The 111999-nt window shown below is 47.8% G+C and overlaps 3 protein-coding genes across 5 annotated transcripts; 2 read left to right on the top strand and 1 right to left on the bottom strand.

Moving 5' to 3' along the window:
• The first annotated feature begins 659 nt into the window (after positions 1-659).
• Positions 660-7498, top strand: NODAL (nodal growth differentiation factor). Its single transcript, XM_036266033.1, has 3 exons — positions 660-852; positions 4914-5611; positions 7346-7498. The coding sequence occupies exons 1-3, from the start codon at positions 660-662 to the stop codon at positions 7496-7498; spliced, it is 1044 nt and encodes a 347-aa protein (XP_036121926.1).
• A 3511-nt stretch (positions 7499-11009) lies between these two features.
• On the bottom strand, positions 11010-39089 carry EIF4EBP2 (eukaryotic translation initiation factor 4E binding protein 2). 2 transcript variants are annotated; one of them, XR_004959970.1, is made up of 3 exons: positions 24083-24209; positions 18782-18967; positions 11010-17603 (listed from the first exon to the last, which is right to left on the bottom strand). XR_004959970.1 is itself a non-coding variant. In XM_036264871.1 (3 exons), exons 1-3 carry the CDS (start codon positions 39051-39053, stop codon positions 17572-17574), a joined length of 363 nt encoding a protein of 120 aa, XP_036120764.1. In that variant the 5' UTR covers positions 39054-39089; the 3' UTR covers positions 11010-17571. The 2 variants fall into 2 exon arrangements, 1 of the variants encoding a protein (XP_036120764.1); XM_036264871.1 differs by lacking the exon at positions 24083-24209 and adding an exon at positions 38909-39089.
• Positions 39090-55874: 16785 nt separating this feature from the next.
• LRRC20 (leucine rich repeat containing 20) lies at positions 55875-111649 on the top strand. Of its 2 annotated transcripts, none has more exons than XM_036266017.1 (5): positions 55875-55932; positions 61917-62061; positions 92604-92753; positions 96558-96725; positions 109207-111649. In XM_036266017.1, exons 2-5 carry the CDS (start codon positions 61980-61982, stop codon positions 109359-109361), a joined length of 555 nt encoding a protein of 184 aa, XP_036121910.1. In that variant the 5' UTR covers positions 55875-55932; positions 61917-61979; the 3' UTR covers positions 109362-111649. The 2 variants fall into 2 exon arrangements, with proteins under 2 accessions (XP_036121910.1, XP_036121911.1); XM_036266018.1 differs by lacking the exon at positions 55875-55932 and adding an exon at positions 56969-57015.
• The last annotated feature ends 350 nt before the right edge of the window (positions 111650-111999 follow it).

The following is a 111999-nucleotide window of genomic DNA, read 5'->3' as shown; positions in this document are numbered from 1 at the left end:
CTTACATATTTGAAGCAGGACCCCGAGGGCCCTGGTCTGGAGCTCACCTTCTTTGTTCCAGCAACTTTGAGTACCCAGTAGTTTCCCTCCAGATGGGCCCTGCCAGATAAGGCCAGGGGTGCTCCCAGAGGCCGTCTGGACAGTGTCGGGAAGGCTACACGAGTCAGGCTAGGCTGAAACAGCACACATCATTGTGGGGCCACACCCTCCCTGGTAGACACCAGGGTCCACCACCATTCCCTACCTGCTCCTTGTTGAGCCTGACATACATTTGGAGGCTGGAGGGACGGGAAAGGGCAGGAATACTACGTGAGGTAGAGTACTGAAGCCACAATTCTGACCTGGGAGTTTGCAGGCGACAAGTCTGCTCAGTCTCAGAAATAAGACCAAGTGCCAGGGTGCCCAGACCTGGCAAACTAGATGGTCCATGGACACTTAGCTACCTCTGGGGGCTATGCGGGTCTCCTCTCTACCAGGCTCAGGCCCCGCCCTCCCGAGTAGGGGGGTCTCTCTGGGGGACACCCGGGTGTGTGTGTGTGTGGGGGGGGGCGTGTATAAGATCTTAACGCTTCCCCCAGGGAGGTAGGGCGGGGCTGAGCGGCTGCGAAGACCCAGGATAAAAGGGCGGAGACGCCGCTTTTAGGCCCGGCCAGCCCACCATGCACGCCCACCGGCTCCCCGTCCTCCTCCTGCATGTCTGGTGGGTCCTGCTCCAGGCGGGCATCCCCGCTGTAGTCCCTGTGCCCCTACACACAAGGGAGCAGCCCTCGTCGCCGTCTCCTCTCGCCTATATGCTGAGCCTCTACGGCGACCCGCCCCGGGCGGACATCACCCGCAGCCTGCAGGCGCAAGGTAGGCTGCCCACCCCGCTGAGCACCCGGGGCACCTCGGTCCCGACCCACCTCCGGCCCCCGGAAGGGCACTGAGACGGCCAGGCTGCGGCTCGGTGGTGGGGACGCCGCCGTTGAGGACGTCCCCGCGAGCTCCGAAGGCACGTCGGGGGGCTGTCTCCACGTCTGCATTGGCTAGGGCGCAGGGCTGGTAGGTGGCGGATGGTGGCGCTCGGCGTGTGTCCGGGCCAGAGGCCTGTGGTCCGGGGCTTGGTTTAGTGCGGCAAAGCGCCGCACGGTACGTGGGAGCCTGCCTGCGCCACTTCTCACTTTGAGGGTTTGGGAGCGTCATCTCGGGCGCTCCGGTTGGCGCCTGTAGAACAGGAATAGCAGTACTTCCCTTGTAAGTCTGAGGGCTGGATGACAAAGCACCGAAAAACGCTTAGCCCAAAACCAGGAATAGCGATAGATGGTCGTTAGTTTTGCTACAATCATTTTGTCCTGTCGAACTTGTTTCTTTTCGCGAGTGAGGGTGAATAGGTACCCGATGTGGCTTTGACAGTGTCTCAGGGTGGGAGCAGGCTTCCAAACTGGGTCTCACGTATGTTACATCAAGCATTAGGGTTCAGAGATCTGGGGTTAGAGATTGGACACCCCCCAAAGTCGAGAATTGAGGCAGGTTTGGGTATTCGAGGCCAGGCTGGGGGGGGGGGGGTCAGTGTCCCGGGTAATACTGGGTTCAGGGCATAGATTTGGAGGGGTCGGGTGACCGGGGATTTTCACCCTCGAAGACCGTACAGCGTGTCCTGGGCACCGGGCGCGGCAGGCAGGTGGATGTTGGGTAAAGGGAGCCCGCGCAATCCACATCCTGGCGCCTGGAGTGTGCGGGGACTCCTGCCGCCCTGTGCCTCCCGCCACTTGCCGGGGCTAGACGGCCCTCCCCAGGGCCGAGGCGAAATCCACATCCGATAATCTGATCTGACTGGCCACCCGCTGGCCACCTGTGGGGGCTCCTCGGTTCCTGGCCTGCCCAGTCTCGGGTCAGACAGCTGGTGACCCTCTCCGGAAGGGTCATCTGGAGACCAGCCAGACTTGGGAAACCCGGGGAGCGGCGCAATCTGAAAGTTACTGGAGTGCTCTGCTCCGTCGGCAGAAAACTGCGGGGGCTGGGGCGGGGTTTGAGGGTGGGCCAGCTGGACCACGCGGGGCGCACTTGCCCAGTTCCCTTTCTCCGCAGAGTTCCCGAAGACTGGTGGTGATTCGGCAGTTCGGGAGCGTGGAGAACTGGGTTTTGGTCCCTCAAACCCTGTTTCCCAATTCCCCACGAGTCTCTGGCATTTCATTTGATTCTCTAGTTTCCTCTTTTGTAAAACTGGGAGCTGGCTTTCTTTCTTCCTCATTTGTGTGTGTATGGTAAAATATACATAACAAGAATTGACCACTTCACCCATTTTTAAGTGTAAGGTGGCATTAAGTACATTCACATTGTTGTGAATTGCTTCATTTTTTAAACTGAAGAGCCTGCCGCCTGGAGGGAGACCGATGAGAAGGGATGTCCTGAACCGGCTCCTTCCTTTCCTGGGTTTATTTCTAAGTTGCAGCAGGATGACATGAAATGGGTGTTGTGTGGAGTTTTACCAAACAGGCTTTGCATTTGTGTCTGTCACTGTTTAACCACTTTCACATGGATGTTAGTTTCCTCATCTGCAGAATGGTGATAAAGATGGCGAGGATTTAAAGAATACAATGTTTATAAAACACTTGGCATGAGGACAGCCAAAATAGCATTTATTAAATGGGTGATAACTTTTTTCTTAGCTTTCTTCAGGCATTAGTGACCCCCCCAAAAGATTAGATACCCCTATTCTAAAATGAACCAGAGCCAGATCTAAAAGAACCTATCAGCGCCGTGTCCCAGGGAGCCTTTGGCTGGGAGTGGGGTTGTGGAGTCTCAGACTCTCCCAGCAGGAAGGAGTAATTTCCCTGCCCTCCCTCCGTACACACTGCCAATCCGGGTAAGAGATGACTTCGTTCCCCTGTCCAGGCCCCTCTCTGCCTTCATTTCTAACTGTGGACGTGGGCAAAGGCAGTTGATGCTTGCACTTCGGTGGTTGTACTACGTAAAGCACTTTACACACATTCTCAGTAAATCACATCCCGGTGAGGTGGACACTGTCACCACTTCCCTTTTACAAAGAAGGAAACTGAGGCCAAGAGAAGGCCTCAAATAGTAACCTGCCCAATGTTAAACAGCAAATGGCAGGATTTGAACCATCCCTGGAGCCAGCAGAGCCCCTACTGGTAACCACTCAGCTGGAATGCCTTCCTGTAAAAGGCCATTTGTAGAAACTTGAGAGAATGTTAACTCCTGGTGCTTGTGGCCTGAGTTGCTACTTGTCCCACCTACTCCCCAGGTGGCCAGGTGGTACTCCAATGGGCGATGGGTAAAGTCAGCCTCCTCCCCACACCTCTGGGGAGAGTTGCCAGTCAGGGGCCGGTTATTGCCCCCTGCAGGTGCAAATGAGGAGGGAAGTGGAAATAAAGTGAAGAGGAGCAGCTAGGGATGGGCTGGGAGAAGCTACCAGAGGCTGAGCCTGGGAATTGCCCCTTCTGATGCAGGCTGGATTTCCAGAGAAATTCACGTACTGTGACCCAACATGCTCTGTGAGACAAATTAAAAAAAAAAAAAATTGCTATATGGTCTGCCCAGAAGGACCTCAGTCGGAGGTCATCATACCTCCAGGATCTATGCATGAAAGGGTTACTGTTTTTATTTCTAATGAATAATCCCTGACTTTTATTTAGCAATAAACCCTCAAACTTCTTAATTTCTTTGGATCTGATAATGCAGAGATGGGTAAGGCATTGCCATTGCAAAGAAGAAACTGGGCTGGAAAAAGTTAAATATCACTTTATAAATATCATTTATAAATCCATGCCATTCCAAGACATCAGACCAAATTAGTCCAGGACTAAAATAAATGGAATGTGCTTGTCATCCATTTTGGGCTGAGCTGTGCCGAGTGGTGGAACAGGGCTCTGTGTGTTCCTGCGTGTCTGCCCTGGGTGGGTGGGTGACCTGGGGCAGCAGAGGGTGAGCGCCCTGCAAGCACAGAGGAGAAACCGCTGGGTGGAAAGTGTGAGGTCAGTGCAAATTCAAGCTTAGATGCCTTCAGAAGCCCATTTGTAAGGTTGCCAAAACCTCCGGAGTTTCTGCCTCCGTCTTGAGGAACTGGCCAGGAAGAGGGTAGCCAGGCGTCGGTTTCTGTCGCCCCTGCCTCCTTGACTGAGCCTTTCCATAATATACATGCCAACTTCATGGTGCCTGTGGAACAGGCCACCCTTTCCAATGAGGAAACAGCCTGGGAAGGTGACTTGCTCTAGGGTCAGAGGGTGTGTTGGAAGCCTAGGTTTTAGGTCAAAAAGCTCAGGGCACGGCCTTAGATTCTTTATGTGTGTGTGGGTGGGTAGGGGACTCATTCAAGTTTTACCAATTGTTCTCTGGTTTGGGGGAGTGGCAGAACAGTGATGTGGAATTTGGGCTTTTCAGTTAGGCGAATCCAGGTTTATTCTTGGTTCTGCCACCTTCCAGGAATAACACCTTGGGCACGTAATTTAAGTTCTTTGAGTCTCAATTTTCCTCATCTCTAAAGTGGGTTCAAAACATTCCCAACTCATAGGGTCAAGGTGAGGATTAAGAAAAATGATTCAGCCCTGGCCGGTTTGGCTCAGCGGTTAGAACGTCGGCCTGCGGTCCAGAGAGACCCGGGTTCGGTTCCCGCTAGGGACACGTGCCTTGGTTGCAGTTTGTCCCCAGCCCTGGTTGGGTCGTGTGGGTGGCAGCCACTCGATGTGTCGCTTTCACGTCGATGTTTCTCTCTCTCTCTCTCTCTCTCTCCCTCTCACTCTATCTGAACAAAATATCGAAAAATGTCCTCGGGTGAGGATTAAAAAAAAAAAGAAAAGAAAAATGATTCATATAAGGTGAGAGCTCAGACAGGAGCTATGGTTGTTGTTACAATGACTGAGACTGTGGAAGGTTCCCCACTCACCCTGCTTCCTTCCTGTTTTTCCCCCACCCAGACGTGGAGGTGGATGGGCAGAACTGGACCTTTGCTTTTGACTTCTCCTTCCTGAGTCAAAAAGAGGATCTGGAGTGGGCTGAGCTCCGCCTGCAGCTGTCCAGCCCTGCGGACCTTTCCCCTGATGTCCCCCTCTCCGTTGAGATTTTCCACCAGCCAAAGCAGGAGGCAAATCAGGAACCAGCCGACTGCCTGGAACGTGTTCGGATGGAACTGTTTACTGTCACTCTTTCCCAGGTTACCTTTTCTTCGGGCAGCGTGATTCTGGAGGTGACCAGGCCACTCTCCAAGTGGCTGAAGCACCCTGGGAAGCTGGAGGAGCAGATGTCCAGTTTGGCTAGAGAGTGTCGGCAGCAGCCTCGCACACCACCTGTCAGCAATGTGCTCCTTCTGCTCTACTCCAACCTCTCTCCCGAGCAGAGGAGGCTGGGTGTCTCCACCTTGCTGTGGGAAGCTGAGAGCTCCTGGCGGGTCCAGGAGGGACAGCTCTTCCGGGAGAGGGGCAGGAGGCAGCCTCGACATCACGTGCCTGACAGTAGCCAACTGTGTCGGAAGGTCAAGTTCCAAGTGGACTTCAACTTGATTGGATGGGGTGCCTGGATCATTTACCCCAAGCAGTACAATGCTTATCGCTGTGAGGGCGAGTGTCCTAACCCTGTGGGGGAGGAGTTCCATCCGACCAACCATGCATACATCCAGGTGTGATGCCAAGGCATGGGGGAGGGCGGGCAGTCTATGGGGGAGAAGTGGCCATACTGCCAGATTGGGGGCCACAGGACTCCAGCTCTGCTATTGAATGACTGTGTTCATTCATTCCTGCAGTTATACAAGCACCTATCCTGAGCCAGGTCCTAAGGATATGGAGATGACCAATGACAACATCCTCAGAAAGCTGACCTGGAGTCCTAGCCCCTGGGTAGCCTTGAACACATTGCTTTCCTGGAACTTTTTCCTTGTCTTTTCATAAAATTAGAGGTGGAGGGTATAGACTGGAGTGTCTCAACTACTCCCCAACCCTGACATACTAGGAAAGGAAGTTCAAAAGCTGGAATTTTGGCATAGAGAGGCCTGGGTTTGATTCCCACTTATTAGCTATGCAATATTAAGTTGCTTACTCTCTTTGAGCCTCAGTTTTCCCACCTATAAAATGGGGATAGCAGTGCCATATTTCATAGGGATGTTATAAGGTTAAATGAGATGATATGTATACTGTATGTATAGTAGTTGGCAGATAACAGACATGTTCTATGTTGTGTTATTATTACTAGAAGTCTGTGCTTCACTGATGAAAGGGGCCTCATTTATGGATCCATGGTTGAGATAATACTATTCCAGCCACTGTACTTTTGCTGCCTAAAATAGGAATTGGACACCCATTTTGCAGAAGTTAGATAAGGCCATAGGCTACCACCAGGTGTCACTAGTCAGCCTAAGTTCTAGAAGGTGGTGGAGGGAGAGGAATGGAAGGAGAATGAGATGAAAGAATAGAAGCTAATATAGTGACCCTGATATTATCGTAGCCTTACCTTGCTCTCAAAGGTCATGGGACCAGTGTGTTTTTATTTACTCTAAGAAGCCTAGACAGAATCTCTTGGACCTAGATTGTATCCTCCATGCCAAGCCCCAGGCTGGGTTCCGAGGCTCTGGAGAGCATGTGAGCTGAGCTCACACAAGGGAGGCACTGGTGGGGGCCAGCTCCCTAGAGACCTGTCCTGGGCAAAGGCCTCCAGGCCCCACTTCACTCCACCAGCCCACCTGCAGCATGATCAGAAGAAACCACAGAGACCAGACAGAGCCAGTTGCCAACTCTGACCTAAAAAGATATTGCTGGACCACAGGCACAGGGCCCCGGTTCCAGAATGCCACGGGGTTGTTACCTTTCTCCCACTATTTGCCCTTCTTTGGGCAACAAAGCAAATCCCACAAGAATTTCCACATGAGTCTTTTCTGCCTCATATTTTTGGAACTAAACCAGGAGTTTCTTAGAATATTTTATAAACTGGTATTCACTCTAGACTATAATAATAAGAGAACATATAAAAGTTAGCTACTATTTTACCCAGATAGAGCTTTTGGAATCTTCTGTTTAAGAGATGCGTAAAAAAAGAGAAAGTGATTTTAGAAGTTAGAGTCGATGATGTATTGCAATGCTGATTCCTTTATGAAAACAACTTGGAGGGTAGGGAGATTAACCAAGGAATGTATATGCACATATGCACAACCCATGGACACAGACAGTAGTGCAGTGAAGGCCTGGGGGAGAGGGGAAGACATCTGTAATACTTTCAATAATAAAGGTAAATTTCTTTTTTTAATTTCTATTTTTGCACCCAAATACGTTTAGACGCTCTGCATTTTTCACCCTTTACCCAGAAGTGACACTATTCTGACCTGACCATTGGGACATGAATTGACCCCTTTCCTTCCTTTCAGAGTCTGCTGAAACGGTACCAGCCCCACCGAGTCCCTTCTACCTGCTGTGCCCCAGTGAAGACCAGGCCATTGAGCATGCTGTATGTGGACAATGGCAGAGTCCTTCTAGACCATCATAAAGACATGATTGTGGAAGAATGTGGGTGCCTTTGAGGAGATCCTGGGGGGCGCTGGATCTGCCTGCACCCCGGAAGGCTGGGAGTCTCCTGGAAGACACGCTAACCATCTGATCCAGAGAGGAGAAGCAAAGTGGGGAGGCTGCTCTGCCCACCCGATCTGAGGAGGAAGGCTGCCCACCTGCAAACGAAGGCCCTCGGGTCTGGCTGAGTGCGGAGGCCGCCAGGAGAGGGAGCGGGAAGCTGTGAAGCGGCCTTGCTGGGCTTTCTCTTACTGAGCAGGCAGTGGTGAGTGAAAGCACCGACGGGATCTCCGCCTGCCTTTTTTAAGCCCCGGAAAGCGTACGCAAGTTAGGACATATATGCATTTCTGAGGTGGGACAAGGTTGTCTATAACGTTTATGTATTCTTGAAAGTGGTCTTTGACACCCAGCCCCAAATATTAAGCACCGCTGTGTTAAATTAGTCGGTGGGCTCTCGTTGCCTCAGGCTGGGTTCGGGGACCCCCATATCTTTCCAGCTGGCCAGTGGCAATCTGTTGGCATTGTCCAGGCTCCCTGAAGTGGATCTCTGCTAATGAGCTGTATAATCAATAAAGCCTTTGTATAGTCCTTCTAGGCCCGCTGGTGCCTTTGAAGGGAGAGGCAGGAACTCGTCCAAGGGAAGTGGCCACTTTGGACTACAGAAGCTGAAGCCCTCAGACACCCTCCAAGTCAGTCTGCTTTGGCAGACACAATCCGAGTCTATTAAAGTTGGTGACAGTTCACTTCCATCTCTTATGCTTGCTATTAATGAGGCCCCTGAGCTTCCTATCCAGTAGGCATGAAGGCCCTGCGCTGAGTGGCAGATTTGGGTTATGGTCACAGCTCAGCCACAGAGAAGCTGTGACTCTTCTCCCTCAGGTGAGTAATGCACTGCTCAGCCTCATCCTGTGGCATGTAAGCAGGTGGGTCCTAGTCATTCCTGTGCAATGCCCATTGGCAGGCTCAGAAGAGCCGTGAGCTGTAAGCCCGACTCTCCTCTGGGTTTTATCCCATCTCCCTATAAAGCCTGCTAAGCCCAGGCCTTGCCATCGCTGTTATCTATCCTTTATCAGCTTTTGTCCAGGGTTCTAAGATTGCCTTAATTTCAGGTTCCTCGTAGCAGCACAGCAAAAGAACACAAGCTCTCGTAAGGAGTTCTCCCACCAAACACACACGTCTTTCTCTTCTGGATGAAAAAGACCCCAAGGCAGCAATTCTGCATTTCTCTTATCAGCATTGCGGAAACTGGAGGGGGTGTGTGTGTGTGTGTGTATAATTTTTTCTTTTGACAAGGTGAGGGGGTCATCACATTGGGAATGTGTGTCCACAGTCAATCTGTCTCTGCTTTCCCAACAAGCCCATTGACCTGGGCTCTAGCCTTTGGAAAATGATCCCAATCATGTGAGGACCCTTGCCGAGTTTAGACATGATTCAATTGCAGCCTTGGTTGGGTTAGGATAGTAATCCTGGCCCAGGCGGAGGTTGGCTAGGCTAGAGCCAGGCTTGGGCCTAAGAAATCTCAACACCCTGACTCAGCAACAAAGCCATCCAGATGCTCATTTCCTGGAGTGGAAACAGACCTGCCCTAACCATAATTCAGGATCACAATAGGATTCTGCATCTGCTTCTTAAAGAACAGTGGAGCTGGGGAGGCCCTGTGAGGTCAGCTTTTGTCCCATCCGCTTTCCTAAATGAGACCCCAGAGAGGCCTAGAGGCCTGACCACACAGCTAGGACTGGCAGGACCCAGGTCTGAGCTCTGGTCTTGAGCCCCAGGGGCACCGTCCTTAACAGCATCTAGCAGCCTTTGCTCCACTAGCTTTGGAACCAGACGTGTATCCCAGTTCTACTACCAAACTGAATTTCTTGGGAGAGAAAATCCCATCCTAGGCCTTTAGACTATCTTTACTAAGTAGGTACCCAATAGCTCTATGGCTGGGACCAGGAAAGCAAAAGGTCAACCTATTTGTGGCTACAGCTTGGAGTGTTCGGTTAGCAGCTCTGACTCAGAACAACCCTCACTGAGGATAAGGCATGGCCTCCCATCAAGCAGTAGACGCAGGCAGACGCAGAGGAGTTGAAACTGCATTTTGCTGTCCCCTGCTGAAAGCTCCATTCAGTGTCAGCAGCAGGGACATTCTGCTGCCTGATCGGAGGTATTTGGGGCTAAGCCTAGCAACACAGTTCCATGGTCAACCCTGTGTGCTGGTGAACTTTGTAAGTCAGAGGAAACAATGCCTCTGAGAACTGAGTCCTGCCTTAACCTGGGAGCCAGGAAGGGGCCTTATAGAACAGTCAGAGGCATTTTAACTTGCTCTGAAGGCAAAGGTCTACTTCTACTGTTTCTATAGCAGTGCCAAGTCAGTAGGTGAGTGGGAAAAGTCAGATAGATGCATTACTCTCCTTGGCTGGGGAAGTGGGCAGGCCTGGCAGCAGGTAGGGGTGGGGAAAAGGAAAGATGGAGAGAAGCAGAAACAGGTCACACGAGTTGGAAAGTGACGTGACTCATAGAGCTCTATAGTCGGGTTTGTCTCCATCTTATAGTTATTAGCTCAAAACCCTTACCCCTCTATCCTGAGTTGCCTTTGAGGTTAACATCCTACTTGCCTTTGAGGCAGAGTGAAGGATGTATGAAAGTGCCTTCAAAATTATCTGGCTTTGTCTTCCCTTACAGAGATAGTTTAGTCTTGGAGGTGCCACCACCAGATGGTGGCTGCAGTCAGCAAGCCTGCTCCATTCCCAAACTTGCATACTCTGGGGAAAAGGAGACCCAGCCCACTGAGCTCTGGTGTCATGCCCACTGAGCTGTGCTTGAGTCCTTTATCAAACTCAATGTACAAGATGCTGAGCTAGTGAGTAGAGACTCATCTTACCTGAGTCTCCCAACCTGGGAAAGACATTTGTCTTAACCTATTTTAGAGAAGGAAAGCCAGGCTGGGGGACTCCTGCTGGTGGGGATGCAGCTCCTGTGCAGCAGGGCTAGAATCCCGCCTCTTACTCCAAACCCATGCTAAGTCTCTAGGCTTCTTGAAGGGAACACATCTCAAGTCCACAGTTCGTCTGTGGACTTTTTACTGCACCTAAAACATTAAGGACAGAATTCTTGCTCTCAATACTAATATGTGAGTCTCTGGATTAATAATAGTAAGGAACCTGATGCCCATGCAGCACAGCCTGGTTTATTTTAAGACATTAGGCATGATGGATTCCTAACGAGTGCTCCCGAGAGGCAGAGGCAGCCCTCTTCAGGAAGAGCTGCTTGGGCTTCCTTAAGGGTGGCACCTAGTTTTCTTGTACATCCAGCCCCAGCATGTACTTTCACCTCCAAGCTCCTGGAGACAGTGGCACGTCACCGCCTTGCACACACTGGGCCAGATGGACAAAGGCAGTGCTCCCTGAGTGTTGCAAAGAATGGACACATGAAGTGGCCAACTGCCTTTCCCATCTCCCTCACCAGCCAAGACTCCCAGAATGTGAAACCAACAGAATTTCACCTGAAAATTTAAAAAGTTAATAGAACGCCAAGTTAATATTCAAGATCTTTATTGATTAACTATAACAGCAACCATTGGTGAAAATTTATTTTTTCCTCTAATTTCCAAACACCTGCTGGTTTGGAAAGACAAGTTAGACCAAAAAAAGAAAAAAACCTGATCACAGAATCACACAGGACTGCCTCAGGACTACACGGTGCCCTCTGCTATCCATCCATGACAGTGAAATGGATGAGAGGGGTCAGGGAACAACCACATCAAGGGGGATGAAAGGAAGATCAAAGAAAGAACTGGCAGTCTCTGCTTTTCCATTCAGAATGGTTGGAACTGGGCCACTGGTGTCACTAAGACAGAGAAGGGCATTTTTCAATATATAAAATATTTTAAAGATGCTTAAAATGGACACCTGAATATGAGTGTCCAATAGGCTCTCTGAGCCACCTTTAAGGTTTCCCCCTGGGTGGCAGAGGTCTCCTCACCAGATGGAGGGAGATGGGCTCCATCTTCAGGCGAGGAAAGGCACTGGCTCCCAGTACTCAGTGACTTGGACACACAGTAGGAGCAGAATGGCTCACCCGTATGTACAACTTGTCCCTTATCTCTACAGTGCTCCTCCCCTACTCTTCTGTTTCAAGTAAAAATTACCCTTGGTCGGGGCTAGGGTTTTTGCCTTAAATAAAATAATAAAAAAAAAGATTATAATGGGGCAAATATAGATATTCTGTGCTAGAGTCATGGAATTTTCTAAGTTTGAAGTGTCCGGGAATTCTGGTTTTAAGCACTGGCAAGAGTTCCCTTTGCATATTTCAGTGTAGCCAAATGATTATCGAGCATTGCAGCATCTCTCAGCCAGCCTCCCACTCACAGAAAGGTGGCAGAATTAGAGTTTAAATACCCCTGAAAATGTGTTTTCATCTCAGTATTTTCCAGCAGGCATCCATACAGTATGGTCTGCCAGGGTTGCAGGCAGAGGTTAAGCAAAGAGAAACCACAGACCGTCTGAACAAAGCCTTGAAAGACTTCTCCTCAATCTAAGCTTTGCCAAAAATATCGACTTCTAGGACCAGCACAAAGAAATAAATGTAAATTCTAGGAGAGAAAGGAGACATGAATGATTGCTTGAAAATAAATTGGTCTGTATCAATCATCCTTAGTCTTGTAAAAAATGTCTGTGAGCTAGCCTCAAGGAAACTCAATACTCAACTGGAAAATCATTACCAGAACAGGAACTGTCACTGGGGTATAAACATTCTAAAGAACCGAGACCCAATTGCCTCAAAATCTGATTTCATCTTTTCTTAAAAGCTGAGAGGTAAAGAACTTGGGGGATAGTGTGGTAACTACACCCCTTCAAGTCCAGACAGAAACTGTCCTCCCAAAGAAACAATGCTTCCTTAAAACAAATACTGCCCTCCTCGCAGAGGTCACGGGTGGGTGATTGGGTTTCGCAGATTAATAAACAGCTGCCCATAGGCATATAGTTCAGAAACAAGCCAAGAAGAGAAAGTTCTGACCCAAATAAAGGCACGGGGCCTCCTCTTAAAGGGAAATGCAAAGGGCTAAGAGCCCTGGCTCAAGCAGCCAAGATACTTGATACTCCATTGAGGATCCAAGATGGGGAGAATAGAAAAAGGTTGTTTCTGGGATATTGCTGCCAACATGATGAGCCCCTTACACCAGTGGCTTTGATTCAAAGCAGGTGCTTAACACATACTAACTGAATGATGGACTCTGGGAGCAAACCCCATACAAATCTAGCAGACTGTATTCTAATGGAAATGCTTGAATTGAGAAGGTAAGTTCTGAGAATCCCAAAGAGCTGGTAACCCAAACAACAAATATGGTCATCATCTTATGTTGACTCCACCTTAAAATCAGAAGGAAAAGCAAGATGTTTCCTATTTTGACAAGTACCTTCTCAAAACCAGCAGGTGCTTTAAAGATGAGCTCCTTACTTCGGGAAGAAATACCTTTTTCTTATAGCTTCCTCAGTAACAATGCTTTTCATTCAAGTCTACTCCAGAGCAAGCAGGGCTACAGATAAGAAAATGCTGGTAAGAGGCAGAGTGTAAATTCAGACAAGAATCTGCATCTTTGAGAAGTATGAAATCCAAAAAACTTGGTTGGGCAGGGGTGCCACAAACACAGCAGACATTCACTAAGAATCTGTTGAAATGACAGGCCTCACTTAAGTCTCTCTCAAGGGTGAAGACAGGACTGGCTCTCTTAAAAAAACCCATCTTCATCAGGAGGCCCAGGACTAGGTAGGCACACAGAGTTAACCTGTAACACAGGACTTTAAGGAACAATCAAGCACAGACATTTCCAATTCCCAGATATTTCCTATTTTAACAAGTAGCTTCCTGGGTGACACCTGACCCAAGTCTGTTTCAGCTGGTGTAGCTGAAGACCAGGTGTCAAGCATCGACTCCAGTGGACCTGGTTCAGAGGCTACTTCACCCAGAGTCTGAACTTAAAAGCAAGCAGGGCTACAGATAAGAAAATGCTGGTTAAGAGGCCAAGTGCAATCCATACAAGATGAATTCTCGTATGGCTTTTCTTCAGCTCAGGAACCAAATATCTAATTCATGTTTGCTCTCTTTGCTAGACAACCCTGACTCCAATTGTCAGCTTTAGTGGACCAGCTACAAGGATCCAATTCCCTTTATCAAATCCTGACTGGGGGAATAGCATGTAAGTGGTATTGAGTCTTACGGACACCAAGCATAGAACTTACAAAGCAGCATCTTTGGGCTTCTGGTAGTCAGGCAAGTGTATAGGTATTATGTTCTGCTGGGAACTGCCACTTCCTGCCACCCTTCTCAAAACCAGCAGGTAGCTGTCAGGAAACAAAGTCTGTACTGGTGACACACATCTCCAAGAACTTTTCAGTAGCAACATATCTCTCAATATATCACCTAGTTTAAACATACCCCCCACTCGCATTGGCCTGGTTTCATCCTCTGTTGGGGGTGAGGTGGTTTTGAAATATATCCATAAGATCTTTGATACTGTTCTGTTCAGTAGGTAGGGTCTAATTCTCCCCTTGAGTGCAGGCTGGGCTTAGTGGCTTGCTTCTAAGGAACAGAATAAACAAGTGAAGGTATATGCTTTCAAAAACTGTCATAAAAGGCACTGCAAATTCCTCCTTGTGTCCCCTTCCCCCTGGATCACTCAGGAGGAAGCCAGCTGCCATGGTGTGTGGACACTCACAATGCGCTACACAGAGATCCACATGGGGGAAACTGAGGCAGTCTGCCAACAGCCACAAAGAGAGGGAGCTTAGAAGTGGATTCTCCAGCCCCAGATGACCGCACACCCTGCCAGCATCTTGACTGCAACTCTCTGAGACCCCTGTGCCAGAACCAAGATGCTAAGCTGTTTCCAAATTCCTAACCTATAGAAACTAACAGATGATGTTTGCTCTTTTAAGATTTTAAATTCAGGGGTAATTTGTTACATCATAATAGATAATAGAGGTGGAAGGACAAAATTCTTGGCATGGAAGCCTAATACCTAGAAGCCAGTTTCTCTACCCTGTGCTCCTGAGAATGTGACAGCTATTTAAACAGAGTAAGAAAGTGGTGAGCTCAAGAAACCACACCATAAAGAACATAAAACCATGACAATGCATGTCTCCTGCTGGAATTTGGAGGAAAAGGTCATTTATCATTAAGATAAACTATCTCAAGTGCGGAAACATGGTTTCCTCTTAAAAGAAAAACATAAATGATCACTAAAATTTTAATAATTGTCTCACTTCAATGGTACACTATGGGTGTTCTCTCCCAAAGAAAAAGCCAGGGTAGTTCATTTAGTGCTTTATCTGTGAGTTTCCTTCCAAACATCCAGAAGTAAACCACCTACTAGATTCTGGCTTGCCTTGAAAACAATTCTATGAGGCAGGGCACAAAGGTGTCATCTACTGGACATTTATTTGTTGCCTTGTGAAATCAGCTTTAAAACACTAATTGATGATGTCAAAGTATTTCTAGTAGCAATGAATGGCCTTCAGGAAAGTACACCAAGCAGTAAGGAAGTCCTTGCAGAGAAGGCTAAGGGTTGGGCTGCTGTTGTACTATACAGCGGACAGAATACTAGAAACAAGACTTCTGATTAGGGGGCCATGTGCAGAGATTCCCCAAGATGACAAAAAAAAGGGGGAGAAATGGTATCGTGACACTACTCAAGCTGTCATGTTTTAATTCCATTCCCTACTGTTCGGTGAGAAAGCTGAGTTTTCATGTGTAATAATAAAAATCAAGAAGGGGGCGCTCTTCTGCTCACTGACAGACCAACTAGCTGTAGTTAGAGTCAGATTCCACAGAATGCCAAGGCTAAGGTGAAAGAATGAGAGCTTCATTCTTAAAGAACCATGCTCTCAGGGGACAAAGAGGTCCTCAGCAAGCTTCTTATGCAAATTACAATGCAACTTGAGATTTTCCAAGAGAATATAAAGCGAAATTTGGAGTTTAATTAAAATCAGAACAGAGATACAGTAAACAAACAAACATAACATACTTTTCTGATCATCAATTTCTAAGATTGAAAGCATCTCCAAAACTTTGGATGTCCAGCTTATTCCTGAGAGACATCAACCATCACAAAAGGTTTCACTCTTTGAAATATTCACATTTTATAGCAGAACACAGAACAAAATTTTTCAGACATCCTCCCTCTTTTGTCTAAGATGTTATCTGCAAATAGGGTCTTTTCATAGTCAAAAGAAAAACAAACAGCTTTGTTTCTTAGTCAATTGGCCTGTTACTCTCACCCTGGGTTTTGAACTCTCAATACAAGGATTCGGGGTACCAAATCTAACCAGAAATTCCCAGGACACCAGAGGCTACTTGTCTTTCTGTGGGGACAGAGGCATTAATCTTTCTAAGAGAGAAGTCACTCTCCTGGGATTACTGTGCCAGTCAACAATCAGTGGGGTGGCGGGGGTGGGGTGGGGTGATGACAGAGCAAAGGGTAAGGGAAAAGGAGGAGGCTTTCATGAATAACCCATGACAAGGCAGAATGGTCCAGCTTTACAAACCACCCACTACAAACGTCAAGCATGCACACCCAAAACTAGAGGTCCGAAGAAAAAAGCTAAGGGACCACAGGAGACAAAGAATGGTGACATGGAGCAGCAGACTCGCCTACAGACATTTTTTACCTTCCTAACACTGGAAGATGTGATTAAAAAGTTGCTGTTCAAAATTTACTGAAAACATATCTAAAAATAGGTCTGTAGTCATCTTAAAAAATAAAAGGTCAATCCTCAGATAAGAGGAGTGACAAATATTATCAGATACCAATATTTGAGGTATCTTTGATGTGTATTTGAAAAATGGCCTGGCAGAGAAAAAGGAAGGAGAGAGTGAGGGAGGAAAAGAAGGAGGAGGGAAGGGAAAGAAAGGAAAAAATCCAGAGTATAAGGGGAAAGGCAAGAAAATGGGGAGGAACACCTTTTGAAACCCATGCTTATCTATCTCAGCAGCCAAATAAATTAGGTCCACAAAGAAAAAAAAGTTTAGTTTTTTTAAGAGTATTCAGGAAGTCATCTTCAAACTAAAAATGTAAAGAACTATAATCTGGGATATTACAATGCTCACTGGACTGAAAAACAATGATCACTGACATTAGTTACTCAAATGGGCCAACACTCTTCCAAAATCATTCTTAATTATTATCTGCAGGACACTATTATCAGGTCTTATCCAAAGTGCTCTATCACTTGGTATGTTCTTCTCTGTGAGCAGTGACATCACCTTGGTGCTCAGAGTACAACAGGACAGGAAGCAACATGATGCAAGCAGGGAGGAACGGAAGAGGAAAGAACAGCTGATTAGCGATGACTCCCTCTCATGTAGAGAGTTTAAAACTTTTTGCACACATATGTTAAGTAAAGGAATGAGAAGATGAACTATTATATCAAAGACAGAAGACATTCCTCCCACAGGATGGAAGGGAAGTAGACCTCAGAACAGTGTCACAGGGTAGTGCTACCACTTGTATAATCTGTGCTGGTTCCAAGCACAAAACACCTCAAGGGACAAAAGAAAGCAGCTCTTTTCTTGTTATTTCCCTCTGGTTTTGAAGACCCCAAACCAGACTCTGTGGCACTGAACCATGGGTGGGAGACAGGGAGGAGAGACATGATAAGAACATGAACAAACTGAACCCACCAAACTTCTGTAACACTTCCCAAGACTTCCCAGCCAGCATTTGTTGGTAGGTTGATATTTGATTAGGGATTAAAAAAATGTGTGTGTGTGTGGTGGGGGGGAGGGGGGTTGGTTCTCAATATGAAAATGACCAGAGAAGCCAGTATTCAACTGTAGGCTGCTTAGTTCTACAGAAATATGCCATGGGTCTTCAATATAATCTTGCTAACTGGGAAGAGGAAGAGGAAACAGGGCAGGAAATGGTCAGATGAAGCTCATCTTGTCATCGTTTGGCACCCAGAGGAAGAAGAGGAGATGGAGGCTGCAATGGGGACTGCTGGTGCTGTCTCTTCTCTGTTTTCATTGTTGAACCTATTGGCCAAATCAGGTATACACAGGTATCAGTGTTGCTGTTATTCTTCTGATCCTTGCAGGACAGTTAGATGTCCATCTCAAACTGAGCATCATCCCCTAGTTAGAATGAAAAAGATAAAAAGTTTTACACAAAAAGGAAAAACAAAACAGCTTTAACTGTCATTTCCTCTGCAAGAGGGTCAAAAATTAATTCCAATTATCCCATTCTCTGCTGCCTTAAAACAATTATTCTGCTTTGCTTTGGCTGGTCTTTTTAATCTGGGGGAAGAAAAAATGGCAATAAAATCACTGATGGGAAGGAGCATTTGATAAAAGGATGCAAGTGAAAACTTTCGCAGTGTCACTTTGTCCACAGGTTGACCAAACAGGAATTCCTGGGGTGCTTCTTGCCATCTATCACATCAGCACACTCTTCTGGTGTGCTTAGAACTTTGACCCTGCTTTGAATTGACACTTTGTCCATTAAAAATTCATTTGGAATTTGAGGAGGCAGAATGCTGGCTCCTGCACAGGGAGGGGGTCAAGGAGTGCAACCTGAGGTGGACTTCAGGAGCTGGCTCTTTCCACCTCCCTCTTCTGCTTCCAGAGACAGTGAGGAGTCCTTACTAAATGTTTGTGTAGCCCAGCCAGTGTGGCTCAGTGGCTGAGCGTCGACCCATGCACCAAGAGGCTGTTGATTCGATGCCTGGTCAGGGCACATGCCCAGGTTGTGGGCCTGATACCCAGTGGGGGGCATGCAGGAGGCAGCCAATTGATGTTCTCTCTCATCAATGTTTCTATCTCTCTCTCCCTCTCCCTTCCTCTCTCTAAAAATTAATAAAAGAAAAAAGTATTTTAAATGTGTGTGTGTAGAGGCTATTTATTTAAGTATTATAGGCAGTCCTAGAAAATAGGGGAAAAAACATATTGCTTTTCCCCACACCATAAAAAGGATGGAAATGGGTTATTAAATTGTTTTGGGTTTTAAAAGTGTGTGTGTTTTCCCTAGTTCCACAAAACCCAAGTTCAAAGAGTCATTTTTGGAATTTACCATTCCTTAATTTTAGATTTTTCATCTGAACCCACTAGATGAAATTTGATTATGATTTAGAACCTAGTGTTTCCAGAACAATTCAATTAACCTTGGTGAGGGGAGTAGGAGGAGGGGGCGGCTTAGAGACATAACTAACTGAACATTAGTTATAACTGAAGAATCAACATTTTCAACCTACAGCTGACTGACATTCAAATTTCCAGGGCCACCCTCTTGGTTTCCAATACTAGTATTCTCTTACCAACTGCATGCTTCCTGTCATGATTGTTCAAGTTGTTCAAATTGTTTACTTCTACTTTGGAGTCTTCAATTAAGGTGCCAGGACTGGTGACTCCTGGGATATTGGGCAGATGGCAGGGTGGGGTCTGAGCCATGGGAGAATTGCGACGATCCAACAGAAACTTTCGATCATAAATGATTCGGGTTCCTGGAAAACATTGTTGGACAGAGTTTGAAACAAATTAAGAGGTTATCAACATATAATACTACCCAGGAATTTATTTTAAATCCCATCTAATTCTAACCCTTAAGGATTTTACAATTCAAGCAAAGAGGATTAGCTCCAACCTCCCTGGCCCCTCTGCCACCTGGAACGCCTTTTCCTTTTCTCCTGCTGGGGAAATTCCCTACTTATCCTTCAAGCCTCAGTTCTAACATCGCTTCCTTTACAGATGGTCTTTTTTTTTTTAATTGATGAGAGAAACATCAGTTTTGTTGTTCCACTTATTTATGCATTCATTTCATTGGTTGCTCCTTGTATGTGCCCTGACTGGAGATCGAACCCATAACCTTGGTGTAACAGGATGATACTTGAACCAACTGAGCTACCTGGCCAGGGCTTTTTTCTTTCTTTTTTTAAATATTCTTTCCCCTCATCTTACTCAATATACATGACCCATTACAGGACTTTTGTTTATCTCTTTGCTCCTCTAAACACTGTGAGTTCCTTGTAACAGGGCCATGGCTTATTTATATCTGACCCAGGTCCTACTCATTAAGTAGATCTTCAAAAAATGTTTTAAATAAAGGTATAAACAAATTTGTGAAAAAATAGCCAACAGATGGATAGCCACATTAAGTTAAAAACACCTAGACTGACATTCTTTCCATACAGAGCTATAGTAGAAGCTGAAACTGGCAGCCCTCCTCTATTTTATAAACCAGTCTGCTTACTGGTAAGTGCTACCAGAATATTTTATAACAGTACTGAATAGTGCACTTTACCTGATAAACAGTCAAGAAAACCTGCTGCTGTCCATTTCTTCTGTCATGGCCTACCCAAAGTAATAATGGCCACTAAGCCACAATTTAGAGATGCCTGATGCTGGCCTAAGGCAATGGATACCTGGGGCTATGCTGCTGATTCTAAGACTACAGCTCAGAAAGAAAGAATGTGGTGATCATTAGGTGATGTCTGTTGAATGGGAAAGGTGGAAAAGGAAGTGGCAGCCCAGCATACTAGCCATCCCTGCCCAAGTCACAAAATAACTGAAGGCATTTTGCTCATACTAGACTTAAACCCAGGGAAGAAAAACCTGCTTTAAAGATTTAGGCATCCAGTTAAAGGCAATATTATATGAAAATAACATTGTATGCAAAGTTACTCAGTTTAAAGAGGAAGAATGAAAACACTACCTGCTGGTCAATGTTTTTAGATTTCCAAGTAAAACGGTATATACTGTCACCCTGACTGGTATGGCTCAAGGGTAAGAGCATCGCCCACAGACCAAAGAGACCCGGGTTTGATTTCGGCAAAGGGGGCGTACCTCAGTTGCGGTTTGTCCCCAGCCCTGGTTGGGGTTGTGCAGGTGGCAACCAATTGATGCATCTCTCTCACATCAATGTTCCTTTCTCTCTCTCCTCCTCCCTCTCCCCCTCCAGCTCTATCTGAAGATTAATGTAAAAATACATATATATATATATTTTTTTACAATATGTAATGGGTGAGGATTACAAAACAAAGAGAGAAAATACTGTCATATAATAAGGAGAGTCTGGTTCAGGCAGACTTCCTTAAATAACCTGCGACAAGCTATATCCCGTGAAACAGAACAACAAATACAACGCTAACTAATCTACTTGAAATGTGAGGAAGCAAGTGGAAAAAAAGCCAGCATTTACTGCAAGAGGAACAGAAACTCTCAAGTCTTCCCAAAAAGGAAGGAAATGAACATTTAATCTAAATAAATAATAACAACATTAAAGTAAATAGTTAAAAAATTAGTTACAAACTCAGTAATTTTCTTGGAATTAATAGTTGCGCTGGAACCATGACACTTTTAGGCAAATTCTAGTAAATAATTTCCTTTTGACTAGATGGAAAAGCCAAACAATATAAGGAAATGGCCAACAGAGAATCTACCCTCCACCCCCACCATTCTTGCTTTAACAATCAAAATTAAGTACTAAATATACTCTCTGTCACTGAAAAGAATGACTAAATGTCTCAGAATGGAAGGATGTTCTCAGATGGGAACCTATTAGCACATGAAGAAATTTCAAAGCAAAACCTTTAAGTCTTTCAAACCAACTCGAAAGGATATCAACTTTCTCTTTTACTATTTAGTTCTGTTGCAACTATACTGCACACACAATCATATTTATAGTTTATAAAACATGAATATAAAATACTTGGCTCTCAGCCTCTCCATAATAAACTTAAGAAAAATATTGTGTCACACTTGGAACCTACTAAGCATTTTTGCAGATAATCTGCTTCAGAATCATCAGGGATGCTTGCTAAAAAAAACATTCCAACTGAATTTGAATCCTTGAGATTAGAACCTGAATATCAATTTTCCCCCCCAAGTTCCCCAGTCATTCCTGTTTATTAAAGTTAAGAACCCAACTTCACCTTTCTTCCAAAAACCCTAGTAACAGTGCTTTAAGAACAATTGAAATATCAAAGAATTAGCGAAAGAGTGATGGAAGAGGCAACAGAGAACACTTTAATGGATGATGCTGAGACTCAGAAAAGTGACTTAAAAAAGGACAAGGAGCTAACGAGAGGCACAATCTGAACTAACCCTGTCCAGCCCTTTCCAGTCTACCCCACAGTCACTATGGTCTACAAGAGGAGTGAGTTGTCTCAAGTGAAAGGGATGGAAGGATATACTACATAATATAAATAATATGTTAAATAGCACATGGTATGGCAAGCAGTTTATACAACAGACCCCTAAATCATTTGCCCTAAAGCACTGCTTTTCAAGACAGGGTGAGAGAAAATGGTGGAGTGGGTTTTTGTTTTTGTTTTCTAGTTTGGCAAGGAATGAGTACTTATACATTTGATAAATTACTTAATCTTTGTATTTCTTTTTACACGACAGAGAAATGTATACTTTAAAAAAAATTTTTTTTTCTTTATTGAATTTTAGAGAAAGAGGAAGGAAGAGGGAGAGAGATAGAAACATCGATGAGACAGAACATCAATTGCCCCTCACTGGAGACTGGGCCCACAACCTGGGCATGTGCTCTGACCAGGAATCGAACAGGCGACCTCTTGGTGCCTGGGTTGACACTCAACTACTGAGCAACACCGGCCGGGCAGAAATGTATAACTTTTAAAATTAGGTGAATAGGTAGGTTATATAACCTAAAAAATTCACCCCAAAATACTAAAAGTGCATTACAAACTATTTGGTAATAAAAGGGTAGAGATGATGATTGCTAAAGGACAGCATGGCAAAAACCAGGTTAACAGCTCTAATTGCTATTAAACGTGCTCTTTCACCTGGAAGGGCAAAGAAAATAGGCAAAGGCAAAAAATTAACAAAGTCTTTTAGTCCTCTGGAGTGGGCTAGAATTAGCTCACTGTTAGAAATGCATAGTTCACACAAAGGCTCATGGTCCACTTGTGATGGGACCATGATCCTAACCTTAATAAAAGTTTTTTTTTTTTAAATTTAAAATGTTATTGATTTTTTTTAGAGAGAAACATCGATGTGAGAGATACATCAACCTGCTGCCTCCTGCATGCCCCCTACTGGGGATTGAGCCCACAACCTGAGCATGTGCCCCAACTGGGAATTGAACTGGGACCTCTCAGTCCATGGGACTACATTCAGTCCACTGAGCCACACTTGCCTTGCAACAAACCAGTTTTGCATGCCTCCCTCCAACCCATTAGAACACTAAGAAAAATTGGAAATCATTGTTCCTTATTTAAAGAAGATACAAGTATTATATCCTGTTTCAAATACAATTTTAGGACAAGAAAAGTAGAAATCTACCTTTACCTTCTTTGATTTGAAAAATAAGAATTACAGCCTGGCTGGTGTGGCTCAGTGGCTGAACATCGACCCATGCACCAAGAGGTTGCTGGTTCGATTCCCAGTCAGGGCACATGCTCAGGTTGTGGGCCAAACCCCCAGTGGGGGCCATGGAGGAGGCAGCCTATCGATGTTCTCTCTCCCTCTCCCTTCCTTTTTATGTAAAAATCAATAAAGAAAAAAAAAATTACAGTAACTCAAAAAGGCATCTGAAAATTATGAGTCATTTTGGATAGCAGAAAAACAGTTCAACTTTCAAAAAGTGAATAATCTGAATTACTTTGGGCAAAATTTTTTCTAATATGAATTTAAAACATTTTACTTCCTTAAACAAAACAATTAAACCCTTTCTTGATGAATCAGGGTCATTATTATAAAAATTGTCTTTATACTATGTTGTAACCTAGGAAGTCTTCAGGGCCTATTCATTGATGCTCTTTATTTTCCTCACACTGTACAGAATTCAGATTGCCAAAGTTGTACTTGTATCCCTCCCTCCATAGTTTGTCTTCTCTCTCTCTGAAGATAAAAACTGTCTTTTCCCCATGTCTTATTCAATGTGGGCTGCCACAACAAAATAACATAGCAGACAATTCTTGGGCAATCGAGATTAAGGTATCGGCATGAAGTGTTTCTGCTAAGAGCTCTCTTTTGGGCATACCTACCTTTTCACTGTGTTCTCACTTGGAGAAGCAGGGAGCAACCTCTCCAGCGTCTATCACCTTACAGGGACACTAATTCCATCATGAGGACCCTACCCTCATGACCTATTCTAAACCTGATTACCTCTCAAAAGCCTCATCTTCAAATATCACATTGGGGGTAAGGGTTTAACATCTGAATGGATGTGTGTGTGTGTCAAAGATTCTATCTAAACTTCTTTGTTGGATTTAGCCAATCGGTGATCCACTTATTAGAATGCTATGTCAAATAAGAGCAAATAGGCTGAGAGAGGACCTGATAGTTTTCCAATGAACAAAGGGAAGGAGCACACTGGCCGGTTTTGTTCAATGGTTAGAGTGTCGGCCTGTGGACCAGAGTTTTGGGTTCAATTCCAGTCAAGGGCACATACCTCAGTTGTGGTTCAGTCCCCGACCCTGGCTGGGGTAATGCAGGAAGCAACTATCAATGTGTCTCTCTCACATCAATGTCTCTCTCTTTCTCCATCCCACCCTAGCTGAAAATAAATGGAAAAATATCCTCAGGTGAGAATTTAAAAAAAACACACAAAACATTAAAAATAAAAAATAAAAAAAAGGGAAGGAGCTTACAATGGATGGACTTTGCACGTTGTGTGAGCCCCCGCTTTTGTTGTCACTGCTAGGTTTCAGAAGGGTGAGGTTTTACTGTGAAATGTTCTTACCAACATTAAACCTGCAAGTCAGAACAAGATTATTCTCACTTCTGCAATACACCAAGCATGGAAACTGGAGATGAGGTGTTGAAAAAACCCACAGGATAAAAGTAAGATTTCTACTTCTAAATTACATATTAGCAGTAACATATGCACTAAAGAACTGTCACTGAAACAACTAGAAAAAGTAATAGAGATTCTACCAATATGTGTGAGGTATAAGAGAAACTTTGAAGAACTTCTATAACTGCAGAGGCAATAAATTTTTTATAGCTTTATTAAGATGTCACATATAGCCCTGGCCGGTTTGGCTCAGCGGTTAGAGCGTCGGCCTGCGGTCCGGAGAGACCCGGGTTCGGTTCCCGCTAAGGGCACGTACCTTGGTTGCAATTTGTCCCCGGCCCTGGTTGGGTCGTGTGGGTGGCAACCACTCGATGTGTCGCTTTCACGTCAATGTTTCTCTCTCTCTCTCTCTCTCTCTCTCTCCCTCTCACTCTATCTGAACAAAATATCGAAAAATGTCCTCGGGTGAGGATAAAAAAATAAAATTAAAAAAAAGATGTCACATATGATTCATTCAAAGTGTATAATTCAATAATTTTTAGTATATCCACAGAACGGTGTAAGCATCACCACAATCATCTTTAGAACACTTTCATCCTCAAGAAGATAACCCATATACATTTAGCAGTCCCTTCCCATTTTCTTCCAACCTCTTCCAGCCCTAGGAACAGCTAATCTGTTTGTCTCTATAGATTTGCTTATTCTGGACATTTCATATAAATGGAATCATATAATATATAGTCTTTAATGACTGGCTTTCACTTGCATAATATTTTCAAGTTTCATTCATGTTTAGCATTTATTAGTACTTCTTTTGTAATGCCAAATAACATTCCATTGTAAGTATATATCATTTTATCAATTAATCAGTTGATGGACATTTGGGTTGTTTCCATTTTAAGTAATAATGCTATAAACATTCAGGTACAAATTTTGTGTGAACATACAGGTGGGACAAAAGTAGATTTACAGCTGTGATTATAAGAAACATGAGTTTTATTCTTGTATTATTATTTATTTATTATTGTATTATTTTTATACAAACAACTGTAAACTACCTTTGCCCCACCCTGTATGCTTTCATTTCTCTTGGGTATGTACCTAACAGAACTGATGGATCATATGGTAACTGTTGTGTTTTGTTTTTTTAAGGGAGAAAAGGGAGAGGGAGAGAGAGAAACACTGATGAGAAACATTGATCAGCTGCCTCCTGCACACCCCCCACTAAGGATCCAGCCCACAACCTGGGCATGTGCCCAGACCAGAAATCGAGCCAGTGATTGGTACATGGAATGAGATTCAGCCAACTGAGTCACACCAGCTAGGTGGTAACCCTGTTTTTAATCTTTTGAGAAACTACCAGACTGTTTTCCACAGTGGCTACACATTTTACATTCCTAATAGTGTAGGAGGGTTCCAATGTATACACATTATAGCCAACACTTACCTTTTTTCATTATAGCCATTCTAGTGGGTGTGAAGTAATATCTCCCAGTGGTTTAATTTTAATTTGCATTTCCCTGACGGCTAATGGTGTTGAGGCTATTTGCATATACCTATTGACTATTCCAACATGTGTCTTCTTTGGAGAAATGTCTATTCAGATCCTTTGCCCAGTTTTAATGGGTTGTCTATCACAGTTATAAGTTCTTTATATAGATGAATACAAGTCCCTTATTCATATATGCTTTGCAAATATTTTCTCCTATTCTGTGGGTTGCCTTTTCACTTTTCAGTGATTGTGTTCTTTGAAATGCAGAAGTTTTTAATTTAAGTGAAGTTCAATTATGTCTTATCTTTTGAGCTTTTGGTGTCATAGCTAAGAAACTATTGTCTAACCAAGGTAATAAAGATCTGTGCCACCCTGGCCGGTTTGGCTCAGCGGTTAGAGCGTCGGCCTGCGGTCCAGAGAGACTTGGGTTCGGTTCCTGCTAAGGGCATGTATCTCGGTTGCAGTCTGTCCCCGGCCCTGGTTGGGTTGTGCGGGTGGCAGCCGCTCGATGTGTACCTTTTACGTCGATGTTTCTCTCTCTCTCTCTTCCTCTCTCTCCCTCCCACTCTGTCTGAACTGAAAATGGAAAAATGTCCTCGGATGAGGATAAAAAAAAATTAAAACAAAAGATCTGTGCCTGTTTTCTTTTTTTATCCTCACCCGAGGATATTTTTCCATTTTTTTTTGTACAGATAGAATGGGAGGGAGAGAGAGGAAGGGAGAGAGAGTGAGAAACACCGACGTGAAGGGACACGAGTGGCTGCCACCCGCACGACCAACCAGGGCCGGGGACAAACTGCAACCGAAGTACGTGCCCTTAGCGGGAACCGAACCCGGGTCTCTCCGGACCGCAGGCCGACGCTCTAACCGCTGAGCCAAACTGGCCAGGGCTGTGCCTGTTTTCTTAAAAGAGTTTTATAATTTTAGCTTTTACATTTAAGTCTTTCAGCCATAGGGTCCAGCTTCAGTTTTTGCATGTGGATATCCAGTTGCACTAGCTTCATTTGTTGAAAAGACTATCCCTCCCCTCCCCCCATTTAATTGTCTTGGCATCCTTGTCAGAAATCAGTTGGCCACAATTGTGAGTTTATTTCTGGACTTCCATTGATCTGTATGTCTACCCTTATGGCAGGACCTGGTACCACACTGTCTTGATTTATAACAACTTTTGAAATAAGGAAGTTGAATCTTCAAACTTTGTTTTACTTTTTCAAGATTTTTTGGGCTATTTTAGCTCTCTTAAAGTTCTACATGAATTTTAGGGTCAGCTTGTGAATTTCTGCAAAGCAGTCAGCTGGGATTTCAATGGGGACTGTGCTAGATGTATAGATAAATTTGAAAAATTTTACCACCCTCTAACAATATTAAGTCAACCTATCAATTAACATGGAATGTGTTTCTATTTATTTAGGTCTTCTTTAGTTTCTTTCAACAATGTTTTAGTTTCTAAAGTAAAAGTTTTAAGCTTTTTTTGGTTAAATATATTCCTATGTTATTTTATTATTTTTATGCTATTACAAATGAAATTGTTTTCCTGATTTCATTTTTGTACACCAGTTTATATACTGTAACTTTGCTAAATTCACTTAATAGTTCTAATAATATTTTAGTGGACTACTAGGGACATGGTTTTGAATGCAAAAAAGTAAATAATTTAGAAGTGAAGACACCCCGAAGAAGTAGGGTTTTAACTGATGTTGTTTATGTTCTCAAATACATTCAGAGAAACTATGAAAATAAAAGTGTGGTATTTTAAATGTTTGAATTTTAGATCATTGCAAGCTAAAAACAATTATAGCAGACATATACTAAAAAGGGGGAATCAGTAACTAAAGAGTCTATGGTGTAATTCGGAAGTATATGACATTCAAAAATCTAAAACCATTCAAAGAAAAAAATTATTAAGACTCAACTATGGCCCTGGCCGGTTTGGCCCAGCAGTTAGAGCCCAGAGAGACCCGGGTTCGGATCCTTCTAAGGACACAAACCTCGGTTGCAGTTTGACCCCGGCCCCAGTTGGGTCGTGTGTGTGGCAGCAGTTGATGTGTCTTTCTCACATCAGAGTTTCTCTCTCTCTCTCTGTTCCTCCCTCTCTCCCTCTCGCTCTATCTGAAGATGCACGCAAAGATGTCCTCGGGTGAGAATAAAAAAAAAAACAAAAAAACTCAACTATGAATAAAATGCCAGGGGAACCTTTATTTCCTTTGTCAGATATTGTGTTTACTGTAAAATTACACAAATTCCAAGACAACCATTCAAAAAAAACCTAAAACAGCCCTGGCCAGTTTGGCTCAGCGGTTAGAGTGTCCGCCTGCGGTCCGGAGAGACCCGGGTTTGGTTCCCACTGGGGGAGCATGCCTCGGTTGCAGTTTGTCCCCGGCCCTGGTTTGGTCATGCAGGTGGCAGCTACTCGATGTGTCCCTTTTACGTTTCTCTCTCTCTCTCCCTCCCACTCTATCTGAACAAAAAAAGGGAAAATGTCCTTGGGTGAGGATAAAAAATAAAATAAAAATCTAAAACCCTCAAAGTCTCTTATACACGTACGTGCAGAGACATATATTTTCTGAAGCAAGAATTTCCTAATAATTCACTTTTCTTCCAAATTGCCTGCCACATTTGTCAGCCCAACTTAATGTCAACCTATACATCTACAACGAATTGGAAGTTAACTTTAAATTCCTGAAGAAGGAAAACTAGACCACAAGAAATCCATAGCTTGCATACAACACAATATTAAAATAGGGTATGATTTTGATCAATAGATGTAATGTTTTTTGAAAAATCTATCTGACCTTAATAATGAAAACTTTTTCCTTCCAGCATGTTTTCCACTTCCCTTTTTATAAAAATAATCATGCCATGGCCTGTGTGGGTCAGTGGTTAGAGCATTCGCCTGAGCACCTAAGGGTCTCGGGTTTGATTCCTGGCCCCGGTTGGGGCACATGCAGGAAGCAACCAATCAACGTGTTTTTCTCACATCAATGTTTCCCTCTGTCTCCCCCTCCTTTCCTCCTTTCTACTCTCTCTAAAAATCAATGAAAAAAAAAAAAATCCTCGGGTGAAGATTATCCAAAAAAAAGTACACCCCTTGGTTTTATACTGAAAACTTATAAAGATCACATCATTGTGGATGCTACTCACTAGTTTTCAATGTTTATAAACAAACCATAATAAAAGTGATTATTGTAAAGGAAGAGTATGTAAATGTTGTAGACCCTGACATTGCAAAAATAATGGAAGGTTGACCCTAGCAGCAAAGAACAGGTAGGATAGGTGGATAGTATAATCTTATGTAGAGAGTTACAGTTGACAGGTCAAGACACAGAGTTAGAGTTTTTAAAGTAACTACCCAGAATAACAAAAAAGGATAACACAATTTACAGAAAGTGGTAAACTGAGAGGAAAGGGGAAATGCGGTAGAAAGTAAAGTGTCCTAGATCCCTCATCTTTCATAACAGGGAGTCAATGGTATTATCTAATGTTAAGAAATCAAGAAGTTGTAGAGTGTGTATGTGTAACTTACAGCAACAGTGGTAACAGTAGTAACCAATAAAAGCACTATAAACAAACTATCACAAGCAATTATCTACTGACATTTTTTTTGCATTTTATGTGCTTCTCTTCTGTTCAATTTTTCTTTTTCTATTTTGTTTTTAAAATGTGCATGTATTAGTCTTCATGTTTGAATTTCAGAACAAATAGAAACTTTTAGATCTAGGGTTAGCATAAGATATTTACAAAGTGTCTTCATCCCTTGGTGACCAGATATTAGGATAAATCTAATACCTTGAGCCAGCACGTTCTTTATGCTGACATTACTAGCAAACACAAGAGTAAAGCCAAGTCACTCTGATGGAGAGTAGAAAGAAGGGAAAAAGCTTCTACCTGTTGATCTAAAGATGAGTGATTTTTCAAATGGCAGAGAACAAGGCCAATGAATAAGGCCCAAAATTATGCTTGCTAAGATGGCTAGTAGGGAAACAAGGTCATTCCAGCCTAAGGGTCTCTTCTAAGGCCGAGTAGATTGATTTAAATGATAATTAACCCATGCATTAAGCTATGTACACCTAAGAAACTGTATTAACTTGAAATAAAAGCACCCAGAGAATGTCGACTGTAACATGGTTAACTGACAAGGTAGTACTTATCTACTTTCACAGTGTCACCATCATAAAATTCTGTTTAAGGCTGCTTCCAGAATCAGAATTAAACATACGCTCATGCAAACAGACAGCTGGGAACAGAAACATAACTTGCCCAAATTGCACAGCTTAAATATAATGGTGACAAAGCCCTCTAAGAAGGCTGAGATGGACCTACTCTCACACAACAGTGTTCCAGGCAGGAAGGGAGAGTGTGGAGTCAAACGGGGCTTCCCTCAGGGATTGCCTCCATCAAACAGGAAAATCTTTCTCAGAAAACCCTAGCCAACTTCTCCCTACATCTCGTTTGGCCAGAGCTGGGTCAGATGACCACCAGTACGGACATGGGAGTCTGGAAATCATCTGTAAAATAGCAGACTTCCAGCATGCAGATGCTCTCTAACAGTGGACCTTCTGAGTAAGAACACAGTCATTATCAACTTCCCTTATAGCCTAGGTATGTGTTCTATTATGGCAGTGTCCTAAGTGATTAGGCAGGGAGCCATCCTCTGACCTTAGTATCTTGAAAATCTTTGCTCCGGGAAGTTAATGAGACTTGGAGTTAGTCAAAGGACAGTAGGAATGGCTTTACACAAACCTTGGATATCTTCCATTTACCACAATAATTTAGTCATGTTAAGTTATTAGATCCTGAGTCTCCCATTGTGCCTTTTGTTGATGTAAAAATGGTCCCTTTCTTGGTTATGGATTTAATGGTTACACACACGGTATGTGGGTTGGCTACCATCAACCTCCTAAGAATAAGCAGCTTCTAGTTTCCCCTAGTTACTTGGCATAGAGCTTTCAAGGGTCTGTCTTTTCATCCAGAGCTCTCATGAAGAACACATGTTTAAAACTGAAGCTCGTTTGGGAATGTTCTCTAAGCCAATCAAACCAAACATCCATCTTGAAATAAATGTTCTCCACAAGAAATACCAGGCCTTAACTCCAGGAAATGCTGGTTGGATCTGCCAGGATCCAACTGGATCTGACTACATCCTGGATCCATTCTTTGGACTAGATTTCAAAGATGTTGAGGCTCAGCCTCTTTCCATAATGCTAATAATGAAAGATCAGCCCTGGCCGGTTTGGCTCAGCGGTTAGAGCGTCGGCCTGCGGTCCCCAGAGACCCTGGTTCGGTTCCCGCTAAGGGCACATACCTCAGTTGCAGTTTGTCCCCGGCCCTGGTTGGGTTGTACGGGTGGCAACTACTCGATGTGTCCCTTTCACATCGATGTTTCTCTCTCTCTCTCTCTCTCTCTCTCTCTCTCTCTCTCTCTCCCTCCCACTCTATCTGAACAAAATATCAAAAAATGTCCTCGGGTGAGGATAAAAAAAAAAAAAGAAAGATCACTGCTATTGGTATGGGGAAAGCACTGAGATCTAAATCTAGCTTTTACTCCAACAATTTACTTTCCTCCCAAGTTCACTCCTCTTAGGCACTTATTAAAAATAAAAGAACAGCCCGGCCAGTGTGGCTCAGTGGTTGAGCATCGACCCATGCACCAAGACGTCACCAGTCACCAGTCTGATTCCTGTTCAGGGCACATGGCCAGGTTGTGGGCTCGATCCCCAGTTGGGGGCATGCAGGAGGTGGCCAATTGATGTTCTCTTTCATTGATGTTTCTTTCTCTCTCCCTCTCCCTTCTACCTTCACCTTTTTATTTTTTAACCCTCACCCGAGGACATTTTTTCATATTTTGTTCAGAGAGAGAGAGAGAGAGAGAAACATCGACATGAAAGGGACACACTGAGTGGCTGCCACCAGGGCCGGGGAAAAACTGCAACCCAGGTACATGCCCTTAGTGGGAACTAAACCCGGGTCTCTCTGGACCGCAGGCCGACGCTCTAACGGGTTAGCCAAACCGGCGAGGGCAACACCTTCACCTTTTACTTTCAGTAAGGAACTTGAACTCTATCAACAAAGTTTGTAAGAGGCAAACTTGGGAAGATCACTGATGTAGGTCACTGTTCTTATCTGCTACCTTTTTTAAAAAAATGTTTTTATTGATTTTTTTTTTCTTTAAATATGAGAGAGGAAGGGAGGGAGATGGAAACATCGGTGTGAGAGAGCTACATTGATCAGCTGCCTCCTGCACACCCCCTACTGGGGACTGAACCCACAACCCAGGCATGTGCCCTGACCAGGAATGGAAACAGGCAGGACCTCTCAGTCTATGGGGCTATGCTCAATCCACTGAGCCACACAGGCCAGGCTGCTGCCTACTTCTAGTTCCAGGAACTTCTCAAACCAGTGTTTTCCATTTCAATGTAAAAGCAGCCCAACTCTAACATAAATAGTCTCTGATGATGAGATGAGCTCCACTCTGAGGCCCAAATAATTAATTATGACATCTTAAAATGAAGAATCACAAGCCTCTCACACTTTCTGAGAAGTACCTCTTTGAACCTAAAGAGCAGTCTATCTTCACCATTAAACAGTCAGCACTCCTGCTATATACAGGAGGCTAGTTCTAAAAAAATTAACATTAAATAACGTATTACCTTGATACTAAAACTGGACAAAGATATCACAAGAAAAATACATATTAATATCCCTCATGAATACAGATGCAAAAATTTTCAACCAAAAATTAGCAAACCAAATTAAGTAACATATAAAAAGGATTATACACCATGACCAAGTGGATTTATCCTAGGAACGTGAGGCTCGTTCGACATCCAAAAATCAATTAATGTAATACTGTCATATCAACAGAATTTTTTTTTAAATCACACAAGCATCTCAAGAGATGCAAAAAAAAAAATAAAAAATTGCATTTGACAAAACCCAACACCCTTTCCTGATGAAAACATTCAACACATTGAAATAAAAAAGAACTTCCTCAACCTGATAAATGGCTTCTATGAAAAGACCCACAGCTAACGTCTTACCTGATGAGACTTACTGTTTTCCCTTATTATTGAGAACAAGTCAAGGGTGTTCTCACTATCTTGCCACCTCTGTTCAACACTGTACTAAATGTTCTAGGCAAGGAAATTACAGTCGGCCCTCATTTTTTGCGGTTAATCAGTTCCAGACTCTACCGCCAGAAATGAATTTCCCCGAAGTAGGATTCTTTATACACAGGCGTCCCTCGCCACTTTCTGCTTCGACTTTCCCGGCTTCGCTCTATTTCGGGTTTTACCGTGATACAGTAAAGCTGGGAAAGTGGAAGCAGGAAGTGGCCAGGGACGACTGTATCTAAGAAAAAGAAACAAAGGGCACCCAGATTGATGAAGAAGATGTAAAACTGTCCTATTCACAGTGATGTGATCTTGTATATAGAAAATCCCAAGAATTAAATTGTATTTTCCAGTTAACACCCTTGCTTGTTAAGGTTTATACTTTTTTAAACTACTCAATGAAACAAACAGCTTCTGTCAGGGCACTTGTCCTAGAGATGTGAAAGATAATTTATTTAGATGTAAACATTCACAGATTTCTGAGCTTTTGGCTTCAAGCTGTGGCCTGAGAACCGGGTGAAGGAGGCCTTTAAAAACTAGCCACACATCAAATGCATAGCTGCTGGGAACACACAGGTTTTAAGTGACCTTCACAAAACAAAGTTCCATGATGAAAAAAATTGAAAATAGTAACCTAGACTTCACCTATTAAGTTGAATGACTGAAAGTCTCAATTAACTTTTGTCCTAGTATAAATGGAGCAACAAAAATCTTTTAAATATTAGTATGTCCAAGTCTTGGAAGTCAACAAAAAGTTCTGCCATTCACCTAGAAACTATTCCCCTGCTCAGGCTCTCTTCCTCTCCAATCAGATGAACTACCTTTCCTCACATGAACTTTTTACCCTGTCTGATCTGCAAACCTTCACACACACACAAGTAATCAAGCCTACAGTGTCTGTAAACCATGGAAGACCACTCCTATAAAACTGTCTCTAAGACTCCAGTCCTCAAAGTTTTTGCTAGAGAACCCCCGGGGAGTGCTAGTTTACTTTTCATGCTTCCGATTTCACACAACAGACCTCAGGAGAGCTGAAGGGAGCTGTGCACAGGTCAGTTGTGATGCATACTTCAAACTTCGAACCTACTTATAAGAACTCTGTAGTCCCTTGTCAGGCTGCGTCGGACCAGGCTCAGAATTCAGATTCTCATCAACAAACATGCACCCAACATAAAAAATGAAGTACAACTTCTTTAATACATACTTTGGCAGTGTCACTCCATGGGAGAGTCAGCTTTAGTCTCATATCAGACTAAAGCTGACTCTCCCATGGAGTGACAACACGTTACTCTTAAATTAAGTAAATGCCATCTTCCTTGAACACAAGGCAAAATGTCTGAACACCTTTCACTATGTTTTTCATGCACTTTTCACATGAAATAATGAAGCCCTTTGGTTAATTAACTAAAGCTAGAGAGCCAAACAGTACATTTGTTTGCTCAGAAGTTTTTGGCCAAAATAAATTCAGCCCAAGGTCACTGAATTAGAAATTTACGATGGTCAGAAACTGACCTTCCTTCTCCATATCTATACACAAAGCTCTATTCATTTCTCCTAAGAAACCAGATGAAAACTCAGGACTCTCCCAAAGTACTCTTATTTTATTAATAAACCAAGCAGATTTTTTTCCTTTCTTCTTGCCTTCTCTTTTATTTATAGACCCTTCCAATGGCCTTCAGGTAATTCTGGCCCAGTGAACCAATCACAGCAACTCGCAGGCTGGCAGAGAGAAAGAGTAAAGGCATGAACAAGATTTCACACCATCATAGTTAGTTCCCCTCTGGTGCTCTTGTTATGGCAACAGCATACTTTTCCACAGTTGGTGAGGCTGTTGGGGGGGGGAGGGGGGGCAGAAAGAAAGACTAAAAGAGATGTATGTCTATATTTCTGCTCATTCCCCAGAGCACAGTCTCCCTAAAGGAGACAGTTCAGAATTTACAAAAGGAATAAGGTAGCAGAAATAATCACATTAGCTAGCATTCTAGAGGTAGAAAAGTGTCTTTAAATGCCTGAAAACTTCCTTTCTCTGTAAAATAAGCATCTTATGATAGTGGAGGAGCAAACTAGGATAGGCACAGGACACTAAATTTGAGGCTACTTAGCAGTAAGACACTCACTAACAAGTTACTTAATTTCTCAGGGCCTCAGTTCCTCTCAGGTAACCAGAGTGTTGTGAAAGTGAAGCTAACTAATTTTACCTTCCAATGAGGCTAGAAGGAGCTTCTCAAAAAAACCAAAATAAAGTAAAATGCCTTGAATTTATTCAACAAAAATTTTCCTCTTCCCTTACAATGACAAAAGCAATATGAGAAATCTAAGAGGTTGCATCAAGTGTGTTTTCATCCACCTCTTACTTCTCAAACCAAAGGAAGGCAATTTTGAGAAATATTTTCAAGAATAGGCTGTATCTTCTGATCCCCAATGAATAAAGGACTTAAGAGGGAAGCGATCATTAAGTTCACTATATTGTTAACGCCCTGCCCAGTCTGATCATTTAGGGCATTCAGCACATCAACCATTATTCTGTAATGCTCTGATATGTGTATGATAATACAAGTCTGAAACAGGAAATGCTAATCCCCCTCCTTCCCAGTAAATAGAGACTTCCAATACAAGACTAATGACTTTAATTTTTCCAAATGTTTTCAAGTCTGAATTATATAAATTAGCACTTAACCCTATATAAGTTTTTTGTTCTAGAACTAAAAATCTTATCCATCCTCAATACTTATCAAGATTTTAAAACCATTCAGCCCTGGCTGGTGTGGCTCAGTTGGTTGGAGCAGTGTCCTGTGCATTGAAAGGTCATGGGTTTGATTCCCCTTAGGACACATACCCAAATTACAGGCTCAATACCAGTCGGGATGTGTACGGAAGGCAGCCAATCGATGTAAAACATCGCTGTTTCTCTCTCTCTTTCTCCCTTCCTCTCTCTAAAATCAATAAAACATATCCTCGGGTGAGGATTAAAAAAATAACTTTAAGACCATTCAGAGCAAGGACTGCATTTCCTACTTTTGTCTGTAATCCTCTTTTGTGCAAAGCACTGCACTGGGCCCACAAAACTCACTTAAGATACCCAACTACATTAATTTAGGTGTCTGGAGGAGACCAAATAACAACAAACTATCTTATCCTGGTTCCAGGAAATAAAATTACATAAGGGGGAGAGAGAGGAATGTAACAAGAGAAATGAACAAACCATTAAGGCAGAAAATTTCCAAAGGGGGAAATTAATAAGTATTAAACATCTAAACAGCACTGTGTTAACTGGTATAAAATAGTGATTAAATCCAATCGTAAATCTTCATGTTAAAAATCCAAAGATCACAATGTGTTCTACCAATAAATACAGACTTAATATAAGAGATGAGCTAGCAAGACAAGTATTTAAATCGGAAACAAAACTGTGTGTGTAGAAACTATCTGGAGACAGGTTAAATGATATTTGAGAAAGCAGTGGTGACTCTGTGTTAGGTAAATGAATCAGTATTTCTGGCAGAATCTTTCCAAGCATTTTAGGAACTAATCCAGACTACTAGACTGGATTCTATCTTTAAAGCAAAGCTTAAAGACTATGCCCTTATTTTAAAAGCATGGTAGCTTGGCTCTTTGAAATATACCAAAAGGGTGCCCTCCATGTGTCTCTTCCCTTTGGGCAATAATGATTATTTTATAGCAGTGATTTTTCAACTGGTATGCCACAATTTTTAAAACATGGAATACCTGACTATTTAGTCATGGGCACTGACCTCTTTTCCCTTAGATTGTCAAATTTTAAAAAATGACAACAGCTAACACAACAATAGCTGCCCAGTGTGAATGAATCAAAATTATATCTTTTTTTTTTTTGTCAGATCTGCAAAAAATAGTTTTTGGTGTGCCGCAGAATTGTTGTAATTTGTTTATGTGTGCCATGAGATTTAAAAGGTTGAAAATCGCTGCAATATAGCTAAAATTTTCATTCCTTCCCCCAAACAATAGAGCTGAGTTGCAATTATTACTATGACACATCTTCTGAACTGCTAGAAGCAGAGGTATTTACTGAGCACAAAGAATTCTTTAAGTTATAAATTCCTCTCCATCACCTCAGAAAATAATATCCATTCCTTAAAAGCTGTCAGTTCGCCCTGGCCAGTTTGGCTCGGCGGTTAGAGCATCAGCCTGCGGTCCCGAGAGACCCGGGTTCGGTTCCCGCTAAGGGCATGTACCTCGGTTGCAGTTTGTCCCCGGCCCTGGTTGGTCGTGCGGGTGGCAGCCACACGATGTGTCCCTTCACGTCGATGTTTCTCTCTCTCTCTGTTCCTCTCTCCCCCTCCTACTCTACCTGAACAAAAAATGGAAAAATGTCCTCGGATGAGGATAAAAAAAAAAAAAAAAAAAAAAAAAAGCTGTCAGTTCAAGACAACACTATCTGGAGCAGATTTTGGTCTGCCAAAATCTTTCAGGATTAAAAAGCAAGGTCTCAACATGCTCAGGGGCTGGCCTTAAATAAACCAGGTCAGGAGGGAGATTTCTCCAATCAGGTAAGCACCTCACCAAGAAACTCCACTGTTTTGCAGTTCAACCTTCCTGAAACCGAGCTCTCCATACATATTATGAACTTCTCGGGCCTAGGTCATTTTACAGTCTTCCGCGGCAGCCACCCCTCCCCCAGAGTGGCCTGGCAGGAGAGCTCTCTCCTAGATTTTTATCCCTCGTTGGCAAGGAGGTCTTCTTACTCTAACGTCCCTTCTATTGTGCACAGATTCAAGGATCGCCAAGGCCTAAATGAGCAGGATTGGCTGTAGTACACTGGTGAGCCCAGCCTACAGGAACCATCTAGCAATCTTGGAGACTGCCGGGGCTGCCAGCACAGTCCCACCCCTCTAGTGACAGAGCACCCCACGGGGCTGCCAGCACAGTCCACCCTCTAGTGACAGGGCACCCCACGGGGCTGCCAGCACAGTCCACCCTCTAGTGACAGGGCACCCCACGGGGCTGCCAGCACAGTCCACCCTCTAGTGACAGAGCACCCCATCACCAAAAGAAGGCAAAGCTCCGAAGTGGAAAACAAAGCACCCTTCCCTTCAATAAGGTCCCTCAAGATCGCTTTCCAATCTCCTCCCTTTGGAAAACAGCCCAGTCAGGGGACACACAACCTTTGACCTCCCTTTTCCCGTGACCAATTCATCGCTTTCACCTCTACCCCAGTGTTCTTCCTTGTAAACAGTTCCTGGCCCTTCTTTGAAAGCAATGCCCAGAAACCTCCCTCTGCACTGCCCCTTCCTCAAAATCCAGCAATCCCGCCGACTCGGCGGCCCTCCCCATAATGGCCTCTTCCATCTATCTCCAAACGCGTCGCGGCCCAAACCCCGCCCTTACGGCTGCCAGCGCCCTAGCACCCCCAGCTCCTTTCCCTCGGCTGTGACTCGAGCATTACTTTATCCTCACCCTGTCCTCCAGCCTGGGGGCACCCCCACTCGTGGGACCTCGTCTGCAAAAGTAAACAATGCTGTCAAAACTGGAGAACGCTGGGCGAGGCTGCAAACTCCGCATTCCAGCCTACTCCTGGTGCTAAAAGCAGCAAAACAAGTCATCGCAGGGTCCCAAGAGCGAACTGCTCTCCCCAACTTCCTTTTTCTCTAAAAAGGCCTAGGAAACAGCTCCAAAATCAAGCGTTAATACGCCCAAATACATAACATGCAAGAGGCAGAGTGAGTGCAAGGCCAAGTGCAGACGAATTTGCCCGGGAGGCGGCGGGGAAGGGGGGAAAACTAGGTCGGGTGCATAAACCTGCCACGAAGCGGGAACGGGCTGTTTTTGCGACAGGAGAGCCACGTTTCCAGGGCGGACGCGCGCGACCGAGCAGCGGGCAGGAGGGCAGGAGCGAGTGCCAAGTTAAGGCTCCGAAAGCAGCCCCCGGGGCTCGTGGAGCTGGCCGGCCGGGTCGGGGGAGCTGGCCCGGCGAGCGGCCCAGCGTGGACACGCCCAGAGTTAAAGGGCCGCGGCGGGAGGCTAGGGGGGCACGGCGGGGGCAGCTGGCAGCAGGCTCCGGGGCTGTGGGGCGCACGGTGCCGGGGCCGCGGCGGGCGCTCACCTCCCGGTGTGGTGGAGAAGAGCGTCCCCCCGGGCGTGGTGCAATAGTCATGAGGTAGCTGCGCGGCGTCGCTGATGGGCACGGTGCGGGTGGGGATGGCACGGCTCTGGCTGGGCTGGTGGCCGCTACCGGCGGACGAGGACATGGCTCTGGGCGCGGGCTCTCGGGCTTTGTCCGGCGGGAGAGCGGGGGGAGGCGGCGGCGGCGGCGGCGGCGGCGGGCCCGGGCTGTTCTGGCTGCTCTGGCGCGCGGAAGGACGGGCGGGGCTGAGCACGCTCCGCTCGTTCCCCTCAGGCTTCCTCTCGCTCGCTGGTCCCGCTCCGCTCCCGCCGCCGCCCTCTCAGCCGCCGCCGCCGCCGCCGCCGCCCGATCCTCCGGCCTCCGCCAGCAGCCTCAGCAGCAGGAGCAGCGGCAGCAGCGGCGACGACGACGACCGGAAGCGGGCGAAGGCGGGAGCCAGAAGGAGTTCGGAAAAGCGGGTCTACTGGAAGTGACGTACGTGGGCGGGGCGGGGCGAGGGGCGGGGCCGTGGGCGGGAAGGAACACTCCCCCGGGCCGACAGGCGCGGGATGGGACCTGCGCGAAGTGGTAGTGAGCCCCGCGAGGTAGGCGCGGAAAACTTGACTGGTTGGTTTGTCTTGTCAGTCAGCACTTTACTTAAGCCGACTTCTTCTTCCTAACCATCTAAACAAAAGTGTAGTTTTACTTTTAATTGCTTAATGATAAGTTTAGGCAATGCGTGCATGATGTGTTAAAAAACAAATCAGAGCAGAAAGATTTACGGTGTCACTGTGTTACGGTCTCCCAGTTTCCCAATTCCCCGTTCCATAGGGAACCACTAGTACCAGTTTATTGCATGTCCTTCTAGAGACAGTCTATATACACACATAATGCAATAAATAAACATTAAGAAAAAATGATTAATAACTACACTTGTCACAAGAATGAGTATTAAGTTAGGATAAAGAAACTGAAGCACAGACCCCGAATAGCCACAGCAATCTTGAAAAAGAAGAACAAAGTAGGTGGGATCACAATACCAGATATCAGGTTATACTACAAAGCGACTGTAACCAAAACAGCCTGGTACTGGCACAAGAACAGGCATATAGACCAGTGGAACAGAACTGAAAACCCAGAAATGGACCCAAGGCAATACGCTCAATTAATATTTGACAAAGGTGGCAAGAGCATACAGTGGAGTAAAGACAGCCTCTTTAATAAATGGTGTTGGGAAAATTGGACATCTACATGCAAAAAACTGAAACTAGACCATCAACTTACACCATACACAAAAATAAACTCAAAATGGATAAAAGACTTAAATGTGACCCGTGAATCCATAAAAATTCTAGAAGAAAATGTAGGCAACAAAATTTCGGACATCATACGGAGCAGAATTTTCACAGATACATCACCTAAGGCAACAGAAATAAAAGAGAAAATGAACACATGGGACTACATCAAACTCAAAAGCTTCTGCACAGCAAAAGAAACAATCATCAAAATGGAAAGGCAACCCACTGTATGGGAGAACATCATTGCCAATGATGTATCAGATAAGGGGTTAATTTCCAATATATATAGAGTGCTCATACAACTCCACAAAAGGAAGACAAAGAACCCAATTAAAAAATGGGCAGAGGAGCTGAATAGACAGCTCTCCAAACAGGACATACAAATGGCCAAGAGACATATGAAGAAATGTTCAACATCACTAATCATCAGAGAGATGCAAATTAAAACAACAATGAGGTATCACCTCACACCTGTCAGAATGGCCGCCATCAACAAATCATCAAACAACAAGTGTTGGCAAGGGTGTGGAGAAAAGGGGACTCTAATACACTGCTGGTGGGAATGCAGACTGGTGCAGCCGCTATGGAAAACAATATGGTGCTACCTCAAAAAATTAAAAATTGAACTTCCATTTGACCCAGTGATCCCACTGCTGGGAATATACCCTAAGAAGCCTGAAACACCAATCAGGAAGAATATATGTACCCCCATGTTCATAGCAGCACTATTTACAATAGCTAAGATCTGGAAACAGCCCAAGTGTCCACCAGTAGACGAATGGATAAAAAAGCTGTGGTACATATACACAATGGAGTACTGTGCAGCGGTAAGAAAGAAAGATCTCTTATCCTTTGAGACGACATGGAGGGACCTGGAAAGTATTATCCTAAGTGAAAGAAGCCAAGCAGAAAAAGACAAATACCACATGATCTCACTTATATACGGAATATAATGAACATAACAGTCTGAGGAATACAGTAGACCCAGACACATGGAAGTAGGGCACAGACTGACATCCCTCAGAAGAGGGGATGGGGGGCAGGGAGGGTGGGAAGAGATAAACCACAGAACTTATATGCATGTATGCATGACCAATGGACATGGACAACTAAGCCGGGGACAGGGTGGGGGGGGGGGTGCCAGTGGGGTAAAAAGGTAAAATATCTGTAACAAAAAAATAAATAAAAATTCATTATAAAAAAAAAAAAAAAGAAACTGAAGCACAGAAGCCCTGATGGGGTAGCTCAGTTGGTTAGAACATCCTCCTGACACCCCAAGGTTTCAGATTCCATCCCCCATCAGGGCAACCAATGAATGCATAAATAAATGGAACAACAAATCCATGTTTCGCTCTCTCCCTTCCCCTCTCTGTAAAATCATTTAATAAAAGAATAAAATTGAAGCACAGGGGAGGGTTAGGACCAGGAGGTACCTGAAAAATCTAGGTCTGGAACCTTATTCTTTCCTCCAGGAAAGAATACTGTTTGGTCTCAAAATTTACATTCTTAAAATGTTTTAAGTATCTCAAAGACCTTTTGTTTGTGTGGATTATACCCACTGATAATTGCTGTATTAAAATTAAAACTGAGAGTTAAAAAAATATTCTTTAATTAATAAAATGTCATTACATGTTAATGCATTTTTATTTTCAAATTTATATTTTCCCAAAAGAATTAGTGAGGAAAGTGACATTGTTTTACATTTTTGCAAACATTTTAATGTGTGCTTAGTAGAAGACAGCTGGAGTCTCACATCTGTTTCTGCATTCAATCTGTTGTGATGTTTTTGATTCAAATATATAAAGAAAACCCAGATTCATACAGATATGCAGTAGAAAAAAGGCACCCTCACAGGTTCCTAGACAGGGTCTCGGGGATCTCCAGACCACACTCTGAGAACCGCTGCTATAAGCAGCACTGCCTCTGCCCACAATGTGCACAAGTGGAAATGAAAAGATAATCATGGGTACTGTAAACATAGTTATTTTCCCATTTTGTGAATGAGGAAATTGAGGCTGAGATACCTGTTTAGCCCAAGTGAAACAGCTCACTACTCAGAGAGCCAAACCCACCATGCGAGTGGAGGGTTAGAACTTTCAGTCCCACCAGCCTGATCTCTAGGGAGGGCAAATGGGCTAGAGATTGAGATCAGTCACCAATGGACAATGATTTAATCAACCATGCCTTTGTCATGAAGCCTCCATAAAAAGCAAAAAAGACTGGGCAGGTGCGATCCAGAGAGACCCGGGTTCGGTTCCTGCTAAGGGCACATATCTTGGTTGCAGTTTGTCCCAGGCCCTGGTTGGGTTGTGTGGGTGGCAGCCATTCGATGTGTCCCTTTCACATCAATGTTTCTCTCTCTCTCCCTCCCACTCTATCTGAACAAAAAATTTAAAAATGTCCTTGGGTGAAGATTAAAAAAAAAAAAAAGACTGGGCAGGGTGGGAGGGTGAAAGGGTTAGTAATGTTTTAAAGGGTAAAGGTAACAGTTTGCAAAAGGCGGAAACTGTGGAAATTGTGTTGCTTGCAAGACCTTGGCTCAGCCTTTTGTTGAGTATGATAAGGTTTATCTGGATTGTCTGCAAGGCAATGGATAACCCAGCAGATGCCTAATGATACCAGACCAGCCCTACTGCAAGGTGGACAATGCTCCAGATAAAGTACATCAGTAGGAACTGCTGGAAACTAAAAGTAGGATATATAAGCAACACCCCAAACCCTAATTCGAGGCTGAACCCTTCTCAGCTCAGCCTGCTTGCACCCAGATGCATGCAATAAAGCCATTTTGCTCTACATTGGCCTTGTGTTGTGGGTGTGATCTCCCGCTGGCTCTGACCTTTTAGAGCAGTGGTTCTCAACCTTCCTAATGCCACGACCCTTTAATACAGTTCCTCATGTTGTGGTGACCCTTAACCATAAAATTATTTTTGTTGCTACTTCATAACTGTAATTTTGCTACTGTTATGAATCGTAATGTAAATATCTGATATACAGGATGTATTTTTATTGTTACAAATTGAACAGAATTAAAGCATAGTGATAATCACAAAAACAATATGTAATTATATATTGTGAAATATTTATTTCTAATTAAAAATAAATGAAATTTTGTCTTGAAGCATGGTGTAGCATGGGTAACAATCTTAATATAACAACAGTAAACTACATTGCTACATTTTTGCACCAGTATGCGTAAAAAGGCAACATCAGTACGAGGGTTGAGATTGCTTCTTTCTCACCAGATCAGAAATTCTTGGGGCAGTCTTTGCAAGAGCACAATGAAGATCATCTTCCACAACAAGTCTACTTCTGTATTTTGACTTGATAACCAAAAAGCTGGAAAACTCTGTTTCACAAAGACATGTTGTTGGAAATGGAAGAAGGCGCAACACAGTCTCAGACAGAACAGGATATGACTGCAAACACTTGATCCAGAATTTTGTAACTGGCATTGTAAAGAAATCAGTTCTTGCTGCATCACTGTTAATAAGTTCAATGAACTCCTCTTGTGCTGTCTCAGGAACATCTTCAACTTTGAATGGGCTTCTGGCAAGTGCAAATGGGGTGTCAGGTAGATTCGGAAAGTACGATGAAATTTCGTCTGCAAGCATGTGCAAGTGCTCTTTCACAGAAATTACCATCATAATCCTTTTGTCTGGTTCAATGTCATGTTCCTCAAAGAAAGCAGATAAGGTAGGTAACATGTAAATTTTATTTTCATTCAGTATTTTTTTGCTAAAGCTGAAGTTTCATTTGGAATGATCGGATCTTTTCAGACAAATCGAGGCATGTTGCATTTGGTCCTTGCAGTGATAAATTTAACTCATTCAAGATGGCAAAGATGTCAACCAAGTAAGCTATTTTCTGCAGTTCACTTTTATTGCTGAAAAGTGCTTCTAATTCAGTCTTGCTCTCCGAATAAAAAACGTTTTGAGTTCATCATGAAGCTCAAAAACACATTTAAAACTTCTTCTGTTGACAACCACCTCACTTCAGTGTGAAATAGCAGAGCATTGTTTGATGCATCCAACTCATTGCACAGTCGTGAAAACAGTCGGCTTTTTTTTTTTATCCTCACCGGAGGACATTTTTCCATTTTTTGTTCAGATAGAGTGGGAGGGAGAGAGAGGAAGAGAGATAGAGAGAGAGAAACATTGATGTGCAAGGGACACATTGAGTGACTGCCTCCTGCGCGACCCAACCAGGGCCGGGGACAAACTGCAACCAAGGTACATGCTCTTAGCGGGAATCGAACCCGGGTCTCTCTGGACCGCAGGCTGATACCCTAACCGCTGAGCCAAACTGGCTGGGGCAACAGTCAACTGTTTAAAGTGCTCGCCTTTACCAAATTTACAGAACTTATGATGCTTTTCATTACTTCTTGTAACTTTTGTGGCAGCATCTTCATTGCTAATATTTGCTGATGAATCATACAGTGAGTTCTGACAACTTTTGGTGACTCATTCAGTACCAAACGTTGAAATCCAGATCAGCATTCTAACATAGCTGGAGCACCATCTGTGCAAACACCACAAATCTTTCCCCAAGAGATCTTATGCTCTTTCAGAAATGAACCAACTGTATCAAATACATCAAGCTGGATGCTAAATATTGGAAGTGGAGCAGATTTAATTTCCTGTATTACCTGATCAGGAATATCAGAAGACATGTCATCTATTCTTCTGTGGACAGTGTCATTGGATAAGGAAATTGCACTCAATTTCATAACAAATTCATCTCCAGTAATAACTCAAACAATGCCTTTGGCCACTGGCAACAGTAAATCCTCATTAATGGTGTGAGGTTTCATAGCTCTGGCGATTCTGAGTGCCATCAAATATGAAACTTCAATGGCTGCTATGTTTGTTTGTGGTACTTGCCACCAGTGTCAAGTCTGGCTTTCTTGAGTCCATCAGCTTTGCTTCTAAAATAGTTGGTATCTTTGCTGGCAAAGCTCTGATGCTTGCTATCAAAATGGCATTTTAATTTGTTCAGCTTCATAGATTCGGCTGATAAAACTTCACAACAAATAACACATTGCGGTTTCTCAGTTCCTGCTGTAATTATTGAGGTAAAACCATACTGTAAAAAAAATCTCACTATATTTTCTTTTTTAAACGTTTTTCTCTACACGATCCATTGTCATGGGATGGTTTGCTAATGAAACTAATATATAACAATAGCTTTAATAACACAAAAGATGATACATGGCATAGTTTAGTCAATACAGTTCATTAAAATTTCCTATGATTTACCATTCTCTGTGTTGTTGTTTTTTTTACATACCTGTTGCTATCACAAGGGGGCATTATTCACATCAACCACAGTTGAATATAAAAAGATCAATCAGCATCCAGATTAAGTTCCCATGGTATAAATTTTTTTTTTTTTGCAATAGTTGTTGATTTTACAGTACATGATTTTACATTTACCCAGTAATTATAATTCATGAAGTGTCATTTTACCTCCAGTACTGATGCTTTCAACACAGTAGCTGCTTTTAACAGAATAGCTGCTTTCTACACAGTAGCTGCTCTCTACACATGTGTGACTGGTCCACATAAGTACATTATGACGCCAATGCTGTCACATACACTTGTATTTGTACGGGGTGTATGTAATGGGGTTGGCATGATGATGTCATCACACCAGGTACTCATATGTGGGCATATCTGCATGTGGGCGGACCCACCTGGAGATGGATAGAGGAGCGGTGTCACCATTCTTAAGATCGTCGGAAATATGTGTTTTCTGATGGTCTTAGGCGACCCCTGTGAAAGGGTTATTCAACCCCCAAAGGGGTTGTGACCCACAGGTTGAGAACCACTATTTTAGAGGGACTTTGGAGAGCTTCCAGGTTGAGGAACATTTGGAGATTTGGGGAGAGTGGTACACCCAGAGAGAGTCTGAAAGCTGTGTACCCTTACCCAGTATCTTGCCCTATGCATCCCTTCCAAACTGGTAATCTACTAGGTAGAATGTTTTCTGAGTTCTGTGGGTTGCTCTAGAAAATTAATCAAACCCAAGGAAGGACTAGTTAGAATCTTCAATCTATAGCCAGTCAATCAGAAGCACAGGTGACAACTTGGACTTGAGATTGGCATCTGAAGGCGGCGGGTCAGTCTTGTAGGACTGAGTCCATAACCTGGGGGATCTGACACTATCTCCAGGTAGTTAGTGTCAGAATTGAGTTGAATTGTACAACAATTCAGCTGGTGTTGGAGACTTGCTTGGTGTTGAGGAAAAAAACCTACACATTGGAATGGGGAGAATAATCTTATCTCTGAATGTTATCTAGGCCTTTGGGGAGTGGGAAGTTGCCAATGCAATTGTCTCCTCACAGACACAGTACCCCTAGATTCATAACTGATGTACTGCTAGGATTGAACATGTAAATTATGCCATATTTTGGCAGCCCTTTCTTGGATCTTTTAACATGTATTAGTATAACTTGGGTTTTAAAAAATGAAAGTGGTCTGAGTGTCTTTAACCCAGGTGTGCTCTTCTTATAGTCTGTTATTCTACTAGTTAGTCACTCTGGCTTCCCACAACTCATTCCTTCTAACACCACTGTAGTCACCTCAGGTTCTAGTCCTCTGGTTCTGTCTTTCCCAGGGGCAGAGGAAGATTGTTTGTTCCCCACCCTCTATAATGAGGCCACCAGCACTAGATCTGTATCATCATAGGAATAATAGCCCCTTACCTTTAGATAACGCTTTTCCACTTTACAAAGCATTTTCAGACCTTTATCTCACTAAAATTGAGCCATAGCCCTATAATGGAGGCAAGCTGCTTATTATTCTTATCGATATTCTACTGATAAAGAAACTGAAGCTCAAAGAGGTTATGACTTTTCTGAGGTCATACAGCCAGGACCCATGGAGCTGGGACTAGTGCTCAAGCTTCTAGCTGGCCATCCTATGTAGTTTCTCCTGTGCCTGCTGGCCTCCTGCATTATAAAGAGGGCAAGATGCCACATGGACACCCACTCTTTATCGTCACCTCTGCTGAACTCATTGGGGCAGGGTGGGGCGGTGAGCAGCATTCATTTCTTGAGCTCCTGAAACGTAAGAGTCAGAATATGTTCAAAGGTGATGATAATTATAGATTATATTTAGGCATCTAGGCTAAGTCAGGTGCTATACTATGCCTTTTAGAGATCTTATCTCTAGTACTCCTAACTGCCTTAGAAGAGTAGGTGTTATTATGCCTATTTACAGATGAGAAAATAGCCTCAGAGAAGCTATTGCCCAAGGTCACCTGCTGTATCATTAGAAATTCTCTAGCCTCCCACTGTGGTTGGAAACAGTCCACTGTGCACAGGCTTTGACATCAGACACACCTTGGTTCAAATGCTGGCTCTCACATCTGCCTGCTGTATGACCATGCTCTCATATCACCAAGTTGAGACATCTGAAAAATAAGAGGAGGACCCTCTCAGTCACAGAGTGCTCTCCTGAGGACTAAATGTCAGGCCCAGCTAAGGTCTGGCTGATGGGAATGGTGATTTAGGCACCAATCAGATCCAAGGAGGTGCCAAGGACCATGAGGTTGGAAAAAGAGGGGCAGGTAGGAAAGCAGCGTGTATGTGAGGGGGAGCGTGCTTCAGTCTCAGTATTTCCTCATTTGGAAGTCTTGTCAGGTGATGCCAAAAAAAGTCTGTAGTTGTAGATTTCAGAAAATGAGGTATGGTTTCTTCAAAGTTACTTAGGCATAATAAAGTCCTCCATTGAAACAAGTTTATTATTTGACTGTTTACAATTCAGAACCTTAGTTCCTCTCTCTCTCTCTCTCTCTCTCTCTCTCTCTCTCTCTCTCTCTCTCTCTCAATATTCAGTAGAAGATCTCTGTGGGTACAACCTTCCCTCTATTACCCCTGGCCTGCAAGGTGAAAGTGGGCAGTACGCTTAAGGCCATGCCAAGTCCAGTGGCATGTGCCTGATTTTGATAGCTTGAGCTCCAACCAGAGAGAGCACTTTTGAAATGGAAATGCACTGTCATCCAAACAATGAATGGTGCCAGCCACAGCCCAGAGGCAAGGCACACAGTATACAGAGCTTGGGAGCCAAGAGTGGGTGCTCACCAAGTTGAGACAGAAGCACTCTGCCCCCAGGAGCTTCTGCTTTCTCTTGGGTGGAGACTAGGGCTTTCAGTGGGAATTCTTTTTGATGACTGGGTGGGCCTGTTGGGTTCAGAATAGAAAATTGTGACTCACCCTGGCCGATTTGGCTCAGCGGTTAGAGCGTTGGTCCTCGGAACAATGAGTCGCAGGTTCGATTCTGGTCAAGGGCACAAACCTCGGTTGCAGTTCGTCCCTGGCCTTGGTCAGGACGTGCGGGAGGCAACCAGTTGATGTGGCTCTATCACATCGATGGTTCTCTGTTTCTCCCTCCCTCCCACTCTGTCTGATGATAAATGGAAAAATATCCTCAGGTGAGGAATTAAAAAAGAAAGAAAAGAAAACGATGACTCAGTTGCTGGAAATCTGCTTCTCCATGCAGGCTCTGGACAAGCTTACCTGGCATTCATCTCTCCATCAACTAATTCATTCAGAAATATTTACTCAGTTCCTGGTATGACCCTGGCTCTAGATTAAAGGGTGAACAAGGGTAGACCTCATGGAGCTTTCGTCTAGCCATGGGATTCACCTGCCTTGGTGGCAGGTCTTTGCATCGGGTTCTTTGGCTGGATTTGGATGGGGATTATTCATCCTTCCACACTGAATTAGCCTCAGAAGCCCTGGGGTAGCCAAGGCTGGCGGTGTGTATTGGATTGTATCACCACCCTCTCTTGCATGGCTTCCTCTTACTCTTGGAGTCTTGAATAAGGCCTTCCCTGGTCTGGCCTCATCTCCTACCTTTCTTCCTCTCAATTTCTGTGCTCCTGTTCCTCAAATGAACTATGCTCCCTCCCATCACAGGGCCTTTGCTTGGTTGTTCTCTGTGGTGACCAGACATTAAGGTGACCTCCATGATCTTCACTTCCTGGTGTTCACATCCTTGAGTGGGGGTGGGACCTGTGACTTGCTCTAACCAACAGAATATGGCAGATGTGACGGAATGTCACTCCTGTGATTACATTAAGTTATGTAAGACTCCATCTTGCTAACAGTCTCATTCTAGTTTCCCCTCCATTGCTGGCTTTGAAAAAGCAAGCTGCCATGAGTCCTACAGTCACAAGGAAATTAATTCTGTCAACAACCTAAGTGAGCCTGGAAGTGGACCCTTCCGCGGTTCCAAGTCAGGCCTCCATGTGAAAATGCAGCCGCCTCACACCTTGACTACAGCCTTGCAGAGCACCCAGCTCAGCTGTGCCTGGACCCCTGACTCACAGAAACTGTAGATAATAAATGTATTGTTTTAAGTCACTAAATTTGTTGTTAAAAAAAAGTGCTGTGTTGCCCTGGCTGGTTTGGCTCAGCGGTTAGAGCATCGGCCTGCGGTCCAGAGAGACCTGGGTTCGGTTTCCGATAAGGGCACGTATCTCGGTTGCAATTTGTCCCTGGTCTTGGTTGGGTCGTGCGGGTGGCAGCCACTCGATGTGTCCCTTTCACATTGATGTTTCTCTTTCTCTCTCTCCTTCCCACTCTATCTGAACAAAAAATGAAAAAATGTCCTTGGGTGGAAAAAAAAAAAGTGCTGTGTCAATTTGTTACTATTTTCTATATGCATCATAGAAAACTACTGTATTTCCTAATATCCATCTAGTTGACTCTTACGCATCACCTATCATTCCTATGCCACTCAGGTGAATTTTCTCAGGGCAACCTTCTCTACCCTCTCTGCCAAGGTTCGACCTCCTTGTCAGAGGCACTCATACTATTGTGTGCCTCACCTCCACGTGACCTATACCATTATAATTATGATTATTTAATTAATATCTGCCTCTCCACTAGACTGTACGTGCCATGAAAACAGCCTATTATGTCTTCTGCTTCTCTCCAGGGACTAGCACAGTGCCTGGCATATGTAGGTGCTCAATAAGTGTCTGTTGAATAAATAAATGATTGGTAGGACATTCAAGGTCAGGAGTGCAGGAATAGTCAGGAGCTGGATTGTTCAATGGTTAGAGGCTAAAATGACTTGGGGAAGAGTGCATATTGTAGTCCTAAATACTCACTTTTATTGTGACATATCTGGACAACTGAAGTTAAAAGTGTATTTTGAGGCACCCTTGATGGGAATAATATGTGTCCATACAGTTGTGACACTGGGCCACCCCAGGACTTGGCATGAGTGTGTTTCTCTTGGAAACTCCAGACTCCTTCCCGAAGAACTTCTTGTATTTTGATTACCAGGCAACTCTCTTAACAATATCCTTCCTATGAGTTTCCACCTTCCTCGCTGGAGGGGGCGAAATGCAGGGGGAGAAGGGAAGGGTGTGGTTAGGTGGAGGGAGCTCCAGCTTGGCAGTTTCAATAAGGGCCACAAAATGCCAAATAGCTGCCCCAGTAAAAGATAGAAAAGTGAGTACGTGGGTGGTATGTACCAAATCATATCCCCACAATTTCATATGTTGAAACCCTAACCCCTAATGCAACTGTATGTGAAGATGGAGTCTTTAAATATCTGATTAAGTATGTAATTTATTTATTTTTGGTACGTGCCCCTAGCGGGAACCGAACCCGGGACTCTCTGGTCCGCAGGCCGATGCTCCAACCACTGAGCCAAACCGGCCAGGGCTAAGTATATAATCTTTTACATCATTAAGTATGTAAGAAAGAGGTTGTAAGTGTGGGGCCCTAATCCAATAAGGCTGGTGCCTTTATAAGAAGAGGAAGAGATATCAGAGCTCTCTCTTGAGGACAGAGCTAGAAAGTGGCCACCTGCAAGCCAGGAAGAGAGACCTTACCAGAAACCAAATCACCTAGCACCTTCATCTTGAACTTGCCAGGCTCCAGATGTGAGAAAATAAATTTCTGTTGTTGAAGCCATCCAATCTATGGTATTTTGTTATGGCCACCTGAGCAGATTAAAACATGGGGGTTATCCAGAAGGCTCCATTGAATGCTATGACAAACTTGAGGGGCTTTAGGGTTTTGGCCTGTGCTTTCCTGTATCCAGCTGTGTCCCTTGACCGTGTTGTCCTCCTTTTGTTGTAGCCACACTTCCTGAAGGAGTTGTCTATACTTGCTGATCACTCATTCCCATTCATTCATTCTCCAGTCACTTCAGTTTGGCCTCCATTGCACAGAAGCTGCTTTGATGTTCCATCTGGTGGGCACTTTTTGGTCCTCATCTTACTGTTACTCTTTTTCTCAACCCTTTCTTCTCCCTCCCGTTGGTCTCTTCTGTATCTCTCTCTTTTTTTTAATCCTCACTTGAGGACAATTTTTACATTTTCTTTTGTTCAGATAGAGTGGGAGGGAGAGAGAGGGAGAGAGAAACATCACTGTGAGAGAGACACATTGACTAGCTGCCACCCACACGACCCAACCAGGGCTGGGGACAAACTACAACCAAGGTACATGCTTTAGCGGGGACCGAACCCGGGTCTCTCTGGCCTGCAGGCCGACACTCTAACTGCTGTGCCAAACTGGCCAAGGCCCTCCTGTATCTCTTTCTTCCTTCCTGCCCTCTTGCTTGCTCACTCAGATAAAGCAAGCTGCCATGCGGCAGAAAGCTCTATGGAAAGACCCACGTGGCAAAGGCCTGAGGGAGGCCTCTTGCCAGCAGCTTGTGAGGACTTGAGGTATTGGTCCAACAGCCCAGAAGAACTGAATCCTGCTAGAAACCATGTGAACTTGGAAGAGGATTCTTCACAGCCACACCTGGGAGACTGGGAGAGAGTCAGAGCCAGAGGATCCAGCTAAGCCACACCCAGACTCCTGACCTATATAAACCATGGTACAATACATGTTCTTAGCCACTAAGTTTTGGGTATTTCTTATGCAGTCGTAGACAACTAATACAGTCACTGAATTGATTTCTCAACCTGATAATGGGTAATGACATGTAGCTTGAAAAACACTGATCTAGTTCTAGATGCAGCTACTGTGCCTGGCATCAGAGGAAGATTCAAGGATGTATAAGACCTGCTCATTGTCTTCAAAGAGCTTTCAGTGTCTTTTGAGGATCTAAAAAGTTAATAGGATGCATGTATTTCTAGGGCAGGCTGTTCTTGCTGTTCTAAGGCAGGAGACGGAAATGAGAGGTTCCCTCAGGCTGAGATAGGCCACTGTGGTGAGCGCTGAGATATCTTGATTGGGGAGCCCTTCAGGGGAACACATAGACCTCACAGGAGGACCCAAAGGAATTTCCACATCCAGAAAGGCTTAGAAGAGAGATGAGCCCATGAGAAGAACTCTGCTCAGGGGAAGAATCAAAGTGGCCACAAATTGTATCTTATTTCCACTGTGGTTGGAGCCAGGGTGGGGGAGGAGTGTGTAGGATGACAAGGGCTATTATGAAAATTAAATGACTAAATATGTGTAAAATGCTTAGAACAGTGCCTGATGCATACTAAGTGGCTATATGTTGTCATTGTTAACTTGTCTGGGCCCTAGCCATGTTCACAAACAACTTTCAAATCACCAAACCCAATAGTCCTCTTCAGTTCTTCCCCTCCTCACCTCCAACAACAGGCCCTGATATTGATTTTAGTGAATGTTAGATGGGAAATGGTCCCCACTGGGCCTCTCAGTCATGGAAGTCGAGCTGCTCTCTCTGCTCACAGGATAGTGTCCCTTCCACAAGTGCCCTGAGGATTTATCTTTCTCAGCAAGGGGTAAACCCTCGAGGAAAGAGCCAGATAACAAGTTTGTCATTGCACAAGAGGTTTCCTAATCTGGTAGGCAGTTTTCAAGCATCAACAGGGACGGTGTGCAAGCCCTGGCAAAACTCTAAGCCTCTTTCTGTTCATATATGGAGGGTATATGGCTTCCAGCTCAGGTAACCAGACTTGGACCAGGGCTTTAAGGTGCCTAGGCCTCCAAAGATGCTCTGGATTTCTTCGACCAGCTGAGAAGCCTTAGCGTAGCTTCCCCTTGCACAGCTCCATCTTTCTAAGCCCCTCCTTTGTTATTCTGAAACTGAAAGTGGCACTGGATATTTCATGGGTAAGAGAAAAATTTGCCAATTGATTATGTTTAATGAAATCTGTAAATATCATGATTGAAAATCTTAGAACTGTCAATAAATGTTTACTGAGCACCCTCTAGGTATTGTGGGAATATTTATTGAGCATTGAAGTAGATTGCAAAACCAGCTGCTATTCTCTATCCATCCCTATATCCATGTCCCTTACAATGTGACTTTGCTTCTCTTGCCATCAGGACATGGAGTCTATTTCCTTACTCTTGGACCTGGGTTGGACTTGTGACTTGGATTAGCCAATACAACTATGGATGTGATGTAGTGCTAGTTTTGAGCTTAGACGTTGAGAGACCTGGCCTGATTCCACTCTTGCTCCTTGAACCCTGAAACTCAATGTGAGCCAGCCTGGGCTAGCCTGCTGGTGGATGAGAGATATGTAGCCCACTTACCTCAGTGGACAGCTAGCCACTCCCAGAAGCAGATGCATCTGGCTTCCTAGCTACTGACCCCAGATGCATGTGGGAGTCCAACTGAGGCCAGAACAATTGCCTGGCTGAACCCAAACTAAAATACTGGCCCATAGAATCATGAACTAAATAAATAGTTATTGTTTTATGCTACTTCTAAGTTTTGGTGTGATTTATTATGACAGAGAAAAAGTGCTGACTGATATAACCATTTACCATGTGCCAAGCTCTGGTCTATTTGAAATCAGGCAGAGCCTTGGGAGAAAAGCCTTGTGCAGACATGGCATAATAATGGGCATGATGCAGTAAGTACTCTGTAGAAGCAAACACACTAGGAATAGAAGAAGTGGCTTTTGAATTGGAGAGGAGTCTTGTCCATGTGGAGTTGGAGGGGCCAGGATCAAATTTCTGGGAGAGGGAATTGAGTAAGGCATGAATGTGGGATACCCCAGGCTAGGGCCATCAGTCAGTGGCATTTACTGAGCCCTTACTACCTGTATAGATAGAAGCACTGGCTATCGCAGGTTTGTGTATGGCCTAGCAGAGGAGAGAAGACATCCACTTGTGGAAATTGACCAGAAATGTAAGATTGGTTTTAAGTGAAACAGAAGTAGTTCTGCTTTGTCCAGAGTAATAAGGATCTTGGCTTGGGCATAACAGGACTTGATCCAGTTGTTATTTATATCTGGTACCTGGTATAAATGTTGCAGAGATACAGTAATGATGAGGCTGGGGAAAGGCTTCCACAGTCTTCATGGGAAGGAGTCAGAAACCATGGCTGCTCAGGCATCCTCATGAGTCATAACCCCTTGAGGGCAGGGTCTGTGTCTGGTTCATCTTGGTATACCCCAAGATATAGGGCCTTGCCTACACTGGGCATTCGGCTTTGAAAGACTTTCTTTGCAGATGTTTCTAATTCCTTTCCCTTTATTCCCACTCGCCCAGTTGTATTAGTTTTTTAGGGCTGTTGTAATAAATTGCCACAAGCTGGTGGGCCTGAAACAAGAGAAATATATTCTCTCACAGTTCTGGAGCTAGCAGTCTGAAATTAAGGTGTTGACAGAGTTGGTTCCTTTTTTACATCCTCTGAGGCAGAATCTGTTCCTAGCCTCTTCCTAGCATATGGTCCTTGCCCACAATCCTTGGGGTTCCTTGGTTTGTAGAAGCATCACTCCGATCTCTGCCTCCATTGTCATACGATGCATCTATGTCTCTATGTGTCTCTTCTCATAAGAGCACCAGTCACGGCCCACTCCAGTGACCTTATATCTGCAATGACTCTACTTCCAAATAAGGTCACATTCTGAGGTACTGGGAGTTAAGACTTCAACCTATCTTTTTTGGGGAGACACAGTTCAACCCGCAACATCCATTAGAACCAGGGGAATGTGTGTTCCTGACTATCCCAGCCCCCAGAGGCAGAATTAAATCTCTTTCCTCACAATTCCCACACACTTAACACATGTTTCTGTCTATTAGCACATTTAACTCATTGATCGCCCTCACTGGTTGAGTTAGGGGCCTGGTGTCTTCCTCTTCCCCGTAGCCTGGAGGGTATAGGGCGCGTTCTCCGTGAAGCTGCCCCCTTTCCCTGAGCTGTCGTGTTGGGCACCGCAACCTCAACATTTCCTGTATGAAGCCTCGCAATGACCCTGTGAGTAGGTATTTATATATTTCAATCCCTATTTTATAGAGGAGAACACTGGGATTTAGAGAGGTGAAGTAACTTCGTGTGGCCAGAATTATTGTCTCTCAAAACCCGAAGGGGCGCCTGAAGGCATCGTGTAAAAGTTTTATTCCCACCTTCACGTTTCTCCAAGTACCCTCATCTGGCTAATCAACTCCATTCCCTTGAGAAAAACAAATCTGGAGCCTCAGCCCTGCGTTCCCTTCTCCACCCCGCCCTCTCGAGCGTTCTCCTTCCAGAAGCCGCACACAAAGCGGATCCACCCACGGGAGCGCGCGGGCCGCCCTTCCGCGCGCGCCGCTCCTGGGTGCGGCGTGAGGACCCGCGAGCTGCTGGGTTGCGCGCGGCCCGGGCCCGCTGCCTGCTCCCGCCCCGGAGCCTGTCCTGGCGCCGCGATTGGCCGGGCGGCCGAGCGCTCAGAGCTCAGGCCCCGCCCGCCCCTCCCTGCCTGCTCCAGCACGCTGCCGTTGCATGGGGCGCCGCCGGCGGCCGAGGGAGCGTGACTGCGCTGCGCAGGGCGCTAGGAGGCATTGTCGCCGTAAGTGGAGCAGAAAGCGGCCCGGAACGGGGCCCCAAGCTTCGTGCCCCGCAAAGTAAATGTAGTTTGAGGCTAAGCTCTGGAGGGGCTGGGGTAGATAGGGAGAGACGTGTCCCCGTTTTTGCAGGGTACCCTCCCCTCCCCCAGGTCACCCGATGCAAAGAGCAGCGGTGCACCAGCTGCGGCTTCTGCAGTGTCCAGGGGCCGGCGCCGCGCCGGCCCATGCTCGCAGACTGAGGCTGGACCGGGGCTGGCTCGGGAGAGGGGGCGCAGCGGTGCCAGGGTATAGGGAGCTCGGGGAAGCAGTCCCGGGCGGGCCTCCATTCCCCGCGGGAGGCGCCCCTGCTGGGAGACGCTGCTGTGTATTTCGTCCCTGAAGTGACACCTTTGGGTTTGCTTCCGCTCTAGGGAGCTGCAGACGCGTGCCCCAGAGCGTGCCCCTCGGCCTCCGGAAGGCGCGGGAGTCCCCAGCCTTCTGTGATCGCTGCGTTCTTTCCTCTGCCTGCTTTATTCTCCCCAGTCCCCGCCTGCAGGGAGAGCTGAGGGCCGGCGACGTGGAGCCATTGGCTGCGGGCGCCGGGGGGTGGGGTAGACCGGTGAGGCGGGCCCCTTGCGCCAAGCAAGTGGACCCTGGCCTGGCCACCTCGCTCAGTCCTAGGAGGCACAGCCGGAGGATGCTTAGATGCCTATAGGGAAGCACGCGCGGACGCTGCGAACTCATGGCTCAAAAACAAGGCGCCAGCCGGTCCTGCTCACGCCCCAGCGGGCTCCTTTCCCTTGGGTGAAAAACTGGGTCAACTCTCTTCTGGCCTCGAGTGGGCCTTCTGGGCTACTTGGGTCCTATCCAGCCCGCCGGCTCTCACCTCCCCATCGGCTCCCCCATTGGCGTGGTTCAGGAGACCCGCTGGAGCCAACGGTGGGGGAGCTTGCACACATGGCTCAGAAGGCTCGGGTTGCCCTTCCTAACGGCTGCCAGGCTCTAAAGTTCCCAAGTGACCACACCAGTAACTAAATATAGGAGCAGCTGGTGTGGATGGGGTGTTGCAGCAGCTCCTTTGCACAGATCTTGGGGCTCCAGATAAGGTAGAGTTCTCATTGGTGAGGGCGGGAACCGTGGCAGGGGGCTACTGTCAGGGTTTGAACAAAAATCACCCCTCAGCCTCCTATCCAGGTGAAAAGAGGTTACAGGTACGGGAGGAGGGCTGTGTTGTCAGCTCTCGTAAAGCGGGGCACCTTTTCTTTTTCTTTTGCGTTCATTTTATTATATTCTAACTTACTGTACCTGTTTAATCAACTATTGGTAATGCCTTGTGTGGGAAGTGCTTAACAGTTTGCAAAGACCTTTCTTAAAAGTTATATGTCATTTACTGCTCAAAACAACCCAGTGAGGAAGTTGATATATCCATGTTACATTACAAACTGGACTCCTCGTAACACTGAGAACTTTCCAAAACGTTGGTTGGTTTAATCTGCTCTCCTCAAAAACTCTCTGCAGCTTTCTGAAGAGAAACAGGACAGACTTACAGAAGGACCTCCAACCCTCTCCCCCAGTTATCTGGGGACAGACTGGCTGCCTGTCTCCCTCTTTCACTCATCATTTTGGATACCTTGTCTCTATTCCCTTGTCCCAGCCATGCCATGTGCCTTCATGGCAGAGGGCACATATACTCCTTGGGCCAGGTGTCATTACCCTACTAGCATCTGGCTTATTCTGCCTCTTGTCACTTAGTCTCTCTTACCCGATGGAAAGCTCATTGTGGCCCATGCTCTGACTGTACCTAAACTCAGCTACCTCAAGTGTAGCTGTAGTCCCTGGAGGAGGTGCCCAGGAGATGTTTGTTGGATTTAAACATTTCCTGGAACTATCATGCACCCTCTGAGGAAAGGGGAGTTGGGGCTGTGTTGAGAGGGTTGTGTTGCTGGGACAGCAGCAGTATGAGTACAAGTTTGGGACCCTGTGCCTAAGGTGTCTGCAGGATTTGGAGTGCTTTTCTTGAAATTTTCTAAGGCTGTTCTTTAGTGCCTGGGACAGCAGTTGGAGCCACCAGAGCCATCGGATTTGGGTACCCAAGTCCGGACCAGACTCATATGGGCTGATGGTTCCTATTTCCTCCTTTAGGACACTCTTTCTGTTATCACCACCACTGCTTGTGGGGTTGACCAGATGCCTCATGGAGTCCAGAACTTGGGCCTATGGAGTTGGATTCTGGGTTCTGGTTCCAGGAGGGCTGCCTTGCATACTGATTGCTCCCACTGGCCAGTGTGATATTTTTCTCGTGGGAGTACACGAGACAGGGCAGCCAGAATGGTGCTGACATGCTGATTTTGATTCACTCAAATTGTTTATATAGACAGGGGCCCCACATTCCTAGAGGTGGTCCTGCCTATGGGGATTTGTACTCCATCACTTATATGTAACTCAGACAATTTTCCATTTTTTTCTCAAAAACAGTTTAAAACAAAAGAAAAGAGGAGCAGTGTTTTTTTTATTTTTCCTCCCTCCTCAAACCTTCTTTCTCTCTAGGTTCCTGTTACATGCTAAACAAAAAGAAATTTATTTTTTTTTTGGTCAAAGAGGCCCTGCATTTGGTTGGGGCTGAAAGGAGCAGCCAGTGAAGTTGGACAACTTTGTAGGAGCCCTCTTGGGGACACACACTAGACTCCTATCATTCCAAGTTCTTCCCTCATTTTTGGAGCCCTCTTATCCCATTTTGGGTCTTATACCTCATGTGGCCCTGCCACCCTTCCATCTCACAGTCCTGCCTGTGCCAGAGTGACAGACCTTTGTCATCTGACCTGGGAGAGAGATTGTCAGCTGAACTTTATGAAGGAATTCTCCTTTGGAGGGAGGGGTAGTTTTAGGTGAAGGGAGGGTTGTTTCCTAGCCAGTTAGCAAGGTTGATGATTTTAGGCAACAGGAAACTCTTGGGGGTTTAGGGCACATCTGTGCTGTACCCAGAGCACCCTCTGGAATGTAAGGGTTCCCTCTTCCTGTGACCTGCTTTAATGTCATTCTCTGACCCATACTATAGGGTGTCTGAGCTTCTGGTAATGGGGCGTGGGGGTGGGGGTGGGGGTGGTTAATCTGACTAGTTTTCATCAAGGGGTTTTATGGTTTCTAGCTGCCCCCACCTGGTGGCAGCTAGAAAAATTGCAGGCATAGTGTCTGAAAGTAATCAGGCTAGACAATCCCACTAGGGTTAGCGGACCTCGGGCAGGTTGGAGATTTAACTTCTCTTTCCCCTCTGCTGAGAGGCCAGGATTGCATCTGTGATGTTTTTTAGAAAGTTCTTCCTCATCAGAATCACAAGTCAGAGCTATTTCCTGTATTTTCTCTTTCTTCATTTTATACCCTATACCTGGATGCTCAATACCTATTTGTGATTCTTGATGATAAATATTAGAGATGGGGAAAAGAGAGAGTATTGTATAGTAGGAAGACCTGGTTTAGGAGGTAGAAGACCTAGGTTTTTTGTTTTTTTTTTGGTACGTGGGAACCGACCCGGACTCTCTGGTCCGCATTCCGACGCTCCAACCACTGAGCCAAACTGGCCAGAGCTGAAGACCTAGGTTTTTTGTTTTCATCTATCTGATTTGCCCTTTTGGGTCTTCAACTGTTTTTTTTTTTTAATTTGTAAAGGAGTTAGACTAAGTCATGAAGATTCCAGCAACATTGCTGTGACCAGGCTTAGGGAGATGGTTTTATTTATTTTTAATATATTTTTGATTTTTTTTTAGAGATAGAGAAAAGGAGAGAGATACAAACATTGACGTGTGATAGAGAAACATTGATTGGCTACCTCCTGCATGCCCCTTTCTGGGGATCGAGCATGCAATCTAGGCATGTGCCCTAATGGGAATCGAACTGGGACCTCTCAGTTCATGGGACGATGCTCAATCCAGTGAGTCACACCGTCCAGGCTGGGGGGGATGGTTTTAAAGGTAGCATGGTGAAGGTGTTGGGTCTAGTTTGCAATAGTCTTCATTATCCCCTACTGTCCTACCATCGCTTACCTGGTGCAAGATACCTACCTGGCACTGTTAGGCATTTGAACTTATGACCCTTCTCAATTAGACAGTGTCTTAGATTTGTTGTAAGAGTCATTTGACTTGTATTTAGATCTGAAACTCAAATGATAGTTGTTGATCATCATCACCATTGGGGGATACTAACTGGGCATCTGTTTTGAGTGTGTGGTGGAAAGTGCAGGCGGAAAGCACAGTATAGAGCTGCTTCCTATCCTAAGTTGCCTGCAGGCCAATTGGGAAGACAAGTGTGTATGATTTTAAAAGTTTATAAACAACCCAAGTGGCCTGTGTGGGGCATTAAGTGCTTCTGAAACTCAGAAGGAGAGAATGCTGAGGGCTGGAGCAATCAGGGAAGACTTCCTGGAGGTAGAGAGATGAAAATTCTACTCATTTCTTAAAGATGAATTCCACTGATTTGTTTGTTTCAAGTCAAATGGATATGAAACTGGGATTAGATGCTGGCATCGTGTTTGCACGTGTATTATCTTGTCCTCTCAATTAGCATTTATCTAGTCCCTGTGTGTCCTGGGCTCTGGGCTAGAAAGGTATATGTATTTTGTTCAATCTTCATATGAACCCAGTGAGGTTATTACTAGATCTCTTCAGATGAAGAAACTGGGGCTTAGAGTAGTTAAGACACTTTTCTAAGACTTCTCAACTAATAAATAGCAGAGTTAGGCATTAGCCTGTCTTAAAAAACAATCTTTCCCCACCGCGCCATGTGTTTCACACCTTCAGTGTGGGCCTCCTTGGTGAGATGCACGTACATACTGAACTCACCACTGACTCTCCCTAAGCACATGGGTGGGCTTGGCCAACCCCCAGCTCGGCCTTGGCTGCCCTGCCTGTCCAGCTGAGCACACTGGGACTTTTTCTTGGTATTTGTTAGCAATTCTGAGCTCTACACTCAACCCTTTTTCTCTGCCCTTTACATTCTTCTGCCTTTGACCTTCAGAATGAGCTCATTAGAGCTCCTTGAGCTGTGTGCAAAGCTGGGTTTGGGATCTTGGGGCAAAAGGGGCATTGACCTTGGCCTCAAGTTCATTCTCTCTGTGGAGTTCTGCCACTGGTGATGTGGATGACTTGTAAAGAAGTGAGCACTGAATGCGGAGCTGGGCTGAGCTGATTATTGCCACTTACTCACTTCGACCTTGGTCCCTCTTTATGCCTCAGTGTCCTCTGTAATAAACAGGGAGTTGGCAATGTTTCTAGTGTCCTTATGTCTTCAATATCTTGTAGTTTTTATTGTGTTCTTCACCCTTCTTTAAGCCTCTTCTCTCTAGTGATCTAATTTCCTTTCCCTCATTTCCCTTCTCCACCTCCCTTTCCCTTGGGGTCTTGCAGATAAATTCAGCATCATGCTGATAATCAGGTCTGCAGGTTAAACAGGTAACTGCTCTCCATACTGGTACTTGGAGAGGGAATTCCTAGACACCCACCCACCTGCCAGAATGTGAGCTCTGACCGGGCAGGGCTGTGTTTCACTTGCCTTGGTGTCCCCACTTTCCAGCACACAGGAGGAGCCTGGCAGCGGTGGGTGGGGCAAACGGAGCTGGAGGAGTTGCTCTGGAGGGTTATGGACAGGGCACACGCTCACAGGCTGTGGGGTGCAGGGACAAGTGTCTGGTCCTCTCAGTTGGCTTAACCCCGCCTACTTCTTACTGCCCCGCCTGTTAAGTGAGTCACAGGCCAGCGAACACCGGAGTCCTCACCCGCCTGGCCACTGGTTCAGGCTCTGGCCCTGTCTGGTGTGGTCACACGTGTTGATCCTCCCAGGAAACTGGTAGGGCAAGGCTGCCCCCACCCTCTGATGGGCAAATCAGCTGCTTCGAAGGCCAAGCTGGATGTGGCCTGGGCTCTGGGCCCCTCAGGAGGAGGTGAGTGGCCCTGCAGGCTTCCAGCCGCCTGGTCCCTGGCAGGTGGTCAGGGGATTCATGCTCCTGTGTCCTCACCAGGTGCAGGCCCCCTTGTGAGCAGCAGACCGGCCTGGTGGCTGGCAGCACGACACCCGTGTCTGCATGCTGAGGAAGATGGGTGAGGCGGTGGCCAGAGTTGCGAGGAAGGTCAACGAGACGGTGGAGAGCGGCTCTGACACCCTGGGTGAGTGAGGGCGTGGCTTTCCAGCCACAGGGCACCCTAGAAGTAGTTTGTGAAATCAGTGTGGAAATGCAATAAAAAGATGAAAGAGACAATATCAGTGTGCCCCTCTCATGAAAAGCAGTGTTTCTTAGAACTTTTATTGCATTTATGTTTAATTTGTGTATATACTGGGTCCCAGCATGCAACTTTATGGGTCATAGTTAGAGAGGTTTGAAAAACACTGAGTGAGGGGTTCCACCTGCTGGGAGCCTGTCTCCCTGCCCTTGGACTGCAGATGACTCTGGGTGTGTATATGCCCTTGGACCAGGTGACAATAGTTGGCACCACTGAGTCATCCCATGTCTCAGGCCCTGTGCCTTATTTTCACAACCTCCCTGTGATGGACGATCCCTGCCAGGCATGACCAGCTGTGGTCTTCGGGTGAGGAAGAGATGAAGAGTTGAAGGCAAAGGGGGCTTTTTTCAGGTCACCCAGCTGGGAGGCCCCATTCAACTCCACTGTTTTATTTGAATTGTGTCATATATTTTTTGCTTTGAACTGGTCACAGCATTAATAAATATCTGCTGAATCAACTATCTTGCCATGTGCAAGGGTTAGCAGGAGATATAGTGCGATGTGTGTGTGTGTGTGTGTGTGTGTTTGTGTGTGTTTCATTCACTGGAATGTAAATGGCACCTTGGAGCCATAGGCATGCTGTGGGAACCCAGAGGAGGGGAGCACCGTCCTGCCTTGTGGGTGATTGTGCAGGTGGACAGGTTGGGATTTGAGTTGGGTCTTTGGTACACAGAGAGGAATTTCACAGGCAGGTAGGGATGCGTGTGTCTGTTTCCACGGAGGCTACTACCTGAGCAAAGACCCAAAGACTAGAAAGGTAAAGCATTTCTTCAAGCAGCTGTTGGTCAGGGTGTATCTGGAATGTGGGCTTCTGGGTCAGGGGGTGGTGGCCCAGGAAGTAGAGGGACACTCAGCTTTCAAGATGAGCTTAGTCACTGCCTCTCCCAGGAAGCCCTCAGTCCTAGCCTGTCCACCCCTTGTTCCCTTCCTCCTCTGTAGCACCCATTCAGTGTCCCTAGAGACTGAATGCAGTGTTCCCCTGTCCCCCAAGAGCCAGTGTAGTGTCAGGCACTTTGTGAGCTCGTGGCGGTGTTTGCTGAATTGAGCTAAGGTAAGAGGAGCATATCCTCTATCAGCTAACAAACTTAAAGACTGTTACTGATTTTGGAGGGAAGCCTCTGGGGGGAGCCTTCAGCTGATGAATAAAGGAATTCTGGAACCCTGTGCTGGTCACTAACATGGTTGTACGCAGCCTAGTGCTCAAGGCTCTTCACCACTAATGTGGTTGAGAGCCAGGCTTTGGGTCACACAGGCTTGGATTTGAATCCCCACTCTGCCACCTCCTAGCATGCCACCTTAGCAGGTTACTTAACCTCTCTGGGCCTCGGTTTCTTCATCTATAAAATGGGGGTGTAATTGTGTCTCCCTCATTAAGGTGATTAGGAGTAATTGTAATGTCTGTAAGGTGCTTGGCATGTAGGTAGCTCAATAAATGGCAGCTATTATTTTTCCTCTTTCTCATCCTCAAGGGCTGGAGGCGGAGGCCTAAGTTCCTCCCCCGTCCCCTGACCACAAACACACCTCCTCTAGGTGTCAGCCAGCTAGGTCTTGTCTGGACGACTGCATTACCTTCGAATGGGGAGTTCAGTGCAAATCGACAAATCTCTGAAGTGAATAACCTACCCCCACTTTAAAGTGTCACAAGGGAGAAGGACACATGCAGTTCAGTCTCAGCTGTGTGGGGGCAGATGGAGGGGCAGCAGGAGGGAGAGCAGAATTCTGACCTACGGGGGAGGCACTGGAAGGAGGCAGGTGTCCCAGGCAGGGCCAGGGCTGCACCAGAGCTGGGGAGACCACTACAGAGCTGCCTCTGTAGCATGGGGAGCTGATGAGGGAGGGCACCCCACAGGTGGAGAGCCTGGAAGGCCATGTTGAGTCTAGGAGTCTCGATTTCAATGTCTCTGGACCTGAGATTGCAAACTCAGTTACCTCTACAGGCCAAGTGGGGATTTCTGTGAGCTGAAGGCTGGATGCTGTGCCTGGGGTGAAGTGTGCAGGGTGACCGGGGGAGGGAGGGCGGTGACCAGCTCTTCTGCACTGCTGGGGGGCCATGCTGCTGAGGACCCCAGGCTAGGCTGGCCACCCTGCCAGACCACCGCAGTACCTGGGGTTGGAACGCTGCCTCTGGCACCAGAGCCAGGGCCCTGTCCCCACCATGCTGTCCTGGGGTTGGGGACAGATGGTTGAGAATTAGCAGGGTCATGAGCACAGTGAAGCTGCAGTCAGTTTGGGAGAGGAGTTAAACCCTTCAGCCATAGTGGGTGTGGCCAGAGCTCAAGACTTTCATGTGTCATGTAGGTGATGGGGTCTTTAAAGTTAGAGCTGGATGATAGGGGCCTTTTTACCTCCTCAGTGCCCAGAGAAGAAGCAAAATATCAGACTAGGCCTCTGTGGGCACTTGGCAGTCCTGACCCTTGGCAAATGAAACTCATCAGACCCATACACTCTGAGGGGTCTGGGGCTTAAACAGTCAGCATGTATTGAGTACTTGCTGTGTGCAGGGTGCTGAGCTCTGCAGAGATATGCGCAACAGAGTCCTGGACCTGAAACTAGCCTGCCTCTGTGACACTCAGAGAGCGGCAAGCGACACGGGGCTCCACGCCCAGCCTGCCGGACAGACCAGGTGGCTGTAATTCGGGTGGGAGATGTTGCTGGGGGTAGGAGTAGTGCCAGATATAGTTCTCGTGTAAACCAGCAAACAGTCTGAAGCCGTTTGAACAACCAGCACCACAAAATTGCTTAAATAAACTTTGTTACAGATATACAATACAGTTTGTGTTGTTATTAACAGTGGTTTATAAAATTTCATCTTATGCTTAAATGAAGACTGGGAAATTCTGAAGTATAACGTGAATTAGAAAAGAAAAAACAAACAAACTGTCTGGCCAGCGTGGCTCAGTGGCTGAGCATCAATCCATGCATCAAGAGGTTGCTGGTTCGATTCCCAGTCAGGACACATGCCCGGGTTGTGGACCCGATCCCCAGTGTGGGGTATGCAGGAGGCAGCTAGGTGATGTTCTCTCTCATCAATGTTTCTATCTCTCTCTCCCTCTCCCTTCCTCTCTCTCTCTAAAACCAATAAAGGAAAAAAAAACCCAAGGATCCCAAATTCTCTATACAGTAAGATGCCAACTATGTTACAGGTGTATATGTACATAGAAAAAAGTGGAAGGAAATAAAACAAGCTGCAAATGATGTTAGAAAATACTGTTCTGCATTTTGTGAATGTTCTGTGATGAACCTATTACTCTTACAAATAGAGAAGAATAAGTTTTAGGGAAAGGACCGCTTGCCACTGCAGAAGGAAGGAAGTAAAACACGCTTCCTTCCTAACAGACGAGAGTGACAGGAGTAGCACTTGCTCTAGGCCCCTGGCCGCCTCCCTGGGCACAGGCCTGGGCACAGGTCTGGAGGGATGGCACAGTGTCTCCATGCAGAGCGGGAGGTGCTGCAGAGCCCGGGCTGGGAAGAGCTCAGTTACAGGCCGGCTCTCACCTTACTCAGGCCTGTCCCACTGGTACGCATCACTCGCGCTCCCCCAGGCTCTCGTGGTGTGCCTCCCCAGCCAGGCTCACTCCTCCTGTAACCTGAGCTTTGGATCCCAGCCCTTGTCACCCATTTCGGGCCTCTTCATCCCCTGAGAAGTGGGCCCCTTTCCACCTGGCCCGGGTGTGCCCCTCCAGCCCCTCACCCCTCCTCAGCCTCCTCTTGTAGAATCTTCCAAGCAGCTGGCAAAGATCTGGGCACTCTGCACCTTCCCTGAACCAGGCTCTCCTCTCTGTCCACCCCTTGTCTCCCCGAGTTAGCTCTTTCTCTTTGGAAAGGTCTCATGCCCTTCTGGGCTTCCCTGGGTGCTCGTACCCCCGAGGGGTCTGACCAACCTTACCCTTCCCTCCCTGGCCTCCAATAGCAGCATGTCTGAATGGTGGACGGGCAGGCCTCGCCACTCTGCACCCCACTCATCTTAAGTGCTGGGCAGAGGCTTCAGGTCTGCTGTGTACTTTGGGGAAGACTTAAAAAGACGATCATTACTGCGGAGGAGCGCGATTTGGAAAGGCCTGGGAGCGAGCAGGCAGGGCGGGCGCAGCTGGCTGGGATAGAGGCAGGGCAGAGACTGAAGAAGGAAAGGCCGCTGCAGGCTGGGAAGGAAGGAGCCAGCATTTATCCGGGGCCTGCTGCGTGTCGGGTGTCGTGATGGGCTCAGATGTTTGATATCTTGTTCCATCTTTTCTATAGTCTTTTGTACTTCTGACTCTGAGGATTCATGTCTGTGCTCATTTCTAGAACATTCTGAGCCATTAGCTCTTGGCATGTTGCTCTCCCATCCCTCGAGTCTCTTTTGCCTAGAATTCCTCTTGGGCTTTTCCGTTCGGTGCCTCCATCACTTGTGTGGTGTCTCTCTCTCTCTCTCTCTGCTGTGCTGAATTTCCCCAGATCATTGAAAGCACTGGACCGGTTTGGGCTCACTCAGTCTTCACTGTGACTCAGGTAATGATAATAGCCCCATTTTACAGATGGAGGAGCTGTAGCATGCAGCGTTTTTCCTCCACTGTTTCTAAGTGTTTTGTAGCACCGGAGCACTCAGCTACCTAGGCCGGGCTGCTTTCTGGGTAGGAGTTGTCCTGTTTCATCGATGCTGGAGCTGAGGCTGAGGGTGGGAGTGACTTGCTGGTGACACAGCTGTTTAGAGGCAGAGCCAGGGCTCATCACGGGTGTGTGTGGCGCCTAGCGCTGCTTTTCCCCATGCACCCTGCTGCCCCCTTAGGGGTGAGGGAAGGAGATCACCTTGAAACTCCCTCCTCCCACCCTTACACTTGCCTCACGCCTTCTGGGAACCACAGCCGGTCGACTCTGTTCCTGGAAAAGGAGGAAAATAATTAGAGGCTAGTATCTGCCCAGCCATTTAAGATGTCTTAGGTGGTGCCTAGCTGGTATGGCTCAGTGGATTGAGTGTCGTCCAATGGACTGAGAGGTCCTGGTTCGAATCCTGGTCAGGGCACATGCCCGGGTTGCAGGCTCGATCCCAAGTAAGGGATGTGCAGGAGGCAACTGATCGATGTTCCTCTCTCACATTGATGTTTCTATCTCTCTTTCTAAAAAAATCAGTAAAAACATACTTAAAATATATATATTAAGATGTCTTAGGTGGTAACCAGAAGGTGGGGACAGCCCCCCCAAGGCAAATGTCCCATCAATTCTCCTACTGGGCTTCTTAACGGGTGGGTCCTGTGAATCTGCATCAGGTCATGGGATTCCGGTTAAAAATGCATTTTCACCCTGACCGATTAGGCTCAGTGGTTACAGTGGCGGCCCTTAGACTGGAGAGTCCTGGGTTTGGTTCCCGCTAAGGGCACGTACCTCGGTTGCAGTTTGTCTCTGGCCCCGGTTGGGGTCGTGTGGGTGGCAGCCACTCGATGTGTCTCTCTCACATCGATGTTTTGCTCTCTCTTCCTCCCTCTTCCCTCCCACTCTGTCTGAAGATAAATGCAAAAATGTCCTCGGGATTAAAAAAAATGCATTTTCCGTGGGCTCTACTCCAGAGCTTTGAAAATTGAATCTCTGAGGGTGGGGCGTGGTGATCTGCATTTTAACAAACCCTCCCAGATGATCCATGCCTTGAACTCATTTATTTATTTTGGTTTTAAATAATGTTTTTTTAAAGAACAATATTATAGTTATAGAAAAATTGTGTAGTACAGAGAGTTCCCATGTATGCCACATGTGTTTCCCTTGTTATTAACATTTTATATTAGTTTGGCATATCTTTAATAATTAATGAACCAATAATAATACATTATTGTTAACTAAAGTCCATATTTTATTCAAGTTTCCTTAATATTGAACTAATGACCTTTTTTGGTTTAAGGATGATCAAATTATACTTAGTTGTCATGTCTCTTTAGACTTCTCTTAACTGTGACAATGCTCAGACTTTCCTTGTTTTTGATAACCTGTTTTGACAACTCTGAGATGTACTAGTCAGGTACATTTTGTAGAATGTCTCTCAACTGGGATATGTTATTTTATCAAGGCATAATTTACACAAATGAAATTTACCCTTTTTGGTATATAATTCTATGAACTTTGATAAAAAACATACAACTATGTAATCACCACCACCATAGGATTCAGAACCTTTCCCATCACCCCAAAAATTCCCTTATGCCTTCCTCCATCCTCAGTACCTGGAAGCCACTGATCCCTTTTCTATTTCTATGGCTTTGCCTTTTCTAGAATATTATACAAATGGAATCACACAGGATGTAACCTCTTGAGTCTGGCTTCTTTCATTTCAGCTTAATGTATTTGAGATTATGTTTTGTGTGAATCAGTAGTTTGTTCCTTTCTCTTACTAAATAGTATTACATACTATGATTTGTGTATCCATTCACCTACTGAAGGACCCTTGGATTGTTTCCAGTTTTTTAAGATTATAAATAGAGACTATAAATATCCGCATATAGATTTTTACATGAGCGAAAGTTTTCTTTTCTCTTGACTAAGTACCCAAGGAGAGGCATTTCTGGGTTGTGTGTATGAAGTGTATGGTTAACGGAGGAAGAAACGGCTGCAGTCTTCCAAAGTGGTTGGGAGTTCCCATTCCTCCACATCCTTGTCGACACTCCGTATGGTTTTTAATTCTATACATTCTTATAGGTGTGTAATTGTGTCTCATTATGGTTTTGTTTTATATTTCTATGACGCTTAATGATGCTAAGCATCTTCTCATGTGCTTATTTGCCATCCACATATTTTTCCTTAATGAAATATCTATTCATGGCATTATTTGACCAAACAGTTCAATATTCTCAAAACCTGGAAGAGTCAATGAGCCTTTGGGATCATGACTATCAGTTGGAGGTACCAGTTCTACTTGAATGTAGCTAATGTACATTGTGAAAAATATAGTGCCTATCTCTTATGTACTTTGTGATTATATAAGTAAGGACTTTATAATTTAATAGAAAATAATTCATGAGCACTGATGATAAATAAAAACCATCATATTATGTATACCAAAAAATTACTTAAAAAATACTGCTAACACCTAAAAAGTTAACCATAATTCATCTAATGATCAAATTTCTAATTGTTTCATAAATGTAATAAATGCTTTTAAAAAACAGATAAGAATCCAAATAAAATTTTACATATTGAAAAAAAAGAAATATCTGCTCACATCTTTTGCATATTAAATAAAATGGGTTGTTTATTTTCTTATTAAGTTTTGATGGTTCTTTATCTATTTTGGATGCATGTCCTTGATCAGATATGTCTTTTGCTAGTATTTTCTCTGGCTTGTGACTTGTTTTTTAAGTCTCTTAACAATGACTTTTGAGGAACAGATATTTAAAATTTTGATAGAGTTCCGTTTATTGTCTTCTTTTATGGATGTTGCTTTTTTTTTTTTTTTTTTTTTTTTTTTTTTTTTTATCCTCACCCGAGGATATTTTTCCATTTTTTGTACAGATAGAGTGGGAGGGAGAGAGAGGAAGGGAGAGAGAGAGAGAAACATCGATGTGAAGGGACACATCGAGTGGCTGCCACCCGCACGACCAACCAGGGCCGGGGACAAACTGCAACCGAAGTACATGCCCTTAGCGGGAACCGAACCCGGGTCTCTCCGGACCGCAGGCCGACGCTCTAACCGCTGAGCCAAACTGGCCAGGGCTGGATGTTGCTTTTGATGTAGTATCTAAGAAATCCTTGCCTAAACTGAGGTCACAAAGATTTCCTTCCATCAGAATCATTTGGGTGTTGGTTAATCATACAAATTCGTGGACCCTACTCTAGACCTTTAAAGGTGGAATCTCAGAGGATGAGCCTGGTGATCTGCATGTTAACACAAAACCTGTGTGGTTGTTCCCTGCCTTGGATTTTGAGAATCACTGGCTCACTACTATTTATAATTTGGAACTTCCTTCTCTTGGTGGCTTCTGGAGGCCTGGGCAGGGAGGGGCATTGCCTGGGCTGGTATCTGGACGTGTGTGTGTGTGTGTGTGTGTGTGTGTGTGTGTGTGTGTGTGACAGAGAGAGAGAGAGAGAGAGAGAGAGAGAGAGAGAGAATGAACATGAGTATAGATTTGATCTATCTCCAGGGAACTGAACAGCAGGCTGGAGCTGGGAGAAAATCAAGTGGAGGCCAAGGCTAGTGAGAGAAGGGACCTGTCACCTCCTTTCCTCCTCCCCCTCTCTCCCAGGCTCACCCCCATTTTGGCCAAGTGCTTTTCTTCTTTTGTACCTGCCAGCAGATGGCACCCTGTCACCAGCCAACCAGGTGACAAGTTGCTCCTGGGACTGGACCAGGCTGTTGCTGGGTGAGGGCCTGGATCCGGACAAGGGCTTCCAGTGCCGCCCAGCTCACATCCTGTGTGTACGTTCCGGGCTGGCCCCCCACAGGGATCTGATTTTGCAGCCTCTTTCTTGAGCAAGGAAGCAGTTAATATACACTCTCCAAAGTGGAACGGTATTTATCCTTGGGTCAGACACTGCTTTTCAACACATACACATTGAGCACCTACTGTGTGTGCCCCACCTGGAGGACCCAAGTGCCCGGGAGTGCCCAGTCTGGAGGGGGAGGCACACACGTGTGCGCACGTATACACACACACACACTGATACTCACTGATACCACCACTATCCTGCCCCCTGCCCCCTGCCCCGAGGGAGGTGTGTGGTCAGGAGCCTGGTGCTGGTGGGGGCGAGGAGCATGTGTTTTGCTGTAATGTCTCCTGGCCTGGGGAGTTCCGAGGGTCACCCAGGCACAGTCCGGAGGAAATAGGCTGTCACGCGGCAGCCTTACCAGGCCAGGGCTGCCTGTCCGTTCACAGGGAAGCAGGCTGGGAGTGTGCCAGCACAGAGCAGGGACAGCTGTGCCCACTGCAGAGCCCCCTGCCACTCTCCTGACTCTGCTTCCTGCACGTGGTGATGTGAGCGGGGTGACTGGAAGCCTCTGCCTAAGGCTCCATCTCTACATGTGGGCTCTCTAGATCAGGGGTGTCCTCCTCTCTAGCAGTTCTAGAATAACCCAGCCTGACCCCAGCAGAGCCCCGTAACTACACCTTTAGTTCCACGAGACACCGCGCCAGTGTGGGGGAAGCCTGGCCTCTCACTGTTTACCCTTTGGGCCTCATCTTTGTGCACTACTCCCATCTAATTAATGCCTATTGGTTTTCCGAGTAAACGGACATATTTTCAGAAGTATTTCTTCAAGTGCAAATGCCTGGGATGGACCACGAAACAAAGTTTCCTTTTTTTTGTTTTTTTATCCTCACCTGAGGACATTTTTCCATTTTTTGTTCAGGTAGAGTGGGAGGGAGAGAGAGGAACAGAGAGAGAGAGAAACATCGATGTGAAAGGAACACATCGAGTGGCTGCCACCCGCACAACCAACCAGGGCCGGGGACAAACTGCAACCGAGGTACGCGCCCTTAGCGGGAACCGAACCCGGGTCTCTCAGGACCGCAGGCCGACGCTCTAACCGCTGAACCAAACCGGCCAGGGTGGACCACGAAACAAAGTTTCTCTCTATTCCAAGAACTGCCTTCAGTACTAAAGCTCTTCTCATCCCCTCCGCAGCCCCTCCGCACCTGAGGCTTGGGGTCCAGACAGGCCCCCCGAGCTCCATGCTGACCTGGACACAAAGAGGCAATGCCAGGCCACAGCGTGGCATGAAAGGTGTGCAGGAACCACCTCCTTATCTGCTTTGACAGTGGGCTCAGTCCCCGCCGCGGCCCTCGTGTCCCCTTCTCTGGGGCCAGTTTAGAAGCAGCTGAAACTCCACCAGTGCCCCTGCAGGGCTGACACCAGTCATTCACCTCTGAACTGAGAAGGGTACCCCAGTCCCAGGCCCTGCATTTCTGCACCACAGGCTGCCAGTGCGCTGCCAGCCTGGCTCCAGTGAAGCCCGGTCTCCGGAGGCTCCACTGGTTTTCTTTTCCACGCTGGCCGTTTGCCTCTGAATGTTCCCCCACCCACACCCCATCTCCACCCATCTTCACTCTGGTGCCCATAATCGCTCTCTCTGGAACCTAAGGTCCAGAAAGCACCCACGCCTAGGGCACCCGGAGAATGGGCTGGCCCTCTCGGTACCCTGGTTTGACAGATGAGGAGGCTGAGCCACAGAAATGCGAAGTGACTGCCAAGGTCACCCAGTGAGTCCTCCACAGAGCTGAGACTCAAGTCCAGCCTTCCTGACTCCCAGGTCAGGGCTCCTCCCGCCACCCCACAGTCCTGTCCCAACAGTGGCTCCATGGGCGCCCTGGGTGTCTGCCACTTGCCAGCTTTCCTTGCGCCCAGTGCCCTAAGCAGCCAGCACTCAGGTGGCTTTTCCTGGAAGATGCACACAGTAGAGCAGCACATGCACACATGTACCAGGGATGCACTCAGGAGTGTCCGTGAGCGCTGCTCTGACAGTCCTGCACGTCCACGAGCGGTGGCATGGTTGACACATTGTGGGTGGTCAGCTGGTGTCTTGAGGCTTTTTCAGGACTGCTTATAGCAGTGATGGGAGAAGACCTCAAAGCCCTAAGGTTGTGGCCCAGGTCTCTGTTGGGGGTCCCTGAATCTCCTTCTAGGACTTTGGAAGCTCCAACAGCCATCAGCCCCACCTGCCCCCATTTCAGCCCTACCGTGGACTGCAGACTTCTGGACAGAGGGGGGAGGATAAGAGTGGGGGTCGGTGGCGGGCAACTGTAAGCACAGCCAACCCGTTCCTCGGGTTCCTGTTTACTGCAGCTGCCCTACAAGTGTCGGTGCTCCGAATGCCGGACGAGTGGACAAGTTCCTCGGCCTGTGCGTCCTGTCTTCTCTCTTTTGTTCTCCCTGCTTGTCATTCTGTCTGTGGAAATCACCCAGCTGTAAGACTGGTCCAACCCTGAGGGGTCTCCAGGGAAGCCCAGCAGTTGGTGGGTTCCCTGTACAGAGAGGAGACTGAGACCTAGATGACACAGTGACTTGTGGAGGTGCCACAGCCCTGGAGACAGGCCGCTGGGGAGCGGGCTGATTGCATGAGTTGTACAGTACTTGCAAACATAAAACGCACTAAGTAAGGATGAGTTCCGCTTCTCTCGTCTTGAGTGGTGAGCACACTGCACGTTACTTCAGCGCCCGTGCTAAGGGGGTTGCCTGGAAGAGGTGGCATTTCAGCTGAACCTTAAAGGATGGAGCAGGTTTAGGGGTGCAGGTGTGGGACAGGAGTGAGGGGAAGGTGTTCTAGGTGAGGGTGTCTGAGCAAAGGCTTGACAGCATGAGAGCCTTGTGACAACCCTAACAAGACTGTGACACGGAAGAGTAATGGGAGCCCCGGTTGGGGGGGCAGAGGTTGGCTTCAGATCCCGAAGGGCTTTGAGTGTACCTTAAGTAGTTTTTACAGTGAAGTCCTATCTTACACAGGGGTTAGGTTCTAAAGAGAACCTAAAAAGGGAAAATCATCTCGAGTCAGAATGACCCATGAGTAATAATGAGCTCACACTTCTTTAATGCCTACCTTGTGTTAAGCTGTCCCCTTTGCTTTACATGGGTCTCATTCAGACCTCAGCACAACCCTGTGATTTAATCACCACTCAGACTATGAAGTGGCTGCTGCTATTATCCTCACTTTCCAGAGGAGGAAACTGAGGCACAGAAAGGCTGAACAACATCCCCAAGGGAGGGATTTGAACCCAGGCTCTCCAGCTGCAGAGTCCATGTGTTTATCCTGTGTGATGACAGACTTTTGATGGCAGGGAGCCAAGTGAAATTGCTGGCTTGCAGATAGCAAACTCAGGTAGGGAAACGCGTACCTTCAAACACTAGCGTCACACCCAGCATCTGAAGCAGCGTTTCCGTAAGTTAAACGGGGAGCAGTGGGGAGCCCCTGGCAGTTTCTGAGCAAGGAATGACATGATCCAGGTGAGATTGGGAGGATCCCTGCGGGACACAGGATGGATGTGAGACCAGAAAGGAAACCAGGGAAGAGGTATCATCCATGCGCCAGGCCTGTGCTGGTGTGGTTTGTTCTGAGGTGGGCCACGGAGGAGACAGGCAAGGAAGGCGAGCCTGTGAGTGGGGGTGGGCAGCTGATTTGTTGTGGGGACGTACAGTTTGAAACCTAGTCACAATGTAACCGAAATAAGGAAGTCTGGGACTTTTGGGGTGGATAAGGGAATTCTAATGAGTTAGGGGTCCCTGAGGGACACCCCTGAAGAAATGCATAGCAAGGGGGCTGGAAATTTAGGTATAGCTAACTCTCCTTTTTTTTTTTTTTTTTTTATCCTCACCCGAGGACACTTCTGCATTTATCTTCAGATAGAGCGGGAAGGAGAGAGGGAGGAAGAGAGAGAAAGAAACATCAATGTGAGAGAGACACATTGAGTGGCTGCCACCCACTCGACCCCAACCAGGGCCGGGGACAAACTGCAACCGAGGTACATGCCCTTAGTGGGAACCAAACCCGGGACTCTCTGGTCCGCGGGCCGACGCTCTAACTGCTGAGCCAAACCCGCCAGGGCTAGGCATAGCCAACTCTAAGTGGAGACAAGTACTGCTGCCCCAGGTTGTTGTGTCTGTCTCAGCCCCCATCCTAAATCTGGGGTCCCTGATAGCCCCAGTGCATCCTTCACCCCTCTTCCAGGACAGACCCCAGCTGCCTGGCTGCTCTACGTGTCACTGGTACTTGAGGCAGCATTTAAAACATTTTTTATTTTATTTTTAATCCTCACCCGAGAATATATTGATTGGTTTTAGAGAGAGAGGAAAAGGGAGAGAGACAGAGAGAGAGAATCACCCATGTGAGAGAAACATTGATCAGTTGTATTTGTGTGTGCCCCTACCAGGGATCGAACCCTTTTTGGTGTATGGCACAATGCTCTAACCAACTGAGCCATGAGCCACCTGGCGGGGGCGAGGCAGCATTTTTGAAGGTGAAGAGAAATATTCTTTGAAATCATTTGGATAATTATGCAGCTTCAAAAAATGTATGTTGGCAGAACAATGAAAACGTTCTGCCTCTGAGAGATAACCAAATAGAAAATTTTGTGGCATCCAAAGCCTGTCTAATGAACAAAATAGACCCAGAGACATAGTAGTAGGGTACAGACTGACAAACCTCAGAAGAGGGGGATGTGGAGGGGAAGGGAAGAGATAAACCACAGAACTTATATGCATGTATGCGTAACCATGGACATAGACAACCATGCTGGTGGGGGGGGGCGGGATCGGGAGGAGGATGTCACTGGGGGAAAAAGGAGAAACATCTGTAATAAAAATAAATTAATAAATAGATAAATTTTAAAAGGCTTGTGTTGCTCAGATATGAAAGTGTTAGCCTTAGGGAGGTGATCTATCGAGGCTGAGGCATTGATTACAGTCAAATACTTCCAGAAACACGAACATGGCTCTGGCTGTGAGGTAGCCCAGGACACGGGTACATGACACGGGCCTGGCAGAGCCAGTCATTCGGGAATAGAGCCCCCAACAAAGCCCCAAGCTGTAAATGTGGTGACGCCGACCTAGACGAGTGATCTCTGCCTTCCTAGAAGTTAGGAAATTGTGGCTGATTCTGAGACAGGTGCTGCAGAGAAGCTCATTACCTTTGAGATGAGGTTGCATTTAAGAGCCTTTTACTTGGCATCTGCCTCATCTCAGTTGACTGTTTTGTTAAGACACGTGTTTTTGTCATGCATCAGCTTGTTCCCAGGACTCCTCATTGTCAAGTTCACCTCAGCAGAGTGTATTCACTGTATCCTGTGCCTGTCTGTGTAACACTGTGCAGAGGATGAGAAGGCGAGAGGAGGAGAACTGATTATTGAGCTCTGGCAGGTGTCCCATTAGGCCCTGTACTTGCTGGTATTTGTGCCTGGATTGTCCTTTGCCAAGGTCGTTCCATGCCCTGTTCTTTCTCGTCATTCTTTTCTCAGTTAAATGTCGCTTCCTTCGAGAAGCCCTCCCTGACCACCCTCCCTGAGGTTTGCCCCGTCCTTGCCTCAGTTACTGCTCTCATTACGCTGTTTTGTCTTCTTGCGAGAGTATCCCTGCTTGACTTTCTCCCAGCTGTTTGTCTCTGCGTTCATGGCTGCTCTCCCCACACTAGAGTGGAAGCATTTTGAGGTCAGGATTCTATTTGGCTCACCACCGTATCCTTGGGCAGTGATAGCATGTACTGGGGGTTTGGGAAATTTTGTCAAATGAATGATCGCACCTGACTTTCTCACCTGTTTTCATATTTCTCATGGAAGGGGAAACTGAGGCTCCATGAGTGCAGTGGGTTGCCTGGACTCTCACTGCCAGCAAATCCTGTGCTGGAATTTGAACTTGAGTCTGTTGACTACTCGTGCCCTCTGAAACATGCCATCCGCCTCAGTGGGGCCTAATCCCTGCCCTCAAGGAGCATTCCACCCAGCCAGGAAGAGTGACGAAAATATGTCAATCACTCTCACATCAGACACGCAATAGGTGCCTGATAGACACAAACATGTCAATCACTCTCACATCATACACGCAATAGATACCTGATAGAGACAAACCTGTCAATCACTCTCACATCAGACACGCAATAGGTGCCTGAAAGAGACAAACATGTCAATCACTCTCACATCAGACACACAGTAGGTGCCTGATAGAGACACAAACATGTCAATCACTCTCACATCAGACACGCAATAGGTGCCTGATAGAGAAACACTCTCACATCAGACACACAGTAGGTGCCTGATAGAGACAAACCCGTCAATCACTCTCACATCAGACACACAGTGGGTGCCTGATGGAGGCAGCAAACACGTGTCAGGGGCTCAAGGGCCGGAGCATTTGCATCCGTTGAGGACGTGAATAAAGGCTTTGTGGAGAGGCGGCATTGAAGCCAGACTTCATAATGTGGTGGTGATGGGAGAGTAGGTTTTTGAGGCTAATGGAGTAGAGCCAGCAAAAATAGAGGTGGGAAAATGAGAAAGTTTGCAGGGAACAATGAGAGCCTGGCCCAGCCAAGGGGTGGGAGCTTCGGTGAGGAGTCAAGAGGGATTTCTGAAAAGGGTGGTCAGAGCTGGGTCCCTCTGCAGGAATGCCAGCCTATAGAGGGTGAGTTCATCTCATGTGACATAGGGGTCCTGAAGGTTCTTGAGTGGGAAGAGGTGTTCAGGTAATGGTGGTGGAGGGTTGGGGGCAGGGTGTGGGGCCAGGGAGAGGGAGTCCTCAGTAAAGACAGGGCCATGATCATTGTTAGGGTGGATTCCAGGGTTTTAAAGCCGGTTTCAGATGACAGTAAAACATGTTAGGATGATCACATTTTGCTGTTAGAGGGCATAGTTCTGGCCATGTATGCAAAACCTAGATAGATAATAGCTGACTCTTTCTCCATTCCCCAAAAGAGCATTCGTACCCCCATTTTACAAAGAGGGTTCCCAAGACCAAGCTTCCCAGTGGGGAGGAGTATAGCTATGTTCAGAAGTGTTGGCCCAGCTCTGTGCTGCCTGAGGGGTGGTCAGCAGGAGTTTGCATGGTCACCCTTATGGATCCTGGAGGTGAGTCTGCAGATATTGACCAGTTGGGAGAATATGGTCCAGGATAAGCTTAGTCCTGAAGGTAGAGGTAAGGTGGTTGGGGCGCCCTTCCTGGGGGAAGTGGGGCTGGGCTGGCGGGAGGTTTTATGGGGGCAGAGAGGAGAGGGAAGGGGGTTACAGACTGTGGGAAGGGTGTGAGCCACGTCCAGGTGGTGAGTGAGCTTGAAGACTGGCAGGCGGATGGGGAGGGATGTGCTGCTGTTGGCCAGGCACTGGTGTTGGGCTGGGTGACGCTGAGCGCAAGATGCTCGGAGGCGTTTGCTTGGCTTCCTGGGTCCATTCAGTCAGCCTGCTGTGACCTGAGAAAGCCCAGTTACTGCTCGGAGAAAGCATTCTTTATAGGGCTGGATTCCTTACTGTGTCAAACCCTGAGTGACTGTCTAAGGAAGGAGGAGGTGTTATAAAAATCCAGTCAGTCAGTAACTGCGCAGTTCTCTGTCTGGGGCACTGACTTTGCTCAGTAAGCAGTCTCCTCAGCTGTCAGCCTTGGCCCCCTCTCCCTCTGCTCTGCTCAGAGGTGGGCCCCAAGCCAATTGAACTTTCTGGCATCTCATCACCCCTGGAGATGCCCACATGTACACATGGGCTCCTGCCCTGTGGCCAGCAGCCTCAGCTGCCCCAGGTCAATCTTGAGGTTTCTCTGCCCTGCAAGTCAGAGCAGGGAAATCTACTCTGGGGTGTGCATTGGCCCTAGTATGGATCGGGCATAGTGCTGGGCACTGGGGGTCTGGGGAGGATGAAAGATGAAAAGACACTGTCCTTGGCAGCAGGGAGCAAGTGTTTGCCTCCCACTGACCACGTACATGTGTCATTCATGATTTTTGCCATGTCAGAGGGCCAGCTGTACTCTCATTCATAGGTGGAATAACATGGTCAACTCGTGAAGCTGGGCTGCCCTGGTGTGAAGCTTGGCTTTACTATTCACTACCTTTGTGACCTTGGGCAAGTCATTCGATTTCTCTGATCAAGTTAAGTCTGATCTGAGTTGTCCCAATTTCCTCATCTCTAAAAGTTTCTTACATTCTAGAGTTTGTTGTGAGGATGAAACTTCTGTAATGCCCATAAATGTGTAGAGTGGTGGCCAGCATATACTTGCTGCTATAAAAGTATTAGCTATGATTATTGTTACTTAACATCTTTCTTTAAGTGAATTTTGCTTAAATAAAATTTAAAAAGAACTTTGTAGAATTACTATAAATGGAAAATTGATATCATTTTTTATTAACAGTTGATAGCCATAAAACTAAATGTGAAAACAAAACACTGTTATGAAACCTTAGTTATATATGTTGGGTGTAAATCTGCTTCCCCATTAAAAAGCAGGTAAAGCAAGGACTAGAGGGATGCTGACCAATTTTGGATTGAGAATTTGAAATGGTACTTACTCATTGTGTGGCTCATTGTCATTCATTCTAGGATCACTATCTAAGTCCCGCTTCTCAAAGTGTGGTCCAAGGACTAGCAGCATCAATATCACCAGGAGGTTTTAGAAATGCAGATTCCTCGGCCCTACTCCAAACCTGCTGAATCAGAATGTGCATTTGAGAAGTTTGATCTGTAATTGCCTGTTTTTTTACATTTCGCACTTGGAGAGTTCATTCTCTGTACTTGACAAATGAGCAGCTTAAGGCCTGAGAGTGACCCGTTCCAGGTCACTTGATGAGTTAAGTGCAGCAGCAGATCAGAATTCAGGTCTGCAGACTAGCTCTGTAGGGCAGCATCCTCCAAAGGAAGTCAAGCTCCACCCCTTCTTTATGTCCTATGTGACCTTGAGCAAATTCTTAACCTCACTGGACCTTAGTTTCCTTATCTGCAAAAGGGACTGATAATAACACCCTCCCTCAGAGGTTGTTGTCAGGATTAAAAGAGATGATGCTCAGTCAGTGGTCAGTGTTGGCTGCTGTTATCCCTGTAGAACTCAGGGCCTGCCCAGGCCTCTCCAAGGTCTGGCTCAGCGAGCGTGTGGCCTCTGCTTGGACCAGCTGTGGTTGCCCAGAGCTGTTGGTAGCCACACTGTTGATATCATTGTGGCTGTTATTTCTATTCTCATTTTTTCTTACTTGTTAGAAATGAGTCATTGATTAAATTAAAATAATTTAATGTTTCAGATCGGTGGCTGTGTCATTTGTCTGTGTTTTAATTAAATTATATTTTAATTAAATATAAGATTTTTTAAAGGTGGTTGGCTGTTTGCCAGGAGAAGTAGAGATTATTTTGGCAAGTCCTAGATCCCATAGTAATACCCACAATTCTCTCTCTGCCGTGAGGTTGTTGGAATAAGCGACTGCCAGGGATCCTCTTCCTCCCTCAGGAAGCAACAGAGCTGAGCACATCCTTGTGAATTTTCACATGAAAAGAATGTCTTTGCATCGGCAGCATTTCCTATGTACTGAGCGCACACCGTCCGCCATGCGGTGCGTTCAGCCCCTCGTGGACATTTTATTTTATGCTCAGAACAATCTGTTATTTGGATCATCTTGTCCTCATTTTTTCTTAAATGGAGGAATAAGTCTCATACCATCCAATTCACCATTTTAAAGTGTAAGGTTCTGTGGTTTTTCAGTATGTTCACAAGGCCGTGTAACCATTACCACAATCAATTTCAGAAGATTTCACCCACCCCCAAAAGAAACCCCGTACCAGTGAACAGTCTCCCTACTTCTCCCATTCCCCCGGCCCCTGGCAGCCACCCATTTACTTTCTGTCCCTGTGGACTTGCTGATTCTAGACATTTTAGATAAGTGGAATCCTACAACATGTGGCCTTTCGTGACTGGCTTCCTTCACTTAGCATGATGTTTTGAGGTTTATCCATGTTGTATCAATATTTCATTCCTTTTTTATGGCCAAGTGATATTCCAAGTCATACCACATGTTGTTTACCCATTCCTCAGCAGATGGACATTGGAGCCCTTTCTACTTTTTGGCTGTTGTGAATGGTGCACCTGTGAACGTACACGTACAGGCTTTCACGTGAATTTTTGTTCTCATTTTATTGAAGGGGACACTGAGGCTGGGCGAAGTAACTTGCTGAAATCCCACAGCAGGAAAGCCCCGGCTCCAGAAAAGTCTCAGTTTGGATCTCAAGGAAGAGAGAGCTCAAGGCCCACGCTGCAGCCACCTCTTCCTTTTTGGGTCCCTGGCTCCTGGGTGGTTAGGGCATGTCCTGATGTTGGGTGTGATGGCCACTGGCTGAGTGGGTGGGGGGCAGAAGCTGAGCTTTGTTCGCTGAGACGTGCTCCGCAGTCACAGGATTTGCTGGAGCGGTTGGGACCTCTGCAGTAGGGGTGAGAAAGCACCTTGAGAGTCTGGATTCCCAGGTGTTCAGCCTTGCTGCTGGGTTGTAGGCTGCGCTCTGCCGTAGCCCCTCTGAGTGTGGCCCTTGTGGGATTTCAGCCCCATTTCCCTTGTCCCCATTAAGACCACTCTCCACTGACCCAGCCTTCTCAGCACTGGAGGGAAAATCTTCCCCATGAGTAGCTGGATTTAGGGATGTTACTTTCTTTAAACTGAGGATGTCTGTAAGAGTAAAAAGTGCTTGTTGTAAAAATATCACACAGTACAAAGATCTATAAAATAGGAAGCAAAAGAAACAACTCCCCTAAACCCATGGCCGCATTCATGGTCTCCCCAGGTTCCCAGAAGATGCCATGCCCATCCCCCTTATCCTGAGTGCCTTTCTACCTTTCTCTCCAACTACCTGCCAGGGCCCAGGATCAGGGCTGTTGTGGTGGAGGTTTCCGGGTTCCTGTGGTCCTCAGTGAACACCAGCAAAATCCCTGGAAGTAGTTCTCCAGGGAAAGGGATTTGTCGGGAGAGGGCAGGGCCTGGGCTCCTGTTTGTCTCAAACCTTCTAGAGCTAGTTAGCTCTATAAACACTGTGCACAACTAACGGAAAATCCAGCCCACGTGTGGTCCCAGTCCTTGATGACTGGTGGTTTCCCTCGCCCCCTGGATCCCGCACCTCTGGCTTCAGGGATCAAGTGGCATTTCGGAGACTGGCAGCCCGAGTCACAGAGGTCCAGCTTTTCATTTTCGTTTCTTACGCCAGGATGCCAACTAGCACTGAGCTCTCGAATGATCCTGGAGGTGCTGGGAGTTTGATCTTCTGGAAGGGGTGCTGGCTCTTCCCAGCAGGCCCAGGTCTAAGTTTTCATTTTCATGTTTCAGGAAAATCTGTTTTCTTTGTATCAGCCTCCTGAGTGAGAGTGCCATCCCCCTTGGCTCCTCTGTTCTGATGCCCCCACGCAACCCCACGTCTTATCCTATTAAATGGAGCTCTCTCGGGGTGGGGCAGCCAGACAGCCTGGCTTCAGATCGCAACTCTTCTATTTCCTCACTCTGCCTTAGTTTCCACAATGTAAAATGGGATGAACATAGTAGTACCTACTCTGTGAGGTTGTTAAACTAGATAAGATGTGTCAGGTGCTTAGAAAAGTCTCGGGCACATTAGTAGTGCCATATAAGGGTAAGCGTGATTCTATTGCTTTTATTTATTTTTTAGGACTGTCCTCTGCCCATGGCAGTAAGAGTAAACACAGACTAATGTTGTGCCACGGAAAGACCATGGCTTTGGAATCGGACTGCCTGGGTTCAAATCCCAGCTCTGTACTCACAGGCCTGGGGAGCCAGCTTCACCGAGCTCCGAGCTCCCGCCGGAGTGCATGTTCTAGCATGTTCTAGTATGTTCTAAGGCACGGCAATTCAGAAACACCGGGCTGCAGCTTGGGCCTCTCTTGACAGGAGCACCAGCCAAAGCGCCTTTGCTCAGTAGAATAATGGGGTCACACAATGTCCGGCCCGGCTGAGACCCCCCCAGATCCCGGAGTTCTAACCTCCACTTACAGAAGAGGAGATAGAGCTGTTTCCCTGAGACCCCTGGCGGCTGGAGCGGAGGGGCTGGTGAAGGTGCTGCCCCCGGAGCCCAGCCTAGGCTGCTCCCACCGAGGGTCACTGCACCGCCTTAGAGCCAGAAACACGAAAAGGCACGAGAGAAAAATGAAGAAACAGTTGCTCTCTCTTGAAATAGCCTGGTCTGAGGGGAAGTGGGAGGCACACAGGACAAAATAACTTTCCATGAGCGAGTAACCCAGAAGCCCCTGCGCAGGCATGGACCAGCCAGCACTCAGCAACTGGGAGTTCCCCTCCTTACTGTCTCCATTGCCGTTCTCCAGGGCCACCTAACCCACCCTCTCGCCAGGGTCGTCAAACCCGAGCTGGCACCCGCGTTGGAGGGCTTGTTCAAACAGGTGGCTGGGGCTTCTGATTGGAGGTCTGGAGTGGGGCCTGAGAATGTGCGTTTCTGACAAGTTCTGGAGTGAGGCTGATGCGGTGGGTCTAGGGACCCCACTTTGAGAGTCACTGATTTGGACTAGCGCTGGGTACTGAGAGTGGTCCCTGTGCCTGCATGGTAGAAACGCAGGGTCCCAGGCCCCGTCCCAGACCTGCGGCATCAGAATCCTCACCCCAGAAGGATCCCCACGTGATTGTTACTGGGAAATTTGGAAAATATGGGGTAAATGACCTCCAGTCTCCTCCTAACCCCAACATTCCATAAAAAAAAAGACATTTTGTGAAAATGACATTCTGGCTGGGATGAGGTCACTTGGCCACATATTCCTCCTGTAGCCTTGGCAGCCTCGCTTCTTGGCCAGGCCACGGAACCCAGAGTGCCTGCCAGCCCGAGGCCCTGACTCTTTCTTTCTTTCTTTCTTTTTCTTTATTGATTTTAGAGAGAGGAAAGGAGAGGGGGAGAGAGATAGAAACATGGATGAGAGAGAACATCGATTGGCTGCTTCCTGCATGTCCTCCATTGGGGTTTTGGCTCACAACCTGGGCAAGTGCCCTGACTGGGAACTGAACTAGCGACCTCCTGGTGCATGGTCGACACTCCAACCACTGAGCCACACCGGCCGGGCCTGACACTTACTTTCTATGACTTGGTTGACAGGGGCTTCATGACCCTCTCTGCTTTCCCCTACCGGGCCCTGTCACCAGGCCCACCTCTCAGCAGGGACTGGGCAGGGGTCAGAGCTCTGTCTTTCTAAGAAACAACTCAAACTTGACCCAGCTCTCCTGACTTCTGGCAGAATGTTGTTTACTTTGTGGATGTTTTTGGTCTTGCCCTTGTTCTGCCCACCAGTTACTTTTCATCAGGCATTCATTAGAATTAACAAGATAACCTTTAATGAAGGGCCCATGTGTTGAATCAAAAACTTCTTTATTAGCACAACGTACTGTCTTAATTAGAGGTTTGTGGAGATGCAGTTTGGCCTTCTTGCAATAATAATGATAATTATAAGGATAATTATGCCTTGTGTTTATTACAGTGACTTCCCCCAAGCATCTTGTTCTCTACTGTCGCTCACGTATCAGCAGTGGGAGCACTGGGGGAGGTGTGCTTGAGTCCAGTTTTTGGTGTTACCTGTGGTCACTCGTACCCCTGAGCCCCTGTTGGGTGTGGGCATGCATGCATGAGTCATCAAGTAGCATGAAATAATTCTAGTGCCAGAGCCTTCCTGTGTGAGGAACTGAGCAAGGGTGAGGCTCCAGGAAACTGGAGAAGGCAGGGCTCAAAGGTGGGGTCTCAGAGGGATGAAAGTCATCTGGGCCTTGGCTCTTGCCATGTCCACACCTGGGTTGCCTTCCTTCTCTCCTCTCTGACCCTAGTGATCCTTCATTCATCAGTGCCCAGCCTGAATCCAGGGCAACCAACTATTCTGAGTGGTCTGGGACTGAGGAGGGGTCCCCAGGATGCAGGGCTTTCAGTGCTGAAATCGGGGACATCCTGGATAAACAGACACGTTGGTCACCTTCCTGGAATCTTTACATTCAGATTCTTTGTTGTCCACCATCTTACCCAAATGACCTTGGGCAATTTACCTATCAACACGGACCTCGGTTTTCTCCTGTGAAGGTGACTCATGGTTCTTATGGGAATTTAATGTGTTTATATATGAAAAGTGTCTAGTACCGTGCCTGGCATGTAGTGAATACTCAGTGACGTTAGCGATGGCTGTTTGGTTGAGTCGAGTGAGAACTTTGAGATGACCCGGCCTCCGTCTGGTTCAGGAATCCGCTTTGTGGTGACGGCTGCTTGATCACATCCGGTGGTGCAGCGCTCACTCCCTCACACGGGAGCCTGTCGTTATGCCTGGTGAGCTGTTCCTTGTCCCGCCAGCTCTGAGGACCCGTAGAGAATGGCACTCTCTTATTAAGACATCTCACATATAATGAACATAACAGTCTGAGGAATACAGTAGACCCAGACACATGGAAGTAGGGCACAGACTGACATCCCTCAGAAGAGGGGATGGGGGGTGGGGGGGCGGGAAGAGATAAACCACAGAACTTATATGCATGTATGCATGACCAATGGACATGGACAACTAAGCCGGGGACAGGGTGGAGGGGGTGGGGTGGGGGGTGCCAATGGGGTAAAAAGGTAAAATATCTGTAACAAAAAAATAAATAAAAATTCATAAAAAAAATAAAAAAATAAAAAATAAAAATAAACTGCTACAAGCACTTGGTGCTGCAGCCAAAAAAAAAAAAAAAAAAAAAAAAAAAAAGACATCTCACGCTCCTTGAGGATGATTCAGCTGTCTCCAGCCTGGGTCTTCTCTTCCCTGGGTGGGTGCCCCCCCCCCCCGGTGGGCCCTGGCCCCCAGCCACACCGTGGCTGTATCCCTTGGAAGCAGTTCTGTCTGCCCCTGTGGGCCCCAGGGCTGGCATTGAAGCTGGCTCAGCTCGGGCTTCTCTCTACTGCAGACAGGTATAGTGCATATAGAGGGTGCCCATCCTCTGAATTAGACCTGGAAGGAAATCTCCGGAGAACAGAAGGTGATGGCTCATAAAGAAGGCTGAGGGCCACTTTCTCCCAAGTCACAGGCTCTGAACTGGAAAGGCCTATGGGAGTTTGAAGCCAGGGCCTGGTACCCCACTGAGGGGCTCAGCATAAACTCCCCTTTTTCTGGCTAGCCTCAAGACAGGCAGCAAGGCATGTTCTTGACTCAAGGGGCAGGATGGTAGGATGGTTAGTGCCCCTGGCTTCCTGATCAGCCTAATCTGCATTCAAGTCTTACGCCCTTATTTTTAGCTGTATAACTTTGGCCAGGTCACTTAATTGCATTTTCCTCATGTGTTCAGAGGGGATAGTTTTTACAACCTAGCACATGTATTATTATTATTATTATTATTGTTCCAACCCCCCAGGGAATGGACATGAAGTATTTTTCTTCATGTGCACAGATGGGAAGATGACTAGCAAGGCTGAGATTTGCTCCTGCAAGTCTGGAGACTTGGTTCTCCACAGTCTTGTCCCAGGGATCATGGACAACCATTCCCAAGAGCCTCTCAGCTGGGATTGGAGTCCACGTGCTATGGCCTGCAAGGTGCAGGGTGGTTTGCATCGCACCCCAGCCGGGCCCGGTGAGGAATCCTTGGGGGCCTTCGCCATCAATGCATCCAGACTGTTCTGAGGAGCAGCTTCCTCGTGCATCTGTCCCACATGCACACCGCCTCAGAGGCAGCTCTGAGGTCAAAGGATGGAGGGAACAGATGGAGTCCCAGTAAGAAAAAGAAATCAGAGAAGTCACAGGGCACAATGCAGAACGGTGCATGGCACACAGTAGGGCCTTAACAGCTATTTGTGACGAGTAAGTGAAAGCAGCAGATGTGGGTACGTCCAGGGCCCTCGGCACCCTGCAGGGGTGAGGCAGTACACCTCTGTAACATATGGTGGCTGGCCAGAAGGCTTCAGAGGGCTTGTGTTGCTTGGATTGGAGACTGGAAGAGTTGGGGTGCTGTAAGGTTAGGGTGATGGGAGGAATGAGGCTCTGGGCTGGGCATTTCTGGGCTGATCTACTTGGGGAAGTCAGCTGCTCTGAGGACCCTTGGAAATAACTTGAATGGTTTATGGGATTATGTCTCTTCTACCTTTGCTGTGAATCTACACTCTCTGTGTGATTCCTCGGGGATGCCCGAATCCTGAGTTCCATCTCATAGCTTCTGCTCCAATCCAGTCCACAGAACTGCTGTCATTCTTTCGTGGGTCTGCCTTGCCCTGTTTCTCTAACTGATGAAGAGCTGCTGCCCTCAGGGTATCCTTGAATTTGCCAGGTTATTTTTTCAATAAAAGCTATTTTTATGATAAATTTATAGTTTAATTTTGAAAGCAAAGTGTCACAATATATACTTGAAAAATATTTTTTAAAATATGTAGTGGTACTTTACTTATTTTATGTAAAATAAGCAAATAGTGTGACTGTGAATAATAAGAAATTGCTCACATCTTTTGTAAGGACCATTTAACAATCTGTTGTTGTTTTTTTTCCTTCCTGTCGTCTTTCCCAGGCTTGCATACTTTGTAACCTAGTTGGAATTACAGGGTACATATAATTTTTATATTCTGCTTTAAAAAACTCTAAATGCGTCTGACCAGTGTGGCTCAGTGGTTGAGCATCAACCCATGCACCAAGAGGTCACGGGTTCAATTCCTGGTCTGGACACATGCCGAGTTTATGGGCCCCATCCCCAGTGGGGGGCATGCAGGAGGCAGCCAATCAATGTCCTCTCTCATCAAAGTTTCTCTCTCTCTCCCTCTCCCTTTCTCTCTCTCTGAAATCAATAAAGGGGAAAAAAATTAAAATAAATAAATAAATAAATAAAAATAAAAACTCTAAATGCTATAACTTGAACTATTAAACAAGAAAAACAATCAACAGACATAGGTTGATAATATTATTTAAGGAGCTTTACCAACATTTGGGGGTAAAACAATGCCATAACTCCAAATAGATAAATAGCAAGAGAGCCCTAGCCAGTTTGGCTCAGCGGTTGAGCGTCAGCCTGTGGACCAGAGAGTCCCTGGTTCAGTTCCCACTAGGGGCACGTACCACAAAAAAAAGAAAAAGAAAAATAGCAAGAGATATGAACAGGATTTTCCACAGGGAAAATAAAAAGGGTTAATGAACTATGAAAGATCATCTCATCATTGAAAGAATTGCAAATTAAAGTAAGGAATACCCCTGATCATGTTAACAAAGATTTTAAAAAATGATCCCCTTATTTGTTGGACAGAATATATGTATATTGATATAAATGTTCTAGAAAGGATATTGGCAGTACATAGCAGGAGCCATGTATTTGTTTACTGATTATCTTTTTCTTGCTCGTGAATATCTTATGTCCTTTTCCCATCTCTCTCTGGTCTTAGTTTCTTTTAATTGAAAAATATTGAGCATTTTAAATAATGAAGATAACTATGTGTCCTACTTATAGATCCTCTTTCACAATCTGCTGCTTGCCTTTTTGTTGTTGTTTTTTAAATCCTCACCAGAGGATATTTTTACATTTATCTTCAGATAGAGTGGGAGGGGGAGAGAGAGAGAAACATTGATGTGAGAGAGACACATTGATTGGTCGCCACCCACACGACCCCAACTGGGGCCGGGTATGAACTGCAACTGAGGTACATGCCCTTGGCCAGACTCGAACCCGGGACTCTTTGGTCCACGGGCTGACGCTCTAACCACTGAGCCAAACTGGCCAGGGATTTTTTTTTTAAGCATTCAGGTGTTTTATAGATTTTATACAGTTAGGTTAGTTGATCTGTTCCTTTGTGATTCTTTTATAGCTCTTAGATGTGAAAGTCATCCTCACATAAGAGGTTGTATAAATGTTACATTCTGATTTTTTTGGTTTTGATTTCAAAAATATTTAAAGTGTAATTCGATGTAGAGTTTATTTTGATTTTTAGGTTATTGAGAGTCTCTTTTTTTCTTTTTCCAAAATTGTTAATTGGTTATTCTAACATCAGTTATTAATCCTTCCCTGATTTATCTGTGAGGCCTCCTTTAGCATTTATTAAACTATGACATCATTTATGGACCAAATTTTATGGGCTATATATTTTGTTTCTATTATCTATTTTTTTCTCTTTTGAAATTATTGTAGCCTTATAATATTGGTTATCACCCCATCTTTTCTTTTAAGAGTCATGTTTGCTTATTCCTCAGTTGAAATTTAAAACCATTTCATCACTTAATATAAAAAGTTTTGGGATTTGAGTAGAAATGATATTGAACAATCTATAAATCAATTTCTTAAAAAAAATCAACATGCCCTGGCTGGTGTGGGTAAGTGGTTAGAGTGTTGGCCCATGACGTACCAAAGGATTCTGGGTTCAAGGGCACGTACCTGGGTTGCAGGTTTGATCCCTAGACCCAGCCAGGGCGTGGGCAGGATCAGTGTGTGGGATCAATCTCTCACACTGCTGTTTCTCTCTCTCTTTTACTCCCCTTCCCTCCCTGCTCCCATTCTCTCTAAAAATCAATGGAAAAAATATCCTTGGGTGAAGATTAATAAAACAAACAAACAAACAAAAAAATCAACATTATTTCAATATTTTGACTTGTCATCAATGAACATGTTATAGCTTCACATACAAATTTTTTTTTTTTTAGTTTTATGGAACCTGCCCACTTTTTATTTATTTTATTTTATTTTTTAAATTAAATTTATTGAGGTGACATTGGCTAATAGGATCATATAGGTTTGGGGTGTGGATTTCTATGTTACAGGATCTGTATATTACACTGTGTGCCCACCATCCAAAGTCATACCATCTTTCGTCACCATAGATAAGGACCCCTTCACCCCCATTACAATCTAGTTTTAAAAACATCTTTGTGAACTGTTCTACTTTTAATATTATTCAGATTCATTTTTTATTATGACTATCATATTATTATTGCTGTTTGGAATAGGATCCTTAGAAACTATATTTTCATTGCTGGCATATAGGAATATTACTGAATTCTGCGTGTCTATTTGGATCGGCCACTTTGCTGAGGTCTATTTAATTTGAGTTGTCAGATGGCTTTGGATTTTTGAAGTTACACAGTCATTTCAAATGCACATAATAATAATTTTGTCTGTTTCCATTGTTTATGTTTTCTATTTCTTTGGCCAGAACTTCTAAGACCATATTCAGTGATGCTGGTGATGGAAGGCATCCTTTTTGGCTCTTTGTATTAAAGGGACAGCTTCCGATGTTTTCCTTGATGTTGCTCCTAGCTTGTAGATCCCTCGCTTCCACCCAATGGGCTGATATGATTTACAGCAATCACCACAAAGACCCCCTGTGCTTTGGCACAAAGTACTAGGGGACTTGTTGTTTGGAAGGGTTTATTCTTTCTAGAATTCCCAGCCTGCCCTACACTTGGAGCCCACAGAGCTGATCCAGTTCCAGCCCTGATCTCTTCTGAAAGCCTCGCTTCCTGGGATTAATTCCCCCTGCAGACTTCACATTCTCTTCTGCCAGCCCCACCTGCGGATATAAGAGCTGGTGGTTACAGCAGCAGGGCCGGGCTCACCTAGCGCAACCCTGGCCCAGAGGAGCCAGGAAACACTTCTTCCCAGGATGCCCTAGAGAGGACCTCTGTGAACCCTCTGTCATCTGGACCTTTGTCTTTACCCCACTTGTCTCCTTTTTTTCCTCACCAGCTCAGGGAGGTCAGCAATACCCTGCCTTGCCCCGAGCCTGCTAGATCTCTGCTGGCACCGTGCCCTGCAGTCTTTCCAGACCAGTGGGAAAGCAGAAACAAAGGGCTTAATACAATACAGGATGAAGAGGTTTCATTCGCACTATATGAGACTAGGAGGCTGGAGCAACTGACTGCTTATGGCAGGGAGAGAAGGCTTCTTGGAGGAGGTGACATTTGAGCTGGTCTTGGAGCAAGAGAAGAAATGCTAGGGGGCAGATGAGGGAGAAGGGCTTCTATTCTGTTTCTGTAGCTTGGCATTATGTTGCTGTTCAGAATAGGGTCTTTAGAAACTTTCTTCTCTTGCTGGCATATAGGAATATTATTTATTTCTGTGTATTTAATTTGGAACAATCTTCGAAGGCTTAGAGGCCTGGGGGAAGCCTGGCCTCTTTTTGGGAAAAGACAAGAGTTTGCTGAGAGAGATGGGGCAGTACTGAGCTGGTGAGTACTCCTGGGGTTCAAGGCTTGGGAGGGTGATCACCAGTAATGGGGGCACTTAGGGAAGAGAGAAATAACATCTGTAGTAGTACTGCTACATTCCTGCCAGGCACTTTATTTAGTACTTTATATTACATTTACTTTTCCTGACAGCCCTGCTAGGTGGATAACAATATCCCCATTTTACAGAGGAAGAAACAGACTTAGGGAACTTACATGACTTAAATGATCATCCTCTCTTGACCTTCATGCTTTGAGTGTCTCCCTGCTGCCATATATAAAACAGCTTTATCGATATATAACACATACCCTACAATCCAACCATCTAAAGTATACAATTTAGTGGCTTTAATGTATTCAGAGTGTTGTGCAACTGTCACTACAATAAAATTTTAGAACATTTTCATTACCCCACAAGGAAACCTGTGCCCTTTCGTCTTCATCCCACAATTCTCCCATGCCCCCCTCCTTAGGTAACCACTAATCTACTTTCCTCCTCTATGTATTTGCCTATTCTGGATATTTCATATAAATGACCTCATTAAATATATGGTCCTTTGTGACTGGCTTATTTCACTTAGTATCATATTTTCAAGGTCCTTCAATGTCATAGCATATATTGGTACTTCATTTCTTTTCATTGCTAAACATATTCCTTTTTTTTTTTTTTTTTAAGTTTTTTTTCTTTATTGGTTTTTTTTTAGGGAGAGAGGAAGGGAGAGGGAGAGAGAGACAGAGACATCGATGAGAGGGAACATCAATTGGCTGCCTCCTGCATGCCCCCACTGGGGATTTGGTCCACAACCTGGGCATGTGCCCTGACCAGGAATCGAACTGGTGACCTCTTGGTGCTTGTGTCGATGCTCAACCACTGAACCACACCGGCCAGACTAAATGTATTCCTTTTTATGGAGATACCACATTTTGCTCAGCCATTCAGCATTGACGAGCATTGGGGTTGTTTCCATGATCTGGCTGTAATGAACAACGCTGCTTTGAGCATCCATGTGTAAAGTGCTTTTGTGTGGACACCTGGTTCGGTTTCCGTCGGGCATGCACTAGGAGTGAAACTGCTGGGCATATGGCAGTTCCTGAGGGACGGCCAGACGAGTCTCCACGCAGCTTCCCGCTGCCTCTTGTGCCAGGCTTTCTTACCTTCGGAGTGACAGGGCTGGGAAGAAGGTCACACCACACATCTCTGTGAATTGCCTGTCTTTTTTTTTTTTTTTTTTTTTTTTTTATCCTCACCCGAGGATATTTTTCCATTTTTTGTACAGATAGAGTGGGAGGGAGAGAGAGGAAGGGAGAGAGAGAGAGAGAGAAACATCGACGTGAAGGGACACATCGAGTGGCTGCCACCCACACGACCAACCAGGGCCGGGGACAAACTGCAACCAAAGTACGTGCCCTTAGCGGGAACCGAACCCGGGTCTCTCCGGACCGCAGGCCGACGCTCTAACCGCTGAACCAAACCGGCCAGGGCTGAATTGCCTGTCTTTAAAGAAGCGGTCTGTTATACAGTGCTCGGGAGACTGCAGCTTCACGGTTGAGTCTTTGATGATTCCTTAGGGGCTCGTGGGTTTTGCGGGGCCTCAAGGCCACTGCCGTGAGTGCTGGGCATCACTGTCCGCAGAGCTCCGCCTTCCACGTGCTGGCGGGCAGGCCGTGCTAATAGAGAAAGTGCCGGAATAAACCCTAAGGTTCCGGGTACGAGGTAGGGGCAGTGTGATTAAGGGTGATGAAGGCTCCTGGAAGGGGAAGGGCAGGGTTTCAAGCCTGGTACACGGGGGACAGGTGGAAGGGCAAGGAGGCTGGGAGGGGACACCGGTCCGGTCAGCATGGTTTGGGGCAAGTCCTTGGGCCGCTGTGGCTGCTGATTCTGGTCTGTCTTTGTTCTTTGGCTACAGATCTAGCCGAGTGCAAGCTGGTTTCTTTCCCCATCGGCATCTACAAGGTCCTGCGGAATGTCACGGACCAGATCCACCTCATCACGCTGGCCAACAACGAGCTCAAGTCCCTCACCAGCAAGTTCATGACCACATTCTGTCAGCTCCGAGGTAGGTCTGGTCAGCTTAGGCCAGGGGGCGTGGCCAGCTCTTGTCCTTAGGCTGCGACCCTACTGGGAGTGTAACCAAGGCCAACCCCGACAGCTGGACCTGGGAAGTCATTCCCAGGGGGAGGCTTTGAGGATGAACCCGTGTCCTTCCTGAGGCTTGGAAATCTCTGTCATGTCTGCCTCCCTGGCTGTGAATCAGGTTGGCTAATGGTCCAGGGTGTGGGTCCTGGAGTGATTCTCTTATTCTGAACAGACCAGTGGGGTGCTTGGGTTCTGAGGCCCAGGAGAAGTATTTCTTGGTGATTGAGCAAGCCCCCCTGGCCCCCCATCTGGCATTGTTCTCCTGTGCTGCTCTCAGTTCCGGAGTGTCGATGCTCCTGCTGGGCACACACAGAGCACGCGGACGGGGGCTCGGCAGAGGGATGGGCAGCAGGCCAGCAGGGGGGCATTACAGACCCGTTTGAAATGGCTCCTTCGATGGACAGGCAGGGTGCAGTGGCCACTCCAGTGCCCAGTCCCCTCTCCACAGAGCAGGCCCTCCCTCTTTCTCAAGAGTCTGGTGCCACTCTGCCACCGTGGGATGGAGCCGCGACCTGGGCACTGGCATGTGTCTGCGAAGCGGTGGAGCAGGAGCGTGGGAGAGCACGGGAGGCATAGCCTTGCTCGAGGCATGAAAGGGTCTAAGAGCCTGTTTCCAGAAACCAGGGTGTAAAACGCTGATGGAGCAGGAGGAACTCAGCAAGCATATCTCACACTGCCAACTTAAGGCTTCCTACAGGAGGTTTGGGCATTGGGCAGCGCCCAGAGGGGAAAGGGAGGTGGGAATGGGCAAACCCAGCTGAGAGACAGGAAGCAGCTTGTACAGTGATCAGGAGGGAGCTACAGGCAGGACCTGGAAAGACCGGTCGGTACAAACACAAGGGCAAGAAAGAGACATTGGTCTTTGTAATTGTTTCTGAGTGAAGCTCACAAGGCTCGTATTTTTACTATGAAAGCGATAAAACCCTAGATTTAGCTCAAGGGCCACCAGTTGGGAGACTCTCCCATCGCCTCATTTCAGGCATGGAGAAGGAAGGTCAGGGAGAGAGGGGACTTGTCCAGGTCTCAGCACTGTACGCCCTGGTTGCCCTCCACACAGGCCAGGGCTGCCTCTCCAGGACACTGCCTTAGCCCAAGGGTCTCCCAGAGCCGTGCGTAGCCAAATGGAATGGGCCGCTTGCTTTCCAGAGGAGGATAGAATAATAGAAAATGGATGATGGGGCTTGGTGGAGCCCCTGGGAAGGGCACAGCAGGCAGGGAGGCTTCCTTTGGGTGAGAGGAGTTCATCTGGGCTTTCCTTCATTCACCCTGCCCTCGAGCTGCTGCAGTCCGGACCTGTAGGAGGCTCAGAAACAAAGGCCTCTAGACCAGTTCTCTCCCTGAAGGAGCCCAGGGTTGTGGAACAGACTCATCAACAACACCAAGGGCTGTGGTACTAGTGTGGACAAAACACTGGGGCTGCTGGGAAGAGGAATGAATTCTTCCCAAGAGTGGCGTGGGCAGTGGGGTGAGTGTGGGAGCAAGGCTTTCAAAGGATTTGACGTTTGCTAAAGACTTGTGGGTTGGTAAGCAGGCCCCCTCCAGGGAGCCCACGGATGAGAGTCAGAGAAATGTGCTTAGAGACCCATACATGCCTCGGCCCTGAATCACAATACGCTTTCGGTCACTAGTGTGTTGAAGGATACAGTTTGAACTCCCTGCTGTGTTGCCGGAGCCTGGGATTGCCAAGGGAAGGCTGCGGTGTGCCCTGCAGGGAGGGGCTGGAGCTGAGCATCCACCCGGTTCCCACAGAAACAGCTCTGGGCCCCAGGCTTTGTTGTGGTTTCTCTTTCAAATAGAAAAACCGTCACCTTTTATGTGGGAAGGGGAGGCTTGAATAGGACTAGCTGGGCTCTTCACAGCCTGCCAGTGTCCTCTTCTGGGTTCTTGACAGAGGAGGGGGCTGCATGGCGTAGGGGAGAGAACCATCTTCCAGCCCCCTGCCTGCCAAGTTGTCTCCTGTGGGCGCCCTGGCGACTGTTTTCTGCCAGCCCCGTGGCCCCCTCAGAGCAGGGTCATCTTTAGTGATTCCATCTCCTTAATGTCCTTCACCCATTTGTGGCAGGAAAGAGCAAGATCTGGGAAGGACAGTGGCACAGATGGAATCGGTCTAGAGGACAATCAGGTCCCAGTGTCTGGCTGTGGCTCTTTTGTCCCCTCTTTTTCTGTGTTCCCATCTCCCCACTTCCTCTCCACACAACTCATTCAGCTCTTCTTACTGAGGGTGTCCTGGGCCTGCCAGGCCAAGGCGTGTGAGACAGGCCTGCAGAAATGAACAGACACCCGGATGGGAACTGCCGGGGCTGCTTATTCAGAGCGGCCCTTGCAGGGGAGTCAGCCCCTGGACTCGTGTCCAAGGCAGCAGAGGAGCTGGACGCCGGCCCTGGAGGAAGGAGAAGGCTGCGGGTGGCCTGATGGGAGGCCACTGGCCCGGGGACGCTGGGGCAGGCCCACTAGCAGGGGGCCTCCAGTGGGATCGGTTAGGGTATGTACTTGCCTTTCTCTGGTTGGTGCTAAGTCAGAAGTGGGGACAGAAATGAAGGAAACTGTCAGTAATCAAGTCCTGGCCATTCGGAGCCAGTTGTTAGAGGGTATTATCTGGCTTCCCGGATTGTTTGGCTTTCTGGGTTGTTGGTAGAGATAGCGGTCTGACCAGTTTGACCCAGCACACTAGCTTCCTGGTAGTTACTGGACCAATGGGTTGGTTTCCCAGGCAGGTTGCTGCAGGTTGGAGGTCAGAGTTCAGTTTTTACAGTTGGTCTGGTCATGGTCTGTGTGTATATTCAGTTTCTCACAGGCTGTCCTTCCTTCCTTCCTCCCTTCCTTCCTTCCTTCCTTCCTTCCTTCCTTTCCTTCCTTCCTTCCTTCCTTCCTTCCTTCCTTCCTTCCTTTTCTTGTCATTGTAAATCCTCTCCCGAGGATATTTTTCCCATTGATTTTTAGAGAGAGTGGAAGGGTGGATGGGGGGCACAAACATTGATCAGTTGCCTCCCACACAACCCTGACTGGGCCCAGGATCAAACCTGCAACCCAGGTTTGTGCTGTTGACTGGGAATCGAACCCGCCACCCTTCGGTTCGTGGGCCCACGCTCTAACCGCTGAGCCAAATCGGCCACGGCCACAGCCTGCCTTTCAGCGCCCTCGGCGGCTCCTCCTGAGCGCCTGTCCCGCCCGGCGTGGGCGCAGGTGAGCAGTAGAGGAGAGCCCACGTGCACTGGGTGCCAGCCCTCCGGCTCCGTGGGAGGGTTTCACATGCCCTCTCAGCACCGGTGTTTGGAGGGATAAGGAGACAGCCCTAGACCTGGTTCTTGAGGAGCTCGCGGTCTCTCGGGGGAGAGCAGACAGCCACCCGATTACGTGAGGGGTGCGGCCGCAGGCGTTCGCTCAGCGCCGTGTTCTTCCCCACTTCCTCCTTTGCTTCAGCCCGTCGGGTTACTTTTCTGTAGCTGATGGCACTTAGCAGAGGAAGAAGGAGAGAAGAGGGCGCAGTGCTGGGAAAGCCGGGCAGCCGTGGAGCTTTGCCGTGGCCACTTGGGCCCTGGTGTCTTGGTTTCAGTCTGGGATCAGGCAGGTCTGCTCTGACCAGAAAGCACGCGTGTTCTGGTTCCCTGAGCATGGCCTGCCGCTGACGTAGCGGGCCCGGGAGGGGCCACCGAGTCATCCACAGGCTGCTGGCAGTGGTCTCTTGCTCTCCTGCTCACCCTTCCCGCCCTTCCCCCATACGCAGAGCTGCGCCTGGAAGGGAACTGCCTGCACCGCCTCCCCAGTGAGGTCAGTGCCCTGCAGCACCTCAAGGCCATCGACCTGTCTCGGAACCAGTTCCGCGACTTTCCTGAGCAGCTCACCACCCTGCCTGCACTGGAGACCATCAATCTGGAGGAGAACGAGATCGTGGGTGAGTGGACACAGCCCGTCTGGCCCCTGCATCCCCCTCTGTCACCACTGCCTTCCTCCAGCTCCCTTTCTGAGTGCCGCTCACAGGCCTCACGGGGCACAGCATGGGGCTGTGGAGTCACACCTTCACAGGCACGAGGGCAGTGAGGCCGGCCACCTGCTAGGGCTGGGTGGGACACGCTTCCAACTGGCAGGTAGGATGCTTCAGCGTTCCCGTGGCGAGGCCTGAACTAGCTGGGCCCCAGGCTGTCCTGCCACACCTCTGTCTGCCAGCCTCAGCTGCCTCTAAGACCCGTCGGCTCGGACCCTCTGTACTTTACCCCTACCTGAGTCCCTGGCTCTCCCTTCCTGGTTTCCACAGTGAGCTCTTCACGATTAGTAAGCAGGGCCACAGGGCAAACATGTTGGGAACACCCTCTCTGCCTTCCATCTGTGCTCCCCCCAGGAGGCCAGCGGGTCTCCCACTCCAGTCTGAAATATGCCTTCTGTAAACCACAGACCCCAGCGCCCCGGGCTTTGCTGAGGTCGGGTATGTTCCTTTCCACCTTTGCAGCAGTTCTGTCCTTCTTGATCTCACAGGACCTGAGCAACCTCTCCAGCTGCTGTTTAATCTCCCCAGGGAGAACCCAGCACTCAGCAGCGTCCTGCTCAGCTGCCTTCATGCTCAGGAAGCCCATCTCCAGCTGCATTTCACCCTGTCTCACGTGGCCCCCAGTGTTGATGGTGTTAATAACAACTGTCTTCAATTAGCTTTTATTTTCATAGCCATTATGCCATTTGAGTAAAAGCAAAACTCTCTGGTGGTTTGGAGCTGCTTGGTGGGGAGTGGCCTGCCCCGTGCGGTGGTGAGCAGCCCACCTGTCAGAGACTGGCCCTGGCTGGGCAGGAGGTGGATCAGCTAACCTCTGAGGTTCTGCGTTCATTCTTTTACAGATGAGTAAACTGAGGGGCAAAGAGGTTGCATAGCAAGACCACAGACTTGCCAGGATGAGAATATTTGATTTTAAAACTCAGCCCTGCGCCTGGAATGGGGTTTCCTTGCCTGGCCTCTGGGAGGATTGGGGGGGTGGGTGGGGGGCTCTGGTTCAGTCTTACCCTCCAAAGACCAGGATTCCTGAGTGGTTGCCCCTTGATTGAACCCCTGCTCACCTGGGTCCCTGTGCCATCTTTAAGCGGAAGCAGCGTGCTCAGAAGTGCCTTTTCACTGAGAGGCTGTCCCTCCTGTCTGTCCTGACCACCCAGGGTCTTGTCCTAAGCCCTTCATTCCCAGCGGGGCCCTCCTTGCTGGGCCCTTCCTCTCCTGCCTTGTATTCCTTGAGGTCTTTCCGTTGCCTACATTTCCTTCTGCTGCGTATCCAAATGGGGCAGTAACCGTTCGGGACTACTATAGGCTGATGCCAAGAGCAGAACCAGGCGTGTAGTTGCAAGCAGGCAGGTTAGGACAAGCGCCCCCTACTGGCTTCCCCCCTCCTAACAGCGGCCTTTGAAGACTCGTCACCTCTCTGAGCCTCAGCTTCTGCTCAGCTTTCAAGTGGAGGTTCTTTCCCCCGCCCCAAAGATGGCTTTCCCAGAGGAGCAGGGCGAGTGGGCATCTAGGTGAGCTGTGATGTGAAGAAGTGACTTTCCCAGAGCAGGCAGTACAGGGTGGCATGGTTCCCCAATCCTTCCCCTCCCACAAGCATGACAACACCCCTCAGTAGCAAGGGCTCCCAGAGCCACGTCGGCTGTCTTGGCTTATTCTCTTATAGACAGAGCTCGGCCTTTCTGCAGTGACAGTAACAACTCCACAGGGGCAAGCATCTTCCATTTTAACAAGAACGCTCATGCACAGGCCCATGTCACCAGAGTAATCATCCCCTTTGACAGATGCAGAAACAGGCACTAAGATTCCCCTAGGTTTCATGGCCAACCGTCTGTCGCACACCGGGCCAGGTAAAAGATATCAGCCACTGAGCCGTTTCCCAGTCAGTTCGACCTGTGACCGAGCCCCCTGCTGCGCAGCCTGTGCCAGGCCTAGAAGATATGGAGATGCTGGGAACGGCCCCGTCCCTGGTTATCCCCAAGTATCCAGTGGCTCCTGGAGGCGCCGCACTGGTCCCAGGGCCTTCTCCACTGTGGGAGGTGGTGGGTGTTCTCCCCAAGCCTCCAGGTGGACAGAAGGGGCCCATGGAGCTGTCATTCCCTTGATGGGATCCCCTCGCTTCTGTTTTCTACCTCTCCCTGATCTTTCCTCGTTACTTGGATGGCTTCCTAATTCCCAGTTCGTCCCAAGGTTCTGGGGTATGGGATGGTCCCTGTGTTTTCCAAAGGCCAGGCCACAGCCTTCATAGCCCAGATGGCGGGGGAAGGGCTGTGCTCAGAGCGAAGAGGTGCGGGCTGCACAGTCCTTCATCGTGGAAATAGCTTCGCACTGGCTGACACTGACCTCCTGCAGGATCCCGTTGGATCATTGTAGGAGGGGCTTAGCATGCCTCGTCATGGCTTATTTTCCCCTTCGGAGCCCTCAGAGGGTGTTGGAAATTCTGTTAATTTTGAGAAATAAATTTGAGGAACATGAGTTCTCTAAAGCTTTAGGTCAGTAAGTAGAGGACAGGGAGCTCTGAACACAAGCTCCCGAGTACAGAAAACGCACTCTGAACGGACCTCCCCAGAAGATGCATCAGGCCTGGCCCAGGAAGACCTGGAAGCTTGCAAGGTCAACTCCATTACCTTTATTTATGACTAGTGCTGCCACCGATCTTCCTCCACTGTCTGCGCCATAGTGGGGGGAGGGGACGGAGGGCTCCAGTCCATGGAGGGGAGGAGGGATGGGATCTCCACAGGGCAGCTCGGAGAGACAGGGATACTTCTGCCTGCTTTTCAGTGCTCACCAGTGGCTGAATGCGCTCAGTCATGTCTGGGTAGCACCTGGTGGCCTCATCTCTGCCACCTGTACAGCCTCGGTCTGTGTGATGTGGTCTCTGTGTCCTCCCATTCTGGAGCACACAGCAGGTGCTCAGTGGGTTGGGAGCACTGAGCGGAGCTTGGGAGGCCCTTGAAGTGACTGAGACACCATAGGCAGAGTGTAGAGCTGCCGGTTGTTATGAAGTCAGATCAGTCGGTGGAGTGCATCACCGGTCGCATGGTAACTCCTGCTTTGTGACTGATTTCAGTTTTACTGTGTCCTGCACAGATATATGTACTGGGTCACGGTGGAAACATATCAGAAGCCACTCCCATGAGTTGTCCCTCAGAGACTTCGGGATCTGTGGTCGGCCAGCCCAGACATCTGTCCCCCTGCAGCTCACACCCCCAGCCACACTGTACGTTCTTCCCTCTTCTCATCCCTGCCCACGTCTCTGCCATTGTGGTCACCATCATCTGCATCTTCTTGGTGCCTGATTGTCGGAGGTAGAGTGAGGCTGGGCAAGGAGGCCCCACTGAGGGGACGAGCTCCCCATTCACCTGAGTGTAGGGCCAGGTAGATGCCACTTGACTGTTTATCCCCACTCCACCCCACCTCACCCACCCTGAGTGTCTGTCTGGAAGTCCTTCCTCTTGTCTTACCATTTCTCTGCCTTTAGTCAAACTCCTCGAGTCTGCAGGTCAAGGGGCCTCTTCCCACCCCCAGCTGGTCCACCCAGCAGCAATGCCCCATCCCAGTGGGAGCTTTCCTGGGTCCGTGGGGACTAGCCTGCCGGGACGGGGTTGTTTGCTCTGGGCACTCCAAGGAGGAGAAGAAGATTTGTAGTTGAGAGTATTTGTTCAGACAACAGTTAATTACAAGATTCTGGACTATGGGATGGTCTCTCTATTGTCCACAGCAGAAAGCGGCGCAAGGAAGCCTGTAAGTGCACAAACAAGACTGCTTGGGGAAAGATGGTCTCTGGAGAAGCAGGGGCTAAAGATGAACAGGATTCGGGACCTGGCCTCTGGCTGCCTACAAGCTGTGAGGGAGGTCTGGGTGGAAACAGGAATTAAACCACTAGGTAAGACGTGGGATTACCTAGAAGCCGAGGTATGCAGGGGAGGACACCCGGGCAGCAGGTGGCTGTCCGTGTCCTTGTGAGGCGGAGCTCCCAGGGGAGCTCAGGAGGGTTTTGGAGGAGGTAGGGCATTGGTCTGACTGTGAGTGATGACATGGGAGCATGGTAGGTCACCCACGCTGGAAAGACCGGGAAGTCAGTGTCACCCCGGCAGCTGTCACACGGAGCTTGAAGGTGGGTACAGGGAGCAGCGTTAGTTCTGACCTCCAGCCCACAGTGCTTGATGCCACAGAGCAGCTCAGCGTGCTCCAGGAGCACGTGGGGTGAGGAGAAAGTCGGGGATCTAGGGGACTTCATTTTGCGAAGCAGACTATTTCAGTTAAGCTAGAATTTAATCTTCCGTAACCTTCGATTTGCTTGGGTTTTCCCCTAGGTACCCACTGTTACAAAGAAGGCAAGAGATCATAGGAAAACAAGCCTCGCAAAGAATTTAACAAATAAAATGGTAGCACTTGGACCAAAAAAATAGAATCTGTGTTACATAGGAATGCTTTGGGCTGCATGACTTAGTTCTACCATTTCACATCTTACTGTCGAGGCCAGTCTCTCTCCAAGTGGGGACCCAGGACCAGCAGCATCACCGAGAACTTGTTACAGTGGCACATTCTCGGGCCTCTCCTGACCTCCTCTATCAGAAACTGGGGTTGGGAGCAGGGCAGGCAGCGATCTGTTTTAACAGCTCCCTCCCTTCACCCCCCCAGGTGATGCAGATTCACGCTGCAGTTGGGGTTCCCTGACGAGGCTCTGGCTTCTCAACGTGTCGGGCAGACGAGCAGCAGCCTGATCGTAGCCTGAGAACTGTTAGAAAGTCAGATCCTCAGGCTCCACCTCTGATCTCCTAAGTCAGAGTCTCCCCTGGGCAAGAAACACCCCACCCCGTGGTTTCCGTGCACCCGCGCACGCGCAGGTCTGAGGCCTTTTCCTGGAGCACCAGGTGCCATCTCCCACCAGGCCCCCAAGCACAGCTGCTCCGCAAGCCTCACCCCTTAGGGTACATGCCACAGATTCCACCTGAATCCCCCCTGGAGTGCCTGTTAAAAATGCAGGCTCCCAGGTCCTCTGTCAGACCTCCAGAATTTTTGTGGCGGGGGCCCAGGAATGTTTTGTAACAAGAACCCTAGGCGGGGGCAGCTTATTGAGTAAGAATCCCGTGCTCTGATGTCTCTACTGCCTCCTTTTCACCCCACATCCATCTAATCAGCGCCCAGTCCTGCCCACCCTGCCTCCTGAATTGCCTGTTATGACTGGTTTCTCCTCTACCCCCCAGTCCTTCCCCATTGTTTTCTGGGCCATGCTGTCAGCCCTCACACAAGGTTTCCCCATGTCCAGAACCTTGTTCCCTGGGACACAGGGATGGGAATGGGGGTACACCCCACCCAGGGGGCACCTGCACCCCTGCCATGCCCAGTGTATCACTGGGGGTCCACAGCATCCTGCCCCCTCTCTGGGCAGGCAGGGGAGGAGGAGAGCCCTCCAGGGGCCACAGCATCACTCTGGTCTGCATCAAGAGGAGAGAGCCCGGGATGCAGCGTCTCTGCCATCCTCCCTGGTCCGGTGCTCACATGTCCAGAACTCAGGATTGCCCTCCCTGACGTTCTTATCTCTGTTCCAGCCTCACCCTGTTTCACAGAAGACAATGATTAGTGTCACTGGGGCAGAGGGAATGTGCTTTGTGTCACTTTGGTGGCTGTCTACAAGCGGCCCCTGGGTGAGAGGGTCTGCGTGCTCTGGTTGCTCCCAGAACTCACCTGTAACTGGGGGCGAGACAGCCAATGAGTCCCAGATGCTGAGAGAGTGCGCGTGGGGGCCGGGCAGTGAGGGCTTCCTTTCGGCGTGGGAGCGCAGGGCCCGTCCTTTGTCCCGCAGCACAGCCAGCTGTCCCTGTGGCAGGGTGGAGGGGACTTCACCACCCATTCTTCCACTGGAGCCCAGGGAGTGGTTTTTAAATAGAAAACCCTGGAGGAGCAGACGTAGAAATAATGCTTTGTTTGATCAAGATAAAAGTGTGCAGACTTTACACGGACTAACAGCTGTGGATGCCTAGCGCAGCTCCTCTGCGAATATCTTTTAAGCTGCTGCAGCCTCTCTTCTGGGGAGGTGGCGCTGTCTCCACTCAGCTGAGAAGAGAGGCTGGAGAGGTTGAACCCGCACAAAGATGTGGTGGAGGCAGGAGCTGAACCCAAGTCTTTGATGTTCCAGAGGCTGCCAGGTCTTCATCTGATGGAGGAGGTCGGGGGCGGCTCCATGGAGGAGCAGGTGCAGGGTGCCAGTGTCTGGTTGGTACCCATAAACTATTTGCCAAATCAAGATGGCAGGCTGCAAGGGAATAGCTTTCCCACAGTGGCTTCCCTGAGTCCTGGCAGGAGCTCCGCAGGTGCAGGGAAAGCAGGAGGGGTCATGACCCCTGGGAGGGGCCATGCTGCCAGGCCTCGCTAGTGGGGATTTTACAAGGGGCTGATTGGCAAACATACTTCTTGTAGTCCCCGCCTGCCACAGAAGGCTGTCAACCCCGAAGACAGGCCGAAGCAGAGAAGCTGGCCTCTTGCCTCTCGCCCTTCCCCATGGGCGGCCAGGCTCTGTTGGAGTGGGTTAGCAAATGCTTCGCCTTGTGTCCTCCAGCACCAGCAAGCTGCTCCGGCCGTCGCCTCTGCCCAGAGCTGCCAAAGTAACGCGAGGTTGGCTGGTTCCATCTTCCCAGCGCCATCCTTTCCACCTCGCACCACTTGGGGTTTAGCCAACCCCTGGTACTGGTCGGTTGAAGATGCCAGGCCTTGTGGGAGAGACGCACTCCCAGGGAGACGCACTAAGGGGGGAGCGTGCCGAGGCTTCAAGGGCTTTGAGAGGTCAGGGCTGCTGTTCCCCCTGCCCACCCATCAGCCCTTGATGGGCGGGGGAAGCAGCAAGTGGCCGAAACCAATGCTTCTGGACACAGGCCCCGTCTTCTGGCAGAACAGACAGTGGTGTAGTGGGGGGGGACTTGGTCTCCCCAGCTTGCCAGGGCGGGTGCCCTGATCTGTCAGGCAACTGCCCTCAGAATTTCCCCTGGGCCCAGGAGGCAGCTTGAACCACACGCAGAAAAGGCTACTCAGAGTTCCTCAGTGCCTCCCTGCCTGTCTCTGCTCTGGGGGTGCACAAAGGGAGGCACCTCCCCTCCCCCCCCATGGCGATAACAAGAGCAGAGGTCAGGGTAGACTCCCCTTCCCCCTCCTTCTGCTCCTCTCCTGGTAGTTGTGGCCCGCTCTAGGGTAAAGAGACTCTGAATTGGACTCTGCTCGACCCTGAACAGGTTCCAGCCGCCACCCCCCCCCTGCTTCTCGGAGTTTCGTCGCAGAAAGGCACAGGTCCAAAGCCCCCACCTACGTCATTAGCGTGAGCGAGTCACCTAAGCCCTGCCAGCGTCCACATGTGGTCACTTCCTACTGTCTGTCTGCTGGTCCGCCTGCCATTCAGCCTGCCTGAATTCTGGCCACTGGCCTCCTGCTCAGCAGCTCCCCACTCCTTGCTGCCTAGCCTGCTGGGCCTCTTCCTTACCCGGGACAGAGGGGGCAGGGCACAGTGCTAAAGCGTTGGGCACCTCACCAGTGGGCCAGAGAGCTTTCAGGGTAGGGCTCAGCTGGTCAAGAAGGGCTGACCAAAGTTGTCCTTCTGAAGACTCTGAGTGGCCAGCCCCCTGCAGTCCCTTGGAACCCACCTTCCCTCTCCCTACCACACACACACACACCCTGAAACATGCCGCTCTGTCATTCCTGGTCCCATTCTTGGGTCCAGTGAGGAGGGGATTTCAGACACCCACTTAGTAGCTGAGAAGAGGTAGTAGCCACGGTGTACAGCCTCCAAGCCAGGCAGGATTTGACTGGGCAGGGGCTCTCTGGGCTGGCAGGTATCCGAGGACAAAGTCAAACCCCTGCACTTTCGTCCTGCCCCTGGACCTGGCACTTCAAGCTCATGTGGGGCAATGACGCCATCCCCTCCTGGGCATGGGGTTTCGATATCCCTCTGAGCACAGCCAGCTGGCGACAGTCTGAACCTTGCCCTGCCTCCCCAGACACTGAGTGTCACAGTGCCTAAGGGAGGATGGCTTGCCCTCCAAGGTGGCATCTGCCTATATGCCACAGCAGACTCATGCCCTCTGTTTGGCATGCTCTTGTCCAGTGCCTGCAGAGCACCAAGTTGTGCCCATGGGCAGAAGGTAGTAGGTACAGGCATTGATCTGCTAGCAAGTAACTTGGGGCAGTTACCATTAGACAAAGAGTGCGGGGGCCAGGCTGAGGGACAGACCCGGTGTAAACAAACAGGCTTCAACCACGATGAGTGCAAACTAGACATGGCCCCAGGCACGGGGGAGGGGTGCTCCTGTTTGCAGCCCAGCCCTGTGTGTCTGCCTGCAAGGAACTAGCAAGCTGGGTCTCTGGGCAAAAGACCTTTCCCACCCTTAGTCTCTGCCCAGATGGCATTCTCTTTGCCAGCCACTGCATGGCAAAGCCTGGATTACCCAGAACCTCCAATCATCCAGGATGCTGTTGGCACTCTGTTGGTAGCACACAAACAGCAAGAAAAGGAGTTCTTGGACGTTTGTTTACAATAAAACAAGATGCTTTCATGCTCTGCTAGCCTGCCAGTCTCCAGTACTGCCTGTCCCTGTCTCTGTCCAGAGTGCTGGAGAGCAGCCCCACGCTCTGCCTCCGAGCTCAGCCTCCCAAGGACCTATTCAGGGAGTGAGAGGCACGCAGGAACACAGACACAGACCTGGACACGAGGTGGGGCTTTGAGAAAGGTTCCTTCCCTCACCAGTTGTCGTTTTTTGACTGAGTAGCTTGTGGCAGGGTCAGTTACACCAGCTGATGTTCAGTGACCATTTACTTCACGCCTGGGTATTCTGTAACCATTTTCAAGTATGCTCTTGTTTAAGCCTCACGATTGCTTTACGAGGCAGGTGCTATTATTATCCCCAGGTGAGGAAACTGAGGCACAGGGAAGTTAAGTAAGTTGGCCAAGGTCATGGCACCTGGGCAGAACCAGGGTTCCAACCCGCGTAGTGTTGCTCCAGAACCCCAGCTGTTCAGGACAGTGCTTTGCCTAAGGAGAGAAGATTTTTGCATAGAGCCGTAGGGAGCTAGAAAGCCACATAACTTTGGTTGGAAGGAGACTTTCTTGGGGTGGAGGGGACAGTGTGCGGGAATGAGGCAGGATCTTCCAGGCCACGCAGGGGGTCAGCTCGCCCCTGACAGCTCCGCCTGGCGCGTGGCAGCAGGTGGGCCGCACCCCAGCGTGGAGGTGCTCAAACTGGACCTACAGTCACATCATGCGGGGAGCTCTACAGAAACCTTGTGCCCAGACCACACCCCATACCAATGAAATCAATCTCTGGTGGTGGGTTTGGGGCTTGATAATTTTAAAAACTCCTCAGATGATTCCAATGTGCAGATAAGATAGAACCACTAAGTTAGACCAGAACCTCCCATCAACCACATTTCATCCCTGAAGAAGCTGCAACCTCCCTCTTCCCCCTCCTCCCAATGGCCCTCATGTATGTGTGTGTGTGTGTGTGTGTGTGTGTGTGTGCGTGTGCGTGTGCGTGTGTGTCTGTCTGTCTACATCAGGATGAGAAGAGCAACAGCCCGGCCGTGAGAGCTGACACTTGGCTGGGAGGATGACAGAAGTGAGCTCTGTGGACTTGCCTCCCACCCTCAGGGTTCCCCTTCCACGGACCCTCCTGTCCCTTGGACCCTAGACACGTAATGTGCTGCCCCAGGGCCCACAAACCCCTCTCCTGCTAGCACAGCCCGCTCACCTGGCATTTTCAGAAGGAACTTTATCAATAAGTCAAAGGCAGTGGAAGCAGAGAAGTAGTAAGTGGGTCGGTTCCCGACGTACATGTTTATGCCGAAGAATCCTAGTGCAAGTGGAGAGGAGCTGGCCCGCGTCCCCGCACCTGTCACTCGGGAGCCCACCGTCCTGCCTGGGCGGGCGACAGCCTGGCTCACGAGCGGTGTGCTGGAGGCATGCCCAAGTCCAGTGGCCTCCCCTTCCACCATCTTGGTTCCTAAAACCTGGTTTCATTGGCAGGGCCCTGCCTAACTCATTCCCACCGTGGTGATTTAGGAGCTTTTCTTCCTACTTTTCCAGTTCTCAGGGGGTCTTGTATCTCAGACAGTGATTATTTATTTATTCATTTATTTATTTATTTTTCTTTATTGATATTTAGAGGAAGGGAGAAGGAGAGAGAGAGAGAAACATCGATGAGAGAGAGCATCGATTGGTCGCCTCCTGCATGCCCCCCACTAGGGATCGGGCCCACAACCTGGGCATGTGCCCTGACCAGGAATCGAACCAGCAACCTCCTGGTGCATGGGTTGATGCTCAGCCACTGAGCCACACCGGCCGGGCTCAGACAAAGATCTTAAACCTGAGCAGAAAGAGTGGTCAAGTTGGTATCTTGCAAGCATGGAGATACCTGCTTCTGTCATCCTCCCAGCCAAGTGTCAGCTCTCACGGCCGGGCTGTTGCTCTTCTCATCCTGATGTAGACAGACAGACAGACACACGCACACGCACACACACACGCACACACGCAAGCAACTGTAACTTGCAAGCATGGAGAAGGATTTACAAAGGAGCCCGCACATCCTCCTGCGCCTGGCAGGAGCCTTGAGGGGCGGCGATTTCTTTTCCATCTGCATGTACCGTCACCTCTCCCTTGACACACACCCAGCAGGTTAGGCAGGTGTTAGATACAGCCGCTGCCAGCAACCGGAGAGGGAACGGCAGACACTTAATGAGAGACAGCCTTGGGGGAATTGGCCCTGGGGATCCCCCTGGGTGCTGCTCACCTGCCACTTCCTGTGGAAGCCTTTGGTTGCTCTCTCCCGTCCCGTCCCCGCCTGACCCAGCTGGGCATGGACTTCGCAGAGCTCGTATGAAGCAGCAGGCAGCAAACCAGGGCCTCTGCTCTGCTGCTTAGTAGCTGTGTGCCCTTGAATGTCAGTCTTTTCAGAACCTCAGTTTCCTCATCTGTGAAGTGGGCAGAGGGGCACTTGTGCTGCTCAATCCTCAAAGCTGTGGGGAGAATTGAATGGAAGTGCTTTATAAACTGGAATGACATGCACCTATAAGGAAGTGTCCTGAGCTAGTGACCTCTCCTTCCCTTTTCTCCAGAAGAGTTAGGGGGTAGGTACATCCAGTTACCAAGCCCAGAGGGAAGGAGTATAACAGAGGGGATTCAGTTGAGGGGGCTCTTCCCAAAGAGTAGAAAGCACAGCCGACTGTGGGCTCTTCTCACCCCCTTCCAGGCGCCACCCACTCCTTACCGCAGGGCTCTGGGCATGGGAAGGGAAGGATACTGCAGAACCCCCACTAAGGTCAGGGGCTCGGTGTCCAGTCACCCGGGAGGTGGGGTGGGCAGGCCCAGGCAGCCTCTTTGAAAGCCCTGGGGCAGCGGAGTGATTGGGGCCCCTGGTTGACTCAGCGGTTCTAGAGAGCAGTTGGACAAGTGTATACACATAGCCTTGACGGAGCAGCCCTCCCTCCTCGTGGACATGCATCCAAAGACAGTGTCTCACCCGCCCTTAAAGACAGGTGGAGGCCACCTGGTGTTCATCGCTGGCAGAGCAGAGGGGTCGAGTGTGTGGGACACAGGATGGTGTTCTAGGCAGACAGATCAGACATACACAGGGCCTTGTGGGTGGATGGTAAAATACGGCTTAGTCATCAGCATCACTAGTATTGGGCACTGATACCCTTCTCCACTGACAGGACTCAGGACTTCCTGGTGGCTGGTGCCAGGGCTGTGTAGACTGGAGATGAGCCTTACTGGAACGTAAGGAAGTGCATCCCAAAACTTTGGGGGCGTGTCAAAAGTCACTGGAGCCAGATTGAAGGAGCTTCTACTGGCTAAATCTGGGACAATCTGAGCACCAAGATAATGAAATACAGTAATGAATTGTAAGAAACAGTAGTCCATATGGATCATAAATGGATGGATGGGAGGGGAGGCTTATGATTAGATTGCTGAGGGACTGCTGGAGCCAGAATATCACCATTTTGTCACCAACATGAAGAGCAGATCGGCAAGAATCATCCGTGGATGTTGGGGAGGAGCAGGGTGTTTGCATGCTCTTAAAGTGTCCCCACGTTTTGTTTCTCCATCCGTGTGTTGGGGACACTTGGCTGTATAGTGCTGCTGTGTACACTTGTGCTCAAACATTTGAGGACCTGTTTCAATTCTCTCCCTTCTACGCAGGCGTGGAATTGCTGGGATAAATGGGAATCCTGTGTTTATTTTTTAGGATGCTTTTCTGCATGTGGTTGTAATGCCCTGGTGGACCCCGCTGGCCCCTCACGCAGGGCTGGGCACCAGGAGCTGAGCCCATGTGCGGTGGTGAATGGAGAGCTGCTCCCGCTGAGTATCAACGTCTTCCTGTTCCGTGGGCCCCCTGATTTCTCCTTCTCTTCCCAACAGATGTGCCCGTGGAGAAGCTGGCCGCCATGCCTGCCTTGCGCAGCATCAACCTCCGCTTCAACCCGCTGAACGCCGAGGTGCGAGTGATCGCCCCGCCTCTCATCAAGTTTGATATGCTCATGTCTCCAGAGGGGGCGCGGGCCCCCCCGCCTTAGGCCCCCCTCCTGATGCCCACCCAACAAGGGACAGAGGCCACTTGGCCTGGCACCCTGAGGGGAGGGAGTCCCAAGGGCCCATGGGAGGCCAAGCGCGGGGGCCTGGGGATGGGTGGGCCAAACAAGGAGTGGTGGGAGGGTGCAGCGGTCCAGGACAGATAGCTTAGAGCAGTAGTGGGTCCCGCCCTGCCCAGAGGGAGGAGATGGGGTGGGGGCGAGCCCGGGCTCTGGGCATTCAGAGCCTCTGTGCAAACTGGGGCAGACCCCACCTTCTCTGAGACCTGTAATTTGGGGAAAGGTGTCGTGGCAGTGGGCCTTTGCCTCCCTTGGGCTCCTTGGAGGCTTTTTAGGGAACACATGCCTCCAAGTTATCCTCAGTACCTTCTGGGCTCGCAGCCGAGCCTCGCTGAGCATTTCCTGGGCTCCTGTGGGTTGAGGCCTTGCTTCTAGTGCTGAGAGCCAGCCACTGCCCTGAGAAGAATAGAAGACAACCTGCATCTATTTATTGCTTCCTGAGAACCCACCCACTGAGGCCCTTCTCCGTGCCCCGTCCTCAGCCCTGGGGGTCCCTGGATTGGCGGGAGCCCGAACCGGGAGTGGTGGGGAAGCTGCAGAGGGAACATGGATGCTGCAGCAGGGCCGACACTGTTTACACAGGAGCCCAGGGAACCTGGGGAGCAGTCAAGTTGGCTCTGTCATTCCTCATGATCAAGAAATTGCCGGGGTGGGAAGTTCTGAGTGCTCCCGCCCTCCCTCGGGAGTGACCAGCTGTGCCTGGCATCACCCCCTGAGCTGCGGGAGAGTGGCCAGAGAGAAGGGAAGACATGGGCACCTGTGCCCCCTCAGCAGGCTCCCTCAGGCAGCAGTCTGGCTGTCTTGTCATTAGAGGCATCAGGCGCTGTGGACCACTGGATTTGTAGCCGGGCAGCTCCCAGGCCACCCCCCAAAGCCCTGATACCCTCGTCATTTCTAGGCCCTCTGGAGGCAAGGGTCTGGCCAGGCAATAGGGTGACCTACCACCCATGTTTGCTCGGGACACGGGACTTTCGATGCTAACACAAGGACAGCACCAGCAAATAGGGTGAGGGCCTGGGGTCCTTTAGTTCTGTGACAATACCTGTGGTTTGGAGAACCCCTGACCTCTCGGTCCTACAGGTATCTACCTCCCATCTTCTCATCTGTGGAGCAAGCAGGCCAGGGCCCACCTGGCCTGGCCTTTTGTCTGAGTCTGCGGTAGATACCTGAGTCCCAGGACTTGGGGCAAACCAGGCCACCCAAATCCTACGTCCGCGGACCAGTGGCCACACTTCCACAACTTGGGTTAAGCTGTTCAGAACTTAGACCACCACTCAGAATGCTCCCATTTCCTTCCCCTTCCTCGGCCCCAAGGCTGCCCTGCCCAGGCCTCCTGTCTCTCGGTAAGAAGCTGACAGGCTGTACGTTGTCGCCTGTCACTGAGCTCTCGAGAACGCAGTGTTCCAAGAGGTGCCTTGTTCGTTCTGCGCATCCCCCAGGCCTGGCGGGCGAAGTTCTGGGAACAGGGTTTTCAGGGTGAGGAGGCCAGGTCCGCTCCCTAGGACCACTGAGTTCAGTTGGGGACAAGTGAGGGCTGCAGTCAAGCCCAGCCTGGCCTGGCCCCTCTCACCCTGTGTCCTGGAGTGGGGTTTCTCCTTGTTGAAGAAGGGGTGCATTGTCCTGATATACAGAAAGGCATTGTATGGCCAGAGTCTTGCAACTCAGTGTGGTCTATGGGTGCGCAGCATCAGCATCTGTGGGTACTTGCTAGAAATGCAGGACCCCAGGCCCAATCCCAGACCTTGGGCATCAGAACCCGTGCTCCAAAAGATCCCCAGGTGATTCCTACAAGCACTTTATTGTTTGAGAAGCAAGGACCTGGGGTGGCCCTAGGGATGTACTGGGAGTGAAGGGTGGAGTTGTCTCAGCTTTCCCAACCCCAAGTCCGTACCCATCCCTCCCCAGCTTGGGCCCCTCACCCCAGCTCGGGCCGCTGGGTCCTTTCAGAGTCTGCGTGGCACTCCTGGGAAGGGAGGGACCTGGAGTCACTAGGAGACGAGGATTGGGTTTGCCTGGCCCTTGGGCCTGCCTTTCTGGTTCACCCCAAATGCCAAGCTGCTGCTTCCCCAGGTCCTCATCTCAGACCCTTCAAAGGGGTTGTTTCTGGAAGCTGTTTTCTACTCTGCTGGGAGAGTTTGCCCCGACCTCTCTGGGAAAGTTTGGGCTCACAGAGAAGCCCAGATCAGAGCCCACAGTGTGAGCCCTTAGCTTCAGTCTGCAATAAAGAATGTGTTGGTTTCACCTGCCTGGTTGGTGTTCGATTCACTCTCCCCACACAGGTCTCCCACAGCCTGGGTAGCAAACCTGCCCGCCTGAGAAGAGGAGGGGCTACCCCTCGGGTTGAAAGCTAGACTCAGTGATGCTGAGTAGGGTCGGCGGGCTGGCGAGGGTGCAGCCAGGAGGACTGGCGCATGCTCCAACGCTACGCTGCTCAGGGCAGCGACCCGTCAGCTCTGGGACACCCTTGTACCTGGGAAAGGATGAAGGAACCTGTTGTCCTCCAATTTTCCTCTTACCTATGCCAGAAATCACACCCTCAGCAATTCATTCCTCAGGGCCCGTG

The sequence above is a fragment of the Molossus molossus genome, unplaced genomic scaffold, assembly GCF_014108415.1.
Source record: "Molossus molossus isolate mMolMol1 unplaced genomic scaffold, mMolMol1.p scaffold_m16_p_17, whole genome shotgun sequence".
In the NCBI taxonomy this organism is placed as follows: Eukaryota; Metazoa; Chordata; class Mammalia; order Chiroptera; family Molossidae; genus Molossus; species Molossus molossus.
Note: the sequence above shows the minus strand (reverse complement) of the source record. Positions and strands in the feature narration are given on the sequence as shown.

Coding starts and splice junctions, on each gene's coding strand:
- NODAL (XM_036266033.1), top strand. CDS start 660: ATGCACGCCCACCGGCTCCCCGTCCTCCTCCTGCATGTCTGGTGGGTC. Junction 853..4,913: donor CCGCAGCCTGCAGGCGCAAG/GTAGGCTGCCCA, acceptor TCCCCCACCCAG/ACGTGGAGGTGGATGGGCAG. Junction 5,612..7,345: donor CCAACCATGCATACATCCAG/GTGTGATGCCAA, acceptor CCTTCCTTTCAG/AGTCTGCTGAAACGGTACCA.
- EIF4EBP2 (XM_036264871.1), bottom strand. CDS start 39,053: ATGTCCTCGTCCGCCGGTAGCGGCCACCAGCCCAGCCAGAGCCGTGCC. Junction 18,968..38,908: donor CTTCTCCACCACACCGGGAG/GTGAGCGCCCGC, acceptor AATGTTTTCCAG/GAACCCGAATCATTTATGAT. Junction 17,604..18,781: donor TGACAGGAAGCATGCAGTTG/GTAAGAGAATAC, acceptor CATTCTAACTAG/GGGATGATGCTCAGTTTGAG.
- LRRC20 (XM_036266017.1), top strand. CDS start 61,980: ATGCTGAGGAAGATGGGTGAGGCGGTGGCCAGAGTTGCGAGGAAGGTC. Junction 62,062..92,603: donor GAGCGGCTCTGACACCCTGG/GTGAGTGAGGGC, acceptor CTTTGGCTACAG/ATCTAGCCGAGTGCAAGCTG. Junction 92,754..96,557: donor CACATTCTGTCAGCTCCGAG/GTAGGTCTGGTC, acceptor CCCCATACGCAG/AGCTGCGCCTGGAAGGGAAC.